The following is a 144,179-nucleotide window of genomic DNA, read 5'->3' on the forward strand; positions in this document are numbered from 1 at the left end:
CCAGGAGTTGGAGGCTGCCATAATCTATGACTGCACCACTGCATTCCAGCCTGGGTGACAGGCTTTAATACCTTTTACATGCCAGGGATGACCCAATTTTTATATTTTTATCTTCAATTGACACCTCTTTCTTTCTTTTTTTTCTTTCTTTCTTCTTTTTTTTTTTTGGAGTCTAGCTCTCTCATCCAGGCTGGGGTGCAGTGGCGTGATCTCAGGTCACTGCAACCTCTGCCTCCCGAGTTCAAGGGATTCTCGTGTCTCAGCCTCCCAAGTAGCTGGGATAACAGACGCTCACCACCATTCTCAGCTAATTTTTGTATTTTTAGTAGAGACAGCATTTTGCCATGTTGGCCAGGCTTGTCTCAAACTCCTGACCTCAAGTGATCCACCTGCCTTGGCCTCCCAAAGTGCTGGGGTTACAGGCGCGAGCCACCACGCCTGGCCCACACCTGTCTCTTGAGCTTCACATGTGACCATCCAACTATCTAGTCATCATTTCCTCTTGAATATATGATGGACATCTCCAACTCAACATATTAAAATTGAACTGCGATCATTCCCTCCTAATGCATGGCTCTGTTGGCAGCTTTTCCCATGTTAGATAGAGACACTCCTGTGCTTCTGGTTGCTCAGGACAAAACCCAGTGAGTTATCCTTCAACTCTCTAATTTTAAATGGATACCCATACTCCATAGCCAATCATCCATCAAGAACTTCTGTTAGTCTTATGTTCCAAATATCTCCATAACCCGGCCCTTCTCACCTTCACTGCCATGCCGTGCCCCTTCCTCTCTTGCCTTGATAACTGCAGGAGCCTTCTAGCTGCTCTGCCTGCCTCCACCCTTGACGTTGCTTCTCTTCTCAACACAACTGCTAAGAGCTAAGTGCTCTTCTTAAAATACATGTCAGGTCACAGCACTCTTCTGCTCAAAACACAGCCGTGACTCTAGTCTCACTCAGAAACTGCTATTGTCCTCACAGTGGGGTAAGCCTCCTTGTGAGCCCGAAAGGAGACGTCCTGATCTCCCCTACTGCACTCCATTCCTCACTCTGCTCCAGCCCCACTACCCGCCTTGCTTATCTGGGAACTAACCAGCTGGACTCCTGTCTTACAAGCATTCACAGTGGCTCTTCCTTCTACCTGGAATGCCCTTCTCTAAGATCTCAGCATAGCTCACACCCTGACCTTCGCTGAGCCTTTGCTCACATGTCCCCTCCGAAGAGAGGTCTGTCCTGGTTGGGAGGTACTCCTGGATCTGGAGGTGGATCTCCTTCTCCTGAGTCACATGGGGAAGGTATGGCAGATGGGATGTTCTTGGAAAGGAAGAACTCATCCTTCTTCCCACTAAGCCTCTGCAACCAACCCACCGGTCCTCTGCAGCATGCTCCATCCACTTCATTCACCTTTTCTCTCCATGGTCACCAGAGATGAACTTGCTTTATGCTTAAGTCTAGTCTTCAGTATTACTGGGGACTCCTGGTCCATTTCTCTTTTCAGCTGGCCAGCAGTTTAGAGAATGAGGGGATTTATTCTTTTCAGTTTAAATCTGGAAAATACTATATAAATGTAAGCCCTGGTGTGTTCTCATGAGGAGGCACTTACTGAGGAAGTGCATAAGCCCCAGGGTCAAGCTGCCTGGACTCTAGCATTTCAGTTCTGTCGTACATCAGTTCTATGAAACTGGGCAAATAACTGCTTTTAAAGTTTCTTCATCTGAAAGAGGGTAAAAATGGGGCAGAAATACAGTGTTGTTGTGAGTATAAAATGAGATAAATCATATAAAACTTATGGTAGAGAGCCAGTTATTTAATAAACACTACTTTGGTTTTGATTGCCAGGAAAGCTAAGCTGAAGACAAGGACTTGGGGACAAGTGGTTTATTTGGGAGGTGATCGCAGGAAGCAGGAGTGAGGGAGCAGGAAGAGTGACACAGGGAAGGAAGAAAAGCCAATATTTGGGAGCATTATTTTTTCTTTTATTTCTTTGTTTTCGAGGTGGAGTGTCGCTCTGTCACCGAGGCTGGAGTCCAGTGGCACGATCTCAGCTCACTGCAACCTCCACCTCCCGGGTTCAAGTGATTCTCATGCCTCAGCCGCCCAAGTAGCTGAGATTACAGGCATGCCATGCCCAGCTAATTTTTGTATTTTTAGTAGAGATGGGGTTTCAGTGATCCACCTGCCTTGGCCTCCGAAAGTGCTGGGATTACAGGTGTGAGCCACTGTGACCATCAGGAGCATTATTGAAATCTCTGATACAGAAATGCTTCTTAGAATTGTCCATCCCAAGAATGGGAGACAGAGGGATTTGCCCTCCAACACTGGGCCCCCACTGATGAAGGGTTGCTCCAGGAGTGTTATGCCTTGCACTAGCTTCTCATACCTTTGGTGAAGTCCCTGGGGCAGAAAGTACATACCGGAAGAGGGAGTCAGCCAGAAATCTGCACTCTCTCGGCAATCTTTAATACAGCCGTAGCTGAAATTAGAGGTGGGTCAGAGCACGTGAAGACACTCAAAGTATCTGTTACGGATGCTTAATATATATTTTTTCTATTGTTATTTTAACTGTTAGATGAGATCATTTAATTCAGTACTTCTCATACTTTACTGTGCATAAGAATCACCTGGGGATCTTGTTAAAATGCAGATTTTGATTCAGTATGTTTGGGGTGGGCCAGAGTTCTACATTTTAACAAGCTCCCATGTGTTGCTAATACTAACGGTCATCAGACCACTTTTTAGCAAAGATGTATTTAATTGATGCACATTTATCAAGCACCTTCTATATATCTTTGTTACTGTGCTAGATACTACTGATAAATGTTGTGAATAATACTAGACTGAATAATGTCTTCCCAAAGAGATCCACATCCTAATCCCCCATCTGTGAATGTCACCTTAGGTAGTAAAAGGAACGTCTCAGATGTAACTAAGGGTCTTTGTTTTTCAATTTATTTATTTACTTAGAAATGGAGTCTTGCTCTGTCGCTCAGGCTGGAGTGCAGTGGCGTGATCTCAGCTCACTGTAACCTCTGTCTCCCAGGTTCAAGTGATTCCCCTGCCTCAGCCTCCCGAGTAGCTGGGAATACAGATGCCCGCCACCATGCCCGGCTAATTTTTGTAGTTTTAGTAGGGTCGGAGTTTCGCCATGTTGGTCAGACTGTTCTCGAAATCCTGACCTCAAGTGATCCACCTGCCTTGGCCTCCCTAAGTGCTGGGATTACAGGTGTGAGCCACCGCACCCGGCCCAAATTTTATTTTTAAAGATGACATGTTGCTATGTTGCCCAGGCTGGTCTCAAACTCCTGAGTTCAAGCAATTCTCCCTCCTTGGCTTCCTGAAGTGTTGAGATTACAGGTGTGAGCTACTGTGCCTGGAGAGATTATTTTGGCTTATTAGAGTAGACCTGATGTAATCACAAGATTTTATAAGAAGGAGGCGGGAGGCTGGAGAGAGAGAAGATGCCATACAGCTGGCTCTGAAGATGGAGGCGGGGCTGTGAGACAAGGAATGAAGGCAGCCTCTGGTAGCATAAAAGGCAAGGAAACAGGCTCCCCTAGAGCCTCTAAAAGGAATAAAGCTCTGCAGACACATTTTAGACATCTGGCTTCTAGAGCTGTAAGGTAATACGTTTTTGAGATTTTAACCCACCAGGTGTGTGTAAGTTGTGACATAGCAATAGAAACTAATACGAGTGTGAACCAAGTGAGGTCTTTATCAGGATATGTTAGGTAAAGCTATGGCAAATATGTGGGTGAAGATAAAAGACTTTTTAAACAATTTTTTTTGAGACGAGTTTTGCTCTTGTTGCCCAGGCTGGAGCGCAATGGTGCGATCTCGGCTTACCAAAACCTTTACCTCGCACGTTCAAGTGATTCTCCTGCCTCAGCTTCCCGAGTAGCTGGGATTACAGGCATGCACCACCATGCCCGGCTACTTTTTTTTTTTTTTTTTTTTTTTGAGACGGAGTCTCGCTTTGTCACCCAGGCTGGAGTGCGGTGGCACAATCTCGGCTCACTGCAAGCTCCGTCTCCCGGGTTCATGCCATTCTCCTGCCTCAGCCTCTCTAAGTAGCTGGGACTACAGGCGTCCGCCACTACGCCCGGCTAATTTTTTTGTATTTTTAGTAGAGACGGGGTTTCACCATGGTCTCGATCTCCTGACCTCGTGATCCGCCCGCCTCGGCCTCCCAAAGTGCTGGGATTATAGGCATGAGCCACCACGCCCAGCCAACAGCAGTTTCTTTAAAATACATATTAACTATTTAAAACCTAAATTATAACATTGCTTTGTGGGGTTTATAACAAATAAATACACTATATATGACCATCATAGTATAAAGGATAGGAGAGGGGTAAGTGGACCTTTACTGTGATAACAAATTTTCTAAATTGTATGTGAATGGTATAATATTAACTTTAAGTGGACATGTTGGATGTATAGCAAATTAATGACTACCATGGTATATCTTCCCAAATAGTTCACAGTGTGGTAGAGGAAGACATCTGTCCAAATAATTACAACACGGTGTGGTATGTGCAACATGGAAAGTTATAGAAAGAGCTCTAGGATTCTAAGGAATCAGTGATTAGCGCCGTTTGTGGGTAGGTAGGTAAAGGCTTCCCAGTAGAAGTTGTATTTGAGCTAAGTTGTGAAGGATGATTAGAAGATGAGAAGAAAGGCATCCCACATTTGGCAAATAGCTTGAGCAAAGAAGCAAGAGCAAAATGGTATGGAATGTGTTAGAGCACCAATCGTCATCCAGTTCTACCTCTGGGAGTGGTAGGAACTATAAACCTAAGAAGGGCCTTGGCTTAGTTTGCTTGTGCAGCTGTAACAGAATATCGCCGACTGGGTAATTTATAATAGTAGAAATTTGGGCCAGGTGCTCATGCCTGTAATCCCAGCACTTTGGGAGGCCAAGGTGTGCAGACCACTTGAGGTCAGGAGTTTGAGATCAGCCTGAGTAGCATTGTGAAACCTTGTTTCTACTAAAAATACAAAAATGAGGCCGGGCGCAGTGGCTCATGCCTGTAATCCCAGCACTTTGGGAGGCCGAGGTGGGTGGATCATGAGGTCAGGAGATCGAGACCATCCTGGCTAACATGGTGAAACCCTGTCTCTACTAAAAACACAAAAAACTAGCTGGGCGTGGTGGCAGGTGCCTGTAGTCTCAGCTACTTGGGAGGCTGAGGCAGGAGAATCGCTTGAACCCAGGAGGTGGAGTTTGCAGTGAGCTGAGATTGCACCACTACACTCCAGCCCGGATGACAGAACAAGATGCAGTCTCAAAAAAAAAAAAAAAAAAAAATGCCAGGCATGGTGGCTCATGCCTGTAGTCCCAGCTACTAGGGAGGCTGAGGCGGGAAGATCACTTTAACCTGGGAGGTGGAGGTTGCAGTGAGCCGAGATTGTGCCACTGCATTCCAGCCTGGGTAACAGAGTTAGACTCCATCGCAATAAATACATAAGTAATAGAAATTTATTGTTCACACTCCTGGAGGCTGGAAAGTTCAAGATCAAGGTGCTGGTAGATTTGGTGTCCAGTAAAGGCTTGCTCTCTGCTTCCAAGATGGCATCTTGTTGCTGTGTTCTCCCTTGGGGGAAGAGTGGAAGCAGGAGGAAGCTCTCTGAAGCCTCTTTCGTAAGGACACAAATCTCATTGACTAGGGTGAAGCTCTCTTGATGTAATCACCTGCTAGAGGCCCCACCTTCCAACACCATCACCTTGGTGATTCGGTTTCAACATAAGAATGTTGGAGGGAAATAAACCTTCATACCATAGCAGAGGGATAAGGGTAAAGTTTATATAAGAGCATCTAGGAAAGCTTTTCCTCCATGCTGAGAATCTGGTACATGCAGGGAAACTCTGTTCATTGAGCCACTTTTCAGGTCTCCTGTCTTGGAATACAGTTGCGTAAGGATATGATATTTAGCTTTGTTATGAGCATGATTAGAAAGTCAAGAGGGTTTCTGGGATATCAACCCAGAGCACTGTCATCTGTTAAGTATTGCCAGCAATGACCTACTTCTGGGCATGCCATATGAGAAGAAATGTACTGTTTGTGTTTAAACCATTGCTGGTTGAATGTTCTGTTATTTGCAGCCAGAAGTATTCCTTAAGAATATATAGATTGATCAATTGATTGATTTGTTTTTAGATAGAGACAGGGTCTCACAATGTTGACCAGGCTGGTCTTGAACTCCTGGCCTCAAACTATCCTCCTGCCTCCCAAAGTGCTGGGATTAAGGGCATGAGCCGCCGTGCCAAGCCCTAACAGATACATTTAGGAATAAAAGTTTTAGTAGATTAGTGGGGGCATTAGTCAAACTCCAATGACCTGAGGTGTGAACTGGAGTAAACATATATCATCAGAGACTATGGCATGAGTTTTCAAGAAGTTGGCAGGTTAAGGAGAATAGCAGATGTAGGGGTACATTGAGGGAAGGAAGATGATGGGAATAATTTTCTAGATTGTACATACTTGAATATGTTTCAATTGAGGGGAAGGAGCTAGTCGTTAGAAAGAAATTAAAAATATATGAAGGATGAGATCATTGGTAAAACAAGGTAGAGAAGGGAACGGAGTCTCAAGGACCCAGGAAGGAAAAAGAAAGCCATGTTTTCCTTGGAGGTAGAAAGAAGGATATGAGCCTGGGCTGGGTGCAATGATTCACACCTGTGATCCCAGCACTTTGGGAGGCTGAGGTGGGAGGATTGCTTGAGCCCAGGAGATCGAGATCAGCCTGGGCGATATAGTGAGACCTCGTCACTATTCATTTTTTATTTTATTTTTTTGAGCCTGAGTCTTGCCCTGTTACCCAGGCTGGAGTGCAGTGGCATGATCTCGTCTTACTGCCACCTCTGCCTCCTGGGTTCAAGTGATTCTCCTGCCTCAGGCTTCCAAGTAGCTGGGATTACAGGCGTGCACCACCATGCCTGGCTAGTTTTTTGCATTTTTAGTAGAGATGGGGTTTCAACTTGTTGGCCAGGCTGGTCTCAAACTCCTGACCTCAAGTGATCCACATGCTTTGGCCTCCTAAAGTGCCAGGATTACAGGCGTGAGCCACACACCTGGCCTATTTTATTTTTTAAAGGATGTGAGCCTAGCTGAAAATTTGGAGAAGTTTGGAGATGGAGAAAAGCCATGGGAATTCATGCCTAGTGGCATCTGATTTCTCTGTGAAGTTGGACTGGAGCATGGTAGCATGTGCAAGTGAGGTGATGGGGAATATGGCGGAGGACATGAGCAGAGTGGCAAGGGTTTGTCTGGAATGCCTGTCACTGGGATGAACCACCTTATTTATATGTCCTTACTCTGTGCCTCGCACATGACAGGTTCTGTCTGTCTGAAGAATGAGTTGACTCCATATGAGTAATAGCATTGTTAAACACTAGAACATATTCCTTCTATCTAACCATATTTTTGTACCCATTAACTACTCTTCATCCTCTTCCCCTACCCTTACCCTTCCTAGCCTCTGGTAACCATCATTCTTCTATCTCCATGAGATCAACTTTTTTAGCTCCCACATAGGAGTGAGAACATGTGATATTTGTCTTTCTGTGCCTAGCTTTTTTCACTTAACATAATGACCTCCAGTTTCATCTATGTTGCTGCAAATGACAGAGTTTCATTCTTTTTAAAGGTCGAATAGTACTACATTGTGTATATGTACCATACTTTGTTTCTTTCTCTTTTTGAGACAGAGTCTCGCTCTGTTGCCCAGGCTGGAGTGCAGTGGCATGATCTTGGCTCACTACAACCTCCACCTCCTGGGTTCAAGTGATCCTCCTACCTCAGCCTCCCAAGTGGCTAGGATTACAGGTGTGCTCCACTACACCCGGATAATTTTTGTATAATTTTTGTATTTTTAGTGGAGACAGGGTTTGCTATGTTGGCCAGGCTGGTTTTGAACTCCTGACCTCAAGTGATCTGCCCACCGTGGCTTCCCAAAGTGCTGATACTACAGGTGTGAGCCACTGTGCCCAGCCTGTTGGGTTTGTATGTCTTCTTCAGATCATTTTCCTGTTTAAAAATTAGATGAATTTTTTTTTTTTTTTGCTATGGAGTTCTTTGAATTTCTTACATATTCTGCTTATTAATCCCTTGTCAGATGCATGGTTTGCAAATATTTTCTCCTATTCCGAAGGTTGTCTCTTCAATCTGCTGATTGTTTCCTTTGCTGTGCAGAAGGATTTTTAGCTTGATGCAATCCTATTTATCTATTTTTGCTTTTCTTGCCTTTGTCCTTGAGGTCCTACCCCAAAAAATCTTTGCCCAGACCAGTATCCTGAAGTGTTTTCCCACTGTTTTTCTCTAATAGTTTCATAGTTTCAGGTCTTACATTTAAGCCTTTAATCCATTTTGATTTGGTTTTTGTATATGGTGAGGGATGGGGGGGGTTAGTTTCATTTTTCTGCCTATGGTTATCCAGTTTTCTCAGTGTAGATCTTCCTATGAGTATGGAGAAAACAGTATGGAGGTTCCTCAGAAAACTAGTGATAGATCTACCATGTGATCCAGCAATCTCACTGCTGGGTATATACCTAAAAGAAAGGAACTCAGCATTATCAAAGAGAGATCCGTGTGCCCATGTTTATTGCAGCACTGTTCACAATAGCCAAGATCAACCTAAGTGTCCATCACCATTAATTGAAGATATTGTCCTTTCCCAGCTGAATGTTCTCAGTGCCTTTATTGAAAATCAATTGGCTGTAAATATGTGGATTTATCTCTGGGTTCTTTATTTTTTTTTATTTTTTAATTTTTATTTATTTATTTTTTGAGACAGAGGTGTGAGCCACTGCGCCCGGCCTGGGTTCTCTATTCTGTTCCTTGGTCTGTGAGCCTGTTTTTTTGTTAGTATCATGTGTGTTTTTTAATTTATTTTATTTTATTTTTATTTTGAGGTAGAGTCTCACTCTTTCACCAATGCTGGAGTGCAGTGGTGCAATCTTGGCTCACTGCAACCTCCGCTTCCCGGGTTCAAGCAATTCTCTTGCCTCAGCCTATTGAGTAGCTGGGATTATAGGCATCTGCCACCATGCCCACCTAATTTTTGTATTTTTAGTAGATACGGGGTTTCGTCATGTTGGCTAGGCTGGTATCAAACTCCTGACCTCAAGTAATCCACCTCGGCCTCCCAAAGTGCTGGGATTACAGGCATGAGCCACCATGCCTGGTCCATGCTGTGCTGTTTTGACTACCGTAGCCTTGCAGTATGTTTTGAAGTCAGGTAGTGTGTTGACTCCAGCCTTGTTCTTTTTGCTCAGGACTGGTTTGGCTATTTGGGGCCTTCTGTAGTTCCATATGAATTTTAGGATTTTTCTTCTCTATTTCTGTGAAGAATTTCACTGGTATTTTGATAGCACATTTTTTAAAAACACAGGCTGTTTTTTTTTTAATCTATTTTTTAGCTAACAAGTTTCTATGAATGTTTTCTACATTATTTTACATTCTCCTACCCTATTTAAAAAATATCTTTAGCCAGGCACAGTGGTGTATGCCTATAGGGCCAGCTACTTGAGAGGCTGAGGCAGAAGGATTGCGTTGAGGCCAGGAGTTTGAGGCTGCAGTATGAAATAATCACACCTGTTAATAGCCATTGCACTCTAGCCTGGGCAACATAGTTAGATCTCATCTCATCTCTAAAAAATAAAAATAAAATATTTATCTTTTGTATAAGTAAACACTCACGTGGGTCAAAATTCAAAAAGTATAAAAGGATTTGTAATGGAAAATTTTCTTCCCAACTTTCTCTGTCAGCTATCTACATGCTTTTTCCAGAAGCAATCAAATATTACTATTTTTTCTAAATCCTTCCCGAGATACTTCATGCGTATCCAAGCAAATACATCTATTTTCCACATTTATACACAAATGGTTACTAAAAACCATTCTGCACCTTATTTACTGACATAATATATCTTTTTTAAACAATATATGGAGATGGGGTCTCCTGGTCTCACTGTGTTGCCCAGGTTGGTCTTGAACTCCTGGACGCAAGCAATCCTTCGGCCTCGACCTCCTAAAGTGTTGGGATTACAGGCGTGAGCACCCAGCTTATTAACATAATAATATATCTTCAGGGTAACTACATGAAGGTCCGCTATATATCGACCTTTGATATATTGTTTTCTCATGTTTAATGCTGCCATAGAACTCTGATGTAAATATACCTTAATTTACATAACAAATTTATTAACAAACTGCCCAGCATTTAGGTTACTTTGGGTCTTTTGGAATTTCAAAAATACTTCAGCAAATAACCTTCTTTCACATGGGGGCAGCACACCTGTATAAGTTCTTGAAATCTGATTGCTGCGTTAAAAGGTCCATGTGTTTGTAATTTTGATAGATGTTGTCAGATTGTCTTCCTTAGAGTTTGTATGAGTTTATAGTTCTACTAGCAATGTATAAAAGTGCCTATTTCTCCATATTCTCATCAATGAGTATGTTAAAAATGTGTTTGAAGCCAGGCACAGTGGTGTGCACCTGTAGTTCCAGCTACTGGGGAGGCTGAGGCAGGAGGATCACTTGAGCCCAGGAATTCAAGGCACTATGATTGCACCTGGGAAGAACAGCCACTGCACTCTAGCCTGGGCACACAGCAAGACCCTGTTCCCAAAGAAAAAGCTTGAGTTTGCCAATCTTATTGATAAAAATGGTATTTCAGGGTGCTTTTAATTTTCATTCTTTCATTATGGGTGAGATTGAGAATCTTCTCATATTCATATGCCTGAGAGCTTTTGGTATTTCCTTTTTCATCTATTTCCTTTGCCTATTTTCTTTTGGATTGTAGGCTTTTCCCCTGTAGAGTCTCTCTATATTAGGATATTGGCCCTTTGCCTGTGGTATGAGTCACAAATATTTTTCTCAATTTCTGCCATTTAATTTTACTTATTGTATTTTAGCCATGCAGTTATTTCCCCCTTACCTTCTACAATAAGATATGCAGACGTTTTTTTTTTGTTATTGTTGTATTTATTAGTTTCTTATTCTTCTGGATATTATTTTATAATTAGAAAGGCCTTCCACATACAAATAATAATTGTCCCATGATTTCCTCTAGTGCCTTTGATTTCATTATCTATTAAAAAGTGTTTTTTTCTATGCTGGGTGCTGTGGCTCATGCCTGTAATCCCAACTCTTTGGGAGGCTGAGGCAGGTGCATCACCTGAGGTAAGGAGTTCGAGACCAGCCTGGCCAACATGGCGAAAACCCGTCTCTACAAAAATTACAAAAATTAGTCAGGCATGGTGGTACACATCTGTAGTCCCAGCTACTTGGGAGACTGAGGGGGGAGAATCTCATGAACCCAGGAGGCAGAGTTTGCAGTGAGCACGGATCATGCCACTGTACTCTAGCCTGGGTGACAAAGCCAGAATCCATCTCAAAAAAAAAAAAAAAAAAAAAAGTTTTTCTAGTATAATTTGTGAGGATTTACCCAACTTAATTTTCTCCAAATGATACCCAGTTGTCCCAATCCCATGTGTTTATTTATTTATTTTTTGCATTTTTTTGCAGAGACACTGTCTCGAACTCCTGGCTTCAAGTGATTCTCCTGCCTCAGCCTCCCAAAGTGCTGGGATTACAGGCGTGAGGCACCGTCCCCAGCCCATGTGTTGATTTTATTTTTCACATGTACTATCATGCCACGTCTGAATAAAGACATTTTTCTTCTTTTCTAAGCTTTATGTCTTTTTCTTAGCTTGTATTTGCTAAGACTGCTAGTAAAATGTTGACTAGCGTGGAGGTAGTGAGCATTTTTACCTTGTTTTTGATCTTACCTGAGAGCAAACAGCAAATGACTGATTGGGTATGTCTTATCAAATTGCTCTCCACAAAGTTTATGCCAATTTGAACTCCTCTGCAGTGTATGGAGTTGCCCAGGAAACCATAACTATTAAGTATGATGTTGGCTGTAGGTTTTTGTAGATATCCTTTATCAGATTGAGAAAGTACCCTTCTATTTCTAATTTGTTGAGAGTTTTTACGAAGAATTTTTGACAAGTGCTTTTTCCATGGAGATAATCATACTTTTGGGGGGGGCTTTTATTCTGTTTAGTGAATTATATTAATAATTTATTATTTTCTTTTCTTTATTTATATTTTAGAGACAGGGTCTCGCTCAGTTACCCAGGCTAGAGTACAGTGACATGGTCATAGCTCACTGTAACCTCAAACTCCTGGGCTCAAATGATCCTCCTACCTCAGCCTCTCAAAGTTCTGGGATTACAGGCATAAGCCACTATACCCAGCCTTAATTTATTTTTGGTGGTTTTTTTTTTTGTTTTTTTTTTTTTTTGAGTGAGGGTCTCACTCTATTACACAGGCTGGAGTGCAGCAGTGCACTCACGGCTCACTGCGGGCTTGACCTCCTGGGGCTCAAGCCATCCTCCCACCTCAGCCTCCCTAGTAGCTGGGACTACAGGTACGTGCCACCACATCTGGCTAATTTTTGTATTTTTAGCAGAGATGAGGTTTCAGTATGTTGGTCAGGCTGGTCTTGAACCCCTGACCTCAGGTGATCTGCCTGCCTCAGCCTCCCAAAGTGCTGGGATTACAGGCATGAGCCACCGTGCCTGGCCCTAGCCACTTATTTTTGAATTTTTGAAAATTAATAATTAATTGTATTTATTTATTTTTATTTTTATTTTTGAGAAGGAGTCTTGCTCTGTTACCCAGGCTGGAGTGCAGTGGCATGATCTCAGCTTACTGCAACCTCTGCCTCCCGGGTTCAAGCGATTCTCCTGCCTCAGCCTCCTGAGTAACTGGGATTACAGGCACCTGCCACCATGCCCGACTAATTTTTGTATTTTTAGTAGAGACAGGGTTTTGCCATGCTGGCCAGGCTGGTCTCAAATTCCTGACCTCAGGTGGTCTGCCCACCTCGGCCTCCCAAAGTGCTGGGATTACAGGTGGGAGCCACCACGCCCTGCCTAGAATACACTTCTTGACAATCCATTTCTTTGGGTTAAAGCATAGAGCCTGGGCTGGGTGGCAGAGGTTGGAGTGAGACAAGATTGTGCCATTGCACTCCAGTCTAGGCAACAAGTGTGAAACTGTCTCAAAAAAAAAAAAAAAAAAAGCATACAGTCTGTAGGTAATTTTCTATAATTACATGTAAAGGAAGCAATTCATTCATTCATTCATTCTTCAACAGATTGGGTCCCCCCTCTATGTCAGCACTGGGCTTGGCACTGGGGATATAATGGTGAACAGAGCACACATAAGCCCTGCCTTCCCAGATCCCATAGTCTACAAGGAGAGGAAAATAACCAGTTGCAGTAATTGTGATTAGGGCTGTGACAGGAGAATGCAAGGGTGCTGGGAGGAAAACATAACATCTTGTCAGAGGATCAGGGAGAACTTGAGAGCTAAGCTGAGGAGGAGTTAGCTAAGCAAGCAGGGGAAATGGGTGGGGGATGGATGTTCCAGGAAGAGGGAATAGCAAGTACAAAGTTCCTGAGGTGAGAGATTATGCTGCATGTAAGGAACTGAAGGAAGTGACTCACAGGAAGGCAGCCGTGGAGAGACGGGAGGCTGGGAAGGAAGGTTTTGGGTAGAACTTACGGGGCTTTGAATACCCATATTTGTGACTTTTATCCAAGGGTAACAGCAAGCCATGTGGGTCTTTAGTCAGGAAATAGAAGTAAGATTTATATCTTATTTATTTTTAGACAGAGTCTTGCTGTGTCACCCAGGCTGGAGTACAGTGGTACAATTTTAGCTCACTGCAGCCTCCAACTCCTGGGCTCAAGTGATCCTTTTGCCTCAGCCTCCCTAGTAGCTGGGACTACAGGCAAGCACCACCACACCTGGCTAATTTTTTTTTTGTAGAGATGAGATCTCACTATGTTGTCCAGGCTGGTCTTGAACTCCTGATCTTAAGAGATCCTCCCACCCCAGCCTCCCAAAGTGCTGGAATTACAGGCTTGAGCCACTGTACCTAGCCAAGATCTGTTTAGAAATACCTCTCTGTCTGCAAGCTGAATTGAAGGGCACCAAGGAGCGGAGATAAGAGTCCAAAACAGAGATGGAAGTAGCTTGGAATAGGAGAGTGGCAAAAAGATGGATGAAGCATTGGAATCCAATTTGGTGGATAAGGGCAAGGGAAGGGATGAGGATGACTCCTGGGTTTCTGGCTTGGACAATGGTAGAAATCACAAATCTATAGGTGAGGAGGAAGAATTGGGTTTGGAGGAGTTGTTTGAGATCTCTGTGGGACCATCACGTGGAGTTGCCTAGTAGAGAGTTGGATAATTATTAGCCACTAACTGTTCACCCAAAGTTACTTTATTGCAGATTAGCAGCCTAGCTAACTTGCAGAGTCCTAAAGGAATAAGATATAAGTACTTTTACTGAAGGAGAGGGGACTAAGCAAAGGCCTTGAACCATCTCCCCCTACCCTGAATTCATATGCCCACTTGAAGTTCATCCTCCTTCTGGTTGCAGGAAGTGTTTCTCCCTGTTTTGTTAGTATAGCATTTGCGTCATTGCTTTTTAAGTTGCCTTTTTCCTATCATTTTCTCCTATTAGATTTTGCGTTCCAGGCAGGATATGTGTTCAATTCATCTTTGCATTTCCAGTGCCTCATAGGCTGCCCTGAACATAGTATATTCATCTCCCACCAAATGACTTTAATTTGTACATTGTAATTCTGCTACCAAGTCAAAAGCTGTTACATAAAAACAGCTCTATTCATTTTAATGGGAAAAATTGTGCTCTATCCCACTCCAAGATACCAGTTTTCACAGATAGAAAAATATATCAATAGAAGAATGAAAAAAATTTAATAAACAACAGTTGGAAAGTTAAATATAGGCTGGTTGCAGTGGCGTGTGCCTGTATTCTCAGCTGCCTGGGAGACTGAGGTGGGAGGATCCCTTAAGCCGAGGGTTTGCTCAAAACCATCCTGGGCAGCATAGTGAGACTCTGTCTCAAAAAAGAAAGAAAGTTAAATATAGTTTATACATAAAAGGTAACATATTAAACGTTTATTATACTTACTCTTTTTTTCTTCTTTTTCAATTTTTCAACCTTTGGGTTACTTTTGCACCATACTGAACTAAAAATAAAATTATAGCACAGAAAAATATCTCTAGGGCAACATAAAGCTAAAGGTGTTGAGTGCTTTGAAATATATGGAAACAGTGCCTGTTGCCAGCAGATCAAAGAGCCATAGATGACGCTGCCTCTCAGTCCTCTCATTGGGCATATGTACACACAAGAAGACATCTTGAATTTAACCTAACATGACTCACAACTTAAATTTATTCCAAATAGTATTTTCTAAAATAAACTATTGTGTGAAGAAAAAAAAAAAAGGTGGGTGGGTTTTTGCTTGAAATCCCAATGAAGAAATATTACTTCTTGTTCATTGTTTATATAATGAGTTTTTGAGTAAAAAGACTGTTAACTAAAATAAAAAAGGAGGGAAAGAAAGGAAAGGGAAGGGGAGGAAGGAAGGGGAGGAAGGAAAGGAAAGGAAGGGGAGGAAGGAGAGGAAGGAAAGCGGAGGGGAGGAAGGGGAACAAGGAAAGGGGAGCAAGGGAAGGGGAGGAAGGAAAGGGAAGGGGGAAGGAAGAAAAGGAAAGAAAATCACAAAGTGGCATAACTTTTGGAGAGCTTTTATGGTGAAAAATTGCTAACATGTAAGAGAAAATATAAAAGATGAGTAAATCCATGAAACAGTAACAGGCTAGGAATAACAAACAAAACAAAAAAAGATGAATGATTTGTAAATGAATGAATGCTCAGTAGGGCTCCCTGTCAGTAGGAAATTTTGTTCTATTAGAGAAGGCTTAGAGCTCTGGGAAGCGTGTAATGGTGGCGATGATGAAATACCAAAAGGAGGCCGAGGTGGGTGGATCACGTGAGGTCAGAGAGGCTGAGGCAGGAGAATCCCTTGAACCTGGGAGGCGGAGGTTGCAAGTGAGCTGAGGTTGTGCCACTGTACTCCAGCCTGGGCAACAGAGCGAGGCTCCGTCTCAAAACAAACAAAACAAAACAAAAAAAAGAAACAGGGTCTCACTATGTTACCCAGGCTGGTCTGGAACTCCTGGGCTCAAGTGACCTGCCCACCTTGGCCTCCCAAAGTGCTGGGATTACAGGCGTGAGCCACCGTGCCTGGCCCAAAATGGACATTCTCATTCCACCTTTTAGTCTTGTATTTTAACTCATTCATTTATCATGATTCCTCTCTAACTTTTCCACCAAAATATCCCAATAGTCCAGAGGAGTGAACTTGTGAGATTCTAAGGGCTGAACTCAAAGGAAAACAGCGATTTTTTTTCTCATTTCTTTGAAGAGTGGTGCTTTATTATAAAAACTCATATGGCTTTAGTATTAATATTATCTATCTGTATTTGTTTTAATATAAAAATAATTTTCTTCTTATCAAAATTTAATTATAAAATTGTCACCCCAGGAAGACTTGGTGGATAGTATTTATCTGGTAGCTTTTCATGTAGCTCCTACCCCATTGCTGCCACGTTACCACATATTCCTAATTTGGGATGCATATCCTTGTGAGCTGAAAGGTAAATCAATATTTGAATGTTGTTTTAACATTTTAAACATGTATTTACTTACCAGTAGTTCTGTTCCTCTTTCTCTGAGTGGAAACCTCAGGGAAGGGTGATTCTACCAGACAAAGGGATCATTAAGCGGTGGGTCACTGAGGTCAACCCTGTGATGGTAACTGGCCACCACCACTTCAATGGTGAGGCACATAATTAGTGGCAAAGCTGAACAAATGTCCCCCACTTAAGGAGGACATGTGGGCCAACACTGAATGTTTGCAGCCCTACAAAACACAGGTTTTGAGTCAGCTTCTGGCCTATCTCTGCCCCATCTTTGAATGTTAAAATTTTCCATGTAGACAAAGACTTCTGCATCTTGAGGCCTGGTACAAGAATTAGCAGGAGACTTCTGTCAAGACTATTATAAATTTATGCTCCAATCACTCTCTTTGCTTCAATGATTCCAATAATAGACAAACTGTAAAATGAGAAAACATAACAGACACAGCCATGCTAAAAAATAAGATAAGGCTGGGAGCAGTGGCTCATGCCTGTAGTCCCAGCACTTTGGGAGGCTAAGTCGGTAGGACTGCTTGAGCCCAGGAGTCTGAGACCAGCTGGGCAATATAGCAAGACCCTGTTTTCCTTTAAAAAAAAAAAGATAAAAATTTGTCAATCAGAAATGCAGCAGAAAAATAATGAGTAAGAAGCAATAGGTCAGCTTGGCCTTGGGCACAAAATCAAGCAGAAGCAGTTAATAAATCAACTCTTCCTTGAAATGTGGCCCTAAGTGTCCTGTGGCAGGTGATTAAAACCAGGTTCAAACCAGGCATGGTGGTGCATGCCTGTAGTCCCGGCTGCTTGGTAGACTGAGGTAGGAGGATTGCTTCAGGCCAGGAGTTTGAGGCTGCAGTGGGGGCTATGATTATGCTAGTGAATAGCCACTGCACTCCAGCCTGGGCAACATAGCAAGACCCTGTCTCTAAAAACAAAATAAAACAAAACCAAAAACATGTTCACTGCTTAAAACCAGGGCCTGGAGAGAGGTGTTCTCTATCCTTCCACCTCTTTGAAAGGAGGGTCTAAAAGAAATGAAACTGACCACTCCCTAGGTTATATAAGGCAGAGTAGTGCTGTAGGGAGGAAGCAGAAAGACCCTTTTGGCCAGGACCTAAACCAAGCCCCTTACAGCAACATCACCAATATTATCCTAGGACATCTTTCCTGAGCTGTCAATTATAAAACCCAATTATAGTTTGGGGATCCTGTAGGTCTGGGTTGAGGTAATTGCAACACTATTAGACCAAGAATGGTGAGGAGAGAGAACAACAAAAACCTCCCATACAAAATAAACTTGCAAACCAAAAATTTCAGCACAAGAAGCAAACAAAAACTAAAGAAAGAAGAAACACAATCAATAGTGGAGAAATTAATTCATTGCAAATGACATAAAAATAGTAAAGCAATCTAAAAATGATCTTAGGCTGGGTGTGGTGGCTCACACCTGTAATCCCAGCACTTTGGGAGGCCAAGGTGGGTGGATCACTTGAGGTCAGGAGTCAAGACCAGCCTGGCCAATATGGTGAAACCCCATCTCTATTAATAATACAAAAAAATTAGCTGGACGAGGTAGCACATGCTTGGAATCTCAGCTACTCGGGAGGCTGAGGCAGGAGAATCACTTGAACCTGGGAGGCGTAGGTTGCAGTGAGCTGAGATCTTGCCATTGCACTCAATCCTGGGCAACAAGAGCGAAACTCCATCTCAAAAAAAAAAAAAAAGGTTGGGGGGCCGGGTGTGGTGACTCACACTTGTAATCCCAATTCTTTGGGAGGCTGAGGCGGGTAGATCATTTGAGGTCGGGAGTTTGAGATCAGCCTGGCCAACATGGTGAAACCCTGTCTGTACTAAAAAAAAAAAAATGCAAAAATTAGCCAAGCGTCATGGGGGCATGCCTATAATCCCAGTTACTTGGGAGGCTGAGGCAGGAGAATTGCTTGAACCCAGGAGGTGGAGGTTGCAGTGAGCTGAGATTGCACTACTGCACTCCAGCCTGGGCGACAGACTCTCTCAAAACAAAACAAAAAAAACCTTAAAATTTACAGCATTTGACACATTCAAGAAAAGTTGAAAATAAATTATTGTACTTCAGAAGGTAAAGAGGGAATAATAGGGTAAATCTAAAGAAAGTGGAATGAGGACAACAGTAATGATAAAGCTAAAATTAAATAAAATAGAAAATTAAGGAACAATAGAGGAGCTCAGGAAGGCAAAAGCTGACTTTTTGAAAAGTTTAATAAAATTATCAAATTTCTGGCAAGATTAATCAAGGGATCAAAGAGAAAAGCGTAAATAATAGTGAAATCATACCACAGATACAGATTTTTAAAATTCACAAGTGATGAATATGAAGTAGTTTATGATGCTAAATTTAAAAACTGACAGAGGCTGGGCGGGATGGCTCACGCCTGCAATCTCAGCACTTTGGGAGGCTGAGGCTGGTGGATCACTTGAGACTGGAAGTTCGAGACCAGCCTGGCCAACATGGTAAAACCCCATCTTTACAAAAAATACAAAAATTAGCTGGGCATGATGGTGGGCACCTGTAATCCCAGCTACTTGGGAGGCTGAGGCAGGAGAATCGCTCGAACCCAGGAGGCAGAGGTTGCAGTGAGCTGAGATCGTGCCACTGTACTCCAGCCTGGGTGACAGACTGAGACTCTGTCTCAAAAAATAAATAAAATAGAAACTCTGACAGAATGGATAATATTCTAGAAAAAGATAACACATTAAAAGTGAATCGACAATAATTATCAGTAACTATTCAAGATAGTGGCTTGATAATTTTAAAAAATCATCACTTTAATGACACTAGACCCAGATAATTTTACAGGCAATTTTGACTAAATCTTAAACAATTTCTATTGTAAAACTGTTTATAAACAGCAAAATATAGAAAACTAATTTGTTGTATAAACCAAGAAAAATCTTTTTATACCTAATCTCAGGAATGACATAACATTACTTCTGCCACATTCTCATTATGGAAGGACATTACAGAAAGGTGTGAATACCAGGAGGCAGGATTATTGGGGGGCATCTTACAGGCTGGCTACCAACCATCAGAATAAAGAAAAGTATGTAATTATCCTTATAGAGGAAAGGAAAACATTAGAGTTTAAAATGTATTAATAAAAGACTTAGGAATAGAAGAAGTCTTTATACTAATAGTTTCTAAAAATCTGTAAGAAACATGATACTTCATGGTAAAATTCTAGATGCTTTATCCTTAAAGTTAGAAACCAGATGAAAATGCTCCCTTCACTGCTACTAATCAAGATCGTAGCCTGGGTACAGTGGCTTATGCCTGTAATCCTAGCATTTTGGGAGGCCAAGGCAGGAGGATGGCTTGAGCCTAAGAGTATGAGACTAGCCTAGGCAACATGGTTAAAACCCCATCTCTACAATAAATATAAAAATCAGCTGGGCATGGTAGTGCATGCCTATAATCCCAGCTACTAGGGAAGGTGATGTGGGAGGATGGCTTGAGCTCAGGAGGTTGAGGCTGCAGTGAGCTATTATAACTTGCCACTGCACTCCAGCCTGGGTGACAGTGGGAGACTGTCCAAAGAAAAAAAAATATATTGTAGAGGAAGGAAGTTCCAGCTAATGCAGTAAGACAAGGAAAACAGAAAGGCATAGGAATGAAAAAGAAGAGGCAAACTTTTTTTTTTTTTTTTCCTGAGACAGAGTCTTACTCTGTCAACCAAACTGGATTACAGTGGTGCGATCTTGGCTCACTGGAACCTCTGCCTCCCCAGTTCAAGTGATTCTTATGCTTCAGCTTCCCGAACAGTTGGGATTACAGATGTGCACCACCACGCTCGGCTAATTTTTGTATTTTTAGTAGAGACAGGGTTTTACCATGTTGGCCAGGCTGTCTTGAACTCCTGGCTTCATGTGATTCACCTGCCTTCATCTCCCAAAGTGCTGGGATTACAGGCATTAGCCACCACACCTGGTCACAAAATTTTCAACATTTGACGTGATAGGATTGTCTAAATAGAAAAATCCAAGCGCACAATTAGACCTAATAATAGAGATACTAGTAGGTACACTTTCAACAGAATTACAGAAATCAAAACCTTTACTTTAAATCATTTAGTCTACATAATTGCTATAGTTTGGATGTAGTTTGTTCCTGCCAAAACTCATGTTGGAACTCGATTTTTGATGCGGCAGTGTTGGGAGGTAGGGCCTAGTGGGAAGTGTTAAAGTCATAGGGGTGGATCCCTCATGGATAGATTAATGCCATCTCTGGGGACTGGATTGGTTATCTGAGGTCAGGTTGTTGCCTCTCACATTTGGTCTTTCTGCACATGCCCGCTTCCTCTTCTGCTTTTTGCCATGAGTTGAGGCGCATGAGACTCTCAACAGATGGGCTACCAAATTCTGGATTGCCCAGCCCCCACAATTATGAGCCAAAGAAACTTCTTTATAAATTACCAAGTCTCACGTATGTTTTTCTTCTTTTGGGCAACCCCCCTGGATGAGAATAGGTTCAGAGAGACTTCCCCAGTCTCACGTGTTTTGTTATAAGAGCACAAAATGGACTAAAACAATAATTTTTAAAGGCCCCATTCAAAGTATCAAACAAAAATTGTAAGGTCCTGAGCTGGGTGCAGTGGTGTATGCCTGTAACCTCAGCTACTTGACAGGTGAGTGGGGGAGGAACACTCGGCCCCAGGAGTCTGAGACCAGGCTGGGCAACATAGTGAGACCCAGCTTAAAAAAATTATAAAGTTCTTAAGTTTCAAAATACGTGTAAGAATGTTCTAGAAAAATGTATGAAACATTTCAAGGATCATAAAGATCTGAATAAAAGAAAACATAAACTAATATTATAGGTGAAATGAGCCAATATTTTAAAGCTGTCAAGTGGTCCAAATTCATCTATACATTTATGCCATTCCAAATGAAATCTCAGAGATAGCTTTGAACAGTGTCAGCTTAGCTAAGTAGGAATTTTGTTACCCAGACATCCCTTCATTGAATGGTTGTGTATTAAGGTAAGCCATGAGAAAAAATTTTTGGGGAGATTGGAAGGTGGAGGTGAAATAGTAACCATTTTAATGCCCTGAAGGTCAGTATAGGGCCAGGCCCTGTTGCAGCTCATGAAATAGCAGCTGGACCGGCTTTGTGTGGCAGCTCCATGAGGAAGGGTGCTGGCGTATCCTGCTGGTCATCACAAAGGTTGAGGATAGTGACAGACAGACATGGGTTTGCCCTTACTGTTTCCTAATTATTCGTGGTCTTTCCCATTCATCTTCTTTCCTTCCTGCTGGCTCTGGTGACTTGAGGTCTGACACCAGACATGGAACCAATGACCTTGCATAAAATGTTTACCTCCCACAATTGTATGAGGTCTCAGCCCTGTAATAAATCCCTTACTCTATGTCACTCACAGTGGTTCTGTGTTTCTGATTAAACCCTAAACTAACACAATCCCAAACAGAAATTTCATCGAAATTCACAGGCTAACACAAAAATTAATTTGGAAGATGAAGAGGCTAAGAATAAGCTAAGAAAATTTTGAAAAAAAAAATTGAAGAAAATGGGAGGGGAAGGGGAGGAGTCTTGCTTTGGCAGATATCAAGACTCATTAAATAGCTATTTAATCGAAAACAGTGTGATACTGGCAGAGTGATGAAGCAGAAAGACTAATAGAAAAGATAGAGAGCCCACAAAGACTCCCAAACATACACGAAACATGACGTGTGATAAAAGAGACATTACAAATCAGGGAAAATGATGGCCTATTTCAATAAATGTTGCTGTGGCAACTGGATAGCTATAAGAGAAAAAATTAAAATATATATGTATAATCTATCATACACAAAAATACATTTTAGAATAATTAAAGCTCTAATTACAAAAAGCAAAACTCTAAAATTGGTTACAGGAGACTATTATTCAGGATAGGGAAGAATTTCTATACAAAACAAAAATTACAACTGTAAAGGAAAGGTTGATACACTTGACTATATTAAGAAATAAAACCCTTCTGAATGACAAAAGGTACCCAAAACAGTGTTAATATACAAATTACCTTTTGGGAGAATACTTTGCATTCTACACAATCAACAAAGGGTTAGCATCTAGAGTATGCAAAGAATATAAAGAACTCCTGTGAATAACTGAGAGATAACTTCCTAACCAAGAAAAAAAAAAAAAAAAAAAAAAAAGAGAAAAGATTATGAACAGGCAATTCCTGGAAAAGTGAGAAAAGATTATGAACAGGCAATTCCTGGAACAGGCTGATCTGAAGAAGAAAAAATATGTGAAGATGATCAGTCTTACCAGTAGTCATAGAAATGCGAACTAAAATAAAAATGAGACGTTATATCACACTCATCAGATTAATGAAAATTAAAAGTCGCCGGGCGCGGTGGCTCACGCTTGTAATCCCAGCACTTTGGGAGGCCGAGGCGGGCGGATCACGAGGTCAGGAGATCGAGACCACGGTGAAACCCCATCTCTACTAAAAATACAAAAAAATTAGCCGGGCGTTGTGGCGGGCGCCTGTAGTCCCAGCTACTCGGAGAGGCTGAGGCAGGAGAATGGCGTGAATCTGGGAGGCGGAGCTTGCAGTGAGCGAAGATGGCGCCACTGCACTCCAGCCTGGGCGACAGAGCGAGACTCCGTCTCAAAAAAAATAAAAAAAAAAATAAAAAAAAAAAAGTCAACAATATTAGAGTGTAGAGAAAAAGTAAACCTCACGCATTGTTAGTGAGCATATTTTGGAAGAGCCATTATAGGGAAAATGTGGTAGTTTCTGTGGAAGGTAAATATATATGTACCCTATCACCAGGCATATAACCTAGAGAAATGAGGATTTCATTGCAGTATTGTAACAGCAAAAATGAAAAACTGAAAGTCTGTCAAAAGAATGAATAAATAAATCAAGGGTTATTCAAAGAAAGAACATACCACAATTAAATGAATGCACCAGGCATGGTGGCTCATGCCTGTAATCCCAGCACTTTGGGAGGCCGAGGCAAGAGGGTCATCTGAGCCCGGGAGTTCAAGGATACAATGAACTATGATCACACCACTGCACTGCAGGCTGAGTGACAGATCGAGATCCTACATGTAGCAGTATGGATAAATATTAAAAACAGAATGTTTGAATTTAAAGCAAGTTTCAGGATCTTATGTACTACCTTTTATGCAAATATAAAAAATACCTTCAAATAATAGCAAATATTGTTTATACAGACACATATATATGTAGTAAAAATTTAAAAAGAAGGGTTTAAAGGATAAACACGAATTTTATGACTGTGGCGACTTCTCAGGGAACAGGATCAGGGAAAAATCCACATAAGGTTCAAGTGTAGATGTAACATTTAGAATAAAGATGCAAAGGTAATAGGGCAAAATATTAACATTTGTTAAATCTGTATGGTGGAAACTGGTTTATGTTACACCTTTTTGTAGGTTGACATTTTTCGTTGTAAGACAAAAGAGAAAAACAAATATTAGTGATACTATGGACTGACTGTTTGTTCAGGCATCTCCACCATTGCCCCCAGTTCCTATGTGGAAACCCTAATCCCCAGTGTGATGATATTTGGAGGTGGGGCCTCTGGGAGGTGATTAGGTCATGAGGGTGGAGCCCTCATGAATGGGATTAGTGCCTTGATAAGAAGAGACATGAGAGGGATGATCTCTCTCAGTCATGTGAGGGTATTGCTGTCTGCAAACCAGGACGAGGTTCCTCTCCACAAACAGAATTAGTTGGTGGTGCCTTGATCTTGTATTTTTATCCTTCAGAACCACGAGCAATAAATTTCTGTTTTTCAAGTCACCCAGTCTATGTCATGTCTTATAATAGCCCAAGCTGCCTAGGACAAGTGGGCACCTGTGGCTTCCCCACCAGCCTCAACTTCCTCCCAGAGACTCTGAGGCTCTCCAGAGCGCACAGGCACGTTATCTGGTTTTACCACTCTGGGAGACTTGTTCTACGTGCGTGTTCTAGAAAACCTTCATTTGGAGTTCAAATAGTAGGTCGAGCAAAACTGGGATCTGCTGAAGCTTCCAGTCTATTTGGTGGGAAAAAAAACTCATGTATTTTGCCCACTGGGAATTTCTTGTCGTCCTCTAAGACTGGCCTAGGACAGGTTGTGGCCCTGTATTTCCTGTGGGCTTGGAAACCAGAATGTCAGGTACCTCGTGTGCAGCCACACTGCTGTGTGATTTCAGTCTGCCAGGTCAGCCTGAACTTATGTGGGCCTGACAGCTATAGCTTTCTTGGTCCCAGCACTGCCTTGGTACAGTCAGTGCATGGGATGACATGACTTTTCTCTTCCTTGCAGCTGTCACCCATCACCCTTTACCTCTATTGTTACTGCCTCAGCTCAAAACAATCTGGAATTGATAGATGTACTTACCATCTATCTTGAAAATAGATACTTTATTCTCCTTTCTCTTCCTCTTCTCTCCTTCTCTGTTTTTGCAATTGCTTCTCTGGTATTTGCCCATGAGCTTGTTCAGCTTGTGTGTCCACTTCTCTCTGCTCTGTCCCAGTGCTCCATTTTTTCAGATGCCTCTTTTTTCTTTTTTTTCTGAAATCTTTTTAAAATTTTTTTATTTTATTTTATTATTATACTTTAGGTTTTAGGGTACATGTGCACAATGTGCAGGTGTGTTACATATGTATCCATATGCCATGTTGGTTTGCTGCACCCATTAACTCGTCATTTAGCATTAGGTATATCTCCTAATGCTGTCCCTCCCCCCTCCCCCCACCCCACAACAGTCCCCGGAGTGTGATGTTCCCCTTCCTGTGTCCATGAGTTCTCATTGTTCTATTCCCACCTATGAGTGAGAACATGTGGTGTTTGGTTTTTTGTCCTTGCGATAGTTTACTGAGAATGATGGTTTCCAGTTTCATCCATGTCCCTACAAAGGACATGAACTCATCATTTTTTATGGCTGCATAGTATTCCATGGTGTACATGTGCCACATTTTCTTAATCCAGTCTATCGTTGTTGGACATTTGGGTTGGTTCCAACTCTTTGCTATTGTGAATAGTGCCACAACAAACATACGTGTGCATGTGTCTTTATAGCAGCATGATTTATTGTCCTTTGGGTATATACCCAGTAATGGGATGGCTGGGTCAAATGGTATTTCTAGTTCTAGATCCCTGAGGAATCGCCACACTGACTTCCACAATGGTTGAACTAGTTTACAGTCCCACCAACAGTGTAAAAGTGTTCCTATTTCTCCACATCCTCTCCAGCACCTGTTGTTTCCTGACTTTTTAATGATGGCCATTCTAACTGGTGTGAGATGGTATCTCATTGTGGTTTTGATTTGCATTTCTCTGATGGCCAGTGATGATGAGCATTTTTTCATGTGTTTTTTGGCTGCATAAATGTCTTATTTTGAGAAGTGTCTGTTCATGTCCTTTGCCCACTTTTTGATGGGGTTGTTTGTTTTTTTCTTGTAAATTTGTTTGAGTTCATTGTAGATTCTGGATATTAGCCCTTTGTCAGATGAGTAGGTTGTGAAAATTTTCTCCCATTCTGTAGGTTGCCTGTTCCGTCTGATGGTAGTTTCTTTTGCTGTGCAGAGGCTCTTTAGTTTAATTAGATCCCATTTGTCAATTTTGGCTTTTGTTGCCATTGCTTTTGGTGTTTTAGACATGAAGTCCTTGCCCAAGCCTATGTCCTGAATGGTATTGCCTAGGTTTTCTTCTAGGGTTTTTATGGTTTTAGGTCTAACATTTAAGTCTTTAATCCATCTTGAATTAATTTTTGTATAAGGTGTAAGGAAGGGATCCAGTTTCAGCTTTCTACATATGGCTAGCCAGTTTTCCCAGCACCATTTATTAAATAGGGAATCCTTTCCCCATTGCTTGTTTTTGTCAGGTTTGTCAAAGATCAGATAGTTGTAGATATGTGGCATTATTTCTGAGGGCTCTGTTCTGTTCCATTGATCTATGTCTCTGTTGTGGTACCAGCACCATGCTGTTTTGGTTACTGTAGCCTTGTAGTATAGTTTGAAGTCAGGTAGCATGATGCCTCCAGCTTTGTTCTTTTGGCTTAGGATTGACTTGGCAATGCGGGCTCTTTTTTGGTTCCATATGAACTTTGAAGTAGTTTTTTCCAATTCTGTGAAGAAAGTCATTGGTAGCTTGATGGGGATGGCATTGAATCTATATATTGCTGTCTCTGTGGCTTCCCACTGCATGTAAGTGAAGATCAGTGAGAGCTTCCCATCCTGAAGACCAGTAGGAAAAGCGGAGGGAACTCTGAGTATGAGCTTCACATGCATGGAAGTGGAAGAACATGATCAATTGCAAAACAGCCTTAGCATTGTAGGAGCTGCAATCCCAGGAGACGGTAGCCATTGAAATCTCATATCACTCAGTGGAATTGTATTCAAGACTTTCTTGAGCTTTCAATCCTACCTAAGGCATTCTATTGAACAGCAGTGTTTCTGTTTGTTCATAAATTGGTGGGATTTGGGACAAGACAGTGTATGAAGCTAAAATAAAGGTTTTCTTAGGGGTGCGGGATGATTCCAGGAACATTCTCTGGGTCACTTAAGCAAGGATCCTCAGCCAGCTCTTCGGTTTCCAGCCCCTAGAGTCCAGTGTTCCTAGTTGAAACAGTTTATGATTTTTTCCCATGGAGGCACCTCCCTTTTTGCAAAGTTTATGATAGGATTTTGGATTTACTGGAGACTAAGAATCTAGTGACCTAAGAAAGTTGTATCTTGGTGTTAGGCTGATTTTTATAAATTATAAATTAAAGTAGCCATACTGAGGTTGCCATAGCCTAAGTTATATGAACAGGGGTTTAAGATGTCAGTGCTCTCATATTTCATATGACCATGCTGGATCTAAATGGAAACTTTACTCAGTGTGGCCACTTAAGGGGGAATATCACATCTGAGTTATTTTAAAAAGGCAGTTGTGTCTTCCCATAACACTTTTATCCTTTCAGTGTTTCATAAGCATCTCTGTTGCCTGAAATGGAGGCAAGCATTATTGCTGTCATGTCATGGATGGAGAGATGGTGTACAGACATTAATTGACTTTCACCTTGCAGGGCAGTGGCTGAGTCATTCAGGGTCACAGGTCTGTTTTTTGTTTTTTCTTTTTTGCTGCTTATTCTATAGGACAGCATCACCTCGTGGTCTTTGAGTTAAAATGCCTACTGCTGATGGAGGCAGTGTGTCGGTGACCTTGAGTAACTTTCACATTCTCTCTGGATGCCTGTTTTCTTGCTTTAAGTTTGGATAACAAACTCATACTTCTGATTTTATCCTTTTTAAAGAAAAATCAGAAATAATGGAACACCAGTGAATCTGAGGTGGGGGATTCCATTATGTAGAAGCATATATGTCTAGGTCACGAAGGACCCAAAAAGGGCAGCTGGTCTAGTGGTCTTGAAATTTTGAGTCACAGAAGACTTAGTGAAGGAGTTAAAGTACAATGGCGGCTGGGTGTGGTGGCTCACGCCTGTAATCCCAGCACTTTGGGAGGCCGAGGTGGGTGGATCACGAGGTCAGGAGATCGAGACCATCCTGGCTAACACGGTGAAACTCTGTCTCTACTAAAAATACAAAAAAATTAGCCGGGCATGGAGGTGGTGCCTGTAGTCCCAGCTACTAGGGAGGCTGAGGCAGGAGAATGGCATGAACCCAAGATGCGGAGCTTGCAGTGAGCCGAGATGGCACCATTGCACTCCAGCCTGGGCGACAGAGTGAGACTCCATCTCAAAAAAAAAAAAAAAAATGCTCGAGCTCCATCCCAGATCTACTGAAATGGAAAACATAGAGGTCCAGAATTCTATAATTTTAAAAATCACTTTGGGTGGTTTGGTGCAGGTATAGAAACCGTGGCTTAAGTGGAAGCTTCCAAGTGTGTGGGAGAGGGGACATCCTGTGCATTTGGTGAGGGGTCTGATGTGCAGTTTCAGTAAACAGGCCATGGGACCAGAAGTGCAACCTTCTTAAAGGCAAGTGAGTTGGTAAGAGATGGACTGGGCAGAGATGTTGGGAAACTCTGGACTTTGTTTTTGCTAGTGAGTCCCTGAGCTTAAGTGTGGAAGCTGGAAAGAATGCTGAATAGAATGGGGCTCAGTGCCAAATAGCTGAGTAACCTTGGGCAAGTCACCCCCACTTTCTTGGTCTCAGTTTCCTCATCTGTAAAATGAGGGTATGGACTTGTTGATCTCTAAATTGCTTCTATGATCCTCGGTATTTATTAAATGTCCTTTTCAGTGTGAACATGCTAGAATTCGAAAGCTGCTCATCATCTTAATTTTTTGAAATGCTTTCTATGGACCCAGTGCTTGTCCACCTGAACCTGTTTTCACCCATGGGCCTCTCCAAGCTGTGCCCAGCCACTGAGTCAGTGTGATTACCCATAAAACTCAAATCATTCCAAGATGATTCTCTGCATCTCAGGCTGGAAAAGCAACCTCTGAGAAGGTGAGGTTTGGAAGAAAAGGTGGTTTGGCTTGGAGGGAGTTCAGTATCCTACAAGACATCTCTGCTCTGGGTGAGGGTAATTCTATCTGCTGCCTGGTGCTTCAGAAGGTGACAGAAGAAGGCTCTAGCAACTGGCAAAGACAGAGCACTTTCCAGTTACTGTGCTCACCTTGCCACTGGGTCATGGCCGATGTTCACAGGAGAAGTGTGTAATTATAGTTGCTGGCACCAGTGTTGGCTGCTCAGGCCCAAGCCTGGCCAATGAGAAGAGGCTTAGCAAAGAAAGACGGCCTCTGCAGCATCATCTTTGTAGGCCAGAAATGACCAGTGTTCACCATAATTGGAAGGGAACTGAAAGGAAACAGTTTAGGTAAGAGAGCCCAAGGCTGAAGAGCCAAGTAATAGATTTTATTTTATTTATTTTTTGAGACGGAGTCTCTCTCTGTCACCCAGGCTGGAGTACAATGGCACGATCTTGGCTCACTGCAACCTCCTCCTCCTGGGTTCAAGCCATTCTCCTGCCTCAGCCTCCCAAGTAGCTGGGATTACAGGCACACAACACCACGCCTGGCTAATTTTTGTATTTTTAATAGAGATGGGGGTTTTGCCATGTTGGTCAGGCTGGTCTCGAACTCCTGACCTCATGTGATTTGCCTGCCTCAGCCTTCCAGTGTTGGGATTACAGATGTGAGCCACTGTGCGCAGCCCAAGTAATAGATTTTTTTTGGTTTTCTTTTGTAGAGTTGATTAAATTCAGTCGAGGAAATATTTATTGAGCACCTAATATGCATCAGAAACCATGTAAGGCTTTAGAACTTCATAGAGAACAAGGTATGATCCATTTCTTTAGGGGATGATGATCTAGTAGAGAAGTTCTTCGTAAAAACAGACATAATATATTCATTATAGTCATTCTAGTGGTGACAGATAGCAAGGGAAGGAACTTCCAGCAGGAAAGGAAGGCAGATGAGGTGACGTTTGATGTGGCCTTAGCCTGACATTTGAGTAGAACTCTGCCAGGGGGAGAAGGGAATGTATGGGCCTTCCAGGCAGAGGAGACAAAATTAGCAAAGGCAAAAAGGTGCAGAAGAACATGATGTGTTTGGGAACCAGAGAGCAGGCTGGAGATGTGGGGATGATGAGCGCACTCAGGGGAGAGGAGGTTAGAGAGGCAGGGCTGTAGACCTTGCTAAGGAGCTGGGCTTACTTGCATGTATTTTGGTGTGAGTGTTAGGAGGCTAGTAAAGGGGGCTGTTTATTAAATAGCTATGTTTGTGTTTTTGAAATATTATCCTGGAATCTATATGGAGGGCAAATAGGCAGGGGGCAAGAATGAAATTGGAACACATATTAGGAGATCAAGAAAGAGAGGCAGTGGCTAGAGGCTGGACCATGGGTTGGATCTGATGTCTGTCTGGATGTGGGCAGTGTGTGTGAGAGGAAGGTGGGTTTTTTTTTTTGTTTGTTTTTTGTTTTTTGTTTTAAGATACAGGGTCTTGTCTCACTCTGTTGTCCTGCCTGGAGTGCAGTGGCACAATCATAGCTCACTGCAGCCTCAACCTTCTGGGCTCAGGGGATCCTCCTGCTTTGGCCTCCCATGTAGCTGGGATTATAGACACGCACCAACATGCCCAGCTAATTTTTTTTATTTCATTTCATTTTTGTAAAGATGGGGTCTTGCTTTGTTGCTTAGGCTAGTCTTCAACTCTTGGACTCAAGTGATCCTCCTGCCTCAGCCTCTCAAAGAGCTGGGATTATAGGCATGAGCCACTGCATTTGGCCAAGGATTATTCTTGGTTTTCTGCCTCAGATAAACTAGAGAAATACCAGTTTCTCCCTTTCCCTGCCCTCCCCCAAGTCCACCTCAGTTGGACTGAGGTGGAATCCAGCTATCTGCTTTTATAACACCCAAATACATTTAGAGTAGAGTTTATTATTTTTTTCCACAGGACAGTTTTTAATTTTTTTTAAATTTATTTTTATTGAAGTAAAATATACATACATAATTTACCATCTTTACCATTTTTAAGTGTTCAGTTTAGTGGTAGTAAATACATTTATATTGCAAAAGTTTATTTTTAAGTATTTCTTATGGAGGCCTCTAAGAACTCACTGTATCTTACAGTGTGTTCCTAAACCACCTGCCCAGAAGTTATCTCACATAACTTTATTATTATTATTATTAATATTACTTTTTCCAAATCCCAAGAACCTGTGAATTATATGACTTTTATAAAAGCAGATAGCTGCATCCCACCCCAGCCCAACTGAGGCAGACTTTGGGGAGGTGAAGGAAAGGGGGAAAGTGGTATTTTTGGAGCTTACTAAGGCAGAAAGCCAAAAATGGTCCTTGGCCAGGCGCGGTGGCTCACGCCTGTAATCCCAGCACTTTGGGAGGCTGAGGCGGGCAGATCACGAGGTCAGGAGATCGAGACCATCCTGGCTAACACGGTGAAACCCCGTCTCTACTAAAAATACAAAAAATTAGCCGGGCGAGGTGGCAGGCGCCTGTAGTCCCAGCTATACGGGAGGCTGAGGCAGGAGAATGGCGTGAACCCTGGGGGGCGGAGCCTGCAGTGAGCCGAGATCGCGCCACTGCACTCCAGCCTGGGTGAAAGAGCGAGACTCCGTCTCAAAAAAAAAAAAAAAAAAAAAAATGGTCCTTGGCCAGACACAGAGGCTCATGCTTGTAATCCTAGCACTTTAGGAGACTGAGGCAGGAGGATCACTTGAACCCAGGAGTTCGAGAGCAGCCTGGGCAACACAGTGAGACATTGACTCTATACAACAAACAAAAAACATCCCAGTTCAGAAATGGGGAACATCGCCAGCATCCCCTAGAAGCCCCATCTATTTCTCTTGTTGGTCACTACCTTTTTTCCTGTCCCCTGGCCTGCCCCCAGCAGAACCACAATGAGGATTTTTTATTTTTTATTTATTTTTTGAGATGGAGTCTCACTCTTGCCCAGGCTGGAGTGCAGTGGCACGATCTTAGCTCACTGCAACTTCCACCTCCCAGGTTCAAGAGATTCTCCTGCTTCAACCTCCCGAGTAGCTGAGACTACAGACATGTGCCACCACGCCTGGCTAATTTTTGTATTTTTAGTAGAGACGGGGTTTCACCATATTGGTCAGGCTGGTATGGAACTCCTGACCTCAGGTGATTCACCCACCTTGGCCTCCTACAGTGCTGGGATTATAGGCATGAGCCACCGCACCTGGCCCCCAATGAGGATTAAAAAAAAAAAAAAAAATTGAAAATGTAGGCTGGCACAGCACACCAGTACTCCCAGCTACTTGGGAGGCTGAGGCAGGAGAATTGCTTGAACCTGGAAGGTGGAGGTTGCAGTGCTATTAAGATCACGCCATTGCACTCTAGCCTGGATGACAGAGTGAGACCCTGTCTCAATAATAATAATAATAAAATAAAGTTAAAAATTGCAAATGTATATGAAATAAAATCTTCCTTTATTTCCCCCTTTCCAATGTATTTTTTCCTCACCTTCCTAATATGGTCAAGTGTAGGAGTCTTAAAACAGTCTTTATTTCAATATATACAGTGGTAACAAAATGTGATTTGGGTTGTCCTTAGCTTTAATTGTATCTATATAAACTAAGCTGTGGTGGTTTATCAGTCACTTCTGTAGCTTTTTGTAGCTTGTACAGCTGTGAGCTTAGAGAAAGTCCATTTATCTTAAGAGAAGTATTTGCTTTTTTGTAAACAGTGGTACATATATTCCGAACCATTTAATGGGAGGAAGGAGAAGAGAAAAGATAAATTGTAGAGCCTGGAAGTTTAACATTGACTTATTTAGGTTCTGGGAGTCATTAGAGGCTTGAAGAGGTATTTAGCAGGCCCTCTTTTTAAAGCTGCTGTTTTTAACAGGCTGTTAGAATCGCAGGCTCTGACCTTACCTTATACATGCAACACTTTCATTTGTGGAAGAAAGCAGTTGTGTGGAGAGAGGGCCTGCTTAGATGAAAAGACGGGATGACCCAGATGTCTGGTCAGGTAGAGTGAGCGGTGTAGGGGAGTTTGGTTGGATGATGTTATGTGTTAGGAAGATTTGGAAAGGCTGGAGAATTGGCAGGAAGGCAGCAGCCTCCCACCTCTGCCATCCTGAAGGCACGCTGGGCCCCACCTCTCCAAGTTCATGTCAAGGTTTACAAGGGTCAGTGTGTTTGCGCTGTACTTGGCATTTTCACAAATTACTCTGTGGTTGTTTTTATTATTTGTATTCCAACTGTTGCTCCGGGGACTTTCTGGCAGCCAGGACTTCCAGGCCAGCTTGGAATCCCTTGCTAATTGACTCAAGCCATGAAAAGGTGCCATCAAGGCTGCTTTGAACTCTTGCCTGTTCTAGCGCTGGACAAATCCCAGGCATGCACCATAGGAAAAGCAATAATGAGACTCACACCTCCAAGTTTACAGTGCAAAACTTTGCCTGTTCAGGTGTTAAGTGCAGGGGTGAGGTTGAAAGCCCAGGGGAACCAGGTTGGAAGAGTAAACAGACCTTGAGAATGTGCTTCCTCCTGGGTCCTAAGCAAGGAAGCCAGACGAGGGAGGAGGGTTCACAGTATTTCCGTCAAAGCCTGTGGTTAATAGCGTCAAGTTGACCCAAATAAATTCACAGGTATCTGTTACTCCCTGTGTTTTCACTTCACACCAGTTCTCCACAGATGCGACTCAGCTTGGGGGAAACTTGCCAAGAGGTCTCAGTGAGATTTTTCCTGTGAAGCTATTAGTTTTACGCCACTTCATAGAGAGAAGAATATAAAAGTAACCTTAAGGAGGTCTAGGGCGAAGGGGTACCATCATCAGGATGTGACTGATGTGTATTGCCACTGAAACATTTTCCTGTTTCATATTTATTATTTAAAAGCTATGGCAAAGGCACCGTCAATGGAGCAAAATACTTATTGACTTTTGTGAAACATCCCCTGATAGCAGAGTTTTTAAAAAGTGTTATAGCAACTGTTGTGTGAAATTGACTCTTATCTCCTCCAGTATAGGGTATAATCAGACTATCTTTCGTTGATAAATGCTAATACTTTAACATGGACCTAAATCCAAGCATACCTCTTAAAGTTATATCTTAAAGAAGGGTGTCTAGGCCAGGCATGTTGGCTCATGCCTATAATCCCAGTGTGTTGGGAGGCTGAGGAGAGAGGATTGCTTGAGGCCATGAGTTCAAGACCAGCCTGGCCAACATGGTGAGACCCCTTCTCAGCCAAAAAAAAAAAAATTTAAAAAGAAAGTGGTCTATTAGGTTTTTATTTGTTTAGCAGGAGAGATGAGTCAGTTGAAATCAGAAAACAGTGTGTTCAAAAGGCTTGGAAAGATTGTCTTAAAATGTAATCCTGGTACAGGGTGTGGTGGGTGGGGATCCATGGCAGATGGAAGCAAAACCCATAAATTAAAACAGATTTAAGAGACTTATCAACCAAATGCAAGTATAGACCTTGTTTGGATCCTGATTTGAACAAGCCAACTATAAAACAAACACAACATGAGACACTTAGGTGTGAACTCAAAAGTATCTGAGACAGGTCTCAGTCGATTTACAAAGTTTATTTTGCCAAAATCAAGGACACGCCCATGACACAGCCTCAGGAGGTCCTGAGGACATGTGCCAGTGGTGGTCAGGGTACAGCTAGCTTTTATGCATTTAGGGAAACATGATACATCCATCCATACATGTGAAGATTTACATTGGTTTGATGTGGAAGGGCAGGACAACTCAAAGTAGGGGGGCTTCCAGGTCATAAGTAGATTTTATTTTTGAGATGGAGTCTCACTCTGTTGCTTAGGCTGGAGTATAGTGGTGCAGTCTTGGCTTACTGCAACTTCTGCCTCCTGACTTCAAGCAATCTTCCCACCTCAGCCTCCTGAGTAGCTAGGATCACAGGCATGCGCCACCACACCCGGCTAATTTTTTTTTTTTGTATTTTTAGTAGAGATGGGGTTTCACCATGTTGGCCAAGCTGGTCTCAAACTCCTGACCTCAAGTGATCTGCCCACTTGGGGCTCCAAAGTGCTGGAATTACAGGTGTGAGCCCCCATGCCCAGCCTAGATTTTAGAATTTTCTATTTGGCAATTGGTTGAAAGAGTTATTGTCAATAGAAAGGAATATCTGGGTTATGATAAAGGGTTGTGGAAACCAAGGTTTTATCATGCTGCCGAAGCCTCCAAGTAGCAGGCTTCAGAGAGAATACACTGTAAATGTTTCTTTTCAGACTTAAGCTCCGTTTTGATGTTAATGCTGGAGGATATAATGAGACATGTTTGACCCTCTCTTCCATTATGGCCTGAACTAGTTTTTTGAGTTAACTTTGAAATGCCCTTGGCTAGGAGGAGGGGTCCATTTGGATGGTTGTGGGGGCCTTAGAATTTTATTTTTGGTTTACATATGGAAATAAGTACACAGGGATATTTGATGACATTAAGGGATTTAAAAAACTTAGATACTAGTAATGTTAAAAGATTATTTTTAAGAGACATGTATTACAGATGAGGTATTTATAGTTGAAATGACATGGTATCTGTGACATCTGAAATTAAAAAAATACATCCCAAAGTGTCAAGGTAGGGGTTAAATGTATGGGGGCAGGAAGGGAGTTTAGAGATGAAATAAAATTGGCCTTGATGATTGTTGAAGATGAGTGATAGATACAGGAGTGATGAGTTCATGATATTACTCTCTCTGTTTCTCTTTATTTGAGACAGGGTCTCTCTGTGTTGCCCAGGGTGGAGTGCAGTGGCATGATCATGGCTCACTGCAACCACGACCTCTCTGGCTCAAGCCGTCCTTCCATCTCAGCCTGCTGAGTAGCTGGAACCACAGTTGTGTGTCACCATTCTGGCTAATTTTTTTCTTTTTTCTAGAGATGGGGTCTCAACCATGTTGCCCAGGCTGGTCTCGAACTCCTGGGCTCAAAGAATCCTCCCACCTTAGCCTCCCAAAGTGCTGGGATTACAGACGTGAGTCACTGTGCCCAGCTCTCTCTACTTCTCTGTGTTGAAAATTTTTATTATGCAAATTTAAAAAGGAAGGACCTAAAAGGATGCTTACCTCTGTTAACTTTCTTTGGTAGGGGAGGGAAAAAGTAATAAGGGTTTCCTCTCAAGTTGGGCATATAATTTTTACCTTTATTAAATTCATAATCAGACAAATCTCATTAGGCTCTTTGTAATCCTATGATTCTTTGAGTATACAATTCTGTTAAGTTGTGATCAGTTGACATACTGGTCATAATAATCATTAGCACTAGTCCCACACTGGGGTTAGAGGGGCAGAAAAGGAAGGGACTATTTGCTGACTTTTTATGCCACGGGAAGAACATGGTCTGAATATTTGTAATGGGGTGGGGATTGTGGGACAACAGAGTGTTATACTTCTGGGCACTTACGTAAATGTGGGTGAGAGAATAGTTATGGTTTGTGCGGTAAAGCTCATTTTAAAGAAACTCTACCTCTGTATTAGTCTGTTCTCAAACTGCTATAAATAAATACTTGAGACTGGGTAATTTATAAAGAAATGAGGTTTAATTGGCTTATGGCTCTGCAGGCTGTACGGGAAGCATGGCAGCATCAGCTTCTGGGGAGGCCTCAGGGAGCTTACAGTCATGGCAGAAGGCAACTAGGCTGTGCTCCAGCCACCTTGGGCACATGTCAGCACCTCCTGAGGCTGTTACCGACGTGCGTCCTTAACTTTGGCAAAATATACTTCCTAAATTGACTGAGATCTGTCTCAGATTTTGGGGGTTCACAGTACCTCATGGGACTTAGAGCTATTGGATCAATAAAATGAGGTGCCATTTCTTTTATCTGACACCGTGAACTTTGTGATCCATTAGCGCCTTCTGTCCATGGCAATTTAACTTCATGGAAATTACATATTTGTATACAAATTTCTTCCATTATACTGTGAACGCCTTGAGGTTAAGATTTTGTTTGATCTTAAAAATAAAATTGGCAATTGGCGGCTTCCAATACGCTAGGCCCTCTGCCATGTCCTTGTTAAGAAAGTTAAGATTTCTGTTTTCTTGGAGCTTCCGGTCTAGTCGGGAGACAAATTTTAAGCAAACTCACAAACAGGATTACAAGTTGTAGTAAGTGCCATGAAGCCAATAAAGGAAGAGAATATCAGGAAAAACTAGATGAATTAATAAAGGAAGGCCTTTACTAATTCTGTCTAAGAAAGGACATTTGAACTGAGACTTGGAGGAAGAGGGTCAAGCCAGCACGTGAAGAGCTGGGCAAGGGTGATCCAGGCCCAGGGAATGGGGTGTGCAAAGGCCCTGAGGTGGCAGAGGGCTGAGAATATTCAAAGAATTGAAAGGAGGCAAGCAGGATGTGGTGGCTTATGCCTGTAATCCCAGCACTTTGGGAGGCTAAGGGGGGAGGACTGCTTGAGCTCAGGAGTTCGAGACCAGCCTGGGCAACATGGCGAAACCCCATCTCTACATACAAAAATACAAAAACTAGACAGACATGGTGGTGCTCATCTGGTAGTCCCAGCTACTTAGGAGGCTGAAGTGGGAGGAATCATTGAGCTCAAGAGGTTGAGGCTGCAGTGAGCTGTGATCATGCCATTGCACTCCAGCCTGGGTGCCAGAGCGAGAACCTGCCTTGGGGGAAAAAAAATAACAAAGGAGGCAATATGAAACCAGTGTTGTGGGAAAGGGAGTTAAAATGTGGGAGTAGCATATAGGACCTTCTGGAGAAAAGTTAAGTGTTTTGAATTTTATCCTAAAGGCAATAATATGCCGTGGTAAGGATGATAGAAAGAGACATTGGCTTCGTCTGGTTTCCCCTGGAAGAAGACCAAGTCAAAGTAGTCTGTTTGGGAGGTGGTGTAAGGAAGCATCAATAGAAGGTGGGAAATTGAGGCGGGAGAGGGAAGAAATCCAACAAAGGATGAGTTATAAATCAAGTTATCACTGTGGATAACTGAAGCTTAATCCCTCTGAAGAGCTCTGGGAACCACTTTAGAATGCACCCCTCAAGTTATCCCACTTGAGTTTGAGAAAACTGGGATATTTATTTATTTTTTTTTATTTTTTATTTTTTTGAGACAGTTTCACTCTGCCCACCCAGGCTGGAGTGCAGTGGCACAATCTTAGCTCACTGCAACCTCTGCCTACCAGGTTCAAGTGATTCTTGTGCCTCAACCTCCTGAGTAGCTGGGGTTACAGGCGCATGCAACTATGCCCAGCTAAATTTTGTATTTTTAGTAGAAATGGGGTTTTTCCATGTTGGCCAGGCTGGTCTTGAATTCCTGACCTCAAGTGATCTGCCCACCTTAGCCTCCCACAGTGCTGGGATTACAGGCATGAGCCACTGCACCCGGCTGATATTTATTTATTAATTAATTTATTTATTTTGTTTATTTTAGAGACAGGGTCTGGCTCTGTTGCCCAGGCTACAGTGCAATGGCTCGATCATAGCTAACCTCAGCCTGGAACTCCTGGGCTCAAGCGATTCTTCCATCTCAGCCTCCCCAATAGCTAGGACCCCAGATGGGCACCACGCCTTGCTATTTTTTTGTTTTTTTTTTTTTTTTGCAGAGACAAAGTCTTGCTATGTTTCCCAGGCAAATTTCAAACTCCTGGCCTGAAGTGGTCCTCCCACCTCAGCCTCCCAAAGCATTGGGATTACAGGTGTGAGCCACTGCAACTGGCCCAGAACTGGAGTATTTATACACCCAATCCTGTAAGCCATTGCTTGAGGTCTGGGAGACAAGGAAATGTCTTGTGAGGCACAAGCAGGTATTTCTAGCCTGCTGCAAGGGGTAGACAAAACAGCTTCTTTGCCAGAGAAAATCTTCTGGCAAAGAAATATGGGTTCTGGTGTTGGAAGTCAGGCTAGTGAGTACTGAAGTGGTAAAGGTAAAGATATATGGCAGATAGTGTCTGCTGCAAACAGAATCCAGTTTAGAAGTTAATACTTCTCTTTCATTCTTTCAGTGAATAAACCAGTAGACCAATTCAGAGTCCATTTCAGTGGTGCAGGTGAGAGGTATTAGAGACCTGGACAAGGTGGTGGCAGATGAAGATGGAGAGAAGAGGTGGGCCTCAGATTTATCTTGGACATGGTATCAATACCTTGGTGATGGTTTGAACAGGGGGAATGAGGTAAAAGGGAATTTCAAGAGTGATTTCTGGCTTAGATATTTGGGTGGGCCATGGTGCCATTTGCTGAAATCAGATAACTGGGAGAAGGATGAGTTTGGGTCATGTATTATAAATGACATCAGTTGGCACAGTTGTGTGACTTTCTCTAGCAATGCTGAGCTGGCATAGAGGAGGTGGGTCTCAGATTTCATTCATAAGCAAAGGTTTGCTGTGTGTGTGCAACAGGGGAGAGAGGGCAAGGGAGTTGAAGACGTTTGCACGGGAGTGGTTAGCATAATGCTGGACTAAAGACTCTAAATTCGTAGACAGGAAAATGAAAGCAGGAATGAGCAGTTGGTCGGAGACAAGATGGTGGGATGTAAGCTGGAGGAATAGGAGTGTGTGGTCTTATTCACCTTGGTAGACATAGCTCCTGGCACATAGTAAAAGCTCAATGAATATTTGTAATGAAGCTGAAGTATATATATTTTTTTTTTTTTTTTTTTTTTTTAGAGATAAGACCTCGCTATGTTGCCCAGGCTGACTTCCTGCCTCATGCACCACCTCACCAAGCTTAACAGGTAATTACTGACCTGAGGGTGGGTCATAGATTGAATCACACATTTCTCCAGTTCTCTAGTTCTTGGATTCAGCAGTCTTTTTGAGTGAGTCCATTTCTCTCTTCAATTTCTTCCCCTTAAGGTCAGCACACAAGAAATTCTCTGCTTCCAGTCTCCAGTGGGGTATAAATCAGAGTTTCTGATGCCCACTCCTGAAGTTACTCTGTGCTTGTGGGAAGGTGGATCTACTATGGACTGATCTCTGGATATTTCATTCATTAATTTAGCCATCCTTTCATTCATTTATCTGTTCATTCAATAAGTCCTCACTAAGAACCTACTACGTGCCTACCCCCAGGCTTTTGAGGTTTGGCGATAACAAAATGAATGGATGAGTAGGTGGCCAAAAAAGTTTTGGTTATTAGGGAGCTACAAATAGCACCTGAGTTTCTGAACGTGAACTTTTTGGCTCTCCACCCTTCATACACAGTTATATTGAGACTAAAGGAGGGAAAAATGCTTTTATTCTTTTGCCTGCTGTGGTGTTTTACAATTTTATAAAAATGTACAATGCTCTGAAGAAGCTCAGGCAGAAAGAAATCTTTCTATGGTATCTAAAAATGTACAGATCCATCTCTCTATGAGCCATGGTGGGGTCAGCAGTTGCGCCCCCATAAAGAGTGGGATGCAGAGTTTCACCCCTTTAACGTTTTTAAAGCCACTGAGGTGTTATTTTTTATAATGGTTTTACCTATTTAAGGGTAATGCTCATCAACTCTTCTTCAGAATTTGTGCAATCTTCCACGGGAGACACGTCGTTGAATTTCTAGAATCAGCCATGTATGTTGTTTTCCTAAACTGTCTGCCACCCCCAGGCAATCTGTGAAGAAGAAATCTCTCCTCAAACTAAAGGAAACCAGGCTTTCAGGTGCTTTACTGTTGCAGGCTGGAGGGCGCAAGTCTCAGAGGGGTTCACTGAGTACCCGGCACGGTGGGGTGCATAATAGATGCTCAGCAGATTCTTGTTTGACTTATGGATTGACAAAAATTTCACGAGAGCTGCAATGTGTCCCCAGCGCCTAGTATAGGGCCTCCTACTTTGTAGGTGCTCCATGAAGATGTTTATAGAATGAATGCACGAGTGAAGATTACAGGGGAAGACTGAGCTTTGGAAATCCTGCAGTGTGCTCTAGAGTTGACTCATTTGATTCCTTGGAGGAGAAAGCAAACTTTTTTTCCTCCCTCTACTCTCATTCAAGACTGCACACTTCCATGATGAGATGTGTGTGTGGGGGTGGGGTGAGGAGATCTCCACATACCAAGCAACACTCCAGCACAGCCCTGCCGGGCATCCGTGACTTCAGTTCAATTAGCCACAGATGAAGGGCTCAGTCCCACAAGACTGCTTCCCACCTCACATGCCAATCCCAAATGGTCATCTATACTTCTGGTTTTTTTTTGTTTGTTTTTGTTTTTGGGACAGGGTCTCATTCTGTAGCTCAGACTGGAGTACAGTGGTGCAATCATGGCTTGCTGTAGCCTTGAATTCGTGGGCTCAAGCGATCCTCCCACATCAGCCTCCCAAGTAGCTGGGACTGCAGGCATATGCCACCACACCCAGCTAATTTTTGTAGTTTTAGTAGAGGTGGGGTTTTGCCATGTTGCCAGGCTGGTCTTGAACTCTTGGGCTCAAGTGATCCTCCCGCCTTGGCCTCCCAAAGGGCTGAGATTACAGGCATGAGCCACAAGGCCCGGCCATCACCTATACTTCTGAACTGCTGACTGTAAATCATGGTTCTCCTTACCCCTCCTTGGATTTGATTAATTTGCTAGGATGGCTTAAAAAACTGAGGAAAACTCATTTATCACTTTATTATAAAGGATATTACAGGCTGAGCGAGGTGGTTCATGCCTGTAATCCCAGCACTTTGGGAGGCCAAGGCGGGCAGATCACCTGAGGTCAGGAGTTCAAGACCTGCCTGTCCAACATGGTGAAACCCCATCTTTACTAAAAATACAAACAAAAAATTAGCCAGGCGTGGTGGTGGGTGCCTGTAATCCCAGCCACTTGGGAAGCTGAGGCAGGAGAATTGCTTGAACCCAGGAGGCGGAGGTTGCAGCGGCCAGCCAAGACTGCGCCACTGCGCTCCAGCCTGAATGGAAGAGTCGCATAGGGATGTGAGAAGGAGCATGGAGCTTCCATGCCCTCGGGCACCACCCTCCAACCACCTCCACAAGCTCCACAATCCTAAAGCTTTCAAATCTTATTGTACAACAGGTTTTATAGAACTTTACCTCCAGCTTCTTCTCCTTTCTTTCCCAGAGATCTGTGGATGGAGCTGCAAGTTCCAGCCCTTTGATCACTTGGTCTTTCTGGTGACAGCCCCTATCCTGAGGCTCTCCAGGGGCCCTACCCTGAGTCACCTCATTAGCATAAACTCAGGTGTGGTCCAAAGGGGCTTATTATGAATAGCAAAATACACTCCTGTAATTCAGGAAATTATTCCAAGGGTTTCAGGAGCACCAAATATATTTGATAATATACCAGAATTCCCCTCTGGTTCTGAACAGCAATATGAAATGATTTTAGATTATTTTTGCTTGTGTTCTGCATTCTTTTGGGAAGAAAGGGAAGAGGTTAGGAGGCAGTCCTCCTTAGCCAGTACACCAACCTGATCTGCTCCTTCTGAAACGGGAAAAGTTCCCTTGTCCCCTTCGCAGAGCATGCCATGGGGGTGTGACTCGCTTCTTCAGTGCCCCACTGCTCAAACCTCTAGGGGGAGCAGGCAGATGAGCAGGTTGTGGGGCTCTGACCCCACGGCAGCATCTAGGGGTGAATGTTTACAGCTCCTGAAGCCCCAGTGGGGCATGTGTTACAGTGTGCTCTTTTAGTTTTGCTATCTGTATGTGGTTGTGTTAATCAGCTCAATTAGACCCTCTGCCTTATTGCAAGGACAGAGGGCTTTTCGTCTTGGGGTTCTTGCCTTAGTGTATCGGAAAAATCAGATCACATGTGGGCACAGTTAAGTGTTTTGAATTTTATCCTACATACAAAAATACATGGAGAATGAGTGCAGGGTTTTATTGAATGGTGGAAGTAGCTCTCAGCAGATGGATGGGGAGCCAGAAGGGGGACAGAGTGGGAAAGTGGTTTTCCCTGGAGTCTGCTGCTCAGTAGCCAGACAACTCCAACTACCCCGGCCAAATTCCTCTGGCTTCCTTGTTGTTCCACCGGTGGATGGACTGCCAGGGTCTGCTGGTGCCTGCCAGTGTGTTCTGCCCGTGTCCTCCTCTTGGCGTCCAGCTGCTTGTGTCTCTACCCACTAGGGTCTCGGGGGTTTTTATAGGCACAGAATGGGGGCATGGCGGGCCAGGGTCATCTTGGAAAATGCAACATTTGGGTGTGAAAACAGGAGTGCCTGTCCTCACCTAGGTCCGTGGGCACAGGCCCGAGGGTGGCTCCCTTGCCAGGGACCTCATCCTTCTCCTCCCAGCACTTCCCTGCCTCCGCTCCCGTACCACTTCTTCATTCTCTTCATTCTCTACCTTGTGGAACGTGCCGCTTCAACCATCACTGAAGTAAAAACCTCCGGTTTAGTTGTTACTCCTTTCCCTCGTGCAAGAGTGCCATGACCCAAACTACAGAGGGACAACTGTAAGGAGAGTGGGTACCAGAAATTTAGGAGCACGGTTTGTGGGAAGAGGAAGAAGATCAGGGAAAAAGAAGAGCATCACTTTATTTTTTTTCTTTCTTTTTTTTTTTGAGCCAGAGTCTCACTCTATCACCTAGGCTGGAGAGCAGTGGTACGATCTCTGCTCACTGCAACCTCTACCTCCCGGGTTCAAATGATTCTGGCACATCAGCCTCCCGAGTAGCTGGGATTACAGGCGTGCACCATGATGCCAGGCTAATTTTTGTATTTTTATTAGAGACAGAGTTTTACCATGTTTGGCTATGCTGGTCTTGAACTCCTGACCTGAAGTGATCTGCCCACCTTAGCCTCCCAAAGTGTTGGGATTATGGGCATGAGCTACCACACCTGGCCATTTTTTTCTTTATTATTTGTATATTACAGAGATGGAATCTTGCCATATTGCCTAAGCTGGTCTTGAACTCCTGGATGCAAGCCACCCTCCCACCTCAGCCTCCCAAAGTGCTGGGATTCCAGGCATGAGCCACCGTGCCCAGTAAAGAGCATTATTTCCTGAGCCTTTCAGACAACCTCTGCTGTTACATGCGGCCTGCTTTGTCTCGACTCATGTTGGGGGAGGGCTTGCTTACCACTCATGATGTTGCTTCCATGTAGCAGGGCCTTCTATTACAGTAATATTCTGGACTTTCCGTATCCTTTGACTCACTCCTCCCAGGAGAAGATGGGTGACTTAATAGAATGATGAGTTTCATAGAGGGAAGTGAGTTGTGTGGCTCAATTCCTCCCTCTCATGGGCCTGGCTAGCCAGCAGAGAGCCCCTATCCTGCTCTGCTCCAGCACCACTTACCTTTGCTTTTGCTGGGGGCCTGCAGGCCTCCAGAGCTGCCTGTGACTGGGTGGGTGAGTATGTCTGATTCTGGGATTTAGTATTAGAAAGCTCACTCTCGCTGCACACCTACGGCCTATCTCCCCACCCAGCCTTTATGAGTAATACTGGTGGTGTTTCATCTCCATCTGCCTGACTCTTGTGACTGTCTCAACTGGTTCCAAGCTTGGGTGGGAAAGGGACTTCTTCAAATCTCAACAGCTAAAGTCTAGTGCTTGAGTAGGAGTTGGGGCTGATCTAGCTGAACAGGCCAGGAAGAAACAGACTGCATTTCCTTGGCTCAGCCGTTACACAGTTTGCACTGGACAAATCCCATTTTCTTCATGTGCCTGCCTTGAGGACTGCCAAGCACTCCCTGACGGTTCCTGCTCCGTTCCCTCCATGGGAGGTTAGCCTTTGCTGCTGCTGTTTTGCTGCAGCAGCTGCAGACATTTCTGCCAGCATCTTCTGCTTGACTAACACCATAGATGGGGAAGGAGACTTCAGGAACAAAGAGCTAGAAGAGCGGGCAGAGGCTGGGCATGGTGGCTCACACCTATAATCCCAGCACTTTGGGAGGCCAAGGCAGGGGGATTGTTTGAGACCTGAAGTTCAAGACCAGCCTGGGCAACATAGTGTGACCCCTGTCTCTACAAAAAGTACAAAAATTAGCTTGGTGGGTTGGTGCACACTTATAGTCCCAGCTACTCAGGAAGCTGAATGAGGCAGGAGGATTCCTTGAGCCCAGGAGGTCGAGGCTGCTGTGAGCTATGATCATGCCACTGCACTCCAGCCTGGGCAATACAGCAAGACTCTGTCTCAAAAAAAAAAAAATTCAATGTCAAAAGAGACAAAGATGGGACTGTTTTCACATTTCTACTGTCCTTAAGGTTAGTTCTTTGAATCAAATCCCTCTTCCAAGTTGGGATCTAATTTCCTTGGAAAGAGAGTATATGGAAAGCAAGAAGTTAAGGACCAGGGTCCTTTTTCTGACCACATTGCTGGCTGTGTGGCCTGGAGCACCACCCTCCTTCCTCTGCCTGAGATTCACTGCATATTAAGTACAGGTTGGGGGTGTGCTACATCGGTTCCTCCTAGTTTTGTAGAAGTACACTCTCATTAGAGTGCACAATCTGTATTGAGTATGCACTGTGTGCTTGGCAGTCTATTGGGTGCTATGAAGGACACAGGAGTGAGCCCTTCACAACTGCCTGGCATCTCTGGTAAGGTATGTCAGCTGCAAGCTTTGGAGAAGCTGCTCCCTAAGAATGGGACAGATAAAGTACTATGGAATTTTGATAAACTAGAACTGATCTCTAAAACTTTCTATTTAAGTCATCAAGCATTTACCAGACAAATTTCTTCAGGGGAGGGCCCCATACGACTCCTGTTTTGTTCTCACCTTGCCTATCCCAGGGAAGGTAGTGGATACGTATTGACTGTGTTGGCACCCATTATTTACAAAACACTGTGCTTAAATTGTGGTTAGGCAGGGACATGTATAGAGAAGGTTTTGTGCTCACCACAACCCTGTGATAGAAAGATCTGACTTAAGATTCTTAAATTGTGTTTCTTAAGTATTTACCTTGGTCTTCTTTTCTTCTCTTCTCTTCTCTAATGACTTTTCTTTTCTTTTTTCTTTTCTTTCTTTCTCTTTCTTTCCTTTCTCTTTTCTTTTCTTTTCTTTCTTTTCTTTCTCTCTCTCTTTCTCTTTCCTTCCTTCCTTCCTTCCTTCCTTCTTTCCTTTCTTTCTTTTTTTTTTTTCCTTCCTTCCTTCCTTCCTTCCTTCCTTCCTTCCTTCCTTCCTTCCTTCCTTCCTTCCTTCCTTCCTTCCTTCCTTCCCTCCTTCCTCTTTTTCTGGTTTCTCCTCGTGTGAGCTTTTTCTGTCCCTCCGAAACCAGTCAGATGGCTGTGTCTAATGGGCCTGTCATTCACTTGCTAGAAACACAGCACTTTGTAAAACTTGTTTTGTATTAGATTCCCTTAAATGTCTACATGTCGCACATGAGCAGGAGGGCAGTGACATCCACAGAAGGCCTTAAGGCTGGAAAGGATGGTCATCAAGTGTGAAGTGCCAAGTGAACAGCAGGGAGCTCTGCCCCAACTCTTGCTATGCATGGATGGGGACTCCTGAGGGGAAGGCAAAATGGCTCTTGGTCTCTGGTGCAGGCATTAGGGTCTGAGCAGCACTTATTCCTACTATTGTTATTAATAATTTTTTTGAGACAGAGTTTTCCTCTTTTTGCCCAGGCTGGAGTGCAATGGTGCGATCTTAGCTCACTGCAACCTCCACCTCCTGGGTTCAAGCCATTCTCCTGCCTCAGCGTCCTGAGTAGCTGCGATTACAGGTGCATGCCACCATGTCCAGCTATTTTTTTTTTTTTTAATTTTAGCAGAGATGGGGTTTCACCCTGTTGGCCAGGGTGGTCTTGAACTCCTGACCTCAAGTGATCCACCCACCTCGGCCTCTCAAAGTGCTGGGATTACAGGTGTGAGCCACTGTGCCTGGCCTGTTTGTTTTTTGCCTTGTTTTGAGAACAGGGTCTTATTCTGTTATTCTTAGGCTGTGTGCATTGGCACCATCATAGCTCACTGCAGCATCGAACTCCTGGGCTCAAGTGATCCTCATGCCCCAGCTGCTGGAACCACAGGCGCACACCACACACCCAGCTTGTTATTGATGTTTCTGATAATCTAGGAAGCTAAAATTTGCATCACCCTTAAGAATTTACAGACAGGACTGTAAGATGTGAGAAGGTATTAATATGGTCATTTACAGAGGCTCTGAGAGTCTAGGCCTTTTGGCCTGGCCTGTTGACTCCAATCTCAGTGTTATTCCACAGCCCCAGAGTGTCAAGATAGCAAGAAGCTTCTCCTCCCTTCCCTCCATCCTTGTAAGTCATCTGCCTTGGATTTTCCAGACTATTCCACAGCTTCTTGGAGATAAGCTCATGAGAGTTGCCTTGAAACACACGCACGGTGATTTTTGTGCTAGATACTTACTTTTTGGTATTTCCTGCTGGAGCTCGGCTTGGGTGGAGTTCCCTTTAGAAGCGCCAGAGTTTTCCTGTTTGTGCAGTTGATTTTCAAAACCTTAAATAAACTCTGTTATGTGTTCAGAATAATAATAACAACTATTCATTAAGCACCTACTACGAGCCTGGCACTGTTCTAGCAGCTGGGGATACAACAGTGACCTCAGCCGACCCTGCTTTCAGAGAGCTCTCAGTCTGGTCTGGGACACAGATTAGTAAATAGGCATTTGCCTTCCACGTGGTAAATGCCATGAAGGACAAAGTCCAGGGTGTTGGGGACGGGAGGTGGGGTGCAAATAGCAGGCAGCCAACCCAATCTCAGAAGTGACAGGGCTTGAAGTGGGGAGAGGGGAGTGTGGTGTGCCAGGAGAGACTTCCCAGAGCCAGAGACAGCTAAACTGCATGCTAGATATAAGAAACTATTTCTTGTAGAATCTGTTCTCAATTATCTGCAAGTAGATTATTCCGGCAACTTGCAAGAAAACTTTTTTCAGGTCTCTTTACAGTGGCTTGAGCATCTCAACTTCCTCTATTTATGCTGCATGTTAATGCAGAGGCATCCAATCTAATGTAGGTGGAGGCACCAAACTGGAGAGCCTCCTTGCAGGAAGGTTTGGGATTAGGTGAATCACTGCATTTCCTGCTTGGAAAAAGGAGATGGAAGAAGTGAAATTAGGCAAGATAAGCAAAGGGCTTCCTGGATACAAGTAATTCAGGTCTTTTTAGGAAACTTTATTATTTCATTCGAAGTGTCTTTTTGGGATGTCAAGCAGGCACATCTCTGTTCAAATTCCATAAAGCAACAAAACACATTCCAGGGCCACCAGATGTAAATGATTTGTACATTATTCTCTGTCTAGATTTTCCTTGCCATTGTTCCCCTCCACTAGTACACATGATAAAGACCAACTTCTTGCCAAAAGAAAAAACAGGGGGTGGTGATGGGGAACAACACAAAGGCTTCTGTGTGTCTGGTCTGTGCTGTTTCTTATGGTTAGTCTTGGATCTACTTTTGACCTCTTGGTCAGGCAATAAAATGCCTATTTGTTTAATTTTAAAATCAACTTTATTGAGGTATAACTTACATACGATAAGTGCACCCATTTCAAGCGTGTAGTTCTATGAATGTTGAACCAAGTATACACCACTGTAAACAACTCCATAACCAAGACAGACATTTTCCTTCCTTCCTTCCTTCCTTCCTTCCTTCCTTCCTTCCTTCCTTCCTTCTTTCCTTCCTTCCTTCCTTCCTTTCTTTTTCTCTTTCTTTCTCTTTCTTTCTTCCTTCCTTCCTTTCCTTCTTTCTTTCCTTCTTTCCTTCCTTTCTTTTTCTTTCTCTCTCTCTTCCTTTTCTTTCTTTCTCTCTCTCTTCCTTCCTTCCTCTCTCTTTTCCTTCCTTCCTTCCTTCCCTCCCTCCCTCCATTTCTTTCTTTCTTTCTTTTTTCTTTCTTTCTTTTTCTTTCTTCCTTCCTTCTTTCTTCCTTTCTTTCCTTCTTTCTTTCCTTCTTTCCTTCTTTCTTTCCTTCTTTCTTTCCTTCTTTCTTTCCTTCTTTCTTTCCTCCTTTCTTTCCCTTCCTTCCCTCCTTTCTTTTCCTTCCTTCCTTCCTTCCTTTCTTTTTCTTTCTTTCTTTCTTTTTCTTTTCTTTCTCTTTCTCTTTCTTTCTCTCTCTCTCTTCCTTTTCTTTCTTTCTTTCTCTCTCTGTCTTCCTTCCCTCCCTCCCTCCCTCCCTCCTTTCTTTCTTTCTTCCTTCCTTTCTTTTCTTTCTTTCTTTCTTTCTCACTCTCTCTCTTTCTTTTTCTTTCTTTCTTTCATACAGTCTCGTTCTATATCCCAGGCTGTAGTGCAATGGTGCCATGTCGGCTCACTGCAACCTCCGCTTCCTGGGTTCAAGCGATTCTCCTGCCTCAGCCTCTTGAGTAGCTGGGATTATAGGCACAGACCACCATGCCTGGCAATTTTTGTATTTTTAGTACAGAGGGGATTTCACCGTGTTGGTTAGGCTGGTCTCGAGCTCCTGACCTCGTGATCCACCTGCCTCGGCCTCCCAAAGTGTTGGGATTACAGGCGTGAGCCACTGCGCCCAGCCAATGCTGACATTTTCAACTTCCAAAAGTTCTTTGGTACCTTTTGCAGTTGCCCCCACCCCAGCCCTGGGCACCATAGATTAATTTCCCCTGTTCTAGAATTTCCAATAAATGGAATCATACCATGAGTATTCTTTTGTGTCCAGCTCTTTTGTTTTTGAGATTCATCCTTCTTCTTGTAGGTATCAGAGTTCATTCCTTTTTATTTAAAATGCAGATTTTTGAAGTAGCAAACCAATTGCTCAGCAAGATGAGCAGACCTAGGAAGTCCCTCTGGTCTAAAAATTCTATCAACTTGCACAGGAAATGAAGGCCTGAGAATTACATCAGGTTAGTACAGATCACATTGAAGAAGCAGCCGAGCACATGAATTTCTGAGCTCCAGGAGCCCAGGAGGACAGGGAGAGATGAAGCCCCGGTGAATGATAGAATATATTACAGAGGATGACAGGGCTATTTGTTCAGTTCTGTTATGAGCTCAGCAAAATGTGACAATCCTGAGAAATATAAATATATATTGCTATATTTATATGTGTGTTTGTCTCGGGAGGCCTGGCGGGGAGTGGTGGGTGGAAGAGTGGGTTTCCTGGAGGATTTGAGTAGGCAGAGATAACTGGGCAGAGCAGAGTCTGTGTCAGGCTGCATCGATACATATTCAATAAAATAAACATTACAATGAGAGCTAATACTGCTTGAGCACTTATTATGAGTCAGGCACTGTGCTCTGTTCCTTACGTGCATTGTTTCATTGCATCTGTACCTCCCTATGTGCCCTGTGTAACCAGCGCCTCAGTGCCCTGCCCACACCCCCTTGTGTGCTCTTGCATAGTCCTGTACACCCTCATTACTTTGTGCTGTGGACACAGCAGCCAGCACCGTGGCTCTGTGTTGGAGGATGGTCCTTGAGCTACTAGAACTGCTTTGCTTCTCAGTCTAGAGGGCAGAAGTGCCTGGGACTTCACCTGTGACTACCAGGCACTGTGGGACAAACATTCTCAGCTCCCCATGTGACCTCTCCTGTCTCCGGCACACCTCTGTGTGGACTTTATTTGATTGTCAACATTGCTTGGACGCCTCTCTTCCCTTCCTAGTCCCACTCTCTACCTCCTCTACCAGTTTCCCTTAAGGACACTTTTTGTTTTTTTTCTCTGTTACCCAGACTAGAGTGCGGTGGTGCCATCTTGGCTCACTGCAACCTCTGCTTCCCAGGTTCAAGTGGGAACGCTTCTTTTTTTTTGTTGGTTTTTGTTTTTGAGATGGAATCTCGCTCTGTCGCCCAGGCTGGAGTGCAATGGCACGATCTCAGCTCACAGCAACCTCTGCCTCCCAGGTTCAAGCCATTCTCCTACCTCAGCCTCCTGAGTAGCTGGGATTACGGGCACACAACTCCACACCCAACTAATTGTTGTATTTTTAGTAGAGATGGGGTTTCACCGTGTTGGCCAGGCTGGTCTCAAACTCCTGACCTCATGATCTGCCTGCCTTGGCCTCCCAGAGTGCTGGGATTACATGTGTGAGTCACCACACCCGGCCCTAGGGCACACTTTTTTATAAATCATCTCATCATGAGTCCTTATCTCGGGGCCTACTTCTAGGGGTTCCACGCTTGGGCAAGGTACTGTTAGTACAGTCATTTTGCAAATGAGGAAACTAAGGCTGTTCCACACACACGGATCTCCATAACTCCTGCTCAGCCTCCAGATGAGCTTTCTCAGGCACCTTTCCCCAACCCAGTTGTCTAGGTAATGTTCCTTGCTTATGTTCTACTTTTTTCTCTTTTTCTATTATCATTATTTTTGAGACAGGGTCTTACTCTGTCACCCAGGCTGGAGGGCAGTAGCATAATTATAACTTAGCTATAATGCAGCTTTTTTTTTGTTTGTTTTTTGTTTTTTTTTTGAGATGGAGTCTGGCTCTGTTGCCCAGGCTGGAATGCAGTGGCATGATCTCGGCTCACTGCAACCTCCACTTTCTGGGTTCAAGCGATTCCCCTGCCTCAGCCTCCCAAGTAGCTGGGATTACAAGTGCCTGCCATCATACCTGGCACATTTTTGTATTTTTAGTAGAGATGGGGTTTCACCATGTTGGCCGGGCTGGTCTCAAACTCCTGATCTCAGGTGATCTGCCCACCTTGGCCTCCCAAAGTGCTGGAATTACAGGTGTGAGCCAGTGCCTGGCCTATCATGCAGCTTTGAACTCCTGCTCTCAATCCTCCTGCCTCAGCCTTTTAAGTAGCTGGGACTATAGGCATGTGTCATCATGCTTGGCTAATTAAAAAAAAAATTTTTTTTTTTGTAGAGACAGAGTCTCCCTTTGTTGACCAGGCTGATCTTAAATTCCTGGACTCAAGTGACCCTCTCTCCTTGCCCTCCTGAATTGCTGGGATTACAGGCATGAGCCAGGAAACCCAGCTACCCCACTTATGTTCTCAGATTCTTTCTTGCTTCCCTTTATCTTGGTGCTAGATTTACAATGATCTGGGTGATTATCCCATCAATGACCATCTCCCCTACTAGACTGCTGGGTCTGGGAGGCCAGGATCCATGTCTTTTGCTCTTAGCTGTATCTCTAGCACCCTTGCATAGTTTCTAGAACATAGTAATTGCTTAGTAAATACTGACTGACTGAACGAATGATCTGAAGTTTCTCCAGTTTCCTCACAGGTGTTCACTGGCCTCCTGGATGAATACTTTTCAGCCTCTGCTGAGAAATGGGCTGGAAATGCATAATATAAAACCCCTGAGAGAGACACAAGGTCTCCCCCCTACTGCCAGTCTTCTGGGGGTGTTTAGAGAAATGCAATGTCCAGAGCAATGTGACAGTATTTTACTCCAGAGAACCAAAATTTAGCAACTAGAAGCTGATTCTAGAGGGTGGGCCTTGAAAGTTGTGTAGAATTTGAATGGATGATTAAGAGGAAATATGAAAAATATTTTTATGAAATACTATGTCATTTAAATACACACACATTCTGAATTAAATATACATTCTTGGATCCCTGTTCTTCTCAACAAAAGTATACTGAGTCCTCAGTTCTCATTAGGAAGCTGATAAATATCTATTTCCTTCTATTCCTGCCACAGTAACTCCCCAGCTATATAAAATTTACAAACTGCTTTGGAGGCATTTGTGGAAAAAAGTGCCAGAGCTCTGTATGAGATTATTGAAATAAATGCTGATTGAGAGATTTCCCAGGTGGATACTTAAAACAGACGTGGGCACATATGTACACTCACACCCCACACACAGGATACTTTAGGCTATGATCAATGGAGATAAATTTTCCCACCTGACAGTTGACTGTAAATCAGTGTGTTTTAATAGTCACCAGATTTCTGCTCCTGCTTGCTGCTGTCTCAGGCAATCATTCACCTGCTGGGACACAGGACCTCAAGGATCTTGGCTTTTTGTCATCACTGCACGTGGAGACATGGTGCTTAGCAGCAAGGTAAATATTGTCATACTGTGTACGTGAGAGGCAAGAATAAGTAAGTCAGGACATCCTTAGAAAAGTTTATCTCTGGATCCCCACTTTCCTTACCAATAGACTAATAGGAAATCATGAATTTCCCAGGTTTTTACCAAATCAAAAGATTTTTGTGACACTATATAAGCTGGAAAGTAGTTGAGGGTCAGTAAATACTGAATGAATAATTTCAAAGGTGAACATGCACTTCTGATTATTGGGTTAGATTCTTGAACTTGCCCCTCCTGACTATTATCCTGTCCATCAAGGTTTGCTTGGAGTTGCTTGAACAAGCCAGGCTGTTCCACACCCCAGTACCTTTGCATGTGATGCTCTTGGTGCCTGGATTGGAATGCTTTCCATTAATCCAAGTGGACTGAGGACATCTGATCTTTCGACACCTGGCACCAGGATTGTCTTTTATCTCCTTTATGAAGCTTTTATTGACTGACTCTCCCACACCCAGAATGAGCCACTCTATCCTGTCCAAATTTGATTGCACATATCTATTTAATAAGACATGACTGGGCCCTTTGGGAAGTCCCTGCTCACACCCTGTACCCACGTGGAAGCCACAATCAATGCTTCACTGCAACCGACTTGCCCCCTTGCGACCTCTCAAGCCACCCCGAAAGCATTTCAGCAATGTGGATTTGACTGAAATGCTCACAAGGGAGAAAAGTGGAGGGCTTACATTGAACACCATATGGCCAAACTTTATACAAATCCCCATTAAAAATCTTCCTTCATTCCCAAAGCCTTTTCTCCCACTGCCAGCTACCTTATCTCCCCTATCCTTTCCAATCATCTTCTCTCCACTCTCCTCCAGCTGCACTGACTCCAGCCTCCTCCCACCCCTGGATTCTTCACCACTACTTCAATCCCATTTAGCAATTTAGTGCACTCAGCCCTTTCTCCTTCATTATCTGGCATCCTTGAAGCTTTAGGTTGTATTCATCAGATCTCTTTGAGATCAATCCCTCTTAAAAGACAAGGGTATTGTAAATAGGCAACACACATGTATTCTCCTTCTGCTAGAGACTGGAGCAACTTGAGGGCAAGAATCAAGCCTCATATACCTTTGCGTCTCTAGTGCAAAATATTTAAAATGTTTGTCAAATGAAGAAATAAATAAAAGGATGTAGCCACCTATTAGAATCCTTAAAGTTCTACTCTAATCATGGTTTTCTCCTGTTTAAAATTTTTCTACACCTTCTCAATTAATGCCTTGGCCTCAACTGCCATTTCTCCTTGACTCCAGCACTCTGCTCAGCAATGACAGGCCCTTTTTCCCTTAAGCCCACACTGCATATTCTTTCCTTCAGGTGTTCATTTGGGTTGTCCTTTCATGCCTGGAGTAATCTATGTCATTTATCAGGGTGATTGGTGGTGGGTTACCATCACTCTATTGAAATTCAAGGTGGATGCAACATGTTTGGTCTTGTAGGTCCAGCCGAATCCTTCCCACTCTTCAAGACTCAACATAGGCCTTCACCCCTCAGGATACTTCATTGAGGTCTCTAGTCCAGACATGAGTCTCTGTCGAGTCCTTGGGATATAAACCTTGAAAGCACCCACTCTACGGGCACTTAATTACTTGGCTTGCTCTGTTGTGGAATGTGGGGGATGAAGCTTTGAGGCCATTCCTCTTCTCAGACTGTGGTCATTATTAGGGCTATGCACCAAATTTTTCAAGGTTTTCTCCACTTCCAGACTTGTGGTAGGTTTGTATATAACTTGGCATTGTGTGTGGCCAATTTGCTTTGGCCAATGTAATGTGAGCAGAATTGGCATGAGTCCCTTTGGAAAAGAAGCTTACAGGGGAAGAAGTGTTAAGAGCTGGTGAGTGATCAACCACACTTTCCTTCTCCTGGCATGGTGATTAGCAATGTTTGAGATATGTGGCAGATTGCCCATTAGCCTGGGTCCTCAGGTGAGGACCCAGCTGATTCACAATGGGCATCTGGTGAGGGCAGTAAACATAACCTTTGTTGTGTTAGGCCATTCAGATACAGAGGTTATTTGTTACTGCAGCACAACCTATCCTATCCAGAGAGACTATAATTTCCTTGAGGGCAGGAGACATGCTTAGTTCACCTTTCTATCCCCTATAGAACATAGTAGAAGGTCTTGTGGATGTTCAATAACTATTGTTGATTGATTATGTATACTGAGATAGGGTAAACCATATGAGACTGGAGAGTGGGACTTGGTCTCAGAACTTCAACTTGAGATCTCAGTCTCTGAAAAATCAAGATAAATATACAAGATGATTCTAATTGTATTCTAATAAGATTCTCTGGAGCACAATTCTGAAAAACATTTTCTTTTGAAAAAACTTTTTTAAAAAAGAAAGGAGATTCTTGCATACAGGGAGGTAGAATAGTGTAATCAAAGGAATTTGGGCTTTCAACCTGGATAGACTAGGGTTCAAATGCCAGCTCTGCCATGTCCATGGCTGCATGATCTTGGACAAGTTATTTAAGCTCTTTGAGTCTTGGTTTCTTCATCTATAACAGGGATGATATCACCACTTACCCTACAGGATTACTGTGGGGATGAAGTGAGAGAATGTATGTAAAGTACCTGATACATTATGTGTGATCAACAAATGTCACTCTCTTAGGTCTTTGCTCCCACCAGGTGTGTGTGGGTTGGTGCAAACTCTTGCTTAATTATTTGAGAACTCCCCTTCATTTACTCCTTCTGAGATCTTGGTTACATGCCCAGTCCCTGGATTTATTTACCTTGGTCCAGGTCAGATCCTTAAGGTTTTGCATTTACTGCCCCAGGCACGCTGTGGCCTGAGAAATTCCATCTACAACTGGCTGGAGTTGGCACCAGCCCTTGGCAAATAACTTCAACTCGGAGAAAAGTGTTTTTGAGACAGGCTCTTTGCTGCCGAAATTTTAAATAGGGCCTTCTGTGAGGGAGCTCTGGTCAGGGAAGTGAAGGGAGGTGATCTCCCCAGGGAATAAAAAATTTAAGGCCAGGCAGGCATGGTGGCTCAGGCCTGTAATCCCAGCACTTTGGGAGGCCAAGGCAGAAAGAGCCCAGGAACTCCTCAAGACCAGGAGTTTGCTTGAGCCCAGGAGTTCGAGGCTAGCCTGGGTAACGTGGCAAAACCCCCGTCTCTACAAAAAACTAAAAAATTAGCTGAGCATAGTGGTGTGCATCTGTGGTTCCAGCTACTTGGGAGGCTGAGGTGGGAGGATTGCTTGAGCCCAGGAGTTCGAGGCTGCAGCAAGTCATGATCACTCCACTGCACTCCAGCCTGAGTGACAGAGTGAGACCCTGTCTGGAAAAAAAAGAATTTAAGATATCCCAGTGACTAGTTCCAAGAAAACCCCACCTGGGCCTGAGCACTGGCTCTAATGGCAGGCAATTGATTACTCTTTGAACTCTGGGATCTCTCAGTGATGGTGGCAGGGGAGTCTGCGAAATTATCCTCAATGACTGACTCCTTGGGCCACAGGCTGGGGCATGGTGTGGTGGTCCAAGGGCTTGTGTTCTACTGGACTTCTGGCCTTGTGAACTTGTGTTTAGGGGTGGAAGTATTGTCCCTGACTAAGTCCTTGAGGCCAGCTCCCTCCTCCTCTCCCATGTAGCCGCAGCTGTGATGTGGCATGGCCAACCTCCCCAAAGGTGCTTGTGTAACTTGTTTTTCAAAGTCTTGGCAGGAGCTCTGGTCCTCAAGTGAGAAAGGGTGTTTACATTCTGAAAGAACAGTTCTGAGAAGTGTCTCACATCAGAGCTGTCCCTGACCAATCCTTGCTCCCCAGTATCTCTGGAAGCTTCTTTTCCTATGGGATGGCTGGTCACAATCATAGAGATGATCTTGGACCTAGAGGAAACAAGCTTGAACATGACAGAAGGTAAGCAGTGAGGAAGTGTTGGTCTGCCACCCAGGGTTTGCTGCCCTGTGTAAACTGCCCTCCCTGGAAAGGCGAGGAAGCCTCTCCAGGACAAGACTGTTGTTGCCCCGGTGCCTCCTGCCGTGCCTGGAATAGAGCACAGGGCTACAAACAGGCACTCCATAGACATTCACTAAGTAAATAAATTGTGAAAATACATGGGCAAGAAAACATTTCAGAGGTCACATTGGTGCAAGTTCTTAATTGACACCAGGTTAACAGCTTTCTCTGAATAGTACTTATGTTAATAATAACAATGGTTACTATTTATTAAATACCTAGTGTCTGCCAAGCAAAGGCAGATATTATTTCCTTAAATCCCACAATAGTTCTACTAATAGGTAGATTCTCCCCAGTTAATAGCTGACAGCGCAGAGACTCATGGGCACAAATCTGAGAAACTTGCCTGAAGTTCACACAACAAATCAGGATTCAAAGCCACTGCCATGGAGGCCTTGATTATCCTCTTTCTGTTTCTCTGTGAGGCCCCTCTGTGCCCTGCACACCTCCTGCTGGTCTCTGCTCCTGCCACAGCAGCGGGGAAACAGGAACCTTTAAAGGAGGCTGAGGTGCATTTCCACCCCTCCTGGGGCGGGCAGTTGTGCATTCTTGCCATTTTTTTCCTCTTGCAAATAGGCTTGAAGTCAACATAGAAAGGGCAATGGAAAAGCAGCCCCATTCCAGATGTCTGCTTTGTCATACTTTAAAACACCCACCCATGTTCAGGCCTGTCCATCCTTCATTCTGGCAGCCCTCCCCTCCCGCCCCGTCACCTGTCTCCATACACAGCTTTCCCTTTTCCTATCCTTCCTCTTCTGATGGGTGTGAGGGCCAGATTTCACTTCACTAGAACAACCTTGCTACTAGTATTATTCTAGGGACAGGCCCTGGCACAAAATAAACACTCGATAAGTATGTGTTGAATTGCACGTTAAATTCTAGACAAAGAAGGAAAAAACTTTGGATCCAGAAGAAAATAGAAAAGCTGGGAGTGGGGGTTAGGGTAACAATGAACTTGATCCTCTATCCCCTCTTTCCTCCCTCACTGCCTCACTCCCTAAGCCCAGGCAGCAATGTACTTAGCATTACTGCTGTCATCTGATTACAGTAACATCCAAACAGATTGAAAAGCCCCAATCAATGCCAGAGCTGAAGTGCGCACGCAGGGGGTTGTTCCCTTGGAAATGTTGCAGCTGTAATTACTCTCCAAAGAGAAAAATCTAAACAACTTTCTTGACCCTCTGGGGAGAGGAAGTAACAATTGAACTACAAGGGGCAGAAAGTCATTTCTGACGTACCGTGTGCGTGTGTGTGTGTGTGTGTGTGTATGTGTGTGTCCCCACCTTCGCAGTGTACTGTCCAGAGATCGCCTTTGACAGCCCTGCATTCAAATGCTGAGCTGTGGGTCGGCGGCGTGGTGCCTGCTGCCGCCGCGGCAGCTGAGATCATGCTGTTGATCTTGTTTTACAGAGAGCAGCCCAGCCTGTTGTGCCAGTACAGAATGTTCTCTTCTGTGAACTGAGTTTGAACTTTTCCAACCCACTTTGTTTGAGGAACCACACAGACAAAGAGGGAAAAGACAGGGAAGATAACCCCCAAATCGTTGAAATCGTGGTGATCTCTCGGGTTTTGGCCTAGACCATTTGCTTTTTCGCTACTCAAAATTGACCATCCCAAGCATTACACTTCCTGGAAGAACAAAGCGCCTGTGATGTCTTTTTTCTAAGGCAGGACTTGGCATCAACTTTGGAAATTAACGAGTCTGTCACTGTCTCTCTTCAGTTTCTTTTTTTCCTCTTAGGCGTTCAGGGAGTAACAGTAATAAAAGTTATTTTCCTATAAAGGAAAGATAAGGCCCCTTGTGCTGGTGACTTCTCTCTCAGTTGTTCAAGCTATTACAATATTCCAAATAGTGTTCCCAGTTTGCTGCTATAACTGGAAATAATTGATTGTAAGGATTTTGGGTCACTGGCCTCCATATAAATGACCAATGAGAAAAGCTGTTAATGCTTGGTAAAGTAAGGTGGTTGGAAATATCTTTTCAAAAACCGTCCTCGTATAGCAAGACCCCATCTCAAACAACAACAAACAAAACCTACAACTTTCAAGTTAGATGAGGTCCACAGGAAAAACAACCACAAAACCAAAGCCATCTTCACCTAGTCATAGGGTTGAGTCTCCAGTTGTTTAGGGGGTTGCTTGGAGGATCTGAGCGGGAGACCTTTATAGCATAGACAGAATGGTGCAATGCAGTGATTTTCCAATGTACTATTACTAGTTTTTAATGATAGTGGATTCCTTTCTTTGGAGTAAAGTTCACCAAACACTCACTGGTGAAGCAGGAAGAGCACAACTTTGAAGTGTGAGCTGTGGATCTGAAGTGTGAGGTGTGGGTGTGAGTCTCCTTCTACTTAGGGGTGCTCCTGTGATACAGGGAAAGTCACATCTTCCGAGCTCGATTGGTGAAAGGAGCATAAGGCTTGTCTTGTGTGTGCTTGCAGAGTCATCTGTAAGTGTCCAGTGTTACGCTCTTGCACCAATGAGAGATTCTTCTCATACATTCTCAGTTCTACCACCTGCTTCATAGCTTGGGGCTGCTGTCTTAATGGTTTTTGCTGACTGCTGGTAATAAGGAGATCTCTAGAAGAGGGTCTTTACTTCTGAGATGGGGCTAGTTCCTAGAGATTCCTGTGACTTTTTTCTTTTTTTTTTTTGAGACGGAGTCTCACTCTGTCGCCCAGACTGGAGTTCAGTGGCGCGATCTTGGCTCACTGCAAGCTTCGTCTCCCAGGTTCGCACCATTCTCCTGCCTCAGCCTCCCGAGTAGCTGGGACTACAGGCGCCCACTGCCACGCCCAGCTGATTTTTTGTATTTTTAGTAGAGACAGGGTTTCACTGTGTTAGCCAGGATGGTCTCGATCTCCTGACCTCATGATCCACCTGCCTCAGCCTCCCCCTGTGACTTTTGTTGTTGAAAAGTCACGTGTCAACATGCCATCAGAATATTAAATGGTTCATTCATTCTATAAATGCCCCCCTGAATACTTGCTATGTTTAAGTTGGTGACTGGAATCTAGGGGTTGAGAGATGAGTAAGATATGTTGACTGCCTTCAAAGACTTTATTGTCCAGTGGGAGAGGCAGAAATACACACTCACACACGATACATAACATACATATAGTGTTTAAAATGCAAATGACATCTGGGCATGGTGGCTCACATCTGTAATCCCAGCACTTTAGGAGGCTGAGATGGGAGAATCACTTGAGCCCAGGAGTTCCAGACCAGCCTGGGGCAACATAGTGAGACCTCCATCTCTACAAAAAATAAAAAATATATAATACAAAGGAGGTTGATGCATGCTCAGTAGAGGTACACATAATAAACTCTGATGGCAGAGGAACAGGATGAGGATTCTGATAGGAAGTTGAGGCAAGAGTAAGCTAACAGTAAAGAAAGGAATTATAGTCTTTGTGGTTAATAGAATTGCATGGTATATTTAGGTAATGATAAGTAGTTCTTGTGGCTGAATGGTTGGTAGAGTTATGTGGGAAGAAGCAAAAAAAAAAAAAAAATAGATTGAGCCTAGATCAGGGATACCCACTTCCCCCTGTTGTGCCCCTTGCTAACCTTTCTTCCTGAATTTGAATGAAGCCTCAGAATTCTTCTCAACATAGTTCTCAATGAATCAGTTGGGATTGGCACTTGGGATGGAATCATTTGCCATTCCTGACTTGGGACTTAAATCCCATGCTTACATATTGTTATGTTGGTTATTCTTGGGAGTTATTGCATGTTATTAAGACCAGAATGATATGAGAGAATGACACGATTCCGTCTGTGTTTTAGTGAGGTAGCTGATGGCCACAGGAAGGATCCATGGGAAAGGTGAGAGGCTGGAAACAGGGAGACCACTAAGAAGATATACAAATCATCTGAAATAGTATGAGTGGGAGGGAAAAGTAGACTGGACAGATGAGGCACTGGGACAGATAAATGACTCAACTCAGCAATGACACAGTGAGAAAGAAGACTTGACCATAACTGAATTTTCTCACCTGGGTGACTGGATATGGTTTGGAAATCCAAACCATATATGCCCAAATCTCAGGTCGAAATGTAATCCCCAATGTTGGAGGTGGGTCCTGGTGGGAGGCAATTGGATCATGGGGGCGGATTTCTCAGGAATGGTTTAGTACCATCCTCTTGGTACGGTCTTCACAATAGTGAGTGAGTCCTCACGAGATCTGGTCATTTAAAAGTGTGTGGCACCTCTCCCCTCTCTCTGGCACCTGCTCTGGCCATGTGATGTGCCTGCTTCCTCTTTGCCTTCCACCATGATTGTGTAAGTTTCCTGAGGCTTTCCCAGAAGCCGAGCAGATGCCAGCATCATGTTTCCTGTACAGTCTGAAGAACTGTGAGCCGGTTAAACCTTTTATCTTTATAAATTGCCCAGTCTCAGGTATTTCTTTATCGCAGTGCAAGAACAGCCTAATACGGTGACTGCTAGGAGAGAGGAGTCAAGAGAAGGAACACAGGACCAGGGTCTTTTACTTCTCTTTTTATAAAGGGAAAATAATGAGTTGGGTTTCAGACAGGTTGAATTTGAGGGGTCTATGGGACATCCATGGACAGAATTCTAGCCATCATTTGGAAATACATATCTGGAGTTAAAAGCCAAAGAGGTAGTTCAGGATTCAGTCACACAGAGGAACCAATGGAAGCCTTGGGAGTAAATGCTATCACCTAGGATGAGAGCCACGCAGGGCATTTATAGGCCTGAAAAACGAGAGCCAGGTTAGACCTTGAGGGGTGCCTAATGAACACCAGAGGAAGAGAATCTGAAATCAACAATTCCTAACAATGTGGGGTGTCATTAGTTAAATCCAGACCTGTACTTCTGTGTCTGATTCTTCTTTAACATAGAGCAATGACTCACCTCAATGTGGCCTGTTGGTGTTTGAGAATGAACAACACAGGTAGCTTTCGCCTGCACATCCTTTATGGGAGTGTTTCTCAAGATCTCCTGATAGTTGACCATAACCCACAGTGAGAAATATACTTCATATTGGGATCAACAACATACATGTCTATATAATTATTTAAAGAAAAGGGCTTCATGAAACAATATCTACCTGTATCTTCTGAAATTAATGCAGATATGTTCTGTTTTATTTTATTTAAAAAATGCTAGTTGGGTCCCACTAAGTTGGTATCACAACCACTAATGTGTTTCAAACCCATAGTTTGAAAGACACTGGGTTGAGGGACTGTGGTTTCTGGAAGTCCACTCTCCCTCTAGTGGTCGATATTTTTCAGGACAGACTCAGCTCAGCCTGAGGATCAGTGGAGAGGACCTCACCGCATCTCCAAAGGCCTCCCTTACGTGTTGGGATTTTTAGCTTTGGGAGGAAGTTTAGGTGAGTCCTACCAACAGGTTTACTTGTGATGTTCCCAGATGCAAATAATAATAATAGACTTTTACTGAGTCAGGCCCATTATATACATTATTAACACAATTAGTTTTAATACTAAGCCTCTGAGGGAAGTTCAATTATACTTTCTTTTTGCAGATGAGAAATAGCAAGGCTAAGAGAGAGAACTTGCCCACAGTCACACAGCCAGTAAATGGTGATGCTGACATTTGAACTCAATCAGTTGGTTTGCAGAATCCAGTGTTTATGCTATTCAGAAAACGTTCTGAAGAGTTGGACAGTGAGCTGTATCTTCTTTGGTTCACCTGTGCTTCTGTGCCGTGCCTTGCTAAGGGAATTCTGCGTCATTTAGCAAGTCGTAGTCTTTGCACTGTATGATTTAGACCCTCTCTATGTGCAGCTTCCTCAAGTTTGAAGTTTCTTGGATAATCAAGTATCTGACATGCTATCATGTCAGGTGCCAGGATAGACAGGAGAGAGAAAGAGTAATGGGCAGGCAGGGGCTGCTGAAAGGGCCTCTGAAGCTGGGCTGGAAAAGGCAGTCTGAAGGGATGGAGTTTAGACCCTCATTATCTCCACCCGGCAGCAGCTTCCCCACTGACACCCTGCCTCCACGCTCACCCCTAAGAGTTCAGCCCCCTCCATGTCTCCACCAGGCTTATCTGTGCAAAGCAGCACTGTCATCATCACTCTCCTACTTCATGCTTCCTGCTGACACTGCAGCCTCATCTTGTCCCAAACTGAACTCTTTTCTCTTCCTTCAGTGCCAACTCTCCCTTTCTGCCCCCTCCCAGCATCTACAGGATACAGTTCTGGGTCCTCAGATGGCCATCCCAGACTCATGGTGGGCCCTCCTACCTTCCCCCACTCCTCTCCCATTATTTGCCCACATGAAGCCCAGCCTGGCAAGTTTTCTCTCTGTCCCTGGATTCATGGTACTTGTCTGATCTCAGTGCTGTGCCCACGTTGTGACTTTTCATGAAACTCATTCCCCTCCCCATTTCTCCCCATCCTTCAAGACCCAGTTCAGGCCTTGCCTCTTCCCTGTGGCATCCCCTCATCTCTTCCTTTATTTTTGCATCTTTGCTTTTATAGTTTACATTGATCATGTCACCAAATACTGTGGAACATTTAAATAGTTGATGTTTTATGTTCTCAACTAGATTCATTCATTGATTCATTTTAAAACTATTTATTCAATTGCCTGTTAAGTTTTGGGCACAGGAAATTTAAGGAGAGTGAGGGTAAGAATAGGTGTCATAACTCCAGGATCCACAAAGTGGGCCAGCACTGTCAAGGCAGTGGAGAGCTGTTGTTTTTCACCCTTTATTTCCATTTTCCTGGGAAAACACCCTGATTTTCTTTTGGTTACTCTCTTCTAAGTCTTAGTCCTTGTGGTATGAGCAGGGCTGACCTCTCCTTCTTGAATGAGAAGTGGGCATGAGGCCAAGGCCTGGCCCATGAGAGAACTGCATTCCCTGGTCACAGATGTTGGTTCACAGATTTGTCTGTGACTGTGGCTAGGCCAGTGAGAACTAGCCCTGGGCTCTTGCTAGAATTGTCTGGGCTGTTAAGCTGGTAGAATGTGATCCTGGAGCTCTGGCAATTATTATTCTTATTTTATTTTTTTGACACAGGGTCTCACTCTGTTGCCCAGGCTGGAGTGCAGTGGTGCGGATCTCAGATCACTATAACCTCTGCCTCCCAGGCTCAAGTGATTCTCCTGCCTCAGCCTCCTGAGTAGCTGAGATTACAGGTGCATATCACCACACCCGGCTGATTTTTACATTTTTAATAGAGATGGGAGTTTCGTCATGTTGGCCAGGCTGATCTCAAACTCCTGACCTCAAGTGATTCATCTGTCTCGGCTTCCCAAAGTGCTGGGATTACAGGTGTGAGCCACTGTACCTAGTCTCTGGCAATTATTATTACCACCACTGGGAGAGGGCCTGCCTGAAGATGAAGCCAACATGGAGGAAATCCTCAGAGTAAGGGAATGGAAAGCAGTTGATTCTGGATAACAGCTTTTGAGCACTTCAATCCAGCCAATACTATACCTTGAAGCCAATACATTTTCTTATGGGTTACATTGATTTCTGTTGAGCTTCTGTAAGTCACAGCTAAAAGAGTTCTAATTATTGCAGTGTGTGCTTCATGCTCCATGCTCTATAATTATTTGCATCTGACATGAACCTGTTCCCCTGACCCCACATAGCCTAGACTGATTCCCATCCCAACTCAGGTTGGGTTGAGGGGCAAGATTAAAATAAATCTGGCCAGGCATAGTGGCTCACACCTGTAATCCCAGCACTTTGGGAGGCCGAGGTGGGCAGATCACCTAAGGTCAGGAGTTTGAAACCAGCCTGGCCAACATGGTGAAACTCTGTCTCTACTAAAGTTACAAAACTAGCTGGGTGTGGTGGTGGGTGCCTGTAATCCCAGCTACTTGGGAGGCTGAGGCAGGAGAATCGCTTGAACCTGGGGGGTGGAGGTTGCAGTGAGCCAAGACCACACCATTGCACTCCAGCCTGGGCGACAAAAGCAAAACTCCATCTCAAAAAAAAAAAAAAAAAAAAAAATGAGCCTGGGGATGGAGGGACGATGAAGAGAGGTTGGTTAATGTGTACAAACATACAGTCAGATAAAAGGAGTAAGTTCCAGTGTTTGATAGCACAGTAGGGTGACTATGGTTAACAATAATTTATTGCATATTATAAAATAGCTAGAAGATAAATGTTCATAACACAAAGAATGATAAATGCCTGAGGTGATGGATATCCTAAATACCTTGATTTGATCATTACATATTGTATGTATGTAACAAAATATCACATGTACCTCATCACTATGTACAATTATGTGTCAAAAAAATAGTTTTAAAGAAAAGATGAAAGTAAGTCAATGGCTTTAGCATGGCTCTGGTCACAGATGAGTGCTGTTTTTTTCTCTGCATTGAATCCTTCACACAGGGCCTGGGGCCTGGGGCCTGGTGCTGATATCCTCTTAGCATTCAGGGTATACCTGGCATTCCTGTGCTGGCTTATGTCAGCCTTTTATACAAATAGCCTGTATTGCATCTCTGAAAAGAAGGACAGGGTGCAGTGGCTCATGTCTGTAATACCAGTATTTTGGAAGGCTGAGGTGGGTGGATTGCTTGAGCCCAGGAGTTCCAGACCAGCCTGGGCAATATGACAAAACCCCGTCTCTACTAAAAACACAAAATTAGCCCGGCGTGGTGGCGTGCACCTGTAATCTCAGCTACTCTGGAGGCTGAGGCATGAGAATTGCTTGAACCTAAGAGGACGAGGTTGCAGTGAGCTGAGTGTGGGCCACTGCACTCCAGCCTGAGTGACAGAACCAGAGCGAGGCCCGATCTGACAAAAAGAAAAGAGGATAGGATCCTCATATTGAACAAGATTTATAGTAATGTGTTTATAAGCCTGTAATTGGCTCATAAACAATAAGTGGCTGTGATTAGGTTACAACAGAGAAAGGAAAACTTACTGTAGTCTTCATTTTAATAATGTCTGTGCATGAGTAGTGGCTTCTGAGTGTGTGTTTTATCTATTCTCTGATAAATTCTTACAAATCAATCAGCATATATTTAATAAATACCAGCTATAAATTAGAGACCAAACCTTTTTAGTCATTGCACAGCCCTAAGCAGTAGCTGCTTAATAAATACTTTTGGTAATTAATTATGCTTTGCAGTCCTCAAATTACTGAGAGATATGATTGAGCAGAGGGAGTACAAATTTTTGGTTTCCAGTGTAGTACTCATCTTCACCCCTGGTTCAAGGAATGACCCGATATTCCTAAACTAGTGGTAGGAATATTTTCTTTCCCTCCAGCATTTAGTCTCAGATTCTTGGAATGTTGTCAGTCTCAGAAGTCAGAGGTTGGGGAACATTTGAAAATGCTGCTAACAGAACAGATTATGCCTTGAACTAAATCACTTTTATGCCTCACCTTAAACGTTTCTAGGCTGCCCGGGATGACTTCTTGTTCCTGCATTTAGTCTCTGGCTCAGGCTACACGTGGACACACCCTTGGATTAGCCCCAAATTGGAGCTTCTCCAGTTGAAGGTGTCCCTCTTAAGTGCTTCTGCCTGGTGAATATTTGGAATATTTCAGGTGCCCTCTCTGGCCCCTTTTACTTAAATCTTTCTGTAATAAAATCATAATAAAATAACTTCAGTGACTTTCTGCTAAGGAGCCCTAGAAACAGCTCTGGTTAGAGGCACTTCCAGAAGTAAGACCAGCCACAGTTCTTCATGGGGGATGAGTTGGGAAGGGCCATCTTACCAGAGAATATGATTTAATTACAGCCGCTTAGGAGCGAGACTTCCCATTCTGGCTAGTTCCTATTAATAAAACTTAGAATCCTGAGACAGAACAACATCTTCCCTCCCCCAGATATCTCAGGAATCATTAGACTTTAAAGATCCAGCAATAATTTTATTTTTCCTATAGTTGGGAGTAGGGAAGTGTGGCACTCACCTTCCTTTCTCCACTGAGGTTCGGCAGACACTGATTTTATGGCAGACTCAAAGGCAGTGTTCTCAGCCTTGGGGCACATTAGAATAACCTGGGGGCTTGAAAAACTATTGAGGTCAGGTGCTCACCTCTCAAGATTTTGAATTATGTGGTCTGGGCTATAACCTGGCATCGGGGTTTAAAAATCTTCCCAGGTATTTATAATGTGCTGTAGTTGTATGATCTGATCAGGTCCAGGAAAAGAAAAAAGCTAAATCCAGACTTGGCTTAAACATATCATCATTGCCTGAAATGGATTTTCTATATGCCAGAGAATATGGAATAATAAGAAATATGACTTTGTAATAAAGACAGCTGGAAAATTCTTTTGATTGTTTTTTATTATAATTGGGGAGAGTAAAAATCTTTACTTTGGCTTGGCCTGGTGGCACCTGTAATTCCAGTGCTTTGGGAGGTGGAGGTGGGAGGATTGCTTGAGGCCAGGAATTTGAGACCAGCCTGGACAACATAGTGAGATCCTGTCTCTACAAAATTTTTAAACATACCTCTGTCCTATCAAGATATCTTCCCCAAAGTGAAGCAAGTTTGAAATGAGTGAACATCAGCGAGTACCACCATTCTCAAATTTCCCTGCCTCCCATACTGTCTACTTGGTTTTCCTGTTTTGTGTGAGGAGTTACTAGAGTCGTAGCATATTACAGTAGATAGGGAGTGTTGATATCCTTGATTCTGTTCTCTTCAATTTGCAGGCAAGGAACCGAGGCCCAGAGAGTTAGAGGATATGCCCAGGGTCACATGGTCAAGTAGTGGTTGTAATGATATTCTTGATTTTGCCCAACATCATCTAGTCCCTCTTTCTTTCTTTCTTTCTTTCTTTCTTTCTTTCTTTCTTTCTTTCTTTCTTTCTTTCTTTCTTTCTTTCTTTCTTTCTCTCTCTCTCTCTCTCTCTCTCTCTCTTTCTTTCTTTCTTTCTTTCTTTCTTTCTGAGATGGAGTTTCGTTCTGTCACCCAGGCTGGAGTGCAATGGCATGATCTCGGCTCACTGCAACCTCTGCCTCCCGAGTTCAAGTGATTCTCCTGCCTCAGCCTCCCGAGTAGCTGGGATTACAGGCGCATGCCACCACACCCTGTTAATTTTTGTATTTTTAGTAGAGATGGGGTTTTTCCATTGTTGGTCAGGCTAGTCTCAACTCCTGACCTCATGTGATCCACCCACCTCGGCCTGCCAAAGTGCTGGGATTACAGGCCTGAGCCACTGTGCCCTGCTCTCTAGTCCCTATTTCTTTCTTCTCAGCAGAATCTCAGTTTGGGGACCTATTCCTCCTACTGTGACTCAGAAGAAGCTGACACCATTTGCAGCTCCATATAGATCTTGGTTAGTCTAAGCCAATGAATGAATGTCATTCTCCTGCCATCTGCTGTTGATCTAATGGTGAGTACATGACCCAAGATGGATCAGTCAGACTGAAGGGGATGACTTATGTCCCATGCTTGAGGGAGAAGATTCTTGTTCTGTCTCTTGCATAAACCTCCATTGCCGTTGGGAGCCATCTTTTCACTGTCAGGGGTCTATCTGATGCAGGTGTCCAAGCACAATTAGAGCACCGCTCAATGTCTACTAAGTGAGGTGTAATTCTTATTACATTACACAGTTGCCTCACAGTGTCTAGCAGTCTAGGCTACTCCATCGGGCATCTGGGCGAAGGGGGGTTCCTTAACTTTTCCAGGCTGCTGAGGAGAGGTGGTGATTAGCCATATCATGGCACTGAGGGAATTTCTGTGCATGAGTCTTTGGCAATTAAACCTTATGCTGGTTCCCAGTGCTGTGAGTGGCATTGCCTGTATCTGCATATGACTAGCAAGACAGAAGAAGAAGAAACTACCTGACTCAGCCAAGTGACAGACAATGCAATTTTAGTTGCCTGGTGAGACTTTTAGTTGCAATGATGTACTTTTTGTTGCAACTTGAGCTGCTTAAATAATAAAATATTGGCTCAAGTAAATAAAAAGTACTAGGGTGTGTGCCTAAAACCAGAGGTTCAAATGATTTCATGTGTACCCTGTCTCTTGGCTTCCCTATCATCCACGTTGCCTTTCTCACATTCCACATGGGGGCAAGATGGCAGCCAATGACTCCAGACACACCTTCTTCCATGCCTAAGACCAATGGAAGGGAGTCAGGCCTCCCTCCTGTCTCAAGGGCTGCAAGTGTCTCCTCACCCCTCATAGGCTCTGGTTGGATTGCATGCCCATTCCTGAACTAGCCATTATGGCAATGCTTTGAATTTCCAGGCCTCGGTTGCCTGTCTCTCCCTGGGCTGAAGAACATAAACTGAGATTGGCAGCAGGTCCCCAGAGGAAAATCACTGTTCTGTTACCGAGGAGACAGGAAAATAAGTGCTGGCTGTCCAAGCTGATATACCTAGAAGCTTTTCTAAATGTGTAGGTTTTTTTTGGTTGTTGTTGTTTGTTTGTCTTGTGCAAAGAGCAGAGAATTTGCAATCAGAAGACTGAGATTTCATTCCCAACTATCTGAGTCTCAGCTCCACAATTTTTAAATGGGAAAGGATATCTTTACCCATTTCGAACCTGGCATTGCTCTGAGGCTTGAATGAGATTCTGGATAGGAAAGTGTTATTTAAAATGATAAGGGCTAAACAAAAAAGAGGTATTGTTGTTGTTATTACTATTATCATCTTTTCTGAGTTTCTCCCACTCATGCTTTGGCTATGTGCAAGGTTCTCTTAGGCAAGATATGAAGAGTAAATGCAGCTAGGCACAATAGCTCGTGTCTGTAATCCTAGTACTTTAGGAGGCTGAGGCAGGCAAATCACTTGAGCTTAGGAGTGTGAGACCAGCCTGGGCAACAAGGCACAAGAATTGCTTGAGCACAGGAGGTGGAGTTTGCAGCGAGCCGAGATCTCACCACTGCGCTCAGCCTGGGTTACAGAGTGAGACTCTGTTGCAAAAATCAAAAACAAAAAAATTAGGCATGGTGGCATGCACTTTTAGTCCCAGCTACTCGGGGGGCTGAGGTGGGAGGATGGCTTGAGCCTGCCTGGGAGGTTGCAGTGAGGTGAGACTGTACCACTGCACACACCCACCTGGGTGACAGAGGGAGACTCGGTCATAAAGAGTAAATGCATTATTAGCAACTAGAAAGACTTTGGCCAGTGTTGCTGTTAGCACAGATAGCATCTTTCTTACAATCCGAAATAGACCTCTCCTACCACCTCTAGGTAGTGCAGTCCCCAGGGAACATGGTTTGCCAAGTGGATAGAATCATTGTGCAAATAAAAAGTCATCCCTTCCTCTAGGCAGACCCACCTGCATGCTAGGGCACACAGCATTGTGAATGGAGTGCATGCTGGATTCCAATTGTTGCTACCCTTTTTGCAGGAAAGTGGGGCAGTTGGGAGAGGGGGGCTCTGTGCAGTGTACAACCTGCACAGCTCTGTACTCTGGGCAGTGACTTTGGTGGTAAATCACTGGGCAGACTGAACTCTGGAAGGCTTACTCCTCATTTTCCTGGCAAAGTGCAGCTACCCTTCTAAGACCAATGATCACTTTGCCTTTTCTGAGCCTTTTCACTTCATGCTGAATGCAGCAGTCTGTGCTGTCTTTCTTAGTTAACCACCCACTAGTGATCCAGATTCTGCTGGTCTTTTCAGATGTTCACCTGCATACCGTTCCAACCACAAGGAAGAATTCTTCCTTTTTAACTGTCCTCATGAGTGATTTTGCAGAGGACAGTTAACCCTTTAAGATAAATGCAACGCATTGGTTGACTACAATTGGCTGTTGTTGGAAAGTCAGATGCTGATTTCTCCAAAGTGTCTGGGAAGAAGGGCTGAAAAGCACAGGCAGCTTCACCTCGACTGACCACCACTGTTTGCTATTCTAAATCTTCTTGGCAACAGCAACTCCAGAAAGAAATTATTTGAACTAGATCCAGCCAGCCTCCAGGGAGCCCAGGATGCAATACAGTAGCCTTTATGTTACTATGACGGAAAGTCTTCCTATTCTTAAAAGATTAGCCTGCTCTTTAATGAAGGATGAATAGAGTCAACAGGCGCTTGCAGGGTTGTGTTGTGATCGAGTTGCCCCTTGACTTCATCCTTGGAATCTTTCTTTTTTCTTTTTTTTTTTTTTTTTGAGACGGAGTCTTGCTCTGTCGCCCAGGCTGGAGTGCAGTGGCGCAATCTCGGCTCACTACAAGCTCCACCTCCCGGGTTCACGCCATTCTCCTGCCTCAGCCTCTCCGAGTAGCTGGGACTACAGGTGCCCGCCACCACGCCTGGCTAATTTTTTGTATTTTTAGTAGAGATGGGGTTTTACCGTGGTCTCAATCTCCTGACCTCGTGATCTGCCCGCCTCGGCCTCCCAAAGTGCTGGGATTACAAGCGTGAGCCACTGCGCCTGGCCCATCCTTGGAATCTTTCGAGTCATCTGAAACGCATAGCTGTGATGGAAACTTTTTAACATAATTTTAGCCAGGATTAACCGGTCACCATGACCTCAGTGATGTGGCTTGGGTGATCTGGGTCTCAGTTTAAGGCATGCTCAGGTCTCTTTTGCTTAGAAAACACCTTTGCACCGTAGCACACGCCTGTAATCCCAGCACTTTGGGAGGCCGAGGCAGGCGGATCATGAGATCAAGAGATCGAGACCATCCTGGCCAACATGGTGAAATCCCATCTCTACTAAAAATACAAAAACTAGCCGGATGTGGTGTCATGTGCCTGTAGTCCCAACTACTCAGGAGGCTGAGGCAGGAGGATTGCTTAAACCCAGGAGGTGGAGGTTGCAGTGAGCCAAGATCATGCCACTGCACTCCAGCCTGGCAACAGAGCGAGACTCTGTCTTGAAAAAAAAAAAAGAAAAAACACCTTTGCTTGACACTACTATGTTTTTACCTTGTATCTCTTCTTTACACAGAAAAATGCTTGCTACCGTAGCATCCATTTCCTCACTATCTACCTGCTTTCACTTCCTCCAAGTTGGTTGGTTTTTGTTTGTCCTCTTCTTCCCACAGATCCATTCTCGGCCCTTTTCTGGCCCCACTGGGGCTCCCTTACCCTTAGGTTACTGATTGGCTTCCCCAGTGGAAGACAGAGCAGAAGATTGGAAGGTGAGAGTGCAGTTGGATGAGGTGTTTGCTGCCTCTGATCCCCCATCGCAACCTCACGAAGTGTTTGGCAGAGGCTGAGCGGCTGTGTTCCTCTATAGCCCTGATCCTGGTGGGGACGGGTTCGTCTATGGCTCCAGAATCACCACCCCTTGTCTTGGCTTTTCAGGCACAGAGATGGAAACAGCTTCCTGTGATTGTGTATCATGATCTCTTGCTGGTTTTCTTAATGCAGTCTATACCCTATATAGTCCCTTCATTAAATTCAACCCTTTTGAGTGTCCATCTGTTTCCTGCCAGGATGCTAACTGAGGCAGCGTTCTTCCTCTGCATGCGTCCAAAATAGCTCCCTGGAGGGTCGTCAGGACATCCGGAATGGGTACCCGTGAAAACTTCCCAGCCCTTTTCTTCCTTAGCCACTTCTGCTCATATTACTTCCTCTTTATCCTCTCCTGTTCCTTAGTCTTTGAGATGCTGTTTCACCCTCCTAGCCTTCAACCTTTTCACTCATTCTCTGACAAGAACTATTATAAATGGTCCTCTTATTTCCATTCCATCCTTCTCAGGTACATCACCCATAAACAAAAAGAATCTTCCTAACACACCTGGAACCAATTTCTGGAGTAATCTCAGCTCGGCAGAGGTAGGTTCTGGATAGTCTCCATTTGCCCTCTTGATGCCCTCTTCATTCTTCTCCACCATGTTCTGAGCCTTGGGAGACAGACTTTTATGGCTGCCTCAAAGGGCTCCCTTGCTTTCTAATTACCTGTTGGTTCAGCCAGTTAGGAAGCACTGGAAGGAAACCAGAGGGCAAGGGGAAGATGAGGTTGGGGTATTGCCCAACCAGATGGGTAGTGGGTTGGCAGTGGCCACATTTCTCACCTGTAGACCACAGGTCCTTCCCTAGAGCTACCACCACTTTCTCACTTTCCCTACTGCTGCTAGCCCTGTGGGCTCTCCTCAACCTGCCCACCACTTTGTAAACAGTCCTGCCCTCTTAAACTCTTCTGAATTACCTCCATGTGAGGGTGTGATCCATCGGCTTTCTGTTGGGATCATGACAGGTCTTGGGGACTCAATCACAGCCTTCAGTCAAGATCTGTAGACTCTCCCTTTCCTCTCGCTTTGGGAGCTCCCACAGCTTTCTAGTCACTCCTATTTATTACAACTTAGTCTAGTTGGGCTGAAAATTTAATCTTATATCTGATTTAATTCCCTCTGCTCAAGGGTAGGGATCTGAGGAGGAGAGCATGTGTAATCTTTCACTTCCTGTTCCCTCTACCAGGCATCTTTTTTTGTGCCTTGTACAAAAAAAGGAGGAGAAAGGAAAGAGACACGTCTCTCTTTTCATAATGAGCTGCTGAAGCAATTTTGTCTTTCTTGTTTTCTAACGTCTTTGGCTAACAGTGAGGGCTCATTAAGTCTATCTAAGAGGCAGGAGTCCAAATGCTAATTGTTCCAGGATGGGCTAGGTAATGCTGTGCTCATAACCTCCAAATCTGAAGTACTTAGAGCAACAAAGGCTTACTTCTGTCTCATGCTACGTGTCCACTGCACGTATTACCGTATCAGGGACTCAGGCTCACGGGACATCGGCCATCTTTAACATTGCCAGACTCTGTACCAGAGGGAACAAGAGCTCGCAGAAGATCTTGTATCGGGGCCAGAGTGACTTATACTTGCATCTTGTTGGCTAGAACTAGTCACGTGGCCTCACTCACCCAGAAAGGCACCAGGAAGTACAATCTTACTGTGTACCTAGAGACCCTAGAGATAGGGTCTTGCTACGTTGCTCAGGCTGGTTTTGAACTTCTGGGCTCAAGCAATCCTTCTGCCTTGCATACTGAGGTGCTAGGATTTTAGGTGTGCACCACTGTGCCCAGCTACCAGCTACTATTTTTTTAAAAGAAAATTATTGTGATAAATTACACTTAACATTAAATTTGCCAGTTTAATTATTTTAGAGTGCACAATTCAGTGGCATTTAGTACAATCACCGTGTTGTGCAGCCATTACCGCTGTGTTGTTCCAGACCATTCTCATCATCTCGAAACCCCTCCATGAAGCAGTCACTCCCCATCCTCCCACTTGCTCTAGCCCCTGGCAATCACTAATTTGCTTTCTATGAATTTGCTTATTCTGAGTATTTCATATAAATGGAATCATACAATATGCAGCCTTTTTTAAATCTTTAAGCCCAGCTATTTTTTCCAAGTTGTCCTCCTGACCCACAGGAAGCTGACACAATATTGTACCAAGTGGTGGCAACGTAGGTGCTCCCAAGTCCCCTCTCTCTTCACCTGTTGTCACTCTTATTTCCTTTTTCCTGGCTCAGAAGGAGATAAACACCCGTTGCCTAAGCAGGGAATGGATTTCCTGCCTCTCCTCTTTCAGGTTCCTCAATCTCCGTGTGTGTGTCTCCTGGAGTGCTTGTCAACACCAGGGGAAAGAGGGTGTATATCCCTGGCTGCCCAAAGGAGGAAAAGCCACTGTGTTTTCCCAGGCTTATCTCTTCTGACTCCCTAACCCCTGCCCAGCAGAAGTGCTCATATAGTTGGAGGTGGTGGCATTCTAATGGGACCCATCAATAAACCATAGGGGCATGTGGCATCTGGCCCCACATTTTTTTCTTTTTGAAACAAGGTCTCACTCTGTTGCCCAGGTTAGAGTGCAGTGGTGTGATTATAGCTCACTGCAGCCTCCAACTCCTAAGCTTAAGCAATCCTCTCACCTCAGCCTCCCCAGTCACTAGGATTATAGGCATGTGCCACCATGCCTGGATAATTTTGTTTTATTTTATTTTTTTGTAGAGACAGGATCTTGCTATGTTGCCCAGGCTGGTCTTGAACTCCTGGGCTCAAGCCATCCTCTTGCTTCAGGCTTGCAGAGCACTGGGATTACAGGGATGGCCCAAAGGGCAGGGTCTGGCCCCACTTTTTTTCACCCCTTGTGTTCTTTAGCAACTACTGTTTTCAGCCATGGGCCAAGTACTAATTGTGTTAAAACAAGAAAGGTCTTTTTTTAAATTTGTTTGTTTGTTTGTTTGTTTGTTTGTTTCGAGATGGAGTCTCGCTCCTATCACCCATGCTGGAGTGATGGCATGATCTCAGCTCACTGCAACCTCCTCCTCCTGGGTTCAAGCAATTCTCCTGCCTCAGCCTCCCAAGTAGCTGTGATTACAGGCACGCACCACCACACCCAGCTAATTTTGTATTTTTAATAGAGACAGGGTTTCACCATGTTGATCAGGATGGTGTCGAACTCCTGACCTCAGGTGATCCACCTACCTACGTCTCCCAAAGTGCTGGGATTACAGGTGTGAACCACTGCGCCTGGCCAAGAAAGGTCTTTTGATACTTTCTTACACATTCTGATAGTGTTCCTCCTTGGCTTAACAACTTTCCATGTCTCTATATTATGAATGAGATAAATTCCAAACTCCGGTCTTAGCATTCAAGGCCCTCTTCAAACTGGCTCCAATTGAGTTTTCTAGTTTTCTCTCTCTAGCTTTCCTTTCAGGCTGGCCAGCACACTCACTGGCCCCAGCAAGGCCTTGAATGATTTCAGTTGGGGTTCTTTACCCATCCACCCCGACCTGGGGTGCTCCTTCTGTCTTCCTACCTCTCCTCCCAGCCTCCCTGAGTTCCCAGCCTCCTCTGACCTTGGAACTCTGCAGCCTAGTCTGCACCTGTTGGTGGCATCCAATGTTTATGTCTCATTCTGTGCTTGGGTGGGGTGAGTTGCTGAATGTCCCACTGATTGCAGCCAGCATGAAGGTTCACTGGCCCACCCCTCACCCCATGTGTCATCAGTAAGGGAAGCGAGCAGAGCCAGGCAGAAGCAGGCTTGGCCTACAGAATCCAAATATTTTCCTGATTGGCGATGAGGTATTAGGAATGTGTGAAGTGACTGTGGATAACTCAGCCATCTTCCAGGGACACCTGCCCAGCTCATACTAGGATGGGGGATTGGGAAGAGATGATCATAAATTGTCTGCTAGAGGTTCTTTCAGGTTGACCCAGAGGTACATTCTGTTATTGCCATGTTTGGGTGGAGGGGTAAGAAAAAGGCAGAGCAGAGAGGGAGCAAGAAAGGCAAATCGGGGAGGGAAGATGAGACAGAAATAAAGAGAAAAAGGCGGGTCAATGTGGGGAGGAGGAAATTGGAGGGGGATGGATTTGGGGATCCTAAATCTCACTTTTCTCAAAGGAGAAAACACTGTGGAGTGGCTTCTACTATTTCTATGCTTGCTTTCTACCCCAGGCAGGATATGCGCCCCCTTCCCCCACAATGCCCCAAGTTGCCTGCCTTGATTGATCACAGAGCAGCTCTAGGCCAGAGTGTGTTCTTCCTTGGTAATCTCATCTCTGTGCTGTGCCTGCTTTTGTTTTTGTGTTTTCGATTCAGTTTGTTTCAGCGGGAAGGGCTGATTTACACCTTGGAGGAATTATTCCGAGTCTTGGATAAATACCCAAAGGGAAAGAGCTAAAGAGCGGCTGCCACATCCCAAGTGCCTGACCTTTCTCAGGGTGGCCTAGAGCCACGTTTTGTAGCAGAAGTTTCCTTTGGGCATGCAGCCACCTGAAAGTGGGCATGTCTCCTTTTAGGGTCCCCAACTAGGCCTCTCTAAATCAGGCCAGGCTAGCAGCATTCTGTTTTGAGGCATTTTGACTTTTACAAATCCTTAGCTCCCTTAAAAGCAAAGGCAGATGCCGCAGAAAGTCCTGACCCTTGGGCTTCTGTAAGGCCCGTGGTTTGACTTGCATTCAGGTGAGGGTGGCCTGCTTGCCCCGTCTCTGCACTCATTCCCATTCATGAGCACTTCTCACCTGGCCTACTGTAGCAAATTTCCAAGAAGTGTTCTTGCCTTTATGCTCTCCCCTCTACTTCATTCTATGTGCAGCTGCTGGGTTAGTTCTCTTAAAGATCCCCTCTTATCTTGTTCCTTCACTTAAAAAACATCACTGGCTCCCATTGCTCATGAAATAACTAGTTTGTGCAATCAAGTTTCTCTGCTTACTCCAGAAGGTACAAACCCCATATACTCTTCCATTCTTCCCTGAGGGCAGGCTGGGGAGCTGGGGAGAAGTGAAGGACCACATGCTGGGGCCCTGAGAATCTGCGCATATCCCATTCCCAGTTCCAGAGGTGTTACTTGGGATGCTGGTGCTGAGATGATCCTGTTTATTTTGGCATCCTTTATACTCGGGGTTCCCTCTTTTTGCAGGCTTTCCATCAAGCCCTTTAACAATATTTACTTATATGTTGTGGTAAAGGGAGGCTCTAGATGATAACAGTAAGTTTGCAAATAACAGTAAACCAGTGATTCTTGGCCTGCATGCTATCACATCCCTCCTCCCATACCCATGGCAGATGTGCGAAATCCATTTTTGCCCACTGAGCCCAGCTGAGGCCTCAAAAAACCTTTTCAACACTACTCCGGGCAGTCATTCCAGTCAATTGAATTTGTCCAGTGAGATAAAATCTATTTGTTATCCCTATACTCTACTCTTTCAGGGTGTGAAACATCAAACCTTGTTGAGATTGGATATAAGAAGACGTGGACAGACCCTTAAAGTCAACCCAGAAGTGTCAGGAGAGCTCACGAATTTTGAGATAATCATATTTTGAGATTTAACCAAAGTTTCTCTGCCTCTACCCCTAATCTGTCCCTGAATCCAGACTAAGGACATTCTGCTTTTATTCTGTAGATGAATGAATGACTTAGCAAAAGTGCAGAGAGAAAGCTAAGAGTCTAAACAGACTTTGAAACTGCTGGTGGAGATGGGAATTTGAGAAAAAAAGAGAAAAGCTTTTGAGGTTCAAAAGCTTAAGTTTTGGAGTTTCAAAAGCATGCCTCCTAAGGGGATTCAGGGCATAGAGAATATATGATGAGTAGAATGAAGAACAAAAACAGGCAAACAGGGAAAAGTACCCTAGAGTGGAGTTGGAGGGCGAGAAAAAATATTGGTTTCTGTGCCCTGAATGTCCCTGGGCCAAGTCTGCATGAGGAACAATGGAGCCCCAGGTAGACTGGGGAAACTGAGGCACAAGGGACCTGATATTGGCATGGATGGGACACAAGAGACTGTGGCCATGAAGAGGAACTGGAATAACATAGCAGAGGACCAGTATGGAGGTGACAAGAAGGACCTGGTAGACCCTGCCCCTGACATCTTGGGAGCCCTGAGGAAATGGAAATCTACAGGGATCCTGAATTTACTGAGATTAAATTTCTTCTATTGAGCAGAATGGGAGCTGAAAAGGGCACACTTCAGCTGATATTTGTACACATGACACATAGAAAGACATCACCCAAACTGTGATTATGAGGTGACACTTTTGTTTTGTTTTGTTTTCTTGAGACAGGGTCTCGCTTTGTCTCTCAGGCTGCAGTGCAGTGGTATGATCACAGCTCACTATAGCCTCGAACACCTGGACTCAAGCTATCCTCCCACCTCAGCCATGCCGCCATGCCCAGCTAATGTTTGATTTTGTAGAGACAGGGTTTGGCCATGTTGCCAAGGCTGGTCTCAAACTCCTGGGCTCAAGCAATTCACATACTTCAGCCTCCTAAAGTTCTGGGATTACAGGTGTGAGCCACTGCACCTGGCCTGAAGTGACACTTTCTAGGTCTTTGTTGTGGCCTGGCAAGTATATTGTTGGTATACACCTTTTCTTAGGAAGCATCCAGCTCACTGCAAGGGTCCCCTGTATCTGGAATTCTGGGTGTAGATCTGGTCACTGCCCTTCAAGAAGGACCTGCTATCTCTGGAGAAGGTTCAAAGATGGCTAGAACTGAGAGAAGCAGGAAAATTTGGGGGCAGTGCTGATACACAGCACAGCTGTGAGATTATGACGGTGGCTGAGAATGAACAAAGCTGTAAGGGATTTAATCAGAGTTGTTGAGGGTGAGGGCTGGGCCCCATGGATTGCTCATGAAGCCCTGGAGCACTATAAATACATAAACTAGGCCTACTACAAATGAGGTTGGAGGGAAGAAAAGCTATTCCAGTTCACAGAAGATAATATACCTCTAGGAGTGTTAAACTTTTAACAATATACAGGTTAGAAATATAAATATATTTTTAAAAGGGGTTAGATTAGGGCTTCTTGAGCTTGAGATTATTGGCTGTATGGGATCAATACTTCTTTATTGTGGAGGGCTGTCCTGTGCATTGTAAGATGTTTAGCAATATTCCTGGCTTCTACACATTAGATTATGGTAGCATCTCAGCCCCTGCCCTGACCACAGCTGTGATAACCGAATATGTATTCAGATACTGCCATGTGTCTCCTGGGGGACAAACCACCCCTAATTGCGAGCCCTTGTGTTAATATAATGTTCCTAAAGGATGGATTACACAATAGAGTCATGCAAATAGAAAGTGGGGCCTGTATTCCTGTACTCTGGAAATACTGCGTTAAAACAAGCTAAACAGAGCATTTTATTTTTAGGACCGCTCAGGTCTGCAACATGCCAATGCCATGGACTGAGTGTGTTCTCCCCCAATTCCTATGTTGAGGGGTTAGGACCAAGGTCATGGTATTAAAAGATGGGGCTTTCATAGGTGATTAGGTCATGGGGGCATAACCCTCAGAATTGGGATTAGTGCTCTTATCACAGAGGCCCCAGAGAGCTCATTTGCTCCTTTTACCATGTGGGTGCACAGCCAAAAGACAGCGGTTTATGAACCAGAAAGCTGGCCCTCACCAGACACCTAATCTGCTGGTAACTTGATCTCGGACTTCCCAATCTCCAGAACTGTGAGAAATAATTTCTGTTGTTTAGAAGCCCGGTAGTCTGTGGTATTTTGTTATATTAGCCTGGATAAAGTAAAACAGCCAATGTACACTTTAAATCTCTGAGAGGGAACATATGGGATTAGCATGCATTGAATATGCTCTGGGCATTGCTACATTAGATACATTCATGGACTGTAAAACATTAGAGTTAATAGTAATGAAAATGTCATTAGTGCTTTACAGATGAAGTGTCTGCCAAATAGACTTGTTTTTTCCTTATTACAATTCTCCAAGGTAGATATAATTATTTCTTCTTATAGATGAGAAAACTGGGACTCAGAGAATTAAAATATTTGCCCATGGCAACGCAGCCAACAGATGGGGAGACTGGGACATGAACTGGTTTTAGATTCTCAGTTCTATGTTCTTCATAGGGTTCTGTGCTGCCCCTTGGGTGTGCTCTCAGAATTTGAAATGGATGCTAGGCCAGAATCAAAGTATATCCTTTTTCTTGGTGACAGTACTCTTTTATATTTAAAGATCTCTGGAGAGACATTGTTAGCTGGGTCCGTATTACATGGGCTAATAGAAGGCTTGATGAAAAAATATAGACTTTCTTCAGCATGGTGGAAGATAAAATTAATTCTAATTTTTTTTTTTTTTTAAACAGAGTTTCACTTTGTTGCCCAGGCTGGAGTGTAGAGGCATGATCTTGGCTCACTGCAACCTCCCCCTCCTGGGTTCAAGCGATTCTTGTGCCTCAGCCTCCTGAGTAGCTGAGATTACCAGCATGTGCCACCATGTTGGGCTAATTTTTTGTATTTTTAGTAGAGATGGGGTTTTGCCATGTTGCCAAGACTGGTCTTGAACTCCTGAGCTAAGGCAATCTGCCTGCCTGGGCCTCCCAAAGTGCTAGGATTATAAGTGTGAGCTACCACGCCTGGCCATAATTCTAATTTTTTAACTAAATCTTTTTTTGTCCTTTCTAAAAATGAGAATTATGTAACTGTGTTGCTTAATTTTTTTCCTTGGTTGCCAGGAAGCTCAGACCTAAATTTTTCATCTTGTCTGACAGTTTTGTGGCCCTTTCCCTCGGTTTTGTTGTTTATTGTATGTACTTTTATAGGATTTGTATGTTGTCTCAAACTCTTGGCAGATAAAAGGGATGTATAAATACATATAATTGATAAATGAAAACTTTCCAAAATATTCACCCCTTAAAAACAAAACACCACTGGCACAGTGCTTAAAAATGGTTCTATCCGGTTTTATTTCCTAATCATACTGGAACATTCACATATGTATAGGCTGAAGCTAGGTGAATGATAAATAGACATCTATAGAGGATAATTTATTATTTTAAAAAATTAATTAAATTAAACTGATATTCATAGAGTGTTCAGGGTTTTCAAAGCCCTCGCCTAAACATCGTCTTATTTGATCTTGTCAACTGCCCTGTCTGAGCGCTCGAGCAGGTATTACTAATTAGTGTTTTCATTTGTCTGCTGATGAGTAAATGCAGGCTCAAATATTTTGGGTGACTTATTTTTGCTTTCTAATGTTATTGGCCCAGACTAGCTAGTGGAAGAGTTTAGAAATAGATCTGAATATTTCGCTTCCAGATGGGATGTTGGACCTGAGTGGGGTGGTAAATCTGTGGTGCATGTACTGAAGTGTCCTGTCCCCCACAACTCCAGGGCCCAAGAAGTGGCAGTAGCATCTCTAATTGATCTAAGTTATCTTTTTCCCATTGAGCCCAACCATAGCCAGAGTCCAAAAACACAGTGCTCCAGACATATATCCTCAATTACATAACAAAACACACACTAGAACTAGATTTTTTTAAAGGATTCCATTAAATTCAACAATTCTCAAATTATATGACTGTATACTAGATTAGAAACCTGAGATCACTGAACACAGTGAATCTTGTCTGTAGCATCTGTGTGGCAATTTAAAAAGTAGCGGATAGGTCATTTGGGGATAATCTTCATTGTCAAGATTCATTCCAGCCGGGTGTGGTGGTGCACGCCTGCAGTCCCAGCTACTCAGGAGGCTGAGGTAGGAGGATCACTTGAGCCCAGGAGTTCAAGGTTGTAGTGTGCTATCACTGCACCTGTAAATAGTCACTGCACTCCAGCATGGGCAACATAACGATAACCCATCTCTAAAAAAGAGAAAAATTCATTCCAATTTGGATGACACTATCTTAAACCAGCCATTACTAATAGATACTAAAAACAGAATACGCAAAACATTTACAGCAAATATTATACCTTTAAAAAGTCTCCTGCCAGGTGTGGTGGCTCATGCCTGTAATCCCAGCACTTTGGGAGGCCAAGGTGGGTGGATCACAAAGTCAAGAGATCGAGACCGTCCTGGCCAACATGGTGAAACCCTGTCTCTACTAAAAATACAAAAAGTTAGCAGGGCGTGGTGGTGCACACCTGTTGTCCCAGTTACTCAGGAGGCTGAGGCAGGAGAATCACTTGAACCCGGGAGGCAGAGGTTGCAATGAGCCCAGATGGCGCCACTGGACTCCAGCCTGGGCAACAGAATGAGACTCCATCTCAAAAAAAAAAAAAAAAAAAAAAAAAAAAATCTTCTAGTTGCTTCAGTTATCCAGCACTAAATTAATTTCTTAGCTGATATTTTGAGTTCTGCAATCATAGTAATGGCAAATCTAGCTAGAGGTCCAAGATTTTAACATGGGTCAAGATTACAGGGTAGTAGATATAGGTAGCTCTTTCAGAAAATGGAAAAATGTCTCATTTTAGCTTTAGAGAATGGCTCAAGCAGAACTCAGTTCTCTATCCTCACAGACACTATGATCTCAGGGTTTTATGTTTTTTGTTTTTTATTTTTAAATCATTACTTTCTCCAAAGTCTTGCCTTTTCTCTGGCTTGCAGTATACATTAAGAGCAATTAAAATCAATGACCTGCTTTTTGCATGGTATTATTTATCATAAATTTGCTTCCTTTGATGTCTTGCCATAGAAGATACAAGATTTTCCTCTGTCACCATTGATGTATAAGATGATCAAATCATAGCTTAGCATTTTTTAACTAAGGATTGTTTGTTATTTTAGGCCATGCTCCCATTCTTTTTCATCCTGTTTTTTAATTTCATATGAATGTGCAAGAAAATGGCCAAATGATAAAGGAATATTTGGACCATTGGCTGACAGACATGTTTCCTCTTTCTCCCTCTTTCAAGTATAACAGATCCTGAGTCTTGCACGATAAAACCACAAATGGAACTAAATTATGCTGAGCAAAAATACATTCTTTTACTGAGAATTTCCCAGGAGTTTTGATATTTTTGACTCTTGCTCACTAAATATGGAAAAGATTGAGACACTATGAGAAACAGGGGAGCTGTTCTGCCATTTTTAGACCTCTAAGAAATTGTTTCATACCTTTAATGCTATGTTAACAATACATTGGAAATCTCCTCCCTGCTGAAAAGTCACAGCCCTCTGAATGGTAACAGTTTCTGGAGATGTTCTCTAAGCTTCCATTTTAATATAAATAATAAAGCTCTGTGAGTTATAATTTATATTTTTGAGTGGTCTAAATGTTGTCCAACATATGGAAATGATAGAAATAGACATTTCACAGCATTTTTCTTCTTCAAGCAGTCAAAACTCCTTTAGACTTGATTTTCTCATTTGTTTCCTATCAAATCCAGGTTCACATGATTATCCAAATTCAGTGGCATGTCAATGGAACTCTGGTGGAAAGTGCTTGTGTACAAAGGCTAGGGAAGAAATTTTGTGCTTTCTTTTTCTTTTTCTTTTCTTTTTTTTCTTTTTCTTTTTTTTTTTTTTTTTCTGAGACAGGGTCTCACTCTGTCGCCTATGCTGGAGTGCAGTGGTGTGATCTTGGCTCACTGCAATCTCGACCCCCCTGGGCTGAAGCAATCCTCCCATCTTAGCCTCCCAAGTAGCTGGGGCTACAGGAATGTTTGACTGCACCTGGCTACTTTTTTGTTATTATTTTTTTGTAGAGGTGAGGTCTCACGATGTTGCCCAGGCTAGTCTCAAATTCCTAAGCTCAAGCCATCTGCCTGCCTCGGCCTCACAAAGTATGTACTTTCTTATTAATGTGTAGGACACTTTCAATGAAGAAATAGATATGATCAGGAACTTTGGTTAATGGGGTTTATTTTAGGGATATGATTGTAGAAGGCAAGAGAAGGTGGAACAATCTCAGCAGTTAGATGCCTCAGCTTCACTAAAAATGAGTGCATTCTTCAATGGTGGTTAGGACTCATTAAAGATTTTAGTTGTTTGACGGCAGTTGTATTGATCCAAGAGCAACTTGGTTACCTGTGATACTCCTGACTGTTCCACATTTCACCCTGGTACCATTTAATGTGTTCTCTATTCTCAATCCCTTGTGGTACATTCAAATTGGTGCAAATTGTTACTTAGAGTTCCCCACCCCCCACCCAAGACTTCAGAGTTGCTGTTTGTTGTCTGTCCAGGTCTCTTCCCTTAGGGTTGTGAGCAGCCATTGAAATTCATTGCCTATTTTTAGTAGAGACGGGGTTTCACCATGGTCTCGATCTCCTGACCTCGTGATCCGCCCACCTCGGCCTCCCAAAGTGCTGGGATTACAAGTGTGAGCCACCGCGCCCGGCCTTGGTGGCGGGCGCCTGTAGTCCCAGCTACTCGGAGAGGCTGAGGCAGGAGAATGGCATGAACCCGGGAGGCGGAGCTTGCAGTGAGCCGAGATTGCGCCACTGCACTCCAGCCTGGGCAACAGAGCAAGACTCTGTCTCAAAAAAAAAAAAAAAAAATTCATTGCCTAGAGACATTGACTCAGTAGGGTTGCAAAATGATAGCATTCTAATTTTGTCATGCTTTATTTGCTGGAACACATCTATAAAGAGAAACTTTCCCATGTAAACTATTTGGTTGCCTTGACATAGAGTCCCTTTGGAAAGTCAAAATAAATGCTTGATTCTCTTCTGTTTATTACTTTCAAGATAATGAGTTGGATCCTTAGGAATTTCCAAAAGTAACCAATGACGGTGCTTTTAAAAAAATCAGTATGAACGTATCGATAGAAACATACCTGTGTTTTTAATCTACTGAAGTTTTTATCTTTAATTGATGGCCACATTTGCCCATCTTCGACCAATATGTTGGTTCCTAAGTCCTTTGGTATGATCCTAGGAGTCTGATAGCTTCCTTGCTTTCAGATATGACAAGATGTTCTAGGTTCATTTTGTACATTTTTGGTTTTAGACCTAGAAGCAATCATCTCTTTAAGTAGATTTTTTTCTTAATAGTGGAAAATGATATTTAGAAAGCACAATTAGTGTGCTAGAGGAACTCATATACTGGGTTGGTTGTTGTGTGTAAGTTTTTTAGGTGATAAAGCCAGGAAATTTTCATTTACATTTTAAAGATAAAATACATCATGCATTCAAAGTAAAATTTCTTGGTCAGGCACGGTGGCTCATGCCTGTAATCCCAGTACTTTGGGAGGCCAAGGCAGGTGGATCCCTTAAGCCCAGGACTTTGAGACCAGCCTGGGCAACATGGCGAAACCACGCCAGTATACCCCAGCCTAGGTAAAAGAGCAACCCTATTAAAAAAAAAAAAAAAAAAAAAGAGGTGCCGGGCACAGTGGCACATGCCTGTAATCTCAGCACTTTGGGAGGATGAGGCAGGCGGATCACCTGAGGTCAGGAGTTCGAGACCAGCCTGGCCAACATAGTGAAACCCTGTCTCTACTAAAAATACAAAAAATGAGCTGGGTGTGGTGGCACATGTCTGTAATCCCAGCTATTCAGGAGGCTGAGGCATGAGAATTGCTTGAACCTGGGAGGCAGAGGTTGCAGTGAGCTGAGACTGTAAAAAAAAAAAAAAAAAAAAAAGTGAAAAGGCATTGAAGTAAAACATTTTATGGGGCGATGATTTGCTCTGTGCTCTTTTTCCAATTTCTTGAATTGACTGCCAATCTTGTTTTTTCTTATCACCTACTGGCCCAATTTAAAGCTATAAATTTCCCTCAAAGTTAGTACTTATTCAGCTGTGCTCCATACATCTTAACGTGTAGTTTTTTTCATTATCATTTAGTCCTAAGAATTTAACTTTCTCCATGTTTTCCTTTTGGATCCAAGAGTTACTTTGTAATATATTATGTAGCTTCCTAACATACAGTGGGTTTGGGGGAATGTTTTTTTGTTTGTTTGTTTGTTTGTTTTTTTTTTTTTGACAGAGTCTCACTCTGTCGCCTAGGCTGGAGTGCAGTGGTGTGATCTTGGCTCACTGCAACCTCTGCCTCCAGGTTCAAGCGAGTCTTGTGCCTAAGCCTCCTGAGTAGCTGAGACTACAGGTGTGCGCCACTACACCTGGCTAATTTTTGTATTTTTAGTAGAGACAGAGTTTTGGCATCTTGGCCAGGCTGGTCTTGAACTCCTGGCCTCAAGTGATCCACCCACTTCAGCATCCCAAGGTGCTGGGATTACAGGTGTGACCCACTGTGCCTGGCCCTGGGGGGATTTTTTTGTTTTTGTTTTTTGTCTTTTTGAGCCATGTATTTTTTTTTGTTAATGACTTTTGATTTTATTGCATTGAGGTTAAAGAACATAGCTGCTCTGCTATTATTCATTTAAGATTTATTGAAACTTGCTTTATGGCCTAACACAAGATATATTTTTATAACAGATCTTGATTGCTCAATAATATGTACTCTGTGCTTATTGCACATATAGTCTTGAATATGTTAAATATTTAATAGAAGGCCAGGTGTGAGGGCATGCACCTGTGATAACAGCTATTCGGGAGGCTGAGGTGGGAGGATCACTTGAGTCTGAGAGGTTGAGGTTGCAGTGAGCCATGATTATGCCACTACACTCCAGCCTGGGCAACAGGGTAAGACTCTGTCTCAAAACAAACAAACAAAGAAATATATATACACATATGCATATTTAATAGAAAAAGCTTATAAATTGCATTATTAGCATTTTTAAAAACAAATTCTCCAAAGTAAAATTTCTAATTAAACTTTAGTTCTACAGAGTTTTATCAGACTTACATCTGTGTTTTTTTTTTTTTTTCTTTTGAGACAGGATCTTGCTCTGTTGCCCAGGCTGGAGTGCAGTGGTGCAATCACAGCTCACTGCAGCCTCAACCTCCCAGGTTCAAATGATTCTCCCACCTCAGCCTCCTAAGCAGCTGGGACCACAGGCACTTATCATCACACCTGGCTAAATTTTGTAATTTTTGTAGAGACCAGGTTTCATCATGTTGCCCAGGCTCAGTCTTATATCTTTATCTTCTCACATGTTGACAATTGTAATTGCTAGTGATACAATGTAACTACTTTTTTTGTTGTTTTCTTTTTATTTTTTTGAGATGGAGTTTTGCTCTTGTCACCCAGGCTGGAGTGAAATGGTGTGATCTCGGCTCACTGCAACCTCTGCTTCCCGGGTTCAAGCGATTCTCCTGCCTTAGCCTCCTGAGTAGCTGGGATTACAGGCATCTGCCACCATGCCCGCCAATTTTTGTATTTTTAGTAGAGACAGGGTTGGCCAGGCTGGTCTCAAACTTCTGACTTCAGGTGATCCACCTGCCTTGGCCTCCCAAAGTGATGGGGTTATAGGCGTGAGCCACTGGATTCTGCCCCAGTGATACAATATAACTACTAAATTGCTTTATTCTACAATACAGACACAACAGTCCCAGAATAACAATATCAATACTATAGCCAACAATATAATTGCCAAATATAGCTTTTTGTCCAGTTCTATATTTAAAGTAATAGGAAATAGTTTATCTCTGTGTGGTTATGCCACCAACTAGACACATAATTAGGTTTATTTGCTTCATTTTGCTACTTTTAGGTTTGTTGTTTAAAAAGATTTTTTTTTTTAAATAAAACGTACAGGTAGAGTCTTGCTATGTTTCCCAGGTTGGCCTTGAACTCCTGGCCTCAAGCAATCTTCCCACTTCAGCCTCCCAAAGGGCTGGGATTACAGGCCTGAGCCACCACACTGGCCCGAAGTGTTTTCATAGGGTTCTTTTCCCTGTTTCTCTGCTCACTGTTCTGCTTTACCTTTTGGTTTTCCCCTAGGATGAATGGATCTATTTATTTATTTATATCCAGTGTGATTCATTCTTGCCAAAGGGTACCAAGAAATAAGTATTGACCGTGCTGGGTAGCCATGCACTCTGGGGAACAGAGTGGAGCCAGCAGTGGTGGTTGAGGTAAGACAGAAGTAGCTGAAGTCAGGCTATAATTATTTAATCTCTGCAACCTTCCAGAAGGAAGAATATCCTTGTGTAAGCCTGTGAGATCTGTTAAAAGTACGTGAAATCAGCTCCGGAAATGGCAAACTATCAGCTACAGTTCTACGTGTCGTGTGACCGTGTAATGTGCAAATTCTCATCACACTAGAAGATCAAAACAAAAATTGAGCCCTGGGCAACACAGGGCAGGAGCCACAGTGTTTCAGGTTAAGAGAAATAGTCTTGCCTTCCAAGGAATGAAATTTTGGGCTATCAGATGCAATTGGCAGCCCATGGGTATTTTTGTGGAAACTTACTGGAAAACTTTTTTGTTGAATGTTTTTTTTTTTTTTTTTTTGAGACGGAGTCTCACTCTGTCGCCCAGGCTGGAGTGCAGTAGCGCAATCTCGGCTCACTTCAAGCTCCGCCTCCTGGGTTCACGCCATTCTCCTGCCTCAGCCTCTCCGAGTAGCTGGGACTACAGGCGCCCGCCACCACGCCCGGCTAATTTTTTTGTATTTTTAGTAGAGACGCGGTTTCACCGTGGTCTCGATCTCCTGACCTCGTGATCCGCCCGCCTCGGCCTCCCAAACTGCTGGGATTACAAGCGTGAGCCACTGCGCCCGGCCTTGTTGAATTTTTATTGGAGAATATGTATGACTTAAAATGTGCAAACATTTAAATGGTGGCAGATTTCACATTTTAAAAAGTCCAGATTTCTGAGGTCTCTTGAAAAATCAAGCTTGGTGACACTGGGGCCACTGTGCGGCCTGGTAACAGTCAGCTGCAGGTGCTGCCCCCTTCAGGTGGAGTGTGTACTCTCCTGCTAAGCACAGTTTTCACCTGTTTCACGTATTTATTTGTGCTACCTGCCTATCAGATTGATGAAGCCTAGTGTAGGGCACCAGATTTCTCTAGTATAGGATATTTGTATTTCTTACCTCTAATAGCCTTTCCTCCTCCTAAACATTTCAGTCATGTGGTTCCTACTCTATTCAAATAGAATCTCGGAGGACTTGCAAGTCCAGGCAGCTAGGGCCTCCCCATATTTCCTCAGGTCTTTGTTTTATTTGAGGGTTGAGGCTGGGTGTAGTGGCTCACATCTGTAATCCCAGCACTTTGTGAGGCCAAGGCAGGAGAATTGCTTGAGCACAGGAGTTCGAGACCAGCCTGCAACATAGTGAGCCCTTTTCTCTATTAAAAATAAAAAATTAGCTGGGCATGGTGGCATGTGCCTGTGGTCCCATCTACTTGGGAGGTTGAGGCAGGAAGGTTGCTTGAGCCCAGGAGGTCCAAGCTGCAGTGAGCCATAATTGTGCCACTGCATTCCAGCCTGGGTGACAGAGCGAGACTCTGTCTCAAAAAAACAAATAATTTGGAAGTTGGGCAGTATAATTCAACTAAAATTCAAAACCCTGCTGCCTTGGTGGCAGGAATATGGCCTTAGTGTTCTTGGACCTCTGTGGCTGAATAGGAATGGCAGAGTGTACCACATAGCCAAAATTAATTTTTATGATTCTGAATGCAGACCACACCCTGTTATTTATAACATCCACAGAAATGATTCCCCAAGAACTAAGTCTAATTAAGAATTCCTGCTCATTAGCTAGTGAGAAAATAGATTGGGATGAGTCCCAGACCACTGTCCATGCCTGCAGTCAGAGGTAGGCACAGGAGAGAGAGGACAGCTCTGGTGGTCTCTGTCAGGATGAAGACAAAGAGCCCAACAGCAGGTACAAATAGGTCATTCAATCAAAAAGACTCATTTCTGCAGGGGAAACTCTTAGAAGACTTCTTGTTCAATGGTGTGGGCAGAGGAAGGTTCAGAAGAATTGGTAAGGAGTGAAAGGCCCAGATACGATAGATAATTGTTGGAGTAAGTAGAATATATGCAGCCACAGCTGGAATTTTCCATAAAGTGGGCACATGCATGATGTGAACCAAGGGTTGGGAAGAATGACTCAAGGGATACCCACCACTGCCAAAGGTTTTTGAAATTCACTTCCCATCTGTGCTTCCCAGCCTGCCTGATAGCCCGTCTTGAGGGTCATTTCTTTGTAATCAGGCACTATCCCTAAGCATATTTCTTTTTACATAAATATTTTGGGAGCAGGTTTTAAAAAGCTTTTTAGAAGACATTTAGTCTGTGCCAGGCTCTTTCTTATGCATGAATTCAAGCCCAAGGTCACATACCCAGTAAGTGGTCACCAGGATTGGAGCTCCTCTGACTCCATGTTCATTATTCTATAGCAGTAGCTTTCAAGGTATGGTCCTGGGACACCCGCAGGGGTGTGTGTGTGTGTGTGTCCCAGAGACCCTTTCAGTGTGTGTGAAGTCAAAACTTTTTGAGTAACACTAAGATGAGATTTGCTTTTTTTTTTTTTTTTTTTTTTTTTTTTTTTTTTTTTTTTTTTTTTTTTTTTTTTTTTTTTTTTTTTTTGAGACAAAGTCTCGCTCTGTTGCATGTTGTCCTGGCTGGAGTGCTGTGGTGTGATATGGGCTCATTTGACCTTCTAGGCTTAAGCAATCCTTCTACCTCAGCCTCGCAAGTAGCTGGAACTACAGGTGCATTCCACCATGTCCAGCTAATTTTTTTTTTTTTGGTGGAGACAGCGGTCTCACTATGTTGTCCAGGCTGGTCTCAAACTCCTGGGCTCAAGCAATTCTCCTGCTTTGGCCTCCCAAAGTGCTGGGATTACAAGTGTGAGCCACCATGCCCAGCCTGGTATTTGCCTTTTAAAACACTCATTCTCTCATGAATGTATAGGGGAGATTTCCAGAGACTACATGACGTGTGATATCACAACAGAGCAAATCCAGAAGCAGATTATGAGACTCCAGCTGTCTCCTATTAAGACAGATGCTAAAGCAGTTTGCAAACATTTAAAACAGTGCTATTCTTCTCACTAATTTTTGGTCTGTTTGGTTTGGAGTTCTTTGGGGTTCTCAATAACTTTGTTTTTTGTTTGTTTGTTTTGAGACAGAGTCTTGCTGTGTTGCCTAGGCTGGAGTGCAGTGGTGCGATCTGTGCTCACTGTAACCTCCGCCTCGTGAGTTCAAGCGATTCTGCTGCCTCGGCCTCCTGAGCAGCTGGGATTACAGGTGCCCACCACCATGCCTGGCTAATTTTTGTATTTTTAGTAGAGATGGGGTTTCACCATGTTGGCTAGGCTGGTCTCGAACTCTTGACCCCAAGTAATCCACCCTCGGCCTCCCAAAGTGCTGAGATTACGGGCGTGAGCCACTGCGCCTGGCAGGTTCTCAATAACTTTGAAGTGTATAAAGCATCCTGAGACCAGAATATTTGAGAAGCACAGCTCTGCAGCCCAGTTAACTGTGCTGCCTATCTATCCTCATCAGAGTGCTGGCTTAGTTCATTTTTCTCTGAGACAGCTGGTGAAGAGAGGCTCTGAGACTGGGAGAGGGGTGGGGAGAAAGGTGGTCTCTACCCACAGAGAATGCAAACTTCAAAGATGAAAAGGTAGAATGAAGATCCTTCTCCTTGAAGGAGAGGGCACCCAGAGGGGAGTCCACGAGGCACTAGGAACAAGATCTTCTCCTTGCCCAGGATTAATAATTGTATATTATAGTGTAGTGTCAGGAACCAAGATATGATTTAGAAGGCTCGCTTTAGCAAAACCACTTATAAATGAGGTTACCTGGGCAAATAGCTCACACTTGCTGAGCTTGACTTGGTTTTCTTTGGCTGAGAAAGCAAAAGATTAGACTAAATCAGGATTTCCAACTCAATATTGTGATAAATAATAAATAATACATATAGCAGTAAAGATAAAATAATAGGTAGGGTAGAAAAGTTTGTAAATATTTAATAAAAAATTAAGGGAGATTTAGCATTGTCTCCTGTTACAACGCCACTCTACTCACATGAGTTTGATGTGATTTCTTTCTTTTTTTTCTTTTTTTTTTGAGACAAGGTCTCACTCTGTCACCCAGGCTGGAGTACCGTCGTGTGATCATGGCTCATTGCAGCCTTGACCTCCCGGGCTCAAGCGATCCTCCCACCTCAGCCTCCTGTGTAGCTGAGACCACAGGTGCATGCCACCATGCCCGGCTAATTTTTATATTTTTTGTAGAGACAGGGTTTTGCCAGGTTGCCCAGGCTGCTTTCAAATTTCTGGGCTCAACCTATCTGCCCACTTTGGCCTCCCAAAATACTAGGATTATGGGTGTGAACCACCTTGCCCGGCCAGATGTGCTTTCTGGAGTGGGACTACAGCTAGCACAGAATGGCTTAGCCTAGGGAGAGTAAATCATTGTGGCAGATAAGAGAGATATTGGAAGTAGATGACTTGGTAAGGGTTTTTTCTTCCCCCCAGCTCAAAATCTCTAGAGGTCTAAAGCAGTGTTCGGTTCCTAGCCTGTAGACACATGACCTCAAAGAACAGAGAGACCTACTTAGAAGAAGGGTCAAGAATTATCAGACCTTCCAGCTGCACAGACCTGAAATTATTCTCAACTCTGCCACTTGATACAGTGTGTCCTTGAGCAAGAGATATAATCTCTCTGGAAAAAGAGATATATCTAATAATGCCCACCTCACAGGGCTGTTATAGCTGTTTGAAGAGAAAACGTGTCAAACTGGCTGACTTGTAGTCAGCCCTCAATAAACATTGGTTGCCTTCTCTTTTCTCAAAGTGGGCAAGTAGAGAACTGAAAGACATGGAAAAGGTTAGTTTTTCGGGGGGGTGCCTCTTAATGAATGGGAGGACTGCCTCTGAGGGGTGAGGTTTGAGTACTTAGATGCTCTGTAGCAGGGAAAGCAATTTGGTAATCTGTAACCTGAAGCCAAGTAGGTCTGGAGAAGCCATTTTGGTGGCCTGTTCCTTCCCGGAGGCCACAGGGAACATGTCCTCACTCATATCTGCTCCCCTGGGTCCCATTTCCTGGGAGACATGATGGATGAGCCACAGCCAGCAAAGACTTTGTTCCCCATTTATCATCTTCTGGCTTGCTTAGTGGATCCATTTGCTTTTCAACAGGTGAGTCGGATGAGATGGATTACTTGTTGTCAAAACTGTAAGTAATGGAATGTTGTGGTCATTCCTTTGAGATGTAGAATGGGAAACATTTAAGCATTTCAACTTAGCTTAACAGCAAGCTCAGGAAATAGACATTTATGGTTCCAAATCTTCCCTCTCCTACCTGTTTTACTTATTGATTTTAAAATTACCACCCAAAATGCCTTATTCAGGTTGATTTTTTATTATTTTCTTGGCACAAAAGTATTTGGAGAAGGTAAACACTGACTAAAATTAAACATGACAGTACTTTGTACAAATAATTATGGTAAACAGAGATGTGAGAAAACACCACTGGGATTCATTGGTTAGTCTGATTAAATGAGCTCCAGTTGAAGTGCTTCTCTTTGGCAGCCCAGAGTTCAAAGAATGACAAAATCCCACACTCAGGCTTTGCATCCGTTGTGAGAGGCAGAGGAGTGGGAAAAGCATAGGCTTTGGAGTTTAAGAGACCTGGGTTTGAATTTGAGTTTCCCTCCTTACTACATGTGTGACCCTGGAAATACCTTTTAACTATGCTGAGCCTTCATTACCTCATCAAGTTGGAGATAACAAAACCTACTTTGTAGAGCTGTTTTGAAGATTAGACGCAAAGGATATGAAGTGTCTTGCAATTACAGTTACATGACAAACGGTAGCTCAGAAGTTGATAATTATGTCTGTAGTCAGTGCAGATAAATTCAGTATGCCTAGTTTAGCCAGAGCTATTTACCCTGTAGAGCTGTTTCAAAGTCCTACTTTATATACCTTATGATTTTGAGTTCTGTTCTCTAGCCTGGCTGAAATTTACTAGGCTTTTGGAAAAGTTAACAAGTTAATGGACTGGCTTAATATATATAGTCACAAGCTGCCTAAGTGTCCCTATGAAGAAAGTATATCAATAGTTGTAAAAGCATTTGAACATATGTACATTGTATAAGCATAAGATTAATTACAGGTAGCTTATGATGGACACCATACAGGAAGGTCTGCCAGAGATTAAATCTGTGCAGTTTTTCTCTATGCAGAGGTGCCAGAAATGACTTTGGATCATTGAAGGTAGAAGTGTGGGGGTATAGATACTGTTGAATCACTTGGGGAGATACTCTTAGAAGGGTACATTGTCTTTTTTTTTTTCTTTGAGACAGAGTCTTGCTCTGTTGCCCAGGTTGGAGTACAGTGGTCAATAATGGCTCACTGCAGCGTTAACCTTCTGGGCTCAAGTGATCCTCCCACTTCAGCCTCTTGAATAACTGTGGTTACAGGTGTGCACCACTATGCCTGGCTAATTTTTTCATTTTTAGTATGGAGAAGGTGTTGCTATGTTGCCCAGGCTGGTGTCAACTCCTGGCTTCGAGCAATCTTCATGCCTCAGCTTCCCAAAGTGCTGAGATTACAGGCATATGCAATTGCACCTGGCACATTGCCTTTCAGTCACTAATCATAGCTTCCCTTAGAAGGCTGCATGCAGCCACTGCTACTGAAACAGGTAATCCTTTCTCTAATCTCCAATAGCAATTTCCAGCTTCCACTCTGAGTTTTTCTGGTTTGATTGGGAATAGATTTTTTAAATATTTTATTTTATTTATTTAATTTTATTGAGAAGGAGTTTTACTCTTGTTGTCCAGGCTAGAGTGCAATGGTGTGATCTCGGCTCACTGCAATCTCCGCCTCCTGGGTTCAAGCAATTTTCGTGCCTCAGCCTCCTGAGTAGCTGGGACTACAGGCATGTGCCACCACGCCTGGCTAATTTTTTTTATTTTTAGTAGAGACCTCCTGACCTCAATTGATCCACCTGCTTTGGCCTCTCAAGGTACTGGGATTACAGGCATGAGCCACTGCACCCAGCCTGTTTATTTATTATAGAAATGAGGTCTCACTATGTTGCCCAGGCTGGTCTCAAACTCCTGGTGATCCTCCTGCTTTGGCCTCCTAAAATGCTGGGATTACAGATGTGAACCACTGTGACTGGCTGTTTTGGAACACAAAAGAGTTCAATTATAAAAGGACAGTTGAGAATGCAGAGAAGATCCAAATGGCCAAAAACAAGAGAAAAGATGCTAATTAGTGATCAGAAAAAAGCCTTAAGACACAATGAAATATCATTTTATACTCTCTACAAGTCTAAGGTTAAATAGTCTGACCATATCAACTGACAATATGGAGAGAAGCAAAATGTCATACACAGTGGGAAGGAATGTAATTTGATAAACTATTCTGGAAAATTTTGCTTAATGTAATGAAGTTGAAGACACATTTATCCTAGTACTCAGAAATTCCAGTCATAAGTATAGACCCAACAGAATCTTCATTAGTTTTAATAGCCTCCAACTGGAAACAATTCCAATGTCCAGTGAACTGTGGTATAATTACACACTGATACCCTACATTTCCATGTAAATGATCATGCTATAGTTAGTCTAAATAACATTGATGAGATTCATACACATATTATTCCAATTACATAAAGATAACTCAATTAAACTTTAGGTTTTCAAATATGTATATATAAGCAGTAAAGTCCTGAAGAAAGAAAGAAAGGAGGTGGTTACCATAAACACAGTAGTCTGCTGGAGTGGGACTGTGCTGTATCCGGAGAGCTGATTGTGGCATCTCAACCCAAATCTCTGTTGGTAGCTTGGAATCAGCCACAGTTGGAATATTTACATCAAGGAAATCAGCAAGCAGTACAGTCTGAGAGGTTTTTTTTTTTTTTTTTTTTTTTTTGAGAAAGGGTTGTTAGACATTTACCAGCACTTCACTGCATAAAAGTCATGATAATGATTACCTTTATTTATTTATATTTTTGAGACAGGGTCTCGCTCTGTCACCCAGGCTGCTGTGCAGTGGTGTGCTCTTGGCTCACTGGAGCCTTAACTCCCTAGGCTAAAGCCATTCTCCCACCTCACTCTTCTGAGTAGTTGGGACTACAGGCTTGTGCCACTGCGTCCTGTTAATTTTTTTATATTTGTATAGAGACAAGGTCTCCCTGTGTTGACCAGGCTGGTCTCAAATTCCTGGGTTCAAGTGATCGTCCCACCTCAGCCTCCCAAATTGCTAGGATTACAGGCATGAGCGACTGTGCCTGGTAATGGTTACCTTTAAAGGAGATAATAGTTATTGGGGACAGGTATAACTGGGTCTTCTCAGATGTTGGAACTCATTGGGCTTATTAGCCAGACCTTTATTTACACAGATTTTCCCATATGTGTTACATGTCACAATAATCAGTTTTTTCCAAAGACCTAACATAAGTGCAATAAGGTGAGAAAAATAAACTGAAAAAAGAAGGGTGAGTGTGGACAAGGGAGTATTATCAGTCCCACTCTATTTAGCTATAAAGGAAAACCTGCCTGCCCCCTAGTGTGGGTCTTTGGGAAAAGAACGAAGTCAGTTTCTTCATGGAACCCATGAAGTGGAAGTTGCTGGAACTAACTGTGAAATTAGCCCTCCTAGGGAGGCTGATGTGCTGAGTGAGTCTGCGTATGTGAACCTGAGAATTGAACTGGGAGCATAGAGGAGGGGCACTCAGAGCTCCACTTAGCACTTACAGGCTGGAATTGGCCTCTTTTTTGGAATACAGCAGCCTGTTCAAGGATTTGGATCCAAATGGCACTATCTCAAGGTGGACCAGAACCATTAGGGTTGTGCAGGGACTGTCTTCAACAGTGACACTGAGTGACAAGAAGAAGCAATGGCGGTAGTGGACTGCTCAGACCTCATGCTCACCTCATTTGAATGTGAAAGTAGAACTGACATTTTTGGATTAATTCCAGAAGGGAAGGGGGTACATTTTACAATCCCCAATGTATTCATTCAAGAATTGTATCAATGGATACTAAAACCATTAGGTGTAAAATTCTTCATACTAAAACCATTCGTTGTAAAATTCTTGGGGGAATGATATATTCATGTGACTTAAGTGTCACACCAGTTTACTTATGAATTGTAAAGGTAAAATATATCTTTACATTGGAGAGATCTGGTGGTTTCTACCTTAATCACTACTAATGGCATTATGGAGCTTCTACTGTAATACAGAAGTACCTAAGATACTTGTGAAGTGTTGTGCCAAATATATTTTTTTCTTTTGAGATGGAGTGTCATTCTGTCACCCAGGCTGGAGTGCAGTGGCACGATCTTGGCTCACTGCAACCTCTGCCTCCTGGGTTCAAGCAATTCTCCTGCCTCAGCCTCCTTAGTAGCTGGGCTTACAGGCACGTGCCACCACGCCCAGCTAATTTTTGTATTTTTAGTAGAGACAGGGTTTCACCATGTTTGCCAGGCTGGTCTCAAACTCCTGACCTCAGGTGCTCCACCTGCCTCAGCCTCCCAAAGTACTGGGATTACAGGTGTGAGCCACTGCGCCCGGCCTGTGCCAAATATATTTAACCCAAGTCTGAAAAAGGCTTTAGGCCAAACTTCTAGTTTATAGAAGGTAGAAGGGACAGAGGAGCCTAAATAAGACAAGAGAAAATAATCACACAAATTCAGAATGTGAGACATTCAACAAGATGGTTGGCCTGGACTCTTTAAAAAGTCAATGTCATGAAAAGCAAAGTGTGTGCTTGGAGGTTGCTCCAGACTAAAAGGTTAAAGAGCTATGTCAGCCGGAGGGTGATGATTTGGAAAATAAAAAATAATCACAAAAGTACATTTGGAAACAATTGCAGAAATTTGAGTGTGAAACAGATATTACATGACATTAAGGATCATTTAAAATTTTCTTATGGTATTGTGGTTATGGAGGAGAATATTATTATTCTTAGGAGATGAATTTTAAGGAATATAGAAGTAAAATGTTTCTTTTTTTTCTTTTTTCTTTTTTCTTTTGAGACAGAGTTTCGCTCTTGTCACCCAGGCTGGAGTGCTGTGGCGCGATCTTGGCTTACTGCAACCTCTGCCTCCCGGGTTGAAGCGATTCTCCCTCCTTAACCTCCCAAGTAGCTGGGATTACAGGCATGTGCCACCATGCCTGACTAATTATTGTATTTTTAGTAGAGATGGGGTTTTACCATGTTGGCCAGGCTGGTCTCAAACTCCTGATGTCAAGTGATCTGCCTGCCTCGTTCTCCCAAAGTGCTGGGAATACAGGTGTGAGCCATTGGGCCTGGCCATAAAATGTTTCAATTATTGCAATTTACTCTCATATAGTTTTAGAAACATATACACATACAGAGAAAGCAAACAGGGCAAAATGTCAATAATTGTTGAATATAGATGGAGGGTATACAGATATTCATTTTTCTATTACTTCACTGTTTCTGTATGTTTGAAAATTTCATAATTAGGAGTTAGAGGAAAAAAGAGGGAGCAGAGAGACTCAAGGGGAGACAGTAGACTTCCAACTAACAAGATGTGAGGATTCAAAGGATTCACTGGAAAAACGAAGAGATGTGACAATAGTTGTAGTGCGTGTTTGTGAAACAGCAGCTCATGGTTCAAAAAATAGCAGAAGAAGCTTGTTCATGTATAAAATCCAGTGTGAGTGGAGTTATGTGTCAATCCCATAAAGTCATAATGAGAAAGGCCACTTGCAAAAATAGGGGTGGCTTTCTTGTCAGCAGACAGCCCTTTAGGAGTTAGAGGCAGGGACTTTGATTGCAAGAGAAACTGAGATAACTGACAAGACTCAGTTAATCTTCATTTGAAGGCAGAGCTTACCATTGGAGTTTTGGTTTACAGGAGACTTGGAAGGTGCACAGACTGTTCATATTGCCTTTGTCGAGAATAGTTTGATTTGCTTAATTCAGGATCTTACTCTCTCAACCTCAGTGCATTTGTTCAACAGCTGTGGAGGAGGATGGGCAAGGGCCTGCTGCTCACAATATCATGGCTCATACAGCTGTCAGCCTGATTTCTTCTAGAGACAGATGTTCCAAAAATGATCGTGTATTTTCTGTTTTGGCAGCCTGCATGGAGTCTCAGGGCTTTAGAGATGGAGGCACAATCACTTCTTAACCTGGGGTACATAGATTCTTCCCTTGCTGACTGTGGATAAGTTTAGGGATTGCATGAACCCCTTTAAACAGTCTTTCAAATCTCAGCTTTCTTTTTCCCTCTTAGAAAGGATTTCTAGTTTTCAGCAGATTCTAATAAGTAGTTGTAACCTGAGAAACTTAGAAGCCACGGATCTGATTCAACCTCTAAGCCCCATTTAAAAGATAGAGAAACTGAGAGGAAAAAAATGATTAGGAAAAAAAAAAATCAGTTATTAAAATTTTTGGAATGTCTGTGTACTTTGTAGAATTGACCTGATTTTCTGCCACTGCAGACTGAGCTAATGGCCCAGTAAAATGGGTTGAATGAAACAGAGCCACTAGGGAGCTTTTGCTGTCAGCATAGAAACCCCAAATAGCAGAGACAAGTCTGGTTGAAATCCCTAAGAAAGGAAGCAAATTCAGGAACAGCCCCTGCAGTATCTAGAAGCCAGCAACACTGGGGAGACCAATTAGGTTCTTTTGCCTGGATTACATAGGGACAAGCTTTGCAGAAAAAAAAATTGTGTATATATATATATATATATAGAGAGAGAGAGAGAGAGAGAGAGAGAGAGAGAGAGATATCTATGGCAACAAATTCTACCCCTCCACCTACATCATTCTTCTCCACATAGCCCTTCCACCCCTGTTTTAATAAACAACAATGAAACAAAACAAAACAAAAAGTGGATCCCTTGGCAGAACTGACACAAAAAAGATAGTTCAGTTTTTGTTTTTTTTTTCTGAAATAGAGAAAGCACTGTATTTGATGAAGCATTGCTAGGCTTACCAAATAAGATAAGACAGAACGGATTCTTTAAATTATACATTGAGAATGATAGGGGTGGGCATGGGGGTGGAGAATAAATATAACTAAGAATAATGCCATGTAAGTAATTTTTGAGAGGCTTCAAGCATTTGGGTGCCCAGTGGAAGGGACTGGTTGGTCCGGAGGCCACCTCTGCTCCCAGTTGTGGTATCTGTGGGTCATGTGGGATGCCATGCTTTTCCTCCAATCTTCCTATCACCTTCTCTTGCTTGATTCAGGGGCCTCCAGTGGAGCACCCTATTAGGAGCATCTTCCCATGACAAAGTTAGCTTTGATGCCAAGTTCTAAATATTTCTTAGGGGACATCTGTTGGAGATATATATATATATCTGTTGCTTCTAGATTGGGAACTCACTGAGGGCGTATTCAGACATACCACATGGGGGAAAAATACCTTGGTGGGCAAAGCATTTGGGGCCATGGCCCCAAAACACTTTTCAGCCTAGATTTAATTTTGACTAAAAGGTCCCATGCATCTTCTACCTCAGCCTTGTGTCTACTCGCCACTGTTTGGGCAAAGAACCATTATTCATTTGTTCATTCATTCAATTCATCACTCATTTGTTTTATAATTCATGTATTCACTCATCCATTCAGCAAATGTTTATGGGATTGCAATTGCAATATACAATTGCACACTCACCAGACTATTTCTGTGACTACATTTGAGACTAGAGACTTCAGAGTCGTCTTTAACTTTTCTCTTTCCATTGGTTGTATCTACTCTCACCCTGTTGTGTCTGCATAACTGATCCTTCCTGCTATATTTAACCCATTCCATGGCCCTTTCATTCCATTAGCAAGTCTTGTCTATTTCCCATTTTTGCTTTGAGGGGAAAAAGCACAAACCATTTTTCCTCTGCTCTCACACCACCACAACAGTCAACACAGAAGACTTCTGTGACCAGATGTGTGGAAGTTTCCCCCCTAACACCAGGCAAGCAATCAGTTCTGCAGTGGCCACCAGCTGAGCATCCTCCAATTCAATTCTGACACTGTCTACCTGGAGATAGTGTCAGATCCCACAGGCTGAGAGCCCAGTCTCCAAGACTGTCCCCACACTCTGTTCCTGATGCCAACCACAAGCTCCAGGTTGTTTTCCCTGTGCTTCTGACTGACTGGCTAAAAAATCTGGGCTCCCACAATTCCCTCCCTGCGTTTGATTGATTTGCTAGAGTGGTTCGCAGAACTCAGGGAAACACTTTACTTACATTTACTGCTTTATTATATTACAAAGGATACCAATAAAGAGATGTGGTACGAGAGGGGTGTGGAGCTTCCTTGCTCTCTTCGGGCATGTCACCCTCCAGGAACCTCCAGGTACCTCCAGGTGTTCTGCTATCCAGAAGCTCTCCAAACCCTGTCCTTTTGGGTTTTTATGGAAGCTTTATTAAATAGGCATGATTGACTAAATCATTGGCCATTGGTGATCAACTTACCTTCAGTCCTTCTCTCTTCCCTAGAGGTGGGGGAGGCTGGAGCTGAAAGTCCCAACTCTCTAATCATGACTTGTTTTTTCCAGTGACTATCCCCCGTTCTGCAACTACTTAGGGGCTGCCAACCATCAGTCAGCTCACTAGAATAAGAAAAGGTGTCACTTTGGAGATTCTAAGGATTTTAGGAGTTGTATGCTAGGCAATGGGGTCAAATAACAAATATTTCACAGTCTTACAGGCTTCCTCTATCATTTCTACTTTCAGGTCATCTTTAGCTCTTACCTAGATCAAATTTTCCTTAGCTCATATCTAGAGCATTCCACTTCCAGTATGTTGGCATATGCTCCAGCCACAATGAATCACTCACCTGTCTTCCAGCACTCTGTTGTGTTTTCATGCCATTGTGATTCTTCTTGGTCATGCTATACTACTTTTCCTGAAATCTCTTCCCTGCTCCCTCTTTTCTGCTTCTTGAAATTCCACTCATTCTTCAAGGCCAACATATCTGAGCTCAAATATCACTTCTTCTGAGAAGCCCCTCCAAGCTTTATTTCAACCCTTCTTTCCAGTTATTGCAAATTTGAATGTACATTAAAAGTACACTGTGTAATCTAGAGGACTCTGTATATATAATCTGTTTATAGTGCTTTGAGAAGTTTGATTCGTATGGTAACATATGTGTTTCTACCAGATTGGGAGTTTGTTGAGGGCAGGAACTGTCCATTTATTTCTTCATTCATGCTATTTGCAGGCACTAAGCTAGGGACCATGGCTCTCACTGTTTGGCTGGGAGATAAACAGGTAAACTTACCAGTATTGTGTAGAGGGACAATTGCTATGATAGAGGACAGATTCAATGCTTGATGTGTTGTTGTATTAGTCTGTTCTTGCATTGCTATAAAGAACTACCTGAGACTGGGTAATTTATAAAGAAAAGAAGTTTAATTTGCTCTCGATTCTGCAGGCTATACAGGAAGCATGGCTGGGGAGGCCTCAGGAAACTTATAATCATGGCAGAAGGCTAAGGGGAACCAGTCACATCTTACATGGCTGGAGAAGGAGGAAGACAGAGAAGGGGGAGGTGCTATACACTTTTTGCTTTTTTGAGATGAGGTCCCACTCTGTCACCCAGGCTGGAGTGCAGTGGTGTGATCTCGGCTCATTGCAGCGTCCACCTCCCAGGTTCAAGCGATTCTCCTGCCTCAGCCTCCCTAGTAGCTGAGACTACAGGCACGCACCACCATGCCCCGCTAATTTTTGTATTTTTAGTAGAGATGGGGTTTCACCACGTTGGCCAGGCTGGTCTCGAACTCCTGACTTCAAGTGATCCACTCGCCTTGGCCTCCCAAACTGCTGGGATTACAGGCATGAGTTACCATGCCTAGCCAGTGCTACGTACTTTTAAACAACCAGATCTCATGAGAACTCACTGACTTTCATGAAAGCAGGAAAGGGAAAGTCTGCCACCATGATCCAATCACCTCCCACCAGGCCCTTCCTCCAACATTGGTGATTACAATTTTATGTGAGATTTGGTCAGGGATACAAATCCAAACCATATCATTGATCAGGAAAGGAAAGTTCATTGTGGTGGGCTGGAGAATGCTTCATAGAGGCAGAGTTGTGAAGGCAATGTATCCTTTAGTTGTGACTTGAAGGATATATTGTCTTATTTTATTAAATCTAAGCACATTGTTTTTTACATCCTGAATCCAGGATATAATTTTTGATCAATGTATACATTTAATGTGGCAATATTTCTGTCCTCCCAAATCTGGTATTATTTTGGTGGTGTTTCTCATAGTCGCTGACATCTTAGTATTAAAAAGATATAGTAGACTTAGAGTCTGTGGTTGCACAAAATAGACACCAACTTGATTTTTTAAAATTGTGAAGGTGGGGAAGGGGTGGGGTGCATTACTTCCCTATTGCTGCTATAATAAAACACCAGAAACAGTGAATTAAAATAACACATATTTATTCTCTTACAATTATGAAAGTCAGAAATCCAAAATGAGTTTGAAGGAGCTAAAATCAAGATGTCTGCGGTTCCAGTTCCTTTTGGAGACTCTAGGAGAGGAATGCATTCCTTGTCTTTTCCAGCTTCTGGAGGGCTCCTGTATTCCTTGGCTTGTGGCCACATCCTCCATCTTTACATTGTATTACTTCAATCTCTGCTTCTCTTGTCACACAGTCTACTTTCTGAATCTGATTCCTCCTGCCTCACTTTTGCAAGTCTCTTGTGATTACACTGGACCCATCTGGAGAATCCAGGATCATCTACCCATCTCCAGATTCTTAATCACATTGGCACAATCCCTTTTTCCATATAAGGTAACATTCACAGATTTTTGAGGATTAGGACACGGACATCTTTGGGGGCCATTATTCAGCCTACTAAAGAGATAATTTATTTTAAAGATACTGATATGGCTTTAGACATCAAATGTGAGATGATAGCCATGTTCCAGGAAGAGCCTAGAAACTTTGTTTCATATATCTGCCTCTGTCTCTGTGTCTTTATTCATTTCTTTTTTGGCAGACTGACTTCTTCTGCAAGTCAGCCAGTATGTAGAAACATGATTGCTGACAATTCCTGAGACTATAAGTTATGGTTTCAATACCCAGAATTGCTCAGCTCTCTCAACTCTATTCCATATCCTCAAAGAAAAAACTCTGATTGGTGTTCTTGGGTCAATGCCTCCTTCTCTAAGGGTGTAGCCAAAGGTATAGAGCTCTTCCATATTGCACAAAATAACTGCCAGAAAGGAGGCATTTCAAGTCATGCTCATACACTGAAAAATAGTCCTCTATGAAATATGACTAATTGTTCACCAGGAAATTGAGTAAGAGGCTGACATTTCACATAGAAGGTACTAGCACTTACTCAAGTGTTTTTCAAATTGTGGATATCCAAGAAATATTTCCTGAATTGAGTTGTGAAATTTCTCCAAAGTGTCTTTTCATCTATAAGGTTTTGTCACCTGGAGCCTGGAATCCTGCAATTAGTCTCACTGTACCTACCCTCTCCCTTGCCATGCCATAATGTTACAGCCCACATTTTGGACCAGAATTTTTCAGTTGCTTTCTTTTCATCACAGAATAACATTCAAACTCTACCACTGATGTATAAAATGATGGGGCTGGGTGCAGTGGCTCAGGTCTGTAATCCAGCACTTTGGGAGGCCGAGGCGGGCAAATCACTTGAGGTCAGGAGTTCAAGACTAGCCTGGCCAACATGGTGAAATCTCAACTCTACTAAAAATACAAAAATTAGCCAGGCCTTGTGGTATGTGCCTGTAGTCTCAGCTACTATGGAGGTTGAGGCAGGAGAATTGCTTGAACCTGGGAGGCAGAGGTTGCAGTGAGCTGAGACTGTGCCACTGCACTCCAGCCTGGGCAAAAAAGTGAGACCCTGTCTCAAAATAATAAAATAATGAACCCCATTTTTTCCCATCTGGGACATGCAAATATTAATGGCAGTCTCATAAATGTGTTGAGATTAAATGAATTTAAGGGACTGCCATACTTTCCAGCAAATCTCCAATGTGAATCCTCTGCTCTCGTTAGGTTGGTTTCCAACTGGAGCCCAGGCATTTGTCTCAATTCTTTTTTTTTTTTTTTTTTTTGAGGTGGAGTTTTGCTCTTGTTGCCCAGGCAGGAGTGTGATGTCGTGATCTCGGCTCACCGTAACCCCCACCTCCCGGGTTCAAGCAATTCTCCTGCCTCAGCCTCCCGAGTAGCTGGGATTACAGGCACGCATCACCATGCCTGGCTAATTTTGTATTTTTAGTAGAGACAGGGTTTCTCCATGTTGGTCAGGCTGGTCTCGAATTCCCGACCTCAGGTGATCCGCCCGCCTTGGCCTCCCAAAGTGCTGAGATTACAGGCATGAGCCACCGCGCCCGGCCTGCCTCAATTATTCTTGCAGCTACACCTTTGTTTTTGCCTGGGACTCCAGACTCTGGAGTCCTCCTGGCTTCTTTAGTCTTGCCCGATTCCTTCAGGCCCTTCTAGGCTACAAATGTTCATTCTTTCCTTTTATTCTAAGAAAATTTTGAGTCTGTTCTACACAGAGTCTCAGCGCAGATTTTTTAGTCCAATTTCCAACCCAAATGTGGGAAACCATCCATACGCTGCCTTTCTGGTGGCTATTTTGCTTCTACTTGAATAGTTTTAGTGTTGATGAGCTAAACTTAGGCTGCTCGTCCCCATTTTTTCAACAGCTCTAATTAAATAACTAAAACATGTAATTATCTTTTTAGTCATGACTGTCTTGCTTTTTTAATAAAATTTTCAGTTCTTCTAGAGGAACAAAGTAGCTGCTCAAAAGGCATTGATTATATTTATGCCTAAAATTATAATTTCCCAACATTAATAGTTAAACCATTGCTACCATTTTTATTTTCTTTTATTTCAGCTTTACCATACCTGGGAGAAGATGACCTGCCATTATAAGGCTTATGATTATTGTCACAACACCTACAACAGGTTTCTGAGGAGAAAGAAAGCAAAGAAAATCCTCCTGGTTGATGTCTAGTGATACATGCATTAACTTTACTTGGGTCACTTTAGGTTGCCCTTACACAGCATTTGAATTTTTGGGAAAAAAAAAGTTCTGTTGCAAAAATTTTATTCTCTTCTGTGATATCCTTTTAGACTTTTACTATTCATATACAAATATATCCATAATCTATATGCCTGGTTTAATTTTTACAAAAAGTGATATTAGAACATGCTGTGGTCTGAATGTTGGTGTCACCTTAAAATTCACATTTGAAACTAATACTCAGTGTATTAGGGATCTTTGGGAAGTGATTAATTTATGAAGGCTTCACCATCACGACTGGGATTAGTGTCCTTTAAAAAGAGGCTCAAGGAAGCTCCCTTGCCCCTTCCCCCATGTGAGGCTGCAGCAAGGTGCCATCTGTGAAGCAGACAGCAAGCCCTTACCAGACACCGAGTCTGCTGGTACCTTGATCTTGGCCTTCCCAGCCTCCGGAACTGTAAGCAATAAGTTTCTCTTTTTATAAATTAATTACCCAGTCTAAGGTATTTTGTTATAGCAGCCCAAATGGACTGAGACAGACCATATATGCTTCTCTGTACTTCTTTTTAAATAGACTTAATAATATATCAATGACATCTATGTCAATACACAAAATTTAATTATTTTTAATCATGTATCATAATCAGTTATTTTCTCCTGTTGACCAACACATACGTTGTTTCCAGTTGATTCTTGTATTCTGATTCCTTTACCTTAAAAGAAATTAAAATTGTAAAAGACCACTACATTTCCACTCACAAATTGACCCACTGTTAAGGGCTGAATTTCATCCTCCCAGTACATATAGGGGCCATCCAGGTGTAATGCTCTGAGTAAAGGGAACTTGAGAATGGTGGGGACTGTGGTATATTAGAGAGTACAGGCTCCTTCTAAAAGAGCACCCAAGATGCCATGATTCAGCTGATTATTGTCATATGAAAACACGGGTCTCATATTACCAGATCTTCAGGTTTTTTAAAAGAAGCTAGAAATCTGGAATTAGATGTGAAATCTGTCAATTATTTATTTATTTATTTATTTATTTATTTATTTATTTATTTATTTATTTATTTTTGAGTCAGAGTCTCGACCTATTGACTAGGCAGGCTGGAGTGCAGTGGTGCCATCTGGGCTCATTGCAGCCTCGACCTCCTGGGCTCAAGCAATCCTCCCATCTTAGCCTCCAGAGTAGCTGGGACTACAGGCATGTGCCACCATACCCGGCTAATTTTTGTATTTTTAACAGAGATGGGGTTTCACCATGTTGGCCAGGCTGGTCTCGAACTCCTTATCTCAAGGGATTCTCCCACTTTGGCCTCCCAAAGTGCAGGGATTACAGGAGTAAGCCACTGTGCCCAGCCTCCATTTTTAAATGTTCCAAATTAAAAAAAAAATTGCTGGCCAATAATACCCTTCTCCTGCTGGTTAGGTATAACCCACAGGCTACCAGTTTGCAACTTCTGCTCACTGGAACAAGTAATTTGTGGAGCCCTAGGCAATTATCTCTACTCCAAAAGTTCTTAGCATGAGGATGGTGAAGATTAGATGGCGGCAAATAAGTGCACAAGGAAGTCCAAGTCATGTTTTAAACTACTGAGTTTTTTTTTTTTTTTAATTGCAAAACATTTGTTACAGAAATTTCAGAAAGTTTTTCCCATGGTATCTGTCAACTTCTGCTCTGGATTATATATCTAAACAATCAAGCTCAAAGTGCATTGTGAATCCAATAATAGACCTTTAAAAAGAACAATTCTTCTAAGGTTTTATATATATTTATAGTATTGATAGATATGCATACCGTGGTCTATCCATACACGAGGAAAAGATGTATATGTATTTAGCAAACCCAATTTCAAAACCATTGTATTTGTAGGAATTCATTTAAAAATGGTATCTGAATAATTTCCCCCATTATAAACTAGGGTTAGAATGTTTACAAATGAGAGTCTAGGTCCTATATTATGAAATGGCTACGAGTACAGTATACTGCATGTACTGTTTTTACACAGTGGTAGCAGCAATATAAACTCAGGTCAGTAGCAGTAGTGACAGGAAGCAGGTAAGTCTTCATACCATGCTATGGTACTCTTCTGCTGAATCTCTCTTACAAAGACTCTGTGTTCAAGTTTAGAATTATGTGGCTAACAAATATACATGCATATATCATTCAGAACAAGAGTAACTCTAAATAAGGCGAGTTTCTTTTTCCCCCCTCTCAGTTCTCAGTGTATTTTATGTGTACACTCACCAAGTCACAATCAAGAATCTGATCCTGTTGGCTCTAAATCAGAGGTCCCAAACTATTTCCTTTGGGACTGAATGCTGCTGGCAGACATGTTTGCTTGGCTAGCACAGTGTTTGGAAAGCTGAATTTGAATGTCTTTGTGGTGGGATGTGTATTCTGTCATGCCTTACTTACAAACCCTACTTCTTCGGTTGACGTTCACCAGTCCAGTTCACACATTTGTGTTTTCTGGATCTGGCCCCTCCATGTGTTTGAATTTGCAGCCTCTCAATCTATGTGCAGATGGCTGGTTTTAATGATGTGTGGGAAGCTGCGGTGAGATGCTCTTGAGACTTAGAGAGGCAAAAATTGGACGAGGTCAATGCGAACACCAGCCGGGATAGAGGCAGGTGGAGGGTAAATTGGTGGGAAGATCAGGCCTGGGACAAAGTCTAAATGTTTGCCTTTTTCCAAGTGGCCACTGTTTCAGCTTACTGTGCCAGGGTCAACAAGGTATAAAGGTAATGGGGGCAAGGGTCTGTTCGTCTGGTGAAAAAGCAGCTAGTCTTGGACTAAGAGAAGAGAAGCAAGTAGAGGGGAGAAAGAAAGCTGCACATCCAGGCACGAGGCTGAATTTCCCCCTTTGCCCCATAGGCCTCAGCCACCTGTCTCCTCCAGAGGAAGATATGGGTCCTGATTGGCACTGACACTCTTTACAAAGCCTATGGACTCCTAGCCATACACATGTCTTTTCAGTTTCCAGCACAAAACATTGTGCAAATGCACAAAGGCCTGCAGGTTTAAGGAGGCCGGTAGATTAGGTAAGGTAAGGAAGGGAAAATTCTCCTCATTCTTATTGTCATCTGGATTACCTGGTCACCAAAATCCTCTCTTAGATGACCTGTAGAAACAGTCACATGTTGCTTTCATTAGCAGTGATGAGTGCAAGGAAATCATCAGAGAAAAGGTAACAACTACCTTCTGAGAGGAATTAAAGAAAAGAAAAAAATTGCTTTTCCTTAATTGGAACCAGCCTTTCTTTTGGTTGACTCCAATCTGAGAGACAGAATATCCAACTTGTAAAAAGAAGAGAAAGCTTAGGTCAATGCAGGCTGAGAGGAAAGTTTTCTCTACTCATTTTAGGAGCAGTCATTTTCAAAACTGTGCAAATTGGCTCCTCTCTTTTCCAGATGTTGAATGGCTTCTAGTAATGGTAATTTTTCTAAAAGAGTAAACTCTTTAGAACCACCCAGTGCTTCATCAGACACCCAAACACACGCCTCCCACCCCCAGGCTAGGCTCACCCACAAGGTGAAGAAGCCACAAGACAAGGAGGGAGGTCTCTTGTCATATCATTGGATCACACATTCACAGCGATCTGCACACTTCTGCACTATCACAAATGGACTTTTCGCTCTCATCTCTGGCTTAGCAATTTGCACCCAGTAGCTCTGAAGAATCAGAAATGTGTCTTGCATATATCACAGATGCACAACACGTAGACCTTGGCAGACCCAAGAGGTGTTGGCTTGCCATCTCTGGGTCCCATGGCTATACAACCTGCAGTTAATACTTTATTTCATATTATTTGTTCAGTGCTTAAAAAAAAGATTTAAAAATCCCTTGGTTACTTTTTTTTTTGTTTTTAATTTTTCAAAACTGAACATAATTCCCATAGTAAGAAGCCCAACTGTTTGAGTGAATTCCTAACTGGCTTAAGTGTCACAGCAGGCAATAGTAAAATGTTAAGTGCCTTAGAAAAGTCAAAAGAAATGCATAAAGCAGTGCATGCATTTTGTCGACACAAAATTAAGACCGGGTTTGGAGAGAGATTACTTCATTTAAGTCACATTGTTATTGTTAAAGGATAGTGAGTTATAATGCAATATCTAGGCCAAATATATAACCACCTACACACTAGTATCACTTTATCTAGAAACAACATAGTGTTACTAAATGAACATATTTATAAAATACTGTACACTGCTTCTGCATGGGGTTGGCAGATGTAAACAAACAGCTAATTCAACTGGAGTTTAAAATATCATTTTAAGTTCATTTGTCATATAGTCTTTTGCATAACATGCCAGTTCATCTTTCACAAAATCACAACTTGCCTACCACAGCTCGCAGGACTCATTAGAGGGTATACATCACCTTACACACATATTTTACAGTGGTTTACAGGAACATGAAAAGCATCAAGCAGATCAGGAACAAAAATGTCCAGTTCACAAAGATGCTAAATAACGTGGAATTGGGAACATATTAATCATTGCAACATGTGCTTCTTTATTGAATGTTACAGATTTATAAATGATTATAAAGCTCTCCTGTAACGTTCATTAATACAACCACATGCTACAACTATGCTGGGTTAAACATGGGTTACATACATGTTTACATGTGTTTTATAATACAGCATTGCCCAACATATGAATGGTATAGCCTATAGATAGAGCATGATGGATGACTGGATAATATTTATCATCTTTAAAGAAATTAAACAGCCCAAACATTCAGGAAGATTAGACTGTACAGACTCAGAAAGTAAAAAAGAAGAGTACTATCCAGTTATCTACCATAATATTATCTACAGAAACCGTATTTTAGAATACATTTGAAACATTCAGAAGAAACACATTTTGTGTTTTTATCAGTACATTTTTCTCATTTGATTATTCTTATATATATATATTTTAAAAGGGGAACTTTCAAAGTGCTAAATAATATCCTAGACCTGGAAACTTAGACATTTAAAAAATCCAGTTCTGTAAAGTGCTGTATTCTGACTGCTAATACACCTTTTGGCTTGCAGAGATAACATAAACTAGTCTTGACAATTGTACCCAAGCTTTCCAGCTCCTCATCCAAATCTATCAAGGAGGGGCCCTCTAACTATAAATATAAAGTATACTGGTTAAGCAGGAGACCTCCATGGTCATTTTCATAAAACATCCTTAAATTTTTTTTCAAAAGGAACAAGCAATTTAGAACAAATCATTACATATAGTAGTATATAAAAATTGGCACCTTTGAAGCAGGTGATTAAACCAAAGTTATTACTTCCTTGAGCTCTCTATGACTTTATTTACTGTCCTCAGTAACTTGCTGCTCTTAAACTGCTTAATTCACAAAGACAGGTAATTAACGTCCCCTCGATCAGGGATGTGGTGGAATCAATGGGCTGAGCATAAGCTGACTGCACAAAGCCACAGAATCAATGCCACATCGGTGCACAGAGAACCCGGAAATGGAAGGAAATGGACTGAAAAATAACACACATATATGTGCACAGGAAGGAAATGGCTCATGGAAGTTACACAGTTTGTGTCTACAGTCATTTAAGTTTGGCTTATATATTTCACACGTTTCACAAACGTTAGAACTTAATTTTCATGCACAACAAAAGAATCAGGTAATTGCACGATCAGGACTGTTGACTATTTAGTTTCCCAGTTCCTATACTTTTCTCTCTGAAATCACGATGAATGGAAACACTTGCGCTCAAAATTTCTTTCCCTCACTTCCAATATGGCCCAGAATGAGGCCTTGGAGGTGTTTGATGTCAATGAATAGTGTTTTCACCTCCTTCTTGGATTCCTCTATAGACCCTTCAGGGAGCCTTCAGCATTGTGATTGTGCTTGATACTTAAAATCATCAACATGTTAGGATGTAAGTGCATTAAATTGGCAACATCTAATTTAAAGAACAAAAATAAAAAATCTTGGTTCAAACTCTGGTGCTGAGATTTGGCCTTCCTGAGAATCACAGAGAGATGGTCTCAAATGTAAAGTGCCTATTACAACTGTATTAACTATGAGCAAACATGGTTCCTTTTCCTCATTATCAATCAATATGGGAACCAGGAGCTCATCAACCCTTTCAAGTTATATTGCAACTTTGCATGTATGTACATTTTTTTTTTTTTCTTTCTGGAGAGAGAGCCTAGAGTTATCATCAGATCCTCATAGGAATTCATGACTCAAGGAAGTTTAACACAACCGATTTATTCTCAGACCCAGTGCATGTTTGCTGAGAGGGAAATAGCCAGTGTGGGGCCCAATAAAATGTTAAGTGTTTCTAGAACAGCTGTAAATAAGGGAGTCTGGGTGTTTGTTACCAATTCACCTAAATGCCAAGGAGTGAAAAAGGAATAGTTTAATTCTTTACATATGTGACCTCATCACACTTTTTATACCTGAAATGTTTATTCAGAAGAGTTTTTATTTTGTTTTTTATCTTATATTTAAAGACCATGTATTTACTTGATTTCACAAAATGAAGTAAAACTTGGTGTTTTCAATTACAATTAAACAAAAGAAACAGGTAGTATCTCAGGCCAGGAACAATAGGTTGTTTTCCTTAAAGGCTTTATTCTTTTTTAAACATTAATGAGCCAAATAGGAATCCAAAGATTTGGGGTCAAGATTTCTTTGTCCCACTTCCAATCCAGATTCTGATCTAGAAGATGATGCCTCTACTTTAGAGTCTGTAACACTAGCTGGTTTAAAGTTGCGTGTCTATTCAGATTGTACTTGGTGTAAAAACTTTGTTTAGGAAAAGCCAGAATAAATAAGATGTCCTGATAGTGAGTGATTTCAGACAAAAAAGGGCAGGAGGCAAGCAGTGAGTCATTTTGACAACTCTAGTTTGATATGAGGAAAAGTCATAGGAATTTTAAAAAATCGTAATTTCAACATTTGGTCTAATAGTATAATGAGCTCTTTCAATGGAACTTCTTGTATATTAAAAAAAAAATCTGGATTATACTTCAAGGTGATAGAAAAGTCCAAGCCTCTTAAGAAAGCTCTTTATGTCCATCTATTTTATGTATAAATATGTGTCTCTGCATAAATGCATATACATTTGTATAAGTGGCATATACTATAGAACTCTTTATATGGTTTATTTGCTTTCTATTTTGGTCTACTGTATCTTTTTTTATAGCTCTGTCTATAAGAAAAATATTCATGGTATGCTTGCAACTGATGGCTTTGGGTTGATACCAAACTCCCAGTCAAATCTAGGGTTATTTATAGTTTTGAAACTTCCTTAAAAAGTACTTTGGAACATTTCCATAGAAAAGATACCAGCCCTTGAAAAACTCCAATTAAATTTATGCTGAGCTCAGATTAGATGGCAAAACTCTAGGTATGAAAATATCCACATATAACCATATATTCATATACAAAATGGTCATGTGATGAGTGGTGTGAAAAATTGGCAGTTACGTCTTGGAGGTGTTCAGGAGGACGTGGTAGAGCCATGCAAATGATGACGGTCACACAGCAGCACAACACACGACATAAACGGTGAGAACAGAACAGCCCACATGGCAATTTCAGGCTAGTTCTGTCCACCGTGTTTTTTTTTTTTTTTAAGTTCAATATTACATATTCAGTGAATGAATTCATTGATGACAGGTGAGATACAAAATAAATTAAAAAATATAAAATTATTTAATTACATTCATCCTGAGCTTGCTTGACTAGACTTGAACGCCCACTGTATATAATAAATCACTTGACTTTTGTTTTTTTAACATCAACTCTTCTTTCATTTCGATTGCAATACAAAAAGGCATTTCTGTTCCCTTATTTTCTTCAAAAAAGGATAAACAGTTGTGGCACCAGAAGTGAATAGATAAGAGACAGGTGAACTATGACTGTTACCTTGTTTTTTCTTTATAATGATCAATTACAGAAGTGTTGGCATGAGAAGGATGTGGGACGTTAGGTAGAACTGCTTGCTGCCGGCTTATACTGAATAAAGAGGATGCTCTTCATCAGTCACCAGTGATGGAGCCAATGTGAAAAGAAAACAGAATGGAAGTTTAGAATATCTCATTGTGTACGCTGGCTATTTTATTTTATTTCGCAATTTAGCCCTGCATCCTATAACTCTTGATAATGGTTAGAAATCAACAGATGCCTCCTGGCATGGAGCGTGCTCGAAGCCCCTTGTTTCCCCTGCTCTCATGGCTTTCTGCTGTGACTGCGGATACACATTCATCTCTAACCCTTCCTTCTCCCTCTCTTTCCCCTCCCTGCCCAGTAAGTGTGAACATGCCTTAAATCTCCTGTGTCTGGCACTGGGTCAGATCAAGTGCTTTCTTGATCTGTGGCCCAGAAGTTACCTTTGAGTTAACACCTCCCAAAGCATTGCTTGTTTTGCTCAGCTAAGAATAAAGCAGGTATGATTCAAGGAAGGGGGAAAAACTGGAGTTGGAGAGAATTTTAGGGCTGGATTCTTGAGCCTCCTGTGACGGATATTAAGAAGGTTTAGTTGTGCTTGCTTTCAAAGCTTTGGAAAGCCGATGTTCTGGACAGTCTCCTCATGGACAGGCTGTCCCCTCGGCCCTCCGGCTTGGAGGACTTGCTTCTCTGGAAGGGATTTCGCAGGCTTGCTGTGTTCCGCTGCCTGTCGAGTTTGTCACTGATGGAGAAGCTCTTCCTGGTGTGTGCATATGGCACGCTTGGCTCCTCTGCCGAGTAGCTGTTGGCGCGCTCTATCTTGGGAACAGTGATGTTGTTGGACAGGGTTCTGTCTGAGTTATCACCCTCCTGGGAGGATATTGCAATGGTGGCTCTGCGGCCTTTGGCCTCATTCTCCTCACTGTCAGAGCTGGGGTGACTCAGTTCTGCTTCTCTCTCTGGATGGCAGCAAGTTAAGTCCTCCACTTTGTCTCCAAGACCTCCAGGGAAGGCAGCTCTGTCCGCAATTGCTTGAGGGGCGTTGACACACCTTGTGTCAATACAGTCTGTAATACTTGTGTATTCTGCTGTTTTCACAGGCACCCCGAAGTTGGCATAATAGCTCCTTGAGGGGGAAAACATAAAGCTATGAGACTTCACGATGGGAGCCTCTTCTAGAAGAAAGGGTGTGGTGGCTAGGTAGCGGCTGCTTTTGGAACGCTCAATGGTGTGGTACATCGGAGGCTCTGAGTCCCAGGGGTTTTGGCATTCTGGGAGGTGGGTATAGTCTGAAGAAAAAGATCTAGTGTCCATGGAGGTGATGTCCTCGAAATCAATGCTCCGGCTTGGAGGTCTGTCTGTGGGTGCAAGGGTTGCATAGGCACTACTTGAAGGGGCTGTGGAAGGTAGTGGAGTTGAAAAGCTTGGCTCGCCCAGCCCAAGGATGTTCACGGAATTGTCCAGAGGCTCTATATCACAGTGGAGCTCATCCATAGCAGAGACATAGATGTCTATACATGATGATGGTCTTCTGGAATCAGGAACAATGGCCAAGGTGTTGGCAGGGGCTGCAGGAGCTTTGGGTTCTTTTGCTACAGAGTGGGAACTAGTAGCCCGGTGTAGACTCAGGGACCTTTCTTTAAAAATACTTTCCAACTTTTCTATCCCACCTTTGTCTTTCATATTGACTGAATAGAAAGAATGGCTTCGCATACGGGGCATTAAGGTTGGAGAAGTTGGGGACATGGTCTCCTCACCTGCAGGGTCTATACTCTCTTGGAGCTTGAAGGTGTTCCCTTCCTGGCTGTTGAAGCTGCTCTGACGGACAATGTAGGCTGCGTCCGTGCAGTCTGATGAGGTCCTCGAGCGGATTTTGTTGGACTCGGCCCGCTCCAGACCTGTCAGGCGCTCCAGGGCCGTGGCCATGCGCCCGATGAGGTCTTCCAGCTGCGCCAGCCGGATGTCCACGGTCTGGAGTGAAGCCTTCATGGAGTGCTCTCTCTCGTTGACTTCCTCCAGCCGCATAGACATGTTCTCTACCCTGTGCGAGGAAGAGAGAGTGAAAGTCACTCGGCCTGGTTCCTCTGCTGGGGCTTTAGAGAGCAAGGATAAAGGGGATCACAGCTGTGCCTGACCTAGGTACCTTCAATGCTGTCTTCCCAGAGGGAAGACAGGTTACAGGTGTCGAGAGGGGTTGGGAAGGAGAGAATGACATTGATGCTGTGACAGAATCACAGAATTCAAATCTTTTTGAGCTAGAAGAGGCTTTAGAGATTATCTAATCCAGTAATTTTTTTTTTTTTAGCTGTCAATCCCCCTTTCTCTCAATTAAATGGAATGCACAATCCTGATAAATAGGCACTAAAATGGAACAGTTCTTATTGAAGTAGAGTGGGGCCAAGTCCACCATGGCCTAGCTATGGCTTGGGGCAGAGTGTGATGACCTGACTAAGCATCCAGTTGTTGGTTTCTCAGGGTCACCCACAAAATGAGAATGTTGCATTTTGAGGATTTTACTCAGAATTTTGCAATGAAATTTTAGAATCTAGCTATTTTTATTGCAAAACACATGTAAAATGTGTATTCCATGGATGGGGGTTATTTTTATTTTGCATTTGTACAATAATTTTTGTTGTTATTCATGATAATCTTTTTAGAAGGTTGTGTCTCTAAAGGAATTAATGTGGCCCAATTACTGAGGCATCCAGGATTGATCTAATCTAATCCAATCCTTTCATTCATAAAGGAAAAGCAAAAATCAAGAATTTAACCAAGATTGCATAAAGCAATTTGTTGTAAACACTAGAATATCTGTCAATAAGTCAATTCTTCTACTCCTCTCTCTGTCTCTCCCTCTCTGGTTAGCTGATCAGAGATGCCTTATATTACAGTTATTGCTAGAACTCTCTATCCTCCCATTGGAAATTCTTTTCTTTTTAAAATTAAATTAAATTAGCTTTTTTTAAGAGATGGGGCTCTCACTTTGTTGCCCAGGCTGGTCTCAAACTCCTGGGCTCAAGTGATCCTCCTGCCTTGGCCTCCCAAAGTGCTGGGATTACAGGTGTGAGCCACCACACCCTGCCTTTTGTTAGTTTGTTTGAGACAAGGTCTCACTCTGTTACTTAGGCTGAAGTGCAATGGTGATCATTGCTCACTGCAGCCTCAACCTCCCAGACTCAAGTGATCCTCCTGGCTCAGCCTCTCTAGTAGCTGGGACTATAGGTGGATACTACCATGCTAGCTGTTTTTTAGATTTTTTGTAGAGACACAGGGGCTTGCTGTGTTGCCCAGGCTTGTCTTGAACTCCTGGGCTCAAGTGCTTCTCGTGCCTCAGCCTCCCAAAGTGCTGGGATCACAGGTGTGAAACCTGGAAATTCTTACGGGCATGGTTTATCTCATATTCCTGTTTTCATTTCTATGTGGCCAACTAATACCTGCCAGGTGTCAACAAATGGGTCAATGACATTTATGAACTTGATTTCAATTGTCACTCAGTCTGCCTGGCCATTTATTTAAGACAGAGGCCACATATTAAAAATAAAATCATACCTTATTTTTCACTTGCTCAAATTAACTTGGAAAGGACAAACCAAAGCCAAGTTACAATTTGAGCTCACACTTTCACTTTTAAATGTCCAAAGACAAACCTTTTGGTGAATTTAAATGAGACCCATGCACAACTTTGCTGGAGAGGACTAAAGTTCCTTTTTCCAATCCTTCCAATATGCAAAGTAAATCATTTGACTGCTGATTCTTAAGGCACTTGCTGCAGGAAGACCGTGGCTACAGAATATGCCTCACAGTGAATGTGGGAATTAGGCTGGGTCCCTGCAGTGTGTGGGGGTGGTGGTGAGGTTTTAATGACAGCAACACTTCTATTAGGGAAGCACATACACTTCAATGCCAGAAGCAGGTTATATAATACAAGAGGCATGTGGATCTCTGGGAGACCTATAGGCTTCTTAAAAACCTCCTCTCCTGCTGGCCAGGAGCGTGGGGGTGTGACTCCCCTGCCTTGGGGCACATTTCTACCTCTCTCAGGACCCCCCACCCCCACTCTGCTTTTATCTTTCAGCTTCCCTTCACCCAGCCAAAGGTCCCAGCCTGTCCTCAAGAGCCCTGCTCATCTTTTTTTTTTTTTGCTCCCTCCTGCTGCCCTATAACCAACCCAATGCATCTCAGGGGCCAGGCACACTCTGCCACCATGCCCAGATGTATTCCCAGAAGACTTGTACATTGAGCTATTCTGTATCTGGCAAACTCAACGCCATGTACTCAGCTGACACAGCTAATTCAGAAGGAAAATACAGCTTTTCCCTCTTTCACTTCATTTTGTCATATAAACATAGCCCAAGAAACAAAATGACTTACAATAACAAGTTTGTGTGTATCATAGACTTGCAATTAGTTTTTCACTATCTAGTCTATGGAGTTTGATTTTGCAAGTACTGTTGTTAAATTTTTTACAATGCAATCTGTTATATTTATTTATTTATGTTTGAGACAAGATTTCACTCTGTCACCCAGGCTGGAAGGCAGTGGTGCAAACATGGCTCACTGCAACCTCGACCTCCTGGGCTCAAGTGATCCTCCTGCTTCAGACTCCCAAGTAGCTGGGACTGTAGGTGAGCACCACCATGCCCAGCTAATTTTTTGAAACATTTTTTATAGAGCTGGGGTCCACTGTATCCCTCAGGCTGGTCTTGACCTCTTGGGCTCAAGCAATCCTCCCACCTCGGCCTCCCAAAATGCTGGTATTACAGGCATGAGCCACTGCACCTGGCCAATAAACTTTGTTAAATGTATAAAAATACTTGTTCATTGAAGTCCAGAGGAGGATAGATCATGCATTTCTGTAGCACAAGATGTTTTGCTTAACATACTTTAGGTATGGGTCTCACTAGCTCTCTAGTGCTAGGAGAGTAATAAGAGGCGGGGTAGTTTTATTTCTCCTTCTCCCTTTCTCTCTCGAGCCCAGTGTGTACAAGGTTGGTACTGACAGAGATGAAGTTGCTGTTTTGACCTAACTGCAGTCACTGGTCTGAGTGCTGTGAAGTATCTCCTTGCCATGGCCTGTGCTGTGGGGTCCTCTCTGTCCACATCCCATCCCTGATCTTTACCCCAGGATCCAACACTATAGAGAAAATTTGTAGGTGAGAGGCAGAACTGATGCACCAACAACACGTAACAGAAGAGTCAGGACCTAAAAAGCTGTGTGTCCCTATAGCCCCAGATACTCAAGATGCTGAGGTGGAAGGATGGCTTGAGCCCTGGAGTTTGAGGGTGCAGTGAGCTATGACTGTGCCGCAGCACTACAGACAGCCTGGGCAACATAGGGAGATCCTGCCTCCTGTTATTTAGTATTTTTATTTTATTTTTTCCTGAGACAGGGTCTCACTCTGTCACCCAGGCTCTCACTCTGTCACCCAGGCTGGCGTGCAGTGGCACAATCATGGTTCACTGTAGTCTTGACCTCCTGGGGCTCAGGCAGTCCTCCACTGTAGCCTCCTGAGTAACTGGAACCACAGGCATGTACCATGACACCAAGCTAATTTTTGTACTTTTTGTAGAGACAGGGTTTTGCCATGTTGCCCAGGCTGGTCTCAAACTCCCGATCTCATGTGATTGATCAGCCGCCTCAGCCTCCCAAAGTGCTGGGATTTTCTTTTTTTTCTTTTTTTTTTTTTTCTGAGACGGAGTCTCGCTCTGTCGCCCAGGCTGGAGCGCAGTGGCGCGATCTCGGCTCACTGCAAGCTCCGCCTCCCGGGTTCACGCCATTCTCCTGCCTCAGCCTCTCCGAGTAGCTGGGACTACAGGCGCCCGCCACCACGCCCGGCTAATTTTTTTTGTATTTTTAGTAGAGACGGGGTTTCACCGTGGTCTCGATCTCCTGACCTCGTGATCCGCCTGCCTGGGCCTCCCAAAGTGCTGGGATAACAAGCGTGAGCCACCGCGCCCGGCCTAGTGCTGGGATTTTCACAGGTAGGCGCCACTGCACTCAGCACTGGTCCAGAATCAGGACCTGATTGCCTGGACGTAGGCAGTAAACCGGACACAGAAATTGAGTAGCCCAAGGAGATGAGAGGAAAGCAGAGGAGGTTCAGGAGGAAGAGTCTCTTCAGGGAAAGAGAGAAGGTACATGGTGAAAGCCCCAAGACTGAAGAAGGATGGCTGCAGGGCATGGAACCAGGGGAGGGAGGACTGTTGGAACAGGGCCAAGCAACTATTCTTGTCAAACCTTAACTCTCCTATGGGCTTTGAGATGGGCTGAAATGTAAGACTTGACTAAAACAATAATGGACTGTTTTCTCCATTTTCTCCCAGAATTCTGGGTGTGTTTAGCAAACCAACCATTTAAATGTATGATCACTTAGGTCATGGACCCAGCTGATAGGGGTTTAATATAGGGGCTATAAAAGAAATAAAAAGTCCTAGAGTCAAGGTTACCTATGTTTGTTTCATAACTAGACTGGTTCCTTTAATCGTTTTTTTTTTTTTTTAGAGACGGAGTTTCGCTCTGGTTTCCCAGGCTGGAGTGGAGTGGTGCGATCTCGGCTCACCACAACCTCTGCCTCCTGGGTTCAAGCAGTTCTCCTGCCTCAGTCTCCTGAGTAGCTGGGATTAAAGGCATGCATCACCGTGCCTGGCTAATTTTGTATTTTTAGTAGAGATGGGGTTTCTCCATGTTGGTCAGGCTGGCCTTGAACTCCTGACCTCAGGTGGTCCGCCCGCCTCGGCCTCCCAAAGTGCTGGGATTACAGGCATGAGCCACTGCACCTGGCCTTCCTTTAATCTTTAAAAAAATTTTTTTTGAGGCTGGGTACAGTGGCTCACACCTGTAATCCCAAGACTTTGGGAGGCCGAGGCAGATGGATCACTTGAGCCCAGGAGTTTCAGACCAGCCTAGGCAACATGAGGAGACACAGTTCCTACAAAAATAAAAAATTAGCTGGGTGTGCTGGTACATGCCTGTGGTCCCAGCTACTCAGAAGGCTGAGGTAGGAGGATCACTTGAGCCCAGGAGACTGAGGCTGTGGTGAGCCCAGATGGCGCCATTGTACTCCAGCCTGGGTGATATAGTGAGACCCTATCTCAAACAAAACAAACAAAGTTCAATGTAAATGGGCAGGTGTCACAGATATAAACAGGCCTGAGGTATATACCAAGAGTTTTGAGTCATGATTGTAGTCACTGAGAACTGATTCTGATCAAAGAATTTGTGGGATAAAAATGGAGATATATATGGATGATAAAAAATTTATGGATAATTTAAGGAGACAGACTCCTAAATTGACTAAGAAAAAAAGAGGCACTGCAGAGAGGAAGAGATGCTATGAGAGGAACTGTTTATTGAAATTTCCCTCTTTCATATCTCCAGATCTCCAATGGCTCATTTCTGAGTAACTCAAGTGGTGATCAGAGCAGGGACACAACGGGGTGCTGGAAAGCTATTGGGTGACCCATGAGAGAAGGCCCAATAGGTGGGTGCAAAACCCCAGCTAAGATGATGACTAGCCTCTTCAGACAGTGAGATGAGGAAAACAGCATTCAAAAGAAGATTCTGGTGGCAGAGAACATTTTGGCTTCCACGTGCAATTTCTTAAGAATTGTTATGCTATTTTATGGAACTTTATCTTCTTTTCTGATAACCTCAAAATGTGGTGAAAGGAAATGTGGTAAAATAACAGAGTATTGGCAGGCCATGCCTATTCTAAATTTCAGACATTCCCTGAGTGCTGGCAGTGGGGTGCATGTAGGATGAGGGCAAAAGCAATCCCGTATTGCATGAACTCAATCCTGTTGGAAAAGGGTACACAGGTTTCAAATCAAAGGCAATGATGCAGAATAGCTAAAGGAAACTCTTGCTTATCCACAGACTGATATCTAATCTATGAATTATTAAGTCCTTTGGGGTCACCTACACTTCCCTTTGGGTTAATTATCCTTCTCATTAACTCGGGAGAAAAAGAGAAACAAGTTTAAACTTAGTTAATGGAGAGACCAAAGATCAGCTTTGGAAAAAGATACAGTGGGAGGTGGATGAAGCTCAGCTTTTTGGCTTACACTGATTAAAAAAAAATTACTTATGAATTTTATATATCCTAAGTCATTTCTCTGCCATTGTTATGAAAAATTATAAGTTGAACATACTACTTTTTCTGACTTTTTTTTTACTTAATTTTGTGGGTACATAGTAGGTGTATATGTTTATGGAGTACATGAGATGTTTTGACACAGGCAAGCAATGTGAAATAAGCACATCATGGAGAATGAGGTAACTATCCTCTCATTTATCCTTTGAGTTACAAACAATCCAATTACATTCTTTATTTAAAAATATACAATGAAGTTATTACTGACTATAGTCACCCTATTGTGCTATCAAACAGCAGATCTTATTCATTCTTTCTAATTTTTTTTTTGTACCCATTAACCATTCTCATCCCCTCTCCAGTCCCCGACTACCCTTCCCAGCCTCTGGTAACCATCCTTCTATTCTTTATGTCCATGAGCTTAATTGATTTGATTTTTAGATCCCACAAATAAGTGAGAACATGTAATGTTTGTCTTTATGTGCCTGGCTTTGAATATACTAGTAATAGCCATGTTTCTATCACTTTTTTGGATCTAGGTAAAATGAAAAAGGGCAAAAAACTTACTGCCTTGGGGAAGAATACTAGATTAAAAGATGACACTAGGAATACTGCTAAATCCTTGCATTTGCTTAAATGTTGCCATCAAGGAGAAAATTCAAACCTCAAACTTCCGAAGGTGAAGCCTGGCAGGTGGGGTGATGGTGGATGATCTGGATGCTTTCATCAAGAGTCTGGGAATTAAATGCCTATAGGCAGGCAGATGAAGTGTGTAGGTAACGCAGGCAGGATGTCAGACGATCAAGGCAGGGACTCACTCTGTGGCAGTGGAGAGCATGCCAAGTCCAAAGACATATTCAGGATGAATTTTAACAGTCACTGCAAGTCCAGCAAAACAGCCCTGTGTGGGCAGATGCCACCCACAAGCCACTGTTTTTTGAAGTATGCTTTCAATGGGTTAAAGGAACCCGAAAAGAACTCCCTACTGTGATCACCAGAAAATGTAGGTAACCCTTAAGAACCAATGGAAAATAAAAAGAAATGCCAGGAAATTAGAGATAGAAAAAAACTTTTCCTGATATTTAAAATTCCTAGATTCTAAAAATTATGTAAATTTGACACAAATTCTGGGCAGCATTATAAAATGGCTCAGTAGTAGGTAATTAAACAGATGGTATTTTTTGATTGCTTAAAAAAGATAAGGTTAACAGGAGACTGCATGAGATCATTATTAATCTTGCCCCTTTTCTGATAATCAAGACCAATATATTGATATAGATGCACAATATCTGTGATGTACACTGTGGTTTTAGCCAGGAGATTGACATGCGGGGCCACCTAGAGAAATGTGAATACTTAGCTGGCTAATTAACCAAAGGAGAGATGGTAGAGCAATGAGCTGATGTCATGAAAGACATTTTCTGGAGTCATGCAGTGGTCCTCTGACTTGGTTCACCTGATCTGTGCTTGTGAACATTTTGGTGAACTATGTCTAAGATATAGTAAGTGTGGTTATCAAACAAAAGATGGCCTAAAATGCATAGGATGAAAAAATTAATATACTAGGTGAAAAAATCAGGATCCAAAATTACTTGAGGTGCTGAAATAATGAACTAAACGGGGGAAAAAAAAGAAAAATTTTATAGTAATGAATACTAAGTCTTGATTCTAGGTTAGAACAAACATTTCACAAGAAGAAGTTTGAGGATATTGAATCAGTTCATGTAAAAAAGCCCTGGTTTAATTCATTGAAAGCATACTCTGAACCAAAGATGTGACTTGGTTGCTAAGACTAGTAATATAATCTTATAGCACACCTAATGTGTAGGTCAAACAATAATAATAATCACCATTTATTGAAAGCATAATACCTCATATATGCCTCTCAATAACTTTTAATACTCTATAGTTAGGTCTTAATACTCCATTTTATGAACGGGGACACAGGTTAAGAGGAGTTAAGTAAATTGCTCAAGAGGAGTTAAGTAAATTGCTCAAGGTCACATAGCTAGTTATTGCAGAATTAGTATTAAAATTTTGTTATACTATATTATGCACATTATACTGTGTTCTTTCTGTTATACCATGGAGAGAACTCCTTGTCCTACTCTATATGTACTAGTCCAGTACATAGTAGGTGCTCAAAAAAAGTAAATGAATGGATAAAGGAATTAAATCTAGGCTCTAACAACACAGGTAACTAAGTTTAACTTAGGCACCACGTTTAAAGGATGTTGACAATTTAAAGTGCATACTGAGAAAGTGAGCAGGGTAGTAGATGATCTGCTGGAAAGCAGGATAAGCAATTAAATGATCTTGGGATATCTACTTTGGAAAAGACAGCACAGTGGGGAGATGACAATGATCTTCACATATGCAAAATATTATTTCAGAGAGAAAAGAATTTTAATTTTCTTTCCTTTTTTTTTTTTTTTTTTTGAGGCGGAGTCTTGCTCTGTCGCCCAGGCTAGAGTGCAGTGGTGTGATCTCTGCTCACTGCAGCCTCCACCTCCCGGGTACAAGCGATTTTCCTGCCTTAGCTCCCACAAGTAGCTGGGATTACAGGTGCCTGCCACCACGCCCGACTAATTTTTGTGTTTTTAGTAGAGACGGGGTTTCACTGTGGTGGCCAGGCTAGTTTCGAACACCTGAACTCAGGTAATCTGCCCACCTCAGCCTCCCAAAGTGCTGGGGTTACAGGTGTGAACCACTGCACCTGGCCTTAATTTTCAGAGAGAAAAGTCTTTTCCTGTATTCATTCCTAAGACTGGTAGCATAGGCAATTTGTTCTCTTTTCCAGGAGGTGTTCAAATCAAGGTTGGGTGTAACCAGAGAAGGCATTCTTTCAAAGTAGAGTTCCTATATCCCCTCCTCCTACTCAGGCCTTGCCCATGCCAGTTGCTCAGAACATGTTTGTTAAGTCGACATTGATCAGGTGTGTGGAGGAAACAACTGCTTTGGGTACAAGCAGTCTGTACTCAGTGACTTCCAGAACATTTTCCAAATGTAAGATGCCAGGATTTTATATGCTCCACAGTGAATAATTCAGCACCATCCTCTCCCAAGTTTGGACTTATAGCTGTCCATTGGTTTTCATCAGTGGTTATTAAAGTATGGTTCCCAGACAAGCAGCATCAACATTAACATCAGTATCATCTGGAAACATTTTAGAAGTGTAATTTTCAGGCCTTACTGCAGATCTAGTGAATCAGAAACTCTAGGGGTAGGAAGGGGGGTACCCAGCAACCTGTGTTGTAACAAGCCCTCCAGATGATTTTGAGACCTGTTAAAGATTGAGGACCACTGGGTTGGATGTTTGTGGTCATCCCTGCTGGGATGCACACAAGAACTCAATGAGGCTGCATGTTTCCTGAGGACTGAGGCCTGCCTTGTGGATCCTTGGTGCGTGGCTTATTGCCTGGCAATGGTGAAAGCCTGGTATTCACATGTTGAAACAGAACTGAACTCATGAAAAGGTAGTGAGCACAACATTTGATGGAACAGGCTTCAAGAATTGGTTATCTTCAGCCAAGAGTCCACAGCCCCTCATAAAAAAAAAATTAATTAATAAATTAAAAAAAAAGCCAGTCACCAATGTTGCATAATAGATGAAAAGCTTGGTTGTTTGAGTATAATTATCATTAGTTAGATACTGTCCCAAATAAAGCAGAGGGCATTGGTTACTCTACTGGTGCATTATATTCTAGAATTGTATTGCTCTAGATGCATCAGGGTCATTGCTATATAAAAGGGAAAGACAAGGATTTTTCAGAATCAGGTTCCTATGAGGTGTTAGTGATCTCCTGAATATTGTATTTAGCTCTTTACATACCACTGTGATGCAAAAGTGTGATTGAATAATGATCCATTTAAATGGATAATTATGGGGGTATCTTTGTATTTCTAAGAAGACTCACGCAAATACAACGTGTATAAATAACTTGTGTTTTAAGGGCAGTGGCAGGAGGAGGAGTAAGAATCTCACTCTGTAAAGAAACTCCTTTTCCTAAGTCTTTTAGTAGGACAAAAAGGCAGCTCTTAATGTTGTTGATTTCAAATCTCTGTTATTGGGGTTATCTAATGTGAATGTAAAATTATATAACATTCTACACACTGTATAGAATATACACAGCTAATTTACATAAATTTAACCATATATGCCTTTCCAAATGTGTGTATATGTCTTTATCCCTTTCTCTCACTCAATCAAATGTAAATAGGACAGGTGATTTCACCTGCCACTCCACTCAGAAAGGACATGTTCTGGAAGATGTTTGAGATTGGTAATATGGATCTACTCTTCCCTTGGTTAATCTCTGTTCCCTTGTGCATCCCATGGTGTTTCTGTTTTGTGAGTGCAATTTCAGTGTTGAGAGACATTATCTTTGGTTCACTTACAAATGCAAAAAAAAAAAAAAACCCAACAACAACAATGACAACAACAGCATTAAAATTCCAAAACCCACACAAACAGAAGCAGCAGAATGAAGCCTGGCTTAGGTTTGTTTCTCTGGCACCTGGGCTTGGTCTTGAGGTCATCTTGGTCTTTCAGGCCCCTGTTACTCCAGAAGGTCAGTCTAATGCCTAGGACACAGGGAAGGTGGGTCTACCTTCTGTCCTGGACTTCTGGGAGTTGCTCACCTTGGCCATCCTCTTTGAGGATGGAGCTCTGTAATCACCCAGAAAGGAACAGGGCCTTGGGGAAGGAGTATTCTTAAAGGGTTTGCAGGCATGGGACCAGAGGCTCAAGTGGATGTACTATAGTTTCTTTTTGTTTCTTTTCAGAAAGAATTAGTGAAATGGTCACAATTTATTCACATGTGCTGGTGCCTGCACTTCTTCATTCTAGTTCCTCAGGGAGGCAAAGCCTTCCTTGCATCTTAACACTCTTTTTTCCCTACCTCTCTTTCCCCCCAGGTCTATGGCTTTTCTGAATTTAAAAAGCATTTCAAAGGCCTGTAGACAAATGCTTTGTAAACATATCTGAGCAATGGGTAATGTGTCCACATAGAACAATTTCCGGGGAACCACATGGTTATATGTCCGTTAATAAATAGCTTTCTCAAGGCCTCAAAATGAGAAATATCTTCAGACTTTTAGTTTCTTCTTCTGTTTGCCAGAAAATTGCTTTACATTATATCATCATAAAATGGTCTATTTTGCAGCAACAGAGGTGTATAAAATCTGTGCATGGCTTTAAACTTTATTAGTATTGGCTGAGTACCGATGGATACTATCACTCAATGGCATATGTGTATATACCTACTTATATAGACTGAATTCTTCAAAGAAATAAAGGGCCAGGGACAAAATATACCATTTGGGTAATTCCTACAGAGCCACTAGAGAAGTCTGAAGTGGATGAGCAGACAAAATGTCATTTCATAAAAACTGGAGGTGACTGCCTTGAATCTTAAAAGCCTGAGTCATACTGACTAAAGTCGTCAATATGTTAGGCCTTTCTACACTATTTCTAATTTGCTTCTGCCATCTTTATATTGCAAATGGTTAAAATTTAAAGTTACACCTATGTTTTGTAATATTCTGGGTTTCCTTTGGAACAGTGGTTCCCAAATGCTACGTTCTGAATGTGCCAGCCTGGAATGAAGTTTCTATTAGTCTACAGCAAAATAAGAAAAATAAGAAAATGTAAGTGTATTTTCATAAAGCTAGACTTACTAGGTTTAAATAATTCTCTTTATTTGAAGATCTGGTACTCTCTCTCTCTCTCTCTCTGTTTTTAATACCCTGAGGTGTATCCTTCAGACTGAAGATTTTTCTTATAGCCCTGCTGGCTATACTATTTGGCCAATGATATCTAAATGTATATAACCATTCGGTAGAAAAATCTGCTTTTTTTTTTTTTTTTGCTTTCATCTTGTTCTATAAAAAGGAAAAAACAATTCTGGGGAAAAATCCTAATTAGCTAATTTACAACTCTGTTACTGTCATTTATTCAGAAGGTGTTGGGCACCCATATAAGGCAGGCACTAGGGCTGTTCAACTCCTTTGGAAAAGACATTCAATAGTCTACACAAAACATAAACTAATGGAGAGCATAGAGTCAGGTTGAGTCTCATTTGGTTTTTGTCTGGATCAGAACTTCCCAATTTCTGATCTGAGCCAGCAACCTCAGGCCTGTCCTGTACTCAAAATTCTCTTCTGTCTGGGAGGACAGCTGCTACTGCTTGCTAGAGAAGTTTAGGATCTGTAAGTCTGGGATTTTGATCTATAGATACTTTGGGCAATGTTCTGTTCTCTCATAAGCTCCATGATTTCTCAGACAATAAAAACAAACACAAAAGATCTCTGTTTTGTGACTGTATGAATAAATTCGATGGATAAAGCATGCCTTGGCACAACACATCTGCGGGAGGCATGTGTCCACAGAACACACCTTTCTGAAGTCACCCGTATCCTCTCATCATTAGACGAGTTGAACCGATCATCCTTTTCTCTGAAGTATTCTTCTATGCATTGCTCTTCAAAGTCATGTACTTTCTTGAGCTCATCATCGGTTATGAAGAGTTCTGTGGAAAAAAAAAAAAAAGCCATGAGGGAGAGAAGTAAAAGTGATGGCATCTGATTTGTGGGCCTAGTGACATTCCCAGTATAAATCTAGGTAGGAAAAGGGGCCTAGATTCCTTGCTAAGTCTCAAATGAAATCCAAATCCAATTAGCCAACTTGCATCACTGTCTTCTTTCTGAACATGAAATTTATTATGGGTCTCTGAAATTCACCTGAGCATAGCTGGTTTACTGCAGGAGCTGGGTAGAATTAGGCACGTTGTGAGGCCAGGGAAAAAGCTAAATCAACGAAAGGGAAGCTATTCAGAGCATAGAGTATCTTAAAAGCTCAAAAACTTCTGGGCTGGGGGGTGTGGCAGAGAGACATTGTTGACTGGCCTTACTAAAAGCCCTTTTGCAACCTCATTCTCCTTTTTCCCTTTCCTGCTACTGAGCTTAGAAACCCAGCACAAACATTTCCAGTTTCCCTTGAAGCTAGCAGCAACCACGAGGACCCAGTTTGGGCCAAGAAACAAAAGAAGTCTGCTGCAGGGAGGAGTGGTGTCTTGGGAAGAGGTTTTACTTTCCTGATAAAATATAGACATGTGGTTGCTTCTTTCTACGGTTTTTCACCATCTCCTCTTTTTCCTGCCTGGAACATGAATGTGATGACTGGAGGTGAGGCATCTATTTTGTGGCCATGAAACAAGAAAGCACAAAAGGAATAGCTGAGCCTAAAAAATAGAAGGAATCTGGATCTTTGACTTCAGTGAGCCATTGTTGAGCTCTGGGCTCTTCACTTTTTGTTAAGTGAGAAAAAGCCTTATTTATTTGCGTTATTGTTAGCCTGGTTCCTGTTAATAGAAAGTAAATGGATTCATAACTGATATAGCAGTAGAAAGAGCCTAGTGGAAAATTGAAACTTTAAGTGGTTTACGAATCAGGGTTGGGGGAGAGAACTGCTTTGCCAATTCTTAAATGGGACAAGTCACTCTTCTAATCCCATGCCCTCGAGATGTGATAGGGATTGTCCCAAATATTTGGAGTCCTGGATTTTGGACCCTCAGGGATTTAGTTTGCTGAGGTGGCTCTTGCTTGCTTTGAGACATTAGCCTGAATTTGCCTGGGGCATGGAAAGTATGAATGTAAAAGCAGGTGAGAGAAAAGAAAATACCAGAAATCAGACTGCTCTTGTCAAATATGGGAGGCTTCCTGAGGTGAGGAAGACCTGTATCACAGGGGACACTTGAGATTCACTCATGAAATTACACAGAGCATTAGTCTGGAGGGAGGGGAATGAAAACAGGCAGTTTAGAGAGGCCCTCAAAGCACAGACGATTGCTATTGCTGCTATGCTATTGCTATATTTGAGACTCAAAGGAGTATATTTAACACTTATTCTTCTGGCACTTCATTTAACTTCTTTGGCTATATGTAATGCCTTTTTAACAAAAATAAAATACTATTTTTTAAAACTCCATTAACACGTCAAATTTTAACAATAAAACTTAAATTTTACATTTCAGAGTGTTTTGTCTGAGCCTCTGCCAGAACTTGGCAGTGCCCTGGGTTCTTTTAATTAAGCCTACAGATGGATAGTGAAAAGTTCAGTTTCCCCGACTGATTCGTGTAATGCAGGGCCCTTGTCTCTGACCCTCACCATTTTCCACCCAGCCACAGCACTAAAATCTTTCTTCTCTGAGAAAGCGGGCATGGCTGTTCCTCCCTTCTGAGCATCCAGTGACCTGGCAATGCTTTCGTTGCTACCATTGGTGATAACAAGAAGAAAACCCTGAACAGCAGCTGCATGGAGCTGGCTCCCATCTAGCCCAGTGTCTGGCTTGTTCAGGTTCTCTGGCCTTCTGTGAGGGGGTGGGCACTGGAAAGGAAATGGATCTCTGGACTGTCCTACTTCCTGCATTGTATTTACAAACACTCCCTTCCTAAGCTCTCTGGATAAGTGAGGTTCCTCTTCTACCACAAATGATTCATGCTTTATTGTAAATTATTTTGGGACTCTGAGCTAGCTCTCAGCATGTTATCCACTGCAGGCTATCATTCATTAGAGCATCCCGCTGCCCCTGATTTTGTATCCCATGCTCCTCCACATTGGCTAGAGTTCCTGAGTCGAGAAGCTTAGGGTTTATTTCATAGGTCATCCACCCCGATCCCTCCAACTTTTCTCTTTGCTTAAATTTGTGTTTCAGATGGAAACAGTGAATTCTGGAATTCCCAGGTCTCTCTAATTTAAATGTCTAAAAAGAACTTGGGCACTGCAAGGTCAGAGAGGGTGTTAAGAGCTTCAGATTTAGAGAAGCTGTTGACCAAATCATTTTGGTTTCAAACCTTAGATATCCTGGTGACCACACAGAGGGAGGTAGACTCCTGGGCTATAATCCCAGAGGCTCTTGTTCAGTAGATTTGATGTAGGTGGCCTGTTTGACACACTTTGAGAAACCGTAGGAGCTTGCTGGTATGGGACTGGATTCCCAGTGGTTCTTAATGGAGCGTGGTACCCAAGGGGTATTTAGGAATCTGCGGGAGTCACTAGTATTTAATGTGTGGAGGCTGGATATGCCAAACCTCCTGCAGTGTGTGGCACAATCCTACACAACAAGGAATTGTTCCACCTCAATGCTAATAGAACCTCCTTTTAGAAACACTGGGCTGGAAGGTGGATGGTGAAGGGTCTTCTGTTTTGTCTTCCGAGTAACAGAAAGCAGGGCTGGTCTTCTCATGAGGCAATCTAGGCACAGCCCCTAAGGTTTAGGAAAATGTTTAAGATCAGAAAAAATTATAGGTCCAGAAATTATTGCTTAAATTATATATAATGTAGCCTTGGGTGGCATATTAATATGGTTGATGTATTTTGAGATGAGATCTCTGGAAAGCAAGAAACTTAGAACTTATGAAGGTACTAAAATAGCCCTGCTGGAGACTGATTGTATCTCTCTAAGAAAGACATGAGGCTAAGAGTGCTCAGTTTCAGCCTCTACCATCTTCCTTCTGACATTATTTCTCATTCAAGTCAACTCCCTCATCCCCCAATACTCTCCAAGCCTTTAGAGCTGTCTGCAGCCTGCTAGAGGCAGGAGGAACTAGGTGGGCACGCGATTCTGCATGATTGCCTATAGGAAGTGGTAGGGATTTCTGATTTGTGGCGACTGGGCTGTCGCTAGAAGCTTACTCAGGCCGTAGTCCCTTTCATCCGGGTCGCTCTCGTGTTTCCTCCATCGGCAGCACAGGTGCTGGAATATCATGGTCATGTGGCTGAAGATGATCAGTGGTGGGGGCAGAACTGGCCTTTCATGGAAAGTCATGATGAGCTGATACCTCTGAAACTTCCACACTTGGTTGGATATCGATTTCACTTCAAAAAATGTATTGCTAAAATAGAGACCAAAGAGAATCAAGTGAGAAAAACCCACTGTATTCTGAAGCATCGACTCCCCTTCGCCCTTGCTGTCCTCATCCATCCCAAGTGCTCTGAACGACCCACTTACTTAAAGACAGCAATGAGGAGGTTGACCAGCAAGATGTTTGCCACTAAGAGGTAGCAGGCCATGATAGCTGGCACGATCCAAGCTCCTGTCTTGCAGGGAGGCAGCTGGATTATTTTACCATCCTCTCGGGTCTCATTCTGTCCACAGGGAGCTGGAGGGAGCAACACACACAAGAAATGAGAAACTGCCTATTTGAGTTAGAAAAAAAAAAAAAAAAGATTTGTATGAGGGTTTTAGATGGAAGAAATATATAGCCATCTCAAACAGAAAAAAGTTCCAAACAAGCCAAAATTGAAAAATGAGAGCTTCATGAATATCTCGAGGGTCTGCTACGCTGGCGGTGGGGGGCCTCGGTTCCACAGTCTCCCCAAGTTATCACCTGACCAGAAGACGGGGGTGGAGCCACCTGCTTGCTCACCCTGCCGCTAGGTGAGGTGAGGCCCCTACACTGGGTGAGGGGCACTTGGTGCTCCTTCTGAAGCCTGGTGAGAACTTTTCTTGGGTGTGCCCAGGGAGAAGAGAGTCCCACCACTGGCAAGTTACTTTCAAAATGTGCTGTAGAGGCTGTCAGCCCGACAGCTGTAAGAGCAGCAGCATCTCGGGACTATTGATCGGAAATTAACACCAGGGCGGCCGTTAATTGCTGCACGAAACAACCTGGGAGCTCCAGCTAACGATTTGCTGTCTCAGTACAGAAGGAACAACACAGGGCAGTGCCTTGGGAAGTATTTAGTGGGCTTGTCGCTCTCTGCTCCTGATGGATGGGATTTCATTAGGAGGGCAATGAGGGGTGATGGGCCGCGATCATGGAGCTCACAGCCACACCCGTTCTTCCAGCAGCATTTCCATTCCAAAAGTGTGCTTTTCAGGGCACAGGAAACAAAACCTAACCGCAGTGGATAAATGGGCAAATGGGGGAAAAAAAAGCCTGGAGGTGGGGGTGAGGAGGAAGGTGATATGTGGGATTGGCTGAGTGTGAGTAATGTGCTAATGAGGCGTGCTTGGAATTTCCGGGTAAATGCAAGAAAGAAAAAAATCCCTGACAAAGCTTCCTAGTGCTGCACAGACAATGTGGCTCGGGAAGCCAGATGATGCCGTGAGGTGCCAGGCATGGGTGAGGTAGCCCTCTCCAGCCCCCTATAATGGCTTTAGAACAAGGCTCTTTGCATCTACCTGTAAAAGGGGGTTGGGGGGAGTGGGAGGAGCACCAAGAGGTCTCAGCAGTTGCCACAGGCTGCTTTTGATGATCGGCCAGGAAGATTTGAAAAGTTGACCCAGAATCTACTCGGCTGGAGTACTTGGCAAGAGGCGTCCATTCCTTTCTCAAGAGTTTCCGTTGCTAGGTTGCACATTCTACAGTGATTCTCAACCCTGGCTGCCCTGGGGATCACCTGGGGAGCTCTAAAAAATACCAATGCCCAGCTTGGCTCCAGACAATTGAATCAGAATCCCTGAGGGTGCCCCACGCATCAGCATTTCTTTTAAAACTTTCTAGGTAATTCTCAATTGCCATGAAAGTTGAGTCCACTGGGCTAGAATTAGGCTGGAAAAATTATGTAATTTTTGATATGCTCTGAGGCCCAAAATGCATCTTCTCAGCCTATGAGGATTTTAATAACATTAGGACACCAAGACCTGGTTTTTATGGCCAAGAAAAGAGGACCAAAGTGCTTCCTTTATTTCTGCCTGCCAAGATGATTTGATGCAGAATCAGGCATTTTTGAAGAGCAAGAATCTTTTTTTATAATTGCAGTTGTGGCACTAAACACCCAAGACAGCCCTGTAAGAGGTCCTGATCATTTCCACCCTTAGAAGGAAAACTCAGCAACGAAGGCCCCCTGGCTTCAGCATGAAGTCAAACTCTGAGAGTGCCTGGCCCTGGGCCATGTCTTGCCACCTCTCACCTCTCCCTCTGAGCACAAACTGGACTGAGTTTCCTGCAGTTCCTAGAAATGCCATGCGCTCTCTTACTTCTTGATTTTGAGCCATGCTGCTGCTTGGCTTCTAAAAGACCCCTCTGCTACCTTGCTCTCATTCCCATGCTTCACCTGGGTGAATCCTGCTTACTCTTTAGTGCTCACCTGGCTTTCCAAAGCCCACCCAACTCCCTTGCTGTCCCATCCAGCAAGGACTTGGGTAGGTATCTTCCTTACAATCCCAGAGCACCCTCTGCCTGCCCTTTTGGGGGTCTCTCACACTGTATCACCATTGCCAGTTTACTCGTCTGTATTCCACATGAGATTCCTGGTGGAAGGTTGCTCCTCAAGATTTCCCATCATCTGGCTCAGTGCATACACATAGCACATCCACATGCACCTGTACGGGACGAATGTTGCATAAATACAGGAGATCATGGGGACACGATCTTGTTGTTGGACACTAATAGACATTTCCCACACCTCCGCAGGCCTACTTGTGATGCACAGTCCTAGCTCTGAGGGGTCATTAGCTCCTTTCTTAGGTTCTTTCCAGAAATCCTGCCCTCAGCTTGGCAAGGAATCTTTACACTCAACCTGACTTCAGCGTCTTTGCTACCCACTTGGCCACAGGCCTCATGGAACCATTGCTTTGTTTTTCTCTCCTCTGCGAAGCTTCTTGCACCTACTCTACCCACTTCCTCCCAGCCTAACAGTCTGGTAGGCTGGTCACTCCTCTATTCTGCCCTTTCCTCTGGCTTCTGCTCAGATCTCTGTGTAGACGCCAACAAAGAGCAGAAATAACTGCTTGGGGTTAAGTTAGAGAACTTACATGATTTTTACAAATGTGGTCCCTGATCTCCATTTCTTGACTCTTCTAAGAGAATATGGAATAAACTTGTGAGAGGCAGAGCTCATTTATCTTGCTCTTTTTGACCCTATATTGAGGGAAGGCCATGAAGACACTTCCTCCACTTGGCCCCTGTGCCCAGCTGAGAGAGGAAACAAGGAAGAGTAGGTGCTTGCTTGTTTCAAGTGGTCCATGTGCATTTCCATGGACTTTCAGAAAGTGCCATCAACATATTTCCAGGTCTCTGCTTGGTTCCTCAAAGGCCCTCACTAATTAAAATATTGGACCAGCTTAATATCTTTTTTTTTTTTAACATTATGTACCTTCCTGAGAAACTTAATATCTTTATTGAAGATTTGATTTGTTTGGCGCTGGGAGCCTCCTGCCAATCTTTTGGGTATTAATTTATTCCAGCCTCCCCCACCTTTTACTCATCCTGCTTTAACAGAGGTAGTATTAATTTAGTGGTTAGGAACATGTATTATGTTCAAACCCCGACTCTGGCTGAGTGCAGTGGCTCATGCCTGTAATCCCAGCACTTTGGGAGGCCGAGGTGGGTGGATCACCTGAGGTCAGGAGTTCGAGACCAGCCTGGTCAACATGGCAAAACTCTGTCTCTATTAAAAATACAAAAAGTAGTCAGGCATGGTGGCACACACCTGTAGTCACAGCTACTTGGGAGGCTGAGGCAGGAGAATTGCTTGAACCTGGAACACAGATGTTGCAGTGAGCTGAGATTATGTCACTGGACTCCAGCCTGGGTGACACAGCAAGACCTTGTCTCAAAAACAAAAAAACCCCCCCAAACCCTGACTGCCATTTTCAAATGATCTGACTTTAGCTTTGTCCATAAACTTTAGCTTCTTCATCTGTAAAATGGGAGTAATAATGGTATATTACTGTTAAGTAATGTACTGTCAAGATCATTACACAAGATAATGCATGCAAAGTATGTAGTTCAGTATCTAGCACATAGCACTAAATTAACATTAGCTGACGTCATGATTGGTATTTTTATTTCTGTAATTGATAGACTTTCAGCTTCTCAGCAACTACGTTTTATTCCTCTTTGTTTTGCAATCACTAATAATAGCACTTACTCTACAAACATGTATTCAGTGGTTATAATATGCTGAATACAGGGTATACTGGGAATTAGAGAGATGCTTCCTGTTCTTAAAGAACTTGCAATTTAGTAGAGACATAGGGTACAAAACGTTACATTATTGTGTGATATGAGCTTGGATGGGGTTTCTGAGGAAGCACTCACATTTGAACTGTGATAGTCCCTCTAGCCTGGCCATACCAGAGCAGTCTGGTAGTCAGGACCAGCCTGAGGAACATCATCTAGGTTCTATAGCAATAAGGGCAATATATATGAATTAGATGATCCTTGTTGCCATGATGATGATGGTAAAAATGAATAGTTAAGAAACAGCCTTCATTTGGTAATATCAGCAAAGAAACAGCATTATATGCAGCAGTTAATGCAAAATGTTGTTCTATAATGGTTTCTAATGATGTCCTTGTTCTGGGTAGTTACCGACCTAGAAAGTGCTATGCCTCAAACTTACAGATGTCTACCACTGATGAAGATGAACTGGTGCCTTAAAGCCCTGATAAGCAGCAGATTCCAGGATGGGGAATAAATTATCTGGATTGTCATATGGCACCAACCAGTATCTGGAGATTTATGTTCCCAGGGAAATGCCTCAGGGACATGCACCCAAGGTGGCACATGGGTGGATGTTTAGGGAATGTAGTCTGGTGACTTCCCCTGGGCCTCCTCCTTCCCTGCTTTTGGGACCTGACATTCGGGTGGCTTTTCTCTCAGTCCTTTTGCAAGAGGCAAATGCATGGTCAGTACCATCTCCATACCAAGTGGCATGTTGTCACCTTTCTCTTTCATGGTGACAGTCAGTACAGAATCCCTCTAGTGGATATTGACTGGTTCCACCTGCCTAGTGTATATTTCCCCATTCTAGTTTCCTTTTGTGGAACCACCCCTTGTCCACTCTCAGTCCATGAAGTATGGGTGAAATGAACTTCAATGCCAAATCTAGGAGAAGGTTAATCAGTGTGTTTTATTCCCTGATTGCAGCGATCAGTTCAGGGATGGACATGTGACCCACACCTGATCAATTAGCTCAATAAGCATCAGCCTTGGAACATTTGCTGAAACTAGTATAAAAGAGAAGTTCTCTTTTCACTATACAATGTAAGCCTACCAAGTAGAGAAGGCCTGCCTAAGAGTGACTCTGTCACAGAGAACAGAAACTGATTCCTGGCTCAGCCATGCCTAAAACCAGCCTTCTACAGTCATACAAACCATGAGATTCTTTCTTTTTCTTAAGTCAATTTCAATTGGGTTTCTGTTACTTGTAATTAGTCTTGACTGATGCAGTTACCCCCACCTCTAGCCCTTGTCCACAAGCCAGTAATAAGAGATGTTCATATTTTGGGCACCTCATTCCTGAGAGACTGCATTTGGAGTCTTGGAATGGCATGGAAAGATTGGAAGAAGCAACATGGGATGTAAAACCTGATGTGGTACCAAGGTTGAATTATTGCCAGGAGCCAGAGGCCATGTTGCTCCCCTTCTTCCCCAAAGTATAAAATAAGGGGCCTATACTGATAAAGCTCGAATTTTGTCCAATTGGGATCTTTGACTCAGAAACTCATGACACAGATTAGACCTATTATCAAACCCGTAGGATTAATGCAGCTGGGAAACTTTGGCCAAGCACCTGGCCAAAGTTAAAGTGAAGAAAACTTATTCTAGAAGCTGGTCATAGCTTAAGATTAAGTCGTAGGGCCTCAAAGTCACGTGCAGGTACAGAATGGGAAGGCTACATCTATGCAGCAGTGGTGAATTAGAAGGGATCAAACATTTGGAGATTCAGATTCTCTATGGTTTACTTATGGGGGTCACATTGACATATCACATGGCAGAAGCCTGGAAATGCTATTTCTGTTAACTATGCATTAATAAGTAGAAATAGATGATTGGGCTCTGGAACAAATTAACAGGTTGTTCAGGTAGAATCCTGCCACAGTACATGGATGATAGTAAGAAAGCCCTCCCTATAGATGTTGTGGGGGTTTTGGAGCACAGCCTTCCAATGGTTGAAATGTTTTTCATACATAAACTTTTATAATAACAAGTCAATGACATCCTTTGCTGGAATATAAGCCTCATGGGGCAAGATTTTTGTCTCTTTTGTTCACTAAATAGCCTCTAGAACACTACTTGGCATGTAGTAGGTGCTCAATAAACACTTGCTGAATGCCTGCAGACATGGATGTCACACACTGCACACGTGACCTGCAATGTCAGGCATTTCTGTGAGTTACAACTCCTCTATTTCACTGGGTGTCTATTTTCCTGTTTATGTCAAGACCTCATCAAGTGTCATCATGACCTGTAAATATAGGGTGGCTCCTGTGAGAGCAAAAAACTGACAGAGGGAAAAAATAGATTTTTTGGTTTTTGGTAATTGCCAAGGTAAAAGCAATAGGTCTGGTCTTTGACAAAAGCTATAAAAAATCTCCCTCTAGATGCTGTTGTGTAAATCTCCATGGCAAACCAACAATTCCCCATCTTGCATCCATGACAGATGTTGCCAATTAATCTTGATGCTTTTTCCCTCTGAGCCAAGATGTGACCTTGGAAACCTTCTCAAGACAAAACTCCTGAAAGCACACCAACCAACTGAAATTGACGCAAGAGAAGGGACCTTTCTCTCAGTCCCGGTAGAAATGGGAATGTGAGGTCTGGGGTGAAATATCAGTGATGTTCCTCTTTTCAGGATCCTCCTCAAGCCCACATGGCCTGGCCAGTACCTGCCCTATACCACCTCACAGTTGCCCAGGAACCAAAAAGGGTCAGAATAGGACATCTTGCTTATTTCAGACACTGATACTTGTGACGAGGGACCATCCTGAGAGGACTGAGGAATTCCCCCACATACGTCCTGGACCTGAGGACCCTGCCCCCTGCCTATTTTAAAAGATAGCTTTAAAAATGGTGCATTCCCAGAAAATCCTGGTCCTAGTTTTTTCCTTATTTGGGATCGTCAAAAGTGAAGGAGAGTGGAGATTTGGGAATAAACATCCGTGGAAAGCATATTATGTGGCAATCTCCATGCTGGGCACATTACATTGGACATTGTGTTTCATCTTCTTACCAGCTCTGTAAGAAATGCATTGTCCTTGTTTTACAGTTGAGGAAAAACGTGCCGAGGGGTGAAATGTCTTACCCAAGACCACACAGCTAATAAGGGGATAATGCCAGAACCATTCCATATATCCAAAAAATACTGAGTTCCTGCTGATGTGCCAGTGGCAACTGGCAGTGAAGATACAATTACAAATAAAGCAGAAATGGGCACTACCCTCTGTCTGACCCTGAATTCTATATGTACTCTGCTCTACCTCACATGGCCTTGCCAATGTAATATTAGTGACCACCTATTGCAGGCTTAAATGGAAGGCCCTATGCTATGAGCTTTACTTATATCACCTCATTTTAATCTTTACCATATTTTGACATGATAGGTCTAATGTTTCCCATTTTACATATGAAGTAGGGAGGCTCAGAACACTTTAGGGTCCCTGTCAGGTAGCTCAGAGCCAGGAAGAACAAAATCAGGATGTCTATAAAAGCCTGGTGAGCTACAAATTCCCTTTCCTTGGTGCCTCTGAAGAAAGAGCCAACATGGGATTGAGAGGAATCTCTCAATTATGGACAAATGGAGAAACAGTTTATTAGACACTGATTATTCTTGTCCCCATCGACATGAATAACTTGGCCTGAGCTGTTCAGATGAAGTACGAGTACACAGAACAGTTTAAAAGTTCAGAGGGTGGAGAGAGAAATTAGCTTCAAGTAAGAGGTATCAGGGGCAGGCATCTCCACCCCAAAGATTAAGACACTTGCCCTTTTGATTTCATCCTATAATATGCAGGGAAAAGAAGTATTTATTTAATGTGCACACCATCTTGTCCCTAAAAAGTCAGAGAAATTTAAAATGGAACACCAATGTTTGATATAATCAGAGTCATCCTTAAAAATATGGCGAAAAAGGATATTTCCTAAAGAATGCCCCTTCCTCTCCTGTCTGAAGAAATGTTTCAAAAGCTCAGTCCAAATCACAAGCAATGGAATAAAGAGCTTAGTTGAGTATCTGACTATATTTATCCTATTTTTTTTTTACAGAAAGGATTTTCAACTAAAAATCCATCTTGAAAAGATAACGAGACAAAGAGGATTTCTCCACCTCCTTTTGAAAATCTATACAGTTCGTCATGGAGGATTTAGACGGCCATTAGCACAGCTGCTGTGGCTTACTGGGAGGACAAATTTGATTTAGATAACGCTGCTCTTAGGCCTTTTCCTGACACAACGTTTTCCTTGGCAAGAGAACTGGAGATGCCTCCCTTTGCATGGCTACATCTTTCTAGAAGTTTCCTTATCTGAGGGTCTTTGTGGTGGGTCCAGGTAGAGGTTTTCTCTGTGGAAACATGAGGATCTTTCTATTGCTTTTGGTAGGTGACTGCCAATATCCTCTTACAATGGACAAGAAGAGCAGAGGTCACTGAAAACCAGGCAAACCCAACTTTCTAGAGTCAAAAGCACCATCTACTAGCATCCCCTTTTACTTCTTTTGTGGCTTAAGTTTTTTCTCTTCACCTAACCCAAACACTAGGTAAGATGCTAACTGATAATGATATGGCGCAAAGGCAGCCACTGGAAATTGGTGGGAGGCCTTGGTTTCTCCATCCATGAACGAAGGGAGTTGGGCTATTGATATTCCCTACAGTGCAACAGACACACAGCTTGGGAAGTCCAAGATGGCTTTAGGACACAGAAGCAGGGCATAGGGATGACACTGTCAAGCTTCTTTCCATCTTCCTGATGCCATCAGAGAGAGAGTGTTAGTTTAAGCATACTATTCTTTTAATACTTCCTTAATGTTTGCTAAATTCCCTTTTTTAGGAAAGACTGAGCTCAAGCATCTGGTAGAATTTCACAACAATGTAGGGTTTTTCATTCTGTTTATTTTGTGGTTATCTTCTATTTATGTCAAAAGATACTGATTTTCAACTTGTGACCATAAATCTTTAAAAATAAATTAAGTTTCTAAAAAATGAGCCAATTTAACTAAAAATATTTAAGAGTAGAACAAAGGCTATAAACTAGTGAATTGGGGGTATGTGGTTGACTGAAGTTTGGGAAATGCTGGGTTAGATTATCTCTAAACTCCATCTATTCCTGATATTTTGTCACTCCATGATTCCAGGAAAAGGAGCAAAAGACTTGAACTATGCCCCAAACTGAATCATCTATCCCAGGAGCCAACTGTAGGCCACTTGTAGAACCTTAATCTTTTTATTCCTGGTAGAAAAGCAAACTAGCTCCCACTGCATTAAATGGAACTCAGCCCCCACCTGGGGAAAAAGGGGGACCAATGTTATAGCCTCCAACTCTTCGGGGCCATCTTGGCTTGCAGTCTATCTGCTATTTGCACACAGTTTCGGCTTTGAGCTATTCAGAACCCACTATTAAGCTCAATGTCTCATTTTTTAATCCAGTAAATTAGCAGGATGTCACAAATCTAGGTATGTTGTGTGTGTGTTGGTGGGGGCAGGGGGGAGGTGTGGGGGAAAGAGTGTCCTGGGGAGAAGTGGAGAGAATTCAATTCCCTCTGTTATTTGGTTCCATGTTCTTCCTGTACTATATATCTAGCTTTACCTGGAAACAAAAATTATTTATTTGAAGAGGGTTTCAAAATTCCAACCTTAGTATTTCATTATTTTGTATCAGGAATTAATATCAGAAATATTTTATGCAAATCTTGCCTGGGAAGAATATATACCTAAACTAGCCTATTGTACATGCCAGTGGGTTTGCTGCCATGGTTAGGAGATCGACTGCATTAATAGCCCCAATTTCTCTCCCCTCCCTGGATCCACACTGCTTTGTCATGTGATGTTAGAATTTCTGTCACTAAACAGGTGGGATCTCTTTCCTCACTCCTTGATTCTGAGTTTGGCCATGTGGTTTGCTTTGGTGAATGGAATGTTAGCAAATGTGGCCCAAACAGAACCTTGGAAAAGCCCTTAATGTTTCTGTTTCCACTTTTTGGCTTCCGCCATTACCATAAGAGACATGAGTGAGCTAGCCTGTTGGAGAATGAAACACAGGGAACCTCTGCTTCCAGGTGCTTCTGCTGTCTGAGCTGAGGCTGTTCTGGAGGAAGTGATAGCCAGCTGACCTCCTGGCATGTGACTGAGCCCAGCCCAGACCAGAAGAACCATGCAGCCAACTCTCAGTCTTCTGAGCTCAATACGTGCTTATGGCATTAAGTTCCTGAATTCTAGGATGGTTTTTCCTATAGCATTTTTGTGTTAATAGATACCCGATACCCAAGTTAAATTTCCCTTGCCCTGCTCACAGCTGGAAGAGGCAGCCCTGCGTCCTTCAGGCTGACAAAGTCCTTTCCTAATTTCTTTACTTCCCCTTTCACCCAATTCAGGCTACTGATGATTGGAGCAGATCCCACCATTGACCAAGAAGGAGTGAGTTCATTGAATGACCACTGACTAATCAGACTCTTTGTCTTTAGAAATAAAACAGAAGTGCAGAGACTTAAGTTAGATGATGGCAAGTACTTAAAGATCATATAGAGCCAGACCTCACTGGGTCATGTAAAGCAAGCCATACGAGAGAGGGATGGTGGAGGAAGGGAGAAAGGAAATGGGAGAAAAGAGCAAGAGAGAAGGAGAGAGATGATTGATTGATTATGGATTGAGGCAGGAGAGAAGTAGAGCAGATGAGTGTGGTCATGTCTTCTGATTCTGACTTGCCAAAACCACTTCTGGTTTTGTTCCCAGTCAGCTCACGCACGTCATGCTCTGCTTCCTGTCTTTGAATGCCTCTGCGGTTTTCTCTTAGACACTTATAGTCAGTCTTTATTGAACCTACTCTGTATAGTCTTGTTTTCTTACGATCAACATTTTTCTCTGGTTGAGAACATAGTCGCTAAGACTTTAGAAGGAATCAGTTTCCTTGCCTAGTAGTTTCATCAGAGAAGGGAGGGGCTGTGAGAAGGGAGAGGGAAGCTCTGGGAGGGGGTAGAAGAATGGAAATAATTGTGTTTAACTCAGTTTTACTCAGAGCTTGCCTCATCAACATCATTACACCTTCATTTTGATATTTGCATATACCAAATAGGATTAGATAAGTTCTTTTCTTCTTCAAACCAAAACAACAGAAAAATTTCAGAGAAAACATAAGTTACTCTTTCAGATTTTTGTGTTGCTGTCCACCTGCCTGTAATTCATCACAACTCCCTGACGTGCAACAATACACCTTTCAGAGCAATGAGGGCAGAAGGAGGCACCCCTTCCCCTGTAGGTGAAGGGAGCTGGAGTCCATTCTCATTGCCTTTACTGTGGAGGGTTTTCCCTGTGGGTCCACACTACCTCAGCCTACAGGCCACAGACTAAGGAATATGCTTGTTGTTTCTGTTTAAAATGGGATTGTATTACTTTTCAGAAGCCCATACATATTTAGGGTATTAGAGTATTCGAAGAGGGAAGAGCCAGGGCCCTCTTCAAGAGGGGCCTTCTTAGGAAAAGCACCAGCAACCTCATATCAGGGCTCTCTGTGCCTGGAAGGATCAGTCCAGTGAGCCAGGCTGCATGTCTATGTGTAAATGCACATAAGGGGACATGAGGCTATACCACCTCCAGCGAAATAATCTATGGCTCCTGTCGACTCCCATTGCATTGTGCCTGAGGGGTTATATAATATCTACAGAAATAATCAATGTGGCTCCTAATATTCGGGAATGCGTATACAAGCGAATAAGTTCCTGCTGACATTATTTACAAATCCCCTCATAAGAGGCGATGCAAGAAACCCATCTGTACTTACAGCTCACAGTTCGGGCTCGAATCCCTCTGATTTGCAGGCAGTAATTCCTCCCTGTGCCCTCTGGATCCCAAGCTCTGTTTACCGTTAAAACTTGAGCTTTTCACGCTTCAACTGATGCTCCTCAAACAACCAAGAATCCAGATAATAGGCAGTCCACATTCCACTTCAAATCTAAGCAGCTGTTGGCTCTTGTGTTGTGACTATGTGTCCAACTGTATGCTGAATATGAACTGCTATGAGTATGATAAAATAGTTGGGTGACAGCACACCCTTGTATAGTGGGCTAACAACGTTGTTCTTTCCCAGAGCAACATTGACACATCAGTTAAAGTACAACAAATAAACATTTTCATCTTGGCAGATTTATCTGTTTTTATTTTATTTTATTTTTTTGAGATGGAGTTTTGTTCTTGTTGCCCAGGCTGGAGTGCAATGGCGTGATCTTGGCTCACTGCAACCTCCATCTCCTGGGTTCAAGTGATTCTCCTGCCTCAGCCTCCCAAATAGCTGGGATTACAGGCACATGCCACCATGCCCAGCTAATTTTGTATTTTTAGTAGAGACGGGGTTTTGCCATGTTGGTCAGGCAGGTCTCGAACTCCTGATCTCAGGTGATCTACCCGCCTTGGCCTCCCAAAGTGCTGGGATTACAGGCATGAGCCACTGTGCCCAGCCTAGATTTATCTGTTAAAAAATAATAAACTGAGATACCAACCAAGTGAATCGGGGTGGGGGTGGGGGCGGGCCAAGAGGGAAATAATAGTCAAGGCACTTTGCTGTTCATCATTTTTTAAATTATATTTTAAATAATCACATTATCCCACATTACTAAATCATTTTGTGAAGTC

The 144,179-nt window shown here is 43.0% G+C and overlaps 1 protein-coding gene and 1 long non-coding RNA gene across 11 annotated transcripts in view; one reads left to right on the forward strand and one right to left on the reverse strand.

Moving 5' to 3' along the window:
* The first annotated feature begins 39,009 nt into the window (after nucleotides 1-39,009).
* Nucleotides 39,010-105,489, forward strand: LOC131384414 (uncharacterized). Its single transcript, XR_009215241.1, has 3 exons — nucleotides 39,010-39,110; nucleotides 39,670-39,737; nucleotides 105,472-105,489. It is a non-coding gene; the product is annotated as an uncharacterized LOC131384414 (long non-coding RNA).
* Nucleotides 105,490-113,264: 7,775 nt separating this feature from the next.
* TRPM3 (transient receptor potential cation channel subfamily M member 3) overlaps nucleotides 113,265-144,179 on the reverse strand; it is a 563,637-nt gene continuing 532,722 nt past the window's right edge. For 6 of the 10 annotated variants that reach the window (XM_032164271.2, XM_032164269.2, XM_032164268.2 and 3 more), the window contains 4 exons: nucleotides 131,625-131,775; nucleotides 131,309-131,508; nucleotides 128,012-128,144; nucleotides 113,265-115,562 (listed from right to left, as the gene is read on the reverse strand). In XM_032164271.2, coding sequence (XP_032020162.1) covers nucleotides 114,110-115,562; nucleotides 128,012-128,144; nucleotides 131,309-131,508; nucleotides 131,625-131,775 — 1,937 coding nt within the window. In that variant the 3' untranslated portion in view covers nucleotides 113,265-114,109. Of the gene's footprint in view, nucleotides 115,563-128,011; nucleotides 128,145-131,308; nucleotides 131,509-131,624; nucleotides 131,776-135,049; nucleotides 135,098-144,179 lie in introns of all 10 variants that reach the window. The other 4 variants (XM_032164279.2, XM_032164276.2, XM_032164283.2 and 1 more) reach the window with 2 other exon arrangements.

Source organism: Hylobates moloch, unplaced genomic scaffold (assembly GCF_009828535.3).
Source record: "Hylobates moloch isolate HMO894 unplaced genomic scaffold, HMol_V3 SCAFFOLD_10, whole genome shotgun sequence".
Classification (NCBI taxonomy): Eukaryota; Metazoa; Chordata; class Mammalia; order Primates; family Hylobatidae; genus Hylobates; species Hylobates moloch.